Source organism: Prionailurus viverrinus, chromosome E3 (assembly GCF_022837055.1).
Source record: "Prionailurus viverrinus isolate Anna chromosome E3, UM_Priviv_1.0, whole genome shotgun sequence".
NCBI classification, from domain to species: domain Eukaryota; kingdom Metazoa; phylum Chordata; class Mammalia; order Carnivora; family Felidae; genus Prionailurus; species Prionailurus viverrinus.
The window spans coordinates 34,665,789-34,772,580 of NC_062576.1; the positions used below are offsets into that span (position 1 = coordinate 34,665,789).

The window sequence follows — 106,792 nt, forward strand, 5'->3', positions numbered from 1 at the left end:
CCTTTGTGTCCGGGGTCTGGAATGCCCTCCATCCTGCCTCCGAGTCACTGGTGCAGTTCCTGCTTGACCGTGAAGATGAAACTCAGGGACCAACTTCCACCCCAGCTTGGGGCCCGCCCTTTGTTAATGTGCAGCGTCCAGGGTCTGCCCGTGTCGCTGTGACCTCTGCCCCACCAAAGATGAGCTAAGCGGTGTCGCTGTGACCTCTGCCCCACCAAAGATGAGCTAAGCGTAAGGACCACGCCTTGTCCATCCCTGTGCCCCCGTCACATGGTAAGTCCTTGATGAAGCCTGGTGAAAATAATGGCCTCACAGTATGTCCTGAGTCCAGGCAGACTTGGGCAGGTAGAGTATAACCCCCCAAGACCTCCCTAAGAGGTACAGAGTAGGTGCTTAATGTGTGCTTGTCAGACAATTATTTAACAAAACTGTTTCCAAACCCAAAAAGGACACATTCACTCTGTTTCCATTATAATTTTTTTTTTTAAATTTAAGAATACTGATTAACACAGGAAACATTTAATTTCACGGAATTGTGCGTATGGTCATCAGTTACATTGTGACACGTTAACTTCTTTATCATTTATTCGCACTGTCAACAGAATACCGTAAACAAGATTTGAATGCATTAGTGGGCGGTGCTCCCTAGCTATGCTTCTCTACCATGAGCTGATATATGTATACATTTATATATATATGTATAGAGATAGGTATAGATATATAGATGTTTTAATGTGCACAATTTTGCATGGTTACTGTCAGTAAAAATTATAAAAAAACATTTACAATAAAAGTGAGGATGTGCTAAGACTTGCTATTACAGGACCTTGCTTTCTGTAAAAGACTTGCTGGAGAGAGTTACTAAAGTCTACAGCACTGATGGGAGATGGGTTCGTTCCCAGACCGTCGGCCACAGAAGCACTCCGCGGGCCCAGCCCTGGACAGCAACCTGTCGGCCGGGCTCCCCGTTGTTACCCACCTCTCCATAGTTTCTACCTCGAGCCCTGCCGAGAGTCCTCTGCTTTGAAATCCTTCCAGCTATACCCCCACCCTGAAAAGAAGATGCCTCAGGAACTCCGAACACGCCCTGAGCCAACTAGAACGTGTTGATAAATGGCTTAAAAAGTTTCACGAGAAGTAACTTCCCTTGGTACGGAGTGAGTAAGTCTGGACATGACTTCCCAGATAAAACGATTTCATTCCTCGATGACTGCCCCGTGGGAGAGAACAAAATGTCTATGGCCACTCTCTCCACCAAAGAGAGCCCAGTTTCTGGTCGTGCCCTGGCTCGGAAACCTTTGGGACCCCAGGAACCTTACTGGATGTTTGTAGCCAACGTTAAAGTTCTCCAGAGAAAGCGTCCTTATGCCAGTAAATGAATTATGGTTTGGTTTGCATCTGGCTTGTTAAATAAGGCCTTGAATCTTGGGATATTGCCTTGGGATATTGAGAATCTGGATCCCCAGTGAAAGGTGCGAGACTGTGGGCTGAGGTGCCTTTGAAAGTGTGTTCCCTTTCCTGTGACACTCTTCCTTGCCTTGTCTGCTTGGAGAACTCTTGCTTGTTCTGCAAAACCCTGCTCAAAGGTCACTTTCCCCCTGAAAAGCCCCGCCCCTGGCGGACACTCCCTCTGATTTCCTGACGTCCTGTCCCGTACATTCCTCTCGGCACAGCACTTGCCCCTCTGTTTTGACTACTGACTTAAGAGTCTGTTGTCCCCGATGACATGTGAGTCCCTCGAGAGGAGGGACCATGTTGTATTTCCCCTCTGTATTCCTAGGGCTTTGCACTGGGCCTGGGGCAGAGCAGGTACATAAGGACAGTCCCATGAAGGAGTGACCGGTTAAAGGGACGAGTGAACAGACGAGTGGCATCCCGCAGAGAGAGGGGCGGACACCTCCATTTTGCTGGCAGAGCAGATAGCCTGACACACGACAGAAAACCAAAAAAACAACCGGTTTGAGGTCTTTGGATGATTAGTTATTGAAAGAACAAAGTGCCGAACCGGGAACCTTGATATGCCCCTGTCCCAAGCCAGCCGGCCAGGCAGCAGGGGGTGGGCCGGGAGGACAGCCAGATGCTCTTTTTAGGGGCATCTGAAGTCCAACGAGTCCCAAGAATGCCTGGCCTCCAGAAGAGGCCCCTGAGCCTCAGCCACAGGCCAACTAAGCATTCCAGTATCCTCCGCCTGGAAATCTACACGCTCTTTCATGTCAGGAACAGCTGTCCTCTGGAGTGGCCAGTATGAGGATGCCACCTTGAACCAGGGGGCAATCTGGTTTCTGGGGGAGTTTTGGCACCCAGTGTTCTAGGTGTTTCTTGAGGAAGACACCTAGCTCAGCAACTGACTGCCTGTGATGGAGTCCGGCAAGGGCCGCGCACAAGTGGAGCAGGGGTGGGTGAGGAGAAGCTAGAGAGCCCCCCCGGGTGAGGGGTCCACAGGTCAGACCCCAGATGCCCCGGGGAGACAGGAGGACTTGGCTCTGCCGCTCCTGGGAGACTGGCTTGTGCTTCTGACCCTCCGGCTCCTGTGTGTCCCCTTGGATGCTCAGGCTGCAGTCCCGTCCCCTCTCCCCTGCCACCGACGTCTGGGTTCACATTTAACAGAGGGAACAGAGTGTGGGGAACAGAGGGTCGGTGAGTAAGAAGTGCCAGTAATGGCACAGAGATTCTCCAAGGCAACAGCCCGTCAAGGACAGAATTCACAATTTAGAGGGTCCCCAGATGCACCGAGCAGGGTGGCCCCAGTCGTACGTAAGGAGGCCACAGGACCCCTTCCCAGACCACAGCTCAATCCTAATGTCCTTGCTCTCCTGCCCCCGTACGATCTGTCCCGTCCGTCAATGAACTGTGCACGGCACCTGCTCAGAGCTCCAGGGCTGGGTGGGAGGGGACAGCATGTCTGCCAGGGCGAGGGGTGTCAGCATCCTCGGTCACAGAATATGGCACTTGAGAGGGACCGGAGCCCAAAAGTCCCGGGAGCAGCTGTCATTCCCTTGCCTGGCTTCCAAAGAAACGGTTGGGGTCGAGGTGGGCAGACATACGGCCAGAACCCTCATGGCCCTGCCTGAGACTACGTCCAGGGCTCAAGCAGAATTTCTGGGCTTACACCAATGTACATCATTGGCTCTGCAGGGAGGAGAATCAAAGCCAGCCCCTCCCGCCCGTCCCCCCACCCCCCAAGCCACCACAGACGTCCCCTCCCTGCAAAGAACCCTATAGGTCACGCATTCGCCTCTGATCCTTTAAGTGAAAACATGAATTAGGCAAACTAATCAATTTGACAACTGTTGAGATCGGGGCTTTCTCAGAGCGCAGGGGAGATGGCTCCTTTACTTGAAGCCTGCTAAGATGTCACTGAAGATGTTGAGGAACAGGTGTGCGTGGTGATCCCTGAAGACCAGAGTGGGGCGGAACCGGATGGATTTGTCCCCGCAGCCTCCCAGCACCACGCCTGAAAGTGGGCGAAGGAGGGAGGTCAGCCGCCTGGGCTCAGAGCCACACGAGGGGCACCTCCCGTCTGTCCATCTGTCTTTGCCTCCCTCCCTCCCTCCCACCTCCAACACCTGCTCTGCTGCCCCTGGGCGAGGCCCACTGAGACCTAAGTCCCGAGGCAAAGCCCCTGCCTTCCAGGAGCTCGTGGAGGAGCCGGGATGGAAAGCGGCAAACAGATAAACGCAGAAGTGCAGGCGGGCAGCTCATGCGAGGGGCAGACTGTCACCCGAGAGGGATGGACCCGCTGATCTCAAAGGCGCCCTGGTCAAGGTCTCGGGGCGCCTCTGAAACTCCATTTCTCACGGGGAACAGGAGGCGAGTTACCCCTGCTCCTCTGGGATCCTGACCCGGAGCAGAGTGCCTGCCACACATCCGCCCTCTGACCTCCCCACCTGGAAGCCCCTCCTCACGCCCCTCCTCACGCTCCTTTCCAGAGGCTTCCGCACCTCTGTCGGCTCCACCCTGCCTCCTGTAATTGCACCCATCCCTTCCTCTGCCCGCATGCCCCTCCCCACCTTCAGCTGGCCAACCCTGCTCATGCGGCTACACTTAAGGTAAAACACCTCCTCCTCAAGGAAGCCTCCCCTGATTTCCTCCTCCCGACACCTCCCCCAGCTATTCCATCCTTAGCCCCTTTTCGTGCCTCCTAGGGTGCACAACTGCAACCTATGGTTTATGAAAACTGTCTTCCATGCCCCCTTCCTGCTAGACCGGGAGCTCCATGAAGGCAAGGCCCCAACGGTCTAGTTCACGACCACGATTCTCTCCTGTGTCACTGCAACTCACCTTCTCAGTGCGTATCTACCGAGAGAATAAGTGCATAAGGAAATCCCGCTGCCCATGTTCTCTTTTGAGAAAGAACACTCAGACGCTGTCCAGTCCCCCTGCCGCCCCCTGCCCCACAGCGCCCGCACCAGGTGACGGGGGACGGGGTGGGGAGGACCCTGCTGGAGCTCAGCTTCCGCTCCCGGTGGACTTACCTTTGTTTCTGGCCATTGAAACGAGTTTGTTCCGTATGGACTCATCGGGAGTGTCGAAGGAGCAAAAAGTACCTCGTCCTCTCACCCTGCTGATGAACTGGGGGTACCGGGCCTGCAGCGGGGAGACAGGCCGGCGTCAGAGCCCGGCATCCATGCAGCAGCTGGGAGCTTCCTCAAATGCCCCCCTGGGTCTGGCCTTCCGGCCTTTGCAGGACCAGCCAGGACGGCTGCGGTGTCACAGGCTTGGGCCCTGGAGACCTCCAGTCCTGGGTTCAAAACCCACTCTGCCTCTTTCTCCTTGGACACCTGTGGGCCAGCCACGTAAGTGGCCCGAGCCTCAGTGGGAATTTAGTGAGACAAGATTCCTGCATCAGGCGCTGGGCCTGGTACTCGGCAGGTGCTTGGGAGACACCGGCCATCTTTACTTTCCTTTTCTAGAAAAGCGGTGGTTCTTCTAGAAGCAGCAGCTCAGCCTCACTGCAGGGTCTGAGGCTGGGAGCTGTCCTGGGCTGAACGGTGCCCCCCTCCCCAAATTCATGTCGACCTGGACACTGCGAAGGTGACCTTACTTTGAAATCGAGTCTTTGCTGATGCAATCAGGTTAAGAGGACATCATGCTGGACGAGGGTGGGCCCTAACTCCAAGGACAGGTGTCCCTGTAAGAGGGAAATCTGGACAGAGACACAGGCACACAGGGGAACACTGGGGGCAGAGGTCGGAAAGGGGCACCCACAATCCTTTGGATGCCACCAAGGCCTGCGGACCACCAGAAGCTGGGACAGAAGTGTGGCATGGGCCCTCCCCCACCCCTGCCCCGAGCCTCCAGCAAGAGTCAACACGCACGCTGCTCTCTTGATCTCAGACCTGTGGTCTCTAGAACAGTAAGAGAATGGTTTAAACCACCCAGTTTGTGCTCATGTGCTCCAGAGCCTGAGGAAGCTAACACAGTCACTTGGTGTGGAAGCTCGTGGTCCTTCTCCGCTCCATCGTTCGCACAAAGGATAATGAACAGGGCTGGATGAGCCCAAATGATCTCAGGGCAGTGGGGGCAGAGCCCGGGGGGCCAAGGTCATCTCCCTGCAGACCCGTGGTACAAAGTGGAGACAAAGCCACATCCTGGTGGCAATAGAGGCCCATATACGTGCCACGCACGGTCTTGAATTCTCATTGCACCAGCGGAGAAGGGACTATTTGGTGTCCGCGGGGCGGGGGGGATCTGAGGCTCGGAAGTCACGTCAGCACTTCCCCTGCTTGGTCTGGCCCCTGCTGATTGCTGGGAGCCTGCGCTTTGAACATACTCCTCCCTTCTAACCAGAGTGTTGTCTCTGGGGACAAGGTCTCATCTGTTCAGACACCCGGACACACACGCCTGTGCGCGTGTCTGGTGGCCGCTGACGTGATTAAACGGTGCAGGACGTGGAGCTCCCTCCCCACCCCTCCTCATGGTGGGGCCTCGACTGTTGCCCCCCCCAGGCATCCTTTTCTTTCACCCACTCTTTCAGGGGATCCTGTAATCTGAACTCCTCCTTGCCTGTAGCTTTGTAAGGCCCTGCTAGGGACCCCTGACCGTTTGCATCCCTTGAGATGAACCAGTCGGGCCTCCCAAGGCACCATGCCAGGCTTGGCAATGGGGTGTTCTCCCAGAACCCTTAGCTGTGGCACCGTCTCGCATCTGGAAGCCGCTTAGGGTAATACTATCCACACCCCTTTTCAAAGCCAGGGGCCTTAGTCCAGGGCCTTTCGAGTTGCCTGGTGCTTCAGGACCTGCTCTCATGACTAAGGATGGCTGGCATTAATTGGGACATTTAAGAGACCTACAAAGAAAACATTTCGGGCGCTCTGTCCGCCCTGGGCCTCGCTTTGCTGGGGTGGCAAGACGTCACTCCCAGGGGCAGACGACCGCGTCTGCCGTTTATCCCTGGCCTCTGCCCAACCCCCAGTTTAAATGTAAATCCAGACCAAGAGAAGAGAAAGAAAAAACTTCCACGCAGAGCACTCGCACCCACAGCCACTGGGAGGTCTCAGCTGTTCTAAGAGCCACACTTGACCCCTGCAGCGTCTTTGCAATCAAGCGGAACTGGGGTTAAAGCCTGGCCTCCCTGCTGCTGCTCACCTCCCCGGGCTTCCCTTTTCTCATCCGGAAAATGAGGACAAACATCATTTCTCAGCCTTTGGGCTAAGATCAAGTGCAGAAAATGAGGATAATTATGTTTTCCTAATTTCAAACTGTTCTGAGCTAGGGGTGCCAGAACAAATACCGGACACCCGGTTAAATCTGAATTTCAGATCAACAACTTATAATGTAGTATAAGTATGTCCCAAATGGCACACAGGATATACTTACACTGAAAAAAAAAAAATCCGTTGCCGTTTTTCAAATTTAACTGAGAGCCCTGTATTGTAATTCATTAAATCTGGCATCCCTATCTTGGGGTGTGCGGGTTGTCCCCAGAGCTCCTGCCACTGCTCTGTGTCTGGAACCATGTCCTGTGCCTGCCCCTCCCCAACCCCTACCTGGCCTCAGACTTAGCAAGTTCTCAATTAACAGAAATAATAATTACTAGGTCATTGATCATATCAGGGAGGTAAATGCCGGCAAAGAACATGGACTCTGAAGTCCACCAGAATCAGGTTCCAACCCGAAGGCCACCACATGGAAGCCGTGTAACTCTGGACAAGCTAGTAACCGCTCCATGCCTCAGATGCCTCGTCTGCAAAATTGGGACAACAGGGGTTACACTCACAGTATCACTACCGGACATAACCCGAGTGTATGACAGCCCCTGGTACAGGCAAGGGCATACAGCAGGCACTCAATAATTAGAAGCTATTACTATTGCCAACCACTGTCACCACCCCTTGGCGGTTCTGCTCAGGTCATGGGATCCTCCAGATCCCCGGCAGAAGGACTCTTTGTAACCATCTGAACAAGGTCATCTGTCCTCCAACTCCTGGGCTGGATTGGCCAGTCCCGGAAGCACCATGGCTCCCGACAGCTCGCACCCCGTCTAGGAGAGTCAGGCGTGCGTGTGGGTTGGGGTGATTTGTGGGGCGGGGGGAGGTCAGGCAGACAGAATAAAACTACGAAGACATCTGAGAGCTATGCTGTCCCATGCGGGATCCACACATGGCCTGAAACGTGGCCAGTCCAAGTTGAGGTGCACACGAGGGAATATGGGGGCACGCGGGTGGCTCCGTGGGTTGAGCGTCTGACCTGACTTCGGCTCAGGTCACGATCTCGCGGTTTGTGAGTCCGAGGCCCGCGTCGGGCTCTGTGCTGACAGCTTAGAGCCTGGAGCCTGCTTCAGATTCTGTGTCTCCCTCTCTCTCTCTGCCCCTCCCCTGCTCATGCTGTGTCTCTGTCTCTGTCTCAAAAGTAAATAAACATTTAAGAAAATCTTTAAAAAGCAGGGAACGTGAAAAACCACATTAATTATTTCCTCCATTGGCGGCAGGCTGAAATCGTAGTACGGATAGAAGGGGTTAAAGTAAACTGCATTATCACTAGCTTTGCCTCATTTTGTACTTTCAGTCTGGTTGCTAGAACATTTAAAGTCACTTCGGAGGCCTGCAGAGTCTCCCAATGCACAGCACTGCTTGGTGGGGGGGGAGTACATGGAGGACGGGACCCACAAGGGAAGAGGGACGCATCGGGGACGCTGTGAGTGGGGCATGTTTGCGAGGTTCTCAAAGGACAGATGTCTCAACCTGGTGTCAGAGGAGAGCCAGGTGTTCAGGAGCCGGGGATGGGGGTGGTGCGGGGTCCACGGAAACGAGGCTCAGATGTTGCCCTGGGGGTGTGTGGGGAACCATGGGTGGGGGTCCGGGAGGGGTACCTGGAGGTCCAGCAGCCCCGTCAGCAGGACCTTCCCGGCGCGGGCCGCGTTGTTCAGCAGGTCCTCCCGCTTGATGATGTTGATGACCTCGGCCAGCAGCAGGTTCTTGGACGGGTCCCCCAGCCAGGTGTTAAAGATCCGGTATGGCTGGAAGGAGGCGCGTGGCGTCGGCAGGGTCGCACGCAGGCGCACCCTGGAGGGGCCCCGCTTCGCCCGGACACACCCTGTCCCCCGCTTAGGAGGAGAGAAACTAACCCAGGGAGCATCTCCCGAGGCCAGGGAGGCTACCACACGGCAGCTCAGCGCATTCCTTCCACAACAGCTACCCCACAGCCCGGCACTGCCATTAGGGAGACCAAGCTGGTCCATGCCCAGGACAGTCCCTCAGTCCTGGGGACACCGAGACAGCTGGCTCTGAACTACTACAATCCTCGTTTTATAGGGAAAGAGCCGAGGGTGCTCGCTTTGGCAGCACATATACTAAAATTGGAGAAAGAGCCGAGGTTCTGAGAGGTTAAGTGATTTGTCCTGGAAAAATACAGCCCTTAGGTAGTAGAGTCAGGAGTGGACTGAGGGCAGGCTGACCCACAATGACCACCCGATATATCCCTCCTTCAATTATTCGGGGTGTCAGTGCAGCCAACTAAAACATACTTCCCAGCTCCCCCTTGCAGATAGGAGTGGCCATCTGACCAGATCTCAGTCAACGTGTTAGAAACAGAAATGTTGTGAAATTTCTGGGAAGGCTGCTTTATAAAGACAAGAAGGGGGCCACTTTGTCCTTCCTTCCTGTTTCCTTCCTACTGCCTAGAATTGACATGTGATGGCCAGAGCTCCAGCAGTGATTTTGGATCATGAGGCAATCTTGAGGGGGGAAACTACATGCAGGATTGGTAGAAGAAAGGATCCCAGGGCCCTGGTAACTGTGTGTGTGTGTGTGTGTGTGTGTGTGTGTGTGTGTGTGTGTGTGACTCCCTATGTATATCTGGTAGTGCAGTGTAGTGGTTTAGAGCATGGGCTCCAGGTTTGAGCTTTGTCACCGAACAGGCTGTGTGACCTGGGACAACTTACTTAACCTCTCTGTGCCTGAGTCTTCATTACTAAACTAGGAGAGAAAAAATAGCATCTACTTGGTTAGACTGTTGTGAGGGTTACAAGTACACAAGGACTACTTAGAACTGGGCCAGGACATAGCAAAGGCTCGGTCCACAGCAGCAGCGATGAGCTCTATCATTGTAGGTGCACAGGGAAATCAGGAGACGGACAGTGGGCTGCTAGGAAGCCTCCCTGCAGAGAGCTGGGCGACTACTACCGCTGGCTAGTTACACTGGTAAACAGCGGGCGTCAGGAGACCTCAGGGACCCGTCTGGTGTCTACTCAGCTCCTGGTTTGGAGAAGGGAGCGGTCCTGAGTGAGGAGACGATGGCAGGGCTGCTACTCACGGCGTTGGGCCTGAACTCCTCCTTGTGGAAGTAGCCTCCTGTCATCATTTTCTTGCTGAAGGTCATCACGTCCGCCGGGTCAGCCAAGCCCCAGTGCTCGTGGGCCCAGAATTTGCCAGTGCAGCCCCCTCCTGTCTGGACCTCATCCACCAAGAAGGCGCAGCCGTGCTGACCAAGATGGGAGAGAAGAAGGAAGTCAACACCCACCACCGCCAACCAGCCCGGAACCCCGCACCCAGCCCGCCTCTGTGACCAAGCCCCCATTCCGGGGCCGTGCAAAGCGAAACCGGGCAGCTCTGAGGTCTGAGCTTCAACTTGTCCTCAGGCTGCTGAGCTGGAACAGTACCGTGACGTCAGGTACGCCCTGAACCCCAGAGCACAGCGACACTGCATTCGGCTCAGGCTGGAGTTGGCCAGCTGACTTCCTCCGCCGGCCTGCTGTCCCAGCAGAGAGGCCGAGACGTGCCTCCCGGGCCCCGGCTGTCCTGTCTGCCAGTTCTGTCACCCCCCTGAATGAGCACTTGTGCTGAGAGCAGCTTCCATCTTACTGGCCGGGCGTGCCCGTTCCGTGTGCACGACAAACTGAAATACACACACGGAAGCAACAACGTGTGCTCACTAGCGTCTTTTGGGTGTGGCTGAGAGATGAGGTGGGCTCTCTAGAGAGAACAGGGAGGAGGCTGAGGTCTTCCCAGGCATCTCTAGAGTGGGAAAGTGCCCAGCTAACACTGCAGGGTGGAGGCTGATTCTGCAGTGAGATTTTAGGGAGAAATTCCCTCCCTTCCTCCTTCCCTACTTTCCGATGCCTCTACCTGTGAGGCCACCAGGCAGCCTCTGACCACCTGCACGTGTACGAGGACCCCGCGACTAACACTCTGCTCTGGGAAAACCGTTGGAAACAGCCCATGGCCCCATCCAGCCCTGGCCCTGTGCACTGACCTTCCTGGAGATGTCTCTCAGCTTCCGGAAGAAGTCATCAGATGCGTGGTTGTCTCCGCCCTCAGACTGGATGGGCTCCACGATGATCCCGGCCACCGTCTTCTTCTTTTTCCGATATTTTACGATCAGATCCTCTACCTGCATTCCCAAGGGGGAAGTAACCATAGCTGGCGGGAGCCCTAGAGCAGCATCCGCGGATGGGGATGTGGGTTCCACGACCCCCTGAAACGATGCTGAGTATGTGTTCGTGTGCACTCCGGTGAGGACTGTGGTGTCCACTCGGGGCCGCCCCTGTGGGTGGCAGTGTGCCCTACCTGGGCCCGCTGCTGCACCTGTGGGACAGAAACTAAGGGCTCGGGTCACAGAGCGAGTGAATGAAACCATGCAGCATGGGGTCCGGCGTGCAGGACAGCGTAGCTGTGGCCGTTGCTGGTAATGCCATCGCTGTATCCTTAGTGTGATATTACTGTTGGCGGGAGAGTCCTTTCCGTGCAGAATCTGAGGCATGTATTTGCTCAAAAGAACTGTTGCAAAAGTCACCTCTCGTGATAGGAATCTAATCGGTCGTGTCACGGAGCGGGGTAGGGGGTGGGGGTCATGGGTTGAACCTTGGATTGACCTGAGGGTATTTTGTGGGGTGATAAGAGGCCTTTGATCAGGGTGGTAGTTCTATGGGTATATTTGCTTGGTAGAGCTTTTTGAACTAGACACTGAAATGAGTGGACTTGGTGGTAGATAAGTAATGTGTTAGTGAGTTAAAAATAATTAACTAAACAGTGACAGGGTACTCAGAAAAGCACCTTTTTAAAAAAGTGTTTGCTTATTTTAGAGAGAGAGAGAGAGAGACAGTGCGAGCGGGGAAGGGGCACAGACAGGGAGAGACACAGAATCGGAAGCTGAATCTGATCAGAATCTGAGCTGTCAGCACAGAGTCTGACACGGGGCTCGAACCCACGAACCCGAGATCATGACCTGAGCCGAGGTCGGATGCTTAATGGACTGAGCCACCCAGGTGCCCCAAGCGTCCGGCTCCTGATCTCAGCTCAGGTCATGATCTCGCAGTTCATGAGATCAAGGCTCACGTCGGGCTCTGTACTGACAGCACAGAGCCTGCTTGGCATTCTCTCTCTCTGCTCCTCCCCCACTCATACTCTCTCTCTCTCTCAAAATAAATAAATAAATGTTAAAAAAAATAAAATGTCATTAAAATTAATTTTACCCATTTCCTTCCACCTTTTTTTTAATTTCTTTTTTAACGTTTATTTATTTTTGAGACAGAGAGAGACAGAGCATGAATGGGGGAGGATCAGAGAGAGAGGGAGACACGGAATCTGAAACAGGCTCCAGGCTCTGAGCTGTCAGCACAGAGCCAGACGCGGGGCTTGAACCCATGGACCGCGAGATCATGACCGGGGCCAAAGTTGGATGCTTAACTAACTGAGCCACCCAGGTGCCTCTCTTTTCACTTTTCAAAAATGTGATTACTAGACACACTGCAGTCACACGTGGGGTTTACATCTCTGTTCAACAGGTCTGTACTAGACCCCCTGTATGTGTTAACCATGAATTGATTGAAAAGGATGATGATGTGTCTAAGAGGCAAACCAGCCTCAAACCAGCCTCACTTGAACTCAAATTCCAGACCTGAAGAGTTTCCAATTTCTTTTCCCTACCAACGGAATCCTCCAGTGTCTAACACGGAACCCCAATATTTGGAACAGATCAAAGGAGGGGTGCTAGCTCTGTCTGAGGCATGGCAAGAGGGGGCTCCCTGTCCCCAGTCCCTCCCCTGGTCCCACTTCAGCCCCCAGGGAGCCCCAGGACTTGGGAGAAGGCTGAGAAGCAGTGGACAACAGGGTCCTGTGGATGCACTTTTCCTACGGGCTGCCTCATATTCTCATAAATTCCCTCCTATTCTGCAGTCAGTGAAGCTTGCCCCCAAAGAAACCTAAATACACACATCAGTACCACAGGTGGGGTGACGGACGCCAGGTGGAAAAACCAAGGGGCCCCCTTACTTTTCCTGATGTGCCTCTCCATCCCTACGACCCTCCCAGGGAGCGCCACGCGGGTCCCACATAAGCCCTGTGTTCTTCTTCCCCTGAGCTGAGCCTTGTGGCGGTGGTGGGGGGCCGGGGGTAAGGAGACAGGGAGGGGAAATCTGCAGGGTCTGCTGTTACCTCTTCCAGACAGCGGGCCTCTTCTTGCTGGTTCTCTTTCACAAAGTCTTCCAGAGGATATTTTAGCCGTGGGAATGGTGCGATGGGCCAGTCGAAGGAAGGGATGTCGATCTTGTGAATAGCTTTGGAGTGCGTGGTCGCTAAGCACCCTAGGGAAGCAGGAGGAACAGTCTTGGAAAAGCGGATCGCGGGCAATTCAGGCCACGTCTCGCAACACCCAGGGAAGCCGCTGCCTGCAGTTCCTGTAACGTCCCGAAGCTGACCCCGTGAACCTGTGTGTGCGCGCGTGCGCCCTTGGCTTTCTGATTCATCACAGATTAAGCACGGGCTGTGAAGACACAGGGCCAGGGTTCGAATCTGGCTCTGCCCCTGGACGGACTTAGAATGTTCCTTCCTTGCTGGGCCTCCCTTTCCGTGTCTGCAGAGCAGGACTAACAATCCTCCCCCCGCAGAGAATAGTGTGGAGTCCGTGAGAGACGCGAGGTGGAAACTGCCAAGGTGAAGATTGAAGCCGCCTACTGTGGTTGCTCTTATCTAACAGCCACCTCGGGGTCACGCTGCTCCCTCCTTACCCAGGGTCCTCCCGTGGAACGCGCCCATGAAGGAGAGGATGCTGTACTCGGGGCAGCCGGGGGCCTAGGACCAAGAGACAGTGGTCACATCAGTCACCGCTTTGAGGACTGGAGGACCGTGTTGCGGTCCCCACACACCCACAGAAGTCCATCAGAAGAACCTCAGTCCCTTTGCACGGACAAGTTACACACCGGGTCCCGAGACATCCAGCCCACAGACGTTCTGTTTTGTCAATAAAGTAAAAGTTTTTTTGACTTTTTCTTTTGTTAATTTTAAGTAGGCTCCACACCCAACATGGGGCTTATTGAACTCATGACCCCAAGATCAAAAGTTATATGTTCTACTGACTGAGCCAGCCAGGTGCTCCAGTAAATTTTTTTTTTTAATTTTAATTTAATTTTTTATATGTATATGTTTTTCTTATTTGCGAGAGAGAGAGAGAGAGAGAGAGAGAGAGAGAGACAGAGGGAATGTGAGTAGGAGACGGGCAGAGAGAGAGAATCCCAAGCAGGCTGCACTGTCAGCAGAGTTTGACTCAGGACTTGTTCTCAGGAACAGTGAGATAATGACCTGAGCTGAAATCAAGAGTCGGAGGCTCAACTGACTGAGCCACCTAGGTGCCCCCCAATTTTTTTAATCAAGAGATTTCACTGAACTCTCCAAACTTCTGCCTTCTCACAAATTCCACATAATTTGGGCCCGTTGTAGTCAAACACAAAGGCTGGGCGAGCCGGGCTGCCCCAGGGCCTGACACCTGCCTTCTGCCCTGATGTCACCTGCCTGGGTTGCTGGGGCTGTTGAGTTTTCGGCCCCCATCTCTCGGCCCTTCTAGGGCTGTTGAGTTTTCAGCCTGTCTATGGGCTCTGCAAACTCCTCCTCCTGCAGATTGCCCTGACTTCCCTGCTCCAGGTGGGCCTGGTGCCTCCTGGGACAGGAGGCCGGACCAGCCGTCTCACTGGAAATGCCCCAGGGCTTTGGAAGGGGTCTGTGGGGCTGGGGCCGGAGTGGCTGCCTTTGGGCTCAGGAGGGACGCAGGGACTCCCCAGCGAATGGCACAGCTGCATTATTTCCTGACCCTCCACCTGGCCAGGGAATGAGATGGGTTTTCAGCTGCTTCAGGCACACTACCAGGGACACCACCGCAGAGGCAACCACAGGGCCCAGAGTCGCTGGGAGGCTCACGTAGTGTTTTCTCAGGCTGGCTGATCTCCTCTAGGTCCCTGAGATGCCCCCGGGAGAAGCACCAGGACCCCCAGCCCCAGTAAACTCTGGAATACCCCCCTGTCATTTCCCTTGTTTGTCCCCTAATGCAGCCACTAAATATGAGGAATGGGGTCTAAAAGTGCTGATGGACTAGGATGTCCGTGGGTATCAGATGAGAAGGAGGGAGGGCACCGTCCACTGTTTTTAAAGATGGTCAGAAGAAAAAAAAGAAAATACTTAAGTTTACGGAGGTTTGTATGAACAGAGAGAAAGGGCTGGGTAGATTTGCCCGCAAGAGGTGGATTAGGAACAAAAACATTTAAGGAAGCATGAAAAAAACAAATCTTACCGCCCAGAGGCAAGGCCTGTAAACATGTGAGCGGGATTTCTTCCAGTAATCTGTGCATTTATTTACATGGTTGACAGCACAGCGTCCGTGTAATTTACATTCTCCCGTTTTCACTAAATTACGGCATGCGTGTCTCCAGGCCAAGAAAAACCCTCTGTGACTATTTCTGCACAATACTGTGGATGTATGCAGGGGGGTACTTGAGTTCAGTGGCTCTTGATTCTTTTTTTTTTTTTTAAGCAGCAGACATTTCTGTCTAAATCATAAGCGGGGGAGTGGCCCTCGCTGAAAGGGGGAGGACAGGCCTGCCGGCTGGTGAGCTTGGGATGTACCCACCTCGACCCCTCGCCTCCGGCATTGGCCGCCTTGCTGCCTCTGTGAACTGCTAGGGTTCCATGTGGAACCCCTACACTTAAGTCCTCTTTCCCTGTTACTGGCTGTAAAGACGGGTTTCCAATCTTTTCTGGTTATCGCGACTATAAACACCAGTGGGGTGAACACCCCGGTATATACCTTTGTGTTGACATTTTGAATTATTCTAGAGAATACACTAAAGGCTCCTTAAACAGTCCAAGTCAGGCAGTTGTCCTGGGAAACTGAGGAGTGCTGGTCAGGAAGGGCTCCCCTCAGCCTTGACATGAGGGGAATGGACCCCTCTGTATGACAGACTGTGTCCTTTGCAGTTTGAAGCCCTCTCCCTCAGTGTGATGGTGTTTGGAAGAGGGGCCTCTGGGAGGTGACGAGGGTTGGATGAGGTCATAGGGTGGGGCCCCTGTGATGAGATCAGTGTCCTTACAGGAAGAGACCCCAGAGTTCCTGCTCTCTCGCTCTCTCTCCTGCACACGTTGAGGACACAGCGAGAAGGCAACGTCTACAAGCCAGGCAGAGAGCGTGCCCCAGGGAACCAAATTGATCTTGACCTTGGACTCCAGCCTCCCGAACCGCGAAGAAATACACGTCTGTCGTGTAAGCTGCCCAGTCTGGGTGCGGAATTTGGTTACTGGCACCAAGCTGCGTAAGACCCCTCCTATTTGAGAAGGCCAGGGTCAGCCAGGGCCAGCTGGAGGGACTGTGGTGACTGACCCCCCGCAGCTGAGACCAAAGAGCCCGCTGCCCTTACCTGGTTGATCATGCACGTCTCCAGCTCCTCTTTGGAGAAACCCGTCTGGCCCCTTTCCTTGTTCTGACAAAACAGAAGAGATAAAATCTGAGTGGCTCTGGGGGGACATGGGGCTTCCACTTTGCACTCAGAACCCCCACAAGTGCTTTCTCAAGGCTGACTGGAGATGCCGACCGTTCCGCTTAGGTACTAACACATGAGATTGTTCAGCACACTTGCAGCAAAGTAAGTACACGAATATACAGGTGTGCTATTACTCTGTCCGCAACAACCCAGGGCTGCTAGGATGGGGTCTGTGATGCCGAGGAAAACCCGTGTCGTCGCATCGGGTGACGGCTCTCTGCACCACACCCCAGGGGCCGTCTGGAGAGCCCTGTCCAGGCGGTGGCCCTCTCTGGATTTTGACTGTGGCCAGGCGGGGTGAACAGCTGGACAAGGGGTGAGCGTGTGGCTGGGGGCTGGGTGCGTGTGCACGCGTGTGTGCGTGCATGTGTGTGTGCACATGCTCATGCCCCAAACCTCACCCGGTACCACATGAAGATGGTCTTAAAGGCATTTTCGTTGGAGCAGGAGCCGCAGGACATGGTGATGAGCTGGGACATTCCTTTGGGAGCCACCTGCAGGGAGGGAAACGGCTGTAGGCTTGCTCCATCTGGACTCCCGCTTGGCCCAAGCCAGAGCTGAGCCTTTGCAGGGGTACAGTCTGGGCTGGGGGAGACTGGGCAGGGGTGGGGGGGAACCAGGACCGTCCCCCAGAGCAGCGGGACTGGGGAGAGTGGACAGAGGCTCTTCCAGGGGGTAGAGGACAAGCCCAGGAAGGCCCCGGGGCTGGAGGGGACAGAGGAGAACAGCATGAAGAAAAGCCCAGACTGTCCTGCCCGGTGCAACCGCCATCCCCCGAGGTGCCCATGTTTTACAGGTAGGAAGTTGAGATTCAGAAGGATTTGAATCGTCATAACAACTAAAACCGAACCGTCGGGGAGGGTTGAATCACACGCAATGCTCCTATCGTGGAGCAAATATTCATTTCCCCTGGATCCTTTGTTCCTGCGCACAAGGAGTCCCTTCCTTTCCTTTGAAAGGAAAAGTGAAAATACTCTTCAGGAAAGAAACAGCACAAGAACAAGACCCAAGCAGACACATGGCATCCTCTACCCTTACGGATCTCGGTCCTTTCCTTTCCCCCTGCTGGCATTGCCTCCCCGAGATCGGCTGGCCTTCCCGCAGGGCTGGAGGGCAGGGGATGGGGGGTGAGGATGGGGTTGCTCCCGGGGACTCACCGAGAGCAAGGACTCCCGGAGCTTCTCCACAAAGTTCTCCGGGGGAAGGATTCCGAGGGCAGGTCTGTTGATGAAAGTGCTCTGCAAAAAGGTAGGACACCGAGGGTGACTTCTCCGGCTACTACAGGTGACTACTCCCTGTCGACCAAAGACCAACCAAGCTTTTCACAGCGGGTGTGTTCACACAGGCTCACGGTGTTTCCTAGGGGGTGGGATCGGCCGACCTCCCCGCACTCTCCTGAGAAATCCCCTGGGCTTGCTCTGGGTGTAAAAGACGACTGAGACATTTCTTTCTTTTTTTTACATTTTTTTGTTTTTAATGTTTATTTATTTTTGAGAGAGTTAGAGACAGAATGTGAGTGGGTTAGGGGCAGAGAGAGAGGGAGACACGGAATCCGAGGCAGGCTCCAGGCTCTGAACTGTCAGCACAGAGCCTGATGCGGGGCTCGAACCCACAGACCGTGAGATCATGACCTGAGCCGAAGTCGTATGCTCAACCGACCGAGCCACCCAGGCGCCCCAGACGGAGACTTCTTGGTTGCAATATCGCATTGTAGTTACAGATACTACCACTGGGGGACGGGGGGTGGGGGGGGGGGTGGGTTGTACATGTTGTACTATTTTTTGCAACTTCCTGTGAATTAGAATTCAGTTAGAATTTTATAATTATAATATTATCATCGAACTGTAATGATCATTTTAACAGCCCACCCATCATCATGGCTAAAAAACAAAAAGTGGACGACAGGAGGAATGGGTGAGGGAGCAGGGCCGCCAGAACCCCGGTCACAGCCGGAGGGAACCAAGTTTGGCTCTGGGAGGCAGCTGGCAGGGCTGTTTCTTACAACGATGAACACACACACCCATCACTGGGCAGTTCTCCTCCGAGGTATTTACCCATGCGAAACGGAAGCACACGTCCACACAAAGCCGTGAACGTACGTGCATGTTTACAGTGGATTTTATTTTTATTTGCGCCAAATGTCCCTCTGCTGGGGGAAAGATAAGTAAACTGGTCCCTGCACACTGCGGAACACCAGTCAGCGACGGAACCGACCAATCCGCTGACACGCGGTGACGTGGAGAAACACGGGAGTCTCAAGGTCACGATTCTGCGTGAAAGTGCCCAGAATCAGAGTTGCACACTGGGGACTCCTGGGTCAGTTAAGCGTCCGACTTCGGCTCAGGTCACGATCTCAGGGTTTGTGAGTTCCAGCCCCGCGTGGGGCTCTGTGCTGACAGCTCAGAGTCTGGAGCCTGCTTTGGATTCTGTGTCTCCCTCGCTCTCTGCCCCTCCCCCGCTCACGCTCTGTCTCTCTTTCAAAAATGAAAATAAAACATTAAAAAAAGGAAAAGAGTACACACTGTATGATCCCCTTCATAGGACATTCTGAAAAAGCTAAAACTATAGGGACAGACAACAGCTCCTGGCTGCCAGGGGCTAGGGTGGGACTGAGTACAAATGGGCTTGGGGTAATGTCTGGGTGATGAATTGCTGTTTGGATATTTTTAAAAATTGTGGTTAAAAGAAAAAACAGGTAACATAAAATTTTAACCAACTTAGCCACTTCTTTTTTTTTTAAGTTTATTTATTTTTGAGAGAGAGTAGAGAGAGAGAGAGAGAGAGTGAGCGAGAGAGGCAATGCGCACGTGCAAGCAAGGGAGGGGCAGAGAGAGAGGGAGAGAGAGAATCCCAAGCAGGCTCCGCATGGTCAGAGCAGAGTCTGCTTCGGGGCTCGAACTCCTGAACTGTGAAATCATGACCTGAGCTGTAATCAAGTCGGATGCTCAACTGACTGAGCCCCCGGGCGCCCCACCACCTTAACCATTTCTTTTTTTATTTATTTATTTTTTATGTTTATCTTTGAGAGAGAGAGAGAGAGAGAGAGAGAGAGAGAGAGAGAGAGAGAGACAGCACTAGCAGGGGAGGGGCAGAGAGAGAGGGAGACACAGAATCTGAAGTAGGCTCCAGGCTCTGAGCTGTCAGCACAGAGCCTGACCAGGGCTTGGACTCTTGAACAGTGAGATGACGACCTGAGTTGAAGTGGGATGCCCAACTGACTGAGCCCCCCAGACGCCCACCATCTGAACCATTTCTAAGCATCCAGTTCAGTAGTGTTAAGGATATTGTTGTGCAACCATCCATCCACCTCCAGAACCCTGTCATCTTGCAAAACTGAGATTCTGTTCCCATTAACCACTAACTCCCCGTTCCCTCCTCCCCCGAGCCCCGGCAACCACCCTCTACTTCTCTGGCTCTGTGAGTCTGACGACTCCGGGTGCCTCATAAAGTGGAATCACACAGCATTTATCCTTTGGTGGCTGGCTTCTGTCGCTGAGCATCATGTCCTCAGCGTTCATCCATGTTGTACCGGGTGTCAGAATGCCCTTCCTTTCTAGGAGCTCAGTAATATTCCACTGCATGGATAGATCACACTTTGTTAATCTATTTCTCCATCCACTGATGGACACTCTGGTTTCTTCCACCTTCCCAGCAACTGAACGGTGCTGCTGTGAATGCGGGTGTCTGGGTGTGCCTCAATTTTGGCAGTGACTACATGACTGTGTGTTTGGTGAAACCCACAGAGCTATACAGCACAAAGGATGTGTTTTATTGCATGTGAATTATATTTGAAAAAAAAATGGGGAAAAGGGCATTAAGAGGCAGTGGTGGCTTCGGAATTTCTACCCAGAGCAGGGCTTAGGAGAGCAGTCTGATCAAGGAGCTGGCTACAGCCCTTCAGAAGTGGAATGGGCTGAGTGTGAGAAGAGCAATGTTAGAAAGACCACCTGACTCCTTACATGTTGATGTTTTATTCTAATTTTGATCGATGTGGGTCCAGGGATGTGTTTCCCTCGGCAAGGAAATCAACAGTGCACGCCTGATTCTAAATGGACACTTGCTTCTGATAACCCAAAAGGGAGGGGGGCATGGTGGCCACTGAAGTCAACCTGTCCAGCTGGCCAAGGGTCGGTCAGCCCTTACTGTCACTTCAGAGCAGGAACTCGGGCCAAGGGAGCCAGGGCTTCCAAATTTGAAAAGGGAAATGCAGCTTTTAGTGGGAAATCACCTCACTTTAAAATGCTGGCCAAAATTATCTTTTTTTTTCTTTAAAGTTTATTTATTTATTTTGAGAGAGAGAGAGAGAGAGAGCAGGGGAGGGGCACAGAGGGAGGGACAGAGAATCCCAAGCAGTCTCCGAGTGGACAGTGCAGAGTCTGACATGGGACTCGAACTCAAGAACCGTGAGATCATGATCTGAACAAAAATCAAGAGTTGGATGCTTAACTGACTGAGCCACCCAGGCGGCCCTGGCCGAAATTACCTTAAAATAGCCTCTGGCCAAGGGGCAGTCCCACACTCAGGTAGCTGCGTTCTTGGAGAGAACCGGGACCTGCCTGCTGGCTTCAAATCACAGGCTGCCCACACGACAGGACCTACGCAGAGGCCCACGCAGGATCAAGGGCTCCAAATCTCCCCATGGGCTGGTGCACAAATACTTGCTTTAAAGCGAGGCTGAAGGATAGCATTCAATTCTGGAGACGCTGACCTCAGTGGGGTGAGGCTCCCAGCATTTCATACTCTGACCCGGCTAAGCTCATTTCTCCACCTCCTCTAAAGAAACAATTTCCACCATGGACAAAGGTTATGCATCTAATTATTCAGGTAGCCTGAAAAAGGAGCAACACTCAAAATGCCAACATCAGGTTAAGTAAACTGAAGCACGCTAACTCAAGAGATGTTCTGCGGCTAGTCAAATAGTCTTTCTCTTTCTTTCTTTCTTTCTTTCTTTCTTTCTTTCTTTCTTTCTTTCTTTCAATTTAAATTCAAGTTAGTTAACATAGAATGTAGTATTGGTTTCAGGAGTATAAAATGGTGGGTTTCTTTTTTATGTTTATTTTGAGAGAGAAAAAGAGTGTGGGTGCAAGTTGGGGAGAGGTAGAGATAGAGAGAGAGAGGGAGAGAGAGAATCCCAGGCAGGCTCTGTGCTGTCAGAGCAGAGTCCAACATGGGGCTCGGTCCCATGCAACTGTGAGATCATGACCTTAGCTGAAGTCAAGAGTCAGACACTTAACCAACTGAGCCACTCAGGTGGCCCTAAAATGGTGTTTTTTAAAAAGGTTACAGCTGTCCATAAGGGTTCACTCTTGGTGTCGTACATCCTACGGGTTTTCACAAATGGATAAAGACATGTGTCCATCATTCCAGAAAAGACACAGATGGGAGTGCGGATGGAATAAGACTAGAGCCGTCTTCCCCCTCGAGGTCCAGAGTGCCCTGGGCACGGGTCAGGAAGAGTCTGGGAGGGGTCTGCACAAGGGTAAACAAGGAGGATGGCACAAGAACAGACACTCAGATCAATGGAACAGAATAGAGAACCCAGAAAAGGACCCACAAATGTATGGCCAACTAATGTTTGACAAAGCAGGCAAGAATATCCAATGGAATAAGACAGTCTTTTCAGCAAATGGTGCTGGGAAAACTGGACAGCAACATGCAGAAGAATGAACCTGGTCCACATTCTTACACCATACACAAAAATAAACTCAAAATGGATGAAAGACCTAAATGTAAGACAGGAAGCCATCAAACTCCTCAAGGAGAAAGCAGGCAAAAACCTCTTTGACCTTGGCCACAGCAACTTCTTACTCAACACGTCTCCGGAGGCAAGGGAAACAAAAGCAAAAATGAACTGTTGGGACCTTATCAAAATAAAAAGCTTCTGCACAGAAAAGGAAGCCATTAGCAAAACCAAAAGGCAACCGACGGAATGAGAGAAAATATTTGCAAATGACGTATCACATAAAGGGTTAGTATCCAAAATCTATAGGGAACTTATCAAACTCAACACCCAAAAAACAAATAATCCAGTGAAGAAATGGGCAAAAGACATGAATAGCCACTTCTCCAAAGAAGACATCCAGATGGCTAACAGACACATGAAAAAATGCTCAACATCACTCATCATCAGGGAAATACAAATCAAAACCACAATGAGATACCACCCTACACCTGTCAGAATGGCTCACATGAACAACTCAGGCAACAATAGATGTTGGCAAGGATGTGGAGAAAGAGGATCTCTTTTGCACTGCTGGTGGGAATGTGGTACAGCCACTCTGGGAAACAGTATGGAGGTTCCTCAAAAAGCTAAAAGTAGAACTACCCTACAACCCAGCAATGGCACTACTAGGCATTTATCCAAGGGATACAGGGATGCTGTTTCGAAGGGGCACATGCACTCCAACATTTATAGCAGCACTATCAACAATAGCCAAAATATGGGAAGAGCCCGAATGTCCATCGATGGATGAATGGATAAAGAAGATGTGGTGTGTGTATACACACACACACACACACACACACACACACACACACACACAACACACACACAATGGAGTATTACTTGACAATCAAAAAGAATGAAATCTTGCCATTTGCAACTACGTGGATGGAACTGGAGGGTATTATGCTAAGCGAAATGAGTCAGTCAGAGAAAGCCAAATATCATATGACTTCACTCATATGAGGACTTTAAGACACAGAACAGATGAACATAAGGGAAGGGAAGCAAAAATAATACCAAAACAGGGAGGGGTACAAAACATAATAGACTCTTAAATATGGTGAATAAACAGAGGGTTGCTGGAGGGGCTGTGGGAGGGGGGATGGGCTGAATAGGTGGGGGGCGTTGGTGGGTCTACTCCTGAAATCATTATTGCACTGCATGCTGGCTAACTTGTATGTAAATTTGGGGGGGGAATAAAATAAAATTTAAAAAAATGAAAAAGAAATAAAAATATAATAAAAATAAAAAATAAACTTTAAAAATTAAAATAAATAAAATACTTAAAAAAACAAAACAAAAAACAAGGAAGATCACCAGCAGGTGGGTTTGGTTATAAGAACGGATTGTGCCAAACGCAATGTGGCACCCTGGACTGGATCCCGGAGCCAGACAACGAGCATTACTGGGGAAAGTGGGGAAATCTGAATGCGGTCTGTACTACAGAACGTGCCCTCGTTAATGTCCTAGTTTTGACAAAGGTGCTGTGGAGAGGGAGGTATGGGCACTGGGTGAACTTGGGGAAAGACAGGTGGGAACTGTCTCTGCACCTGCTGTGTAAATCTGAAACTAGCCCACAGCCGAATCGCCCGTCAAAAGTGGGAGGCACTGACTGGGCCTAGAGACTGCTCGGGTACCTCTCTTCTGGACATAATCAGTGCAGTAAACCCAGTGCAAATCCGAATAGCGGCTTCGCTGCATCAGAAGGCCCCAGAATGCGATCTCCTTGGTGGCTTTGGAACTTGCCTTGGACTGCTAGAAACTGGGGCAGATTCATGCTGCTTTTTCTGCTTTGTGACCACATGGGTGAGTCTAGGGTAAGTAGTGGGGGACGGTAACCCTCCTCGCTGTACAACTGGGGAAAGTGAGGAGCAGAGAGGTCCAGCTACCTGCCCCGAGTCACACAGACAAGAAGGGGCAGAAGCATGGCTCCAAGCGGGCTTGCTGACCTCAGATTCCATCCTCTGCCCGACCTGCAGGCAGCATCCGCCTGTAGATGTTGATGCTGCATCTGGATCCGAGTCTGCTTGGTGCAACCCAGAGACTTAGCCGGCCTGTGGGGGCCTTTGCAGGCACCTCCTTGCGGCTCCTGAGAAATCTAGCTCACTGTGAGACCAGGGTCGAGGCGAACTGCCAGCACCGGTTCCGGGGGAAGCAGCTCATGGAGGGGACGGCTGGGATGGCGGGCTGGCCGCCTGACTGCCTATCTGGGACCAGGGAAGATGTGGGGGTGGTGTTCCTGTTCGACAAAGTGTGACATTAAGAACAGAAGGTATCTGGGACTTTGGGTAGTGGGATCCAGTAAGGACAGGTTTCTAGAAGCTTTGCTGTCAGGCTCAGCAGTCCTGAAGTGCAGTGTGAAGGGGATGGGCTTTGGTTTAAGCGGCTGTGCAACCTGGAGCAAGTCACTTAACCTCTCTGGTCTTCACAGTCCTTATCTGCCAAAATGGGGGCTCCTCCCTTGGTGCTTGTCGGCAGCCAGTGAGACGGCAGAGCAGAAGCTGAGGCAGCAACTTAGTCTAGACGAATGGTCAGGAAGGCGGAAAGGCCTGGGGGTCACAGTGATGGCACGTGTCTTACCTGACCAGGTCCCCACTCCCCCATGTCACGGACGTTAGACTGCACCCATCACTCACTGCAATGACTGTGCACTGACCATCGTACAGATAAATGATCACTGTACAAATTGAGGGCACTGTCACGAGTGACCCTGGTGACATAAGAAATTGTAACTGGAGCCCAGAAATTGGATCCAGGGGTCGTGCCTTCATTTTTGCAGCCACGTGAAATAATTATGTTGGAGTATGAGGATCGCATGGCTGGGGGACAAATGGGTTGATCAGCCCCTTCACGGAACCTCAACGGCCTGGCAGGACCCTGCCCTCCACTTGCAAATTACCATCATCACCGAGTGAGTGCACCCCTAGCCAAGAATTTGGAAGACGCAACATGTCGGCCAATGGTCCCCCAGCCTGATGCCCGGGGTGCACCCGGCTTCTCTAAGACCGTGCCGGGGGGCTCCTTTCACTTGCCTAAGCCCAGACTTCTGCAGCAGAATGACGTCAGCAGGGACTGTGGTCCCGATCGATCTAGACCGTGACCTCACCGGCACCCAGAACGGTGCCCGGCATGCAGTAGGTATTCAATCAATAATCAATGACTGAACAAATGTCAAGAAACGAGGCTGAAGCAGCAGGAGCCAGACCGCGAAGGGCTTTGCATCTGAAGCGGGGGAGGTGGGGCGCACTCTGGGGGCCGCGGGTGCAGTTTGGAGGCAGTGAGCGTGGGCCTGACGGGGTGGGGGCGGGCCGGTCCACAGGGGCCACTGGGAAAACGCAAGGTCAGGACAGGTCCCGACAGGGTGAGGGTTGAGAGGTGGGTGGGAGGAAGGGAGGATGAAGCGGCTCCCAGGTTCCTGGCACAGACAGGTGGGGGCAGGGCATCCCTGAAATCAGAATCCCCGAAGTCACGTGTTTTCAGGGAGGATTCTGCCTCTGCAGGCAGCTGACACTGCAAATGTGTGTGACATGTTTGTTGACACATTTTTCCCAGCACCAACTGCCGAGGCATCTGGGATCCGCACAACGTTTCGAAACAAAGCCAGGCTCTAGATGTAAACACACCCGTGGAGCCTCCCCAGTGGCCTCGCCAGGCACCTTCAGAGGGGGACCTTCAGAGGGGGACGCCCTTTCTGCTCCCGCAGCTCCTGAATTTGTGCGTCCCCAAGCCCCTCCCCAGCGGGGCACAGCCATTTGTGAGAAGGGAAATGTAGCTCTTTCCTATTCTTTTCAACTCTGCCAGTTACAAGGGGCTTTAAGCTCGGGGAGTGGGCTCCCAATGCTCTGCGCCCCCCCCCCCCAATCCCTGCTGTCTTAGATTCCTCTTTTTAGGAGTCACACTCCCTGTGCCACCCTGGGTAGGACGAAAGTCCCCCAGGGACACCTGGTGTGGCTGAGGATGTGCAGCAGCAACGAACTCACATGCTACTGGGGGCAGGAACGTCCACAAGCAGCTGGGGACGCTGGCAGGAGCCGCTGAAGCCGCTCTCGTGCGCGCACGGCCATGGGCAGGAGGGTGGCTTGGCCTTGAGTCCCGTGGCCGCGCATGCATGTGTTCCCCGGAGCACACGTGCTCCAACGTTCTAGAAGGATGCAGTCCAAGGGCCCGTCGGCAGTAGCATGAGGTGGTCCCTGGCAGTGCGTGCACACAATGGAAGGCCGTGAAGCCCTGAGAGTGCACGGTCTGCGGCCACACACAAGGATGGACCCCGCAGACGGACTTCGAGGGAAACAAGCCACCGGGCACGCTAAAGACCATGCATGCTGTGGTTCCATGTATGCGGGTAAAGAACGGAGGAAACGCACGTCTGCCGTTAGGGGAAGGGCATCCGGGCAGGGGTGCATGGTGGGGAGACCAGGTGCAATTCATGCATTCCCAACTGGGGTGAGAAACCGCTTCCCCCCTGTGGTGTGGGGAGCACAACCGTCTACACGGTATGTGTTTACCATATTGCAGAGGGATGCTGTAGATGGCACAATTTCTGCCCATCCCGGGACCCAGAACTTGTAGATGCGATTAAGGTTCTTGATCAGCTCAGATGGGGACAGTGTTCTGGATTTTCAGGGTGGGCTGAGTGCAACCACATGAGCCCTTGGCTAAGAGCAGAAACAGGAGGAAGGCAGAGAGGACCGGCCACTGCTGGCTGGAGGACGGAGGGACCGCACGGAAACCATTAGAACGAGGTGCCAGGGACCTGCATGAGCACAGGAGCAGATTCTGCCCCAGAGCCTCGGCTAAGAGCTTCTGTGCGCCTTGTGAGACCCTATGCAGAGCCCGCCAGACCCCTGGCCCACAAAATCCATGCCAAGATACCCGGGTGTTGTTGCAAGCCTCTAAGCCGGCGGTAATTTGCGACGGTAGTAACAGGAAATGTGGCGGCATTAAAACTGCGTGACGGCGGGAACAATTAGGAAAATCGTGTCTAAAAGGGCTCCTTAAGGAAGTGATAACAAAGCAGAACTGAGACAATTCACTGAGCAGTGTGCTCGGGGCTGGAAGGGATGCGCGCTTCTGCGCGGGTTATATCCAGTGTGACTGTTCAGCAGCTTCCTGCCCCTCTCCTGCAGGGGTGCTCGCCTCGGGGCCCCTCCACCCCCTCTTTTCCACTAGGGGCACCTGGCAATGTCTGCAGACAGGTTTGCTTCTCAGAGCTGAAGAGGGATGCTGCTGGCACCGAGCAGGTGAGAACCTGCTCACAGGTTCTCTCCCTCGCAGAGAACCACCTCTGTAACCATCACCAGTGCCGAGGCTGACATCAGCCTGTGTGGTCCCTAAATCTGCACGCTGTCAGGTCCCTCCAGCTTGGCTCTGGCCACGCTGTCCTCTTTTACTCCTCAGCCTCGAAGCTGCTCTCCCACCTTCTCCCCTCTCCCTGCAGGGGCCCTGGAGGCACCTCCTCCTTCAATCTCAGCTCAAAGGTCACTTCCTCGGAATCCTTCCCTACCCCCCCGCCCCCCGCAATCCCCCAAACCCCCAGCTCCTGTGGGTTTAACTCCCAGCACCTCCTCCTGCTGTGTGACCTCGGATAAATACTTAACCTCTCTGTGCCTCAGTGTCCTCATCTGTAGGATGGGGATGACAGCAGAACCTGCCTCACAGACTTGTCAACATCACAGCTGTGAAGTGGTGAACATGGTGTTTGGCACATACTATGGTCTCAAAAAATGTCCACCGTTGTCACCACCGTGACTGTTTCGCGCCCACACAGCACTGTTTGCCTCTCTCTGTAGCACTTAATATGGATGCAATTTGCTACTTACCTGTGTGGTTACCTACTGCCTCTGTGGGAGTGGGCACTGTGTGGCTTTGCTCACCAAGGATTTCAAGTGCCTAGCATATAGTATGTGCTCAATAAACATTTGTGGAAAGAATGAATGAATGAGCGAGTGAATGGGGTATTTCCCAAGGCTGCCCAATGACACTCTAGATCTCCATGAACACTGTGTAACCCGGGACTCACCGCGTTTTGAGGCTGTTGGACCAGCTTCAGGAGAGCAGGGTGGCTGTAGCCTGTGGAGAGGGGGCACGGTTAGGGTCTTGGTTAGAGGCCCGCACGGCACACAGTGTCCCTGTGCCCCTCCCCCACACCTGCCCCTCCCTTCACAAGGGGCCCTGTTATCTCTTGCAGACAACAAGACCCACTCCTCGGGTCCACCCAGACCTCTGGACTTAGAATCACTCAGGCTGCCGCCGGAAACCTTCACCAAATTCTCTCGTCAATCCTGAAACCCGGGTGTGAGCCCTACCGGGCTAGAACCCTAGACAAGGCAGTGAACGAAAGGTTAAGGCACATTCAGGACCGGGGCTGGGAGTGCTTCCCCGGGCCAGTGTGATGAACCATGGCCCTCACCTTCTTCCCAGGGCCGCTGCTAGAGTCGAATCAGGAACTGAGCATGTCAATGATGCAGTCTGCAACCCTGTGACATGCACGCCTGACCCTTCGTGCGTTTGCTGCTTCCTGGAGCCCCGCTGCCTCGACTGCCCAGCACGAAAGGGCTTAGGATACCCCTTGACTCAGCAACTGCCCTGCTATGAATTCGCCCTCCGCACGCGAATGTAGACTAACGCACAAATCTTAACCATGACGCTTCAATATCTCCAGGCCCAAAAGCAACCTAACACACGCCAAAAGCCCTAAACCAAGAGAAAGCCTGTGATACTCTGTCAGCAGGAGCCTTTATCGGAAAGGAGGGAAACTCACTGGGGCCAGAGCGCCCCGGCCTCAAAGCCTGTGCTTCTAGTTTCTGTTCCTCGTTCCCAACGCTGGCTGTGACTCCCGCGGGATGGCCAAGTCTGTGGGGGGCGCGCGGGGGCCACAGAGGTCAGGAGACCAGACTGGAAGACCCTCCAAGGCAGTGGCCAAATGTGCCGCTCAAAGGACAGCAGGTGAACGATGAATGACATGGGGATCTGTGACACGGCGAGAGCCTGGAACTTTCGCAACAGGAGAGACCTATTTTCTTTAAACCAACTCACTTTTTAGTTTAGATACACTTGCTCTGAAAGGAGAGAGGCCCGCCCGAGGCTCTGGGCCTGGGGCCCGCTCTGGCCTGTGAGAGGAGAGGAGGCTAGCAACCTCAGAGGGGAGGGGAGGCCCCAGTGTCACCCCGGGCAGACTTTCTCCTCTGCGGCATAGCAGAGTGAAGGGGCTTGAAGAGCCTTGTGGTTTCACTCTGCCTGGTGGGAGGAGGGTGGGCCCCGGGGGGGGTGGGCGGAGGGGACCTGGTGTCCCAGGGGACAGAGCTGTGAGCAGCCTCTCTGATCTCCCACCCAACTTCTTGGCCTGCTGGGCCCACAGCTGCAGGGTGTCTGTTAGTCAAGGAAGCAGGCTTCTGTGGGTTTTTTCCAACCGTACTGTGGCCAGAGGCTTTCAGTTCTGGTTCTTTATTGTGCTGCCTGGGTGTTTATGACTTTCTTGCCTCAGTAGATAAGCCAGTTCCAGGGAAATCTTACTAAGTCACAGGTGCAGCCTGTCTTAGTGGCTTCAGAAGGAGAGATGAGAGCAAAGCCAGTCCATATGGATCAGGAAAACCCACGCTTGAGCTTTCAAAGCCGTGGGACCCCCACACTGCAGGGCAGGGGTGGCCGTCTGCGAGGTGGCTATCACAGGAATAAACTTAGAAGGCAGACACTGTTTGGTTCAAATCCTTGGGCTCCCTGGACATGCTGGGCAGACCCCATGGCCTCTTGAAACCTGGTCCCCGTGGACAAGGTGGAGACGATGATGAAAGGCCCAATGTCATGGGGCTGCTGCAGGGGTCTAACGGGATAATGTGTAAGGTGCTCAGGAATGTGCCTGGCATCTGGCACATCCCCAGTAGTGGCCAGTTAGAAAAAAATCCCATCAAAGACTAGAGATAGGGGAAGAAAATGGCCGCAAGAAAACTTTCACAGCTCCCAGTATTTTCCCAACTTGTGCCGGCCTGTTCCCCAGGACCCCACACGTTTGGCGGCCGGCTGGGGTTGAGAAGTGAGGGAGGCCCTCGGGGGCTTGGAGGGGGGGCAGGGAGGAGCCAGCTGGGAAGAGAATGTCCTGCAGCCCGTGGCCGATACATGGCAGAACCGGGATCTGACCCTGAGAACTACAGCCTGGCCCTTCCACTCCGACACAGAGCACGGACCGGGTTGTGCAAATCACAGAACCCCAGACACCTTCAGAGGCCAAAGCATCTCTGAATGATGGGCTTCCCAAAAAGAACGAGTCACCTTAGTGTCTAATCGCATCTTAACAGGAAATAAACAGGGGCTGGCATCATGCACCAAGGGACAGGCTTCACCAGACGAGACGCTTAGCCCACAGACCACTAAGCACAGCAGCAACCTGCGTGTCTGAGTCAGCCCTACGTGCCCCGCGTCTGCCGCGCCCTCCTCTGGCAGCGAGCCCGGAGGTGAGCCTGGTGAGGCAGACGCAGCCGTGGCCCCCCACTACTCACCTTGACTAGGCGGCCACCCCTCTCCTGGCTGCCCACGTGGGGGTTGGGAATGGCTCCAGCCACCTCCTTCTCTGGAAATCTGCCCTTGGTGAATGGAAGCTCCTTTGCCCAAAAGATGAGCCACGTGCTTCCTTCTGGCAGCTAATGGGCAATGACTGACTAGCACTGGGTACAAAAAGGCCAGCCTCTTTGGCACAGTCTGGGACCAACTCTAGGGTGCAATTCATGCTCCAGAACCACCCCCCACGCCCCATTGTGGGATCAGGCCGTGGCTAGTCTCTGGCTGAAACCTCATCCTTCTTACCCTTCCCTGCCTCCCCAGTCTCCTGAGAGTGTGCCCTTAATAAGCGACTTGCACAGAACCCCTGCCTCAGGCTCTTCTTCCAAGAGACCCAACCTAAGACAGCTGACATTGGAGGCTGTGGTCCCGCAGACCTGGGTTCACGTCCTGGCCATGCTTCCCCCGCAAGCTGCATCAATCCCCTCTCTGAGCTTTGCTTATCTATCAACAAAATGGGGGTATTAATACACACTCACCTTGCGGGTTTTCCAGGAAGAATAAATAAGAGAAGACATCTAAAGTCCCTATGATAGACCCTCTACCCATGACTTGTTCTTTTTCTCTGCCCTTGAGGAAAGAGTCTGGCAACACACAGGGATGGGGCTGCTGGAGGGAGCAACTAAAGTCAGGACAGCCACAACTAACGGAGAGAGGACATACATCCAAGGGTGGATTTCCCAGCTCTTACCTATGGGGACAGAGGAAATCTGGGAGTAAAGGTCCAACATCCGGTTGCCATCCACATCAACCAGGTAATTGCCTCGGCTCTCTTCGTAATTGCAGAAAAAATGCACAGCATCTGCATTCTTGGGGAAAGTAGAGACTGGTTCAGGATCGCTACAATCCCCTAGACTCCCCATCTTTTGGGATGAAGCTTGAACTGGTGAGGTAAGCCATGTTTTGTCCATTCTATGGTCACACAGAGGGTGTATTTGGTTGCTTACACGAATGGTTTGCTTTATAATGGTTTATTAAGCTGTGAATTAGTATTTTATGAGTTTTTCTGTATGTGTTTTATATATCATAGCAACAGAAGGTTCAGATATAAATCTGAAGAAGATTCTGATGTTAAGGTATACATGGTAAGCATTAGAGCAACCACGAAGAAAACTGAAAAACATATAGTAACTATGAAAGAAACGAAAATGGTACATTAGAAGATATCCACTGAATGTAAAAAAAAAAAAGGAGGAACAAAAAATATGAGACACATAGAGAACAAAAGGTAAAATGGAAGATGTAAATACCACCATATAGGTAATACATTAACTGTGTGCACATGAAACAGCCCAATAAAAAATCAGAAACTGTCAGACTGGATAAAAAGATACAACTATATGCTGTCTACATGAGACATACTTTTGATTCAAGGATACAAATATGTTGAAAATAAAAGGATGGAGAAGGGTACATGATTCTCACAGCAATCCTAAGAAAGCTGAAATGGTTTATACTAATCAGACAAAATCACCTGTAAAACAAAGAAACAAAAATGCTTCTGGAGGTGAAGTCCACTAAGAAGATATAACAATTATAAACACGTAAGCACCCAATAACAGAGCCCCAAAATACAGGAAGCAAAAATGGGAAGCATATAAGAAAAATATAGTTATAAGAGAATAGCTGGAAAATTTAATATTTGGTTTTTGATAGTGTATAGAACAACCAGGCAGAAGATTAGCAAGGAAGGGGAGCCTGGGTGGCTCTGTCATTTAAGTGTCACACTTCGGCTCAGGTCATGATTTTGTAGTTCGTGGGTTCCAGCCCTGTGCTGGGTTCTGTGCTGACAGCTTGGAGCCTGGGGCCTGCTTAGGATTCTGTGTCTCCCTCTCTCTCTGCCCTTCCTAGTTCTCTGTCTCTCTCTCTCAAAAATAAAAAAACATTAAAAAATTAAAAAAAAAAAAAAAGAAGATTAACAAGGAACCAGGACTGGAACAACACTCTCAACCGACAGATCCCACAGACACTTTTACAGAACACTCCATCCAATAGTGGTAGAGTACATGTTGTCCTCAAGTGCCTGGGGAATATCTTCCAAGACAGACCATATAAAAGCCTCAGTGAGAGGACTGCATTCACACAAAATATATTTTCCAACCACAACAGAATGAAATTGGAAATGAGTAACAGAAAGGAGAAGCTCACCAAAAAGTGGAAATTAAACACCACATAAGTAACAAATGAGTCAAAGAAGAACTCACAAGGGAAATTAGAAGCAAAAAAACAAAAAAGGTTTAGAACAAAGTTGCATTTTTTTTTTAAAGAGCCAGCACAGAGGAAGTGTGTCTCTCAGCTAAGTCATAACCAAGAAGCTTGGAGGGTGAGCTCATCCTCACTTACCTGAATCATATTCAGCTGTTTCATTAACTCCTGCAGGCAAGAAAAACAAAGCATTAGAGCAAGGACACACTCTTGCCCAACTAGCTTCAAGTCTTTCATATCTTCCCAGGTCTTGGGGTGTCTCCCCCTCCCCCACCACTTATACCAATCACTTCACAGTCAATTAGCCAACAATATTATAAATATTTAAAAATTGCTTAATATAAATAATTGGCAGGAAACTATTCCTGCCAGTTACATTACCAGGGATTTAGCAACTTGGAAAATAATAATAAAATAAACTAAAATATTTAACACAAAAAAAAACTTAAGCAAAAGGGGTTTATCTGGTGCTCATAAAAGCATAGGTTCCCCTTTTATTTTGGGGGGAAAAAGGCTTTAACACCCTGTTAGAAAATATAAAATCAACTGAAAACAGAAACTTGCACATCAAAGAACGATTTGTAATTATAATCTAAACACTCCATAAACCACATGCACATATAGAAATTGGGAATTATAAATTGGGAATTGGGACCTAGTTCCTTTGCTATTACAAGTATTTAATCTCTAAAAATAATCCAGCCTAAAGTCAACCAATAGCAATGACAAGAATATAAAAAATTATTCCAGGTACTTCTCCACTATGAAATGAAAATCTGCCTCTCCTCCATAGAAATATGCATGAAAAAGTCTCTCCTTCGGTTAGCAAAACACTATCAAAATAACTACAATCACTTGCGTTAATACAAAGATTTCTGGATTTATAAAGTGGTTGCAATGACAAAAGGCCTATCTTTTTTTTTTTTTAAACAGGAGAAAAGCATACAAATTTAAGTTTTATATGACATGGGAGTCTTCACAAGGAAATGAAGACTGGAAGGAACAAGTTAGAAACTTGTTAGAACACTAGTTAGAAACTAACATTTTTACATTAGTTTCGATAAGAATGGACAGTCACGTAGAAACACGGTAGGTTAAGGAGTATGTAGTAATTATAATCAGCACTGTCATCTTCTAAAAAATTCATTTCTGCTTGTTGCTGGAAGATATAGATGCCAAATGACTTTTGTGCCCACAAAACTGCTAAACTCTCACGTTCATCTCAGTAAGTTATATACATGTTCTTTTGAATTTCTTTTTTTTTTTTTAATTTTTTTATTCTTAAGTTAGTTATCGTGCAGTGTAGTCTTGGCTTCAGGAGTAGAACCCAGTGATTGATCGCTTACACAGGACACCCGGTGCTCATCCCAAAAAGTGCCCTCCTCAATGTCCATCACCCATTTACCCCATCTCTCCACCCACCTCCCCTCCAGCAACCCTCAGCTTGTTCTCTGTATTAAGAGTCTCTTATGGTTTGCCTTCCTCTGTTTTGATCTTATTTTTCAAAAAGGGGCATCTTCTGACAGTAAAAAAAAAAAAAAAAGAAAAAAAAGTGACACTGCAGATAAAATCTGCTAAACCTGCAGAGAAAAGAGCCAGTGTGTATTAAAAAGGTTTACACTGCTGTTTTTTAGGTGCAAACATTAGAAATAATATTGTACATCACAACACAGAGTCAAGGTTAATCAGCCTCCTGAAGTGTGTAATATGCAGGCTTTGTAGTATCTTTGAGGAGAAGTCCCAGCCTCCCTCATCAGACTTGTCTTGTGCCTCTTCCATCTCACACAATAACATCTATCCCAGTGTGTCTCATATGCCACGTCCTGTCACCCTGCACACCTCTCTCCACCGGGTCTACAACAGAATGCACTCCTCTGGTGAATTCTTCCTTTTTATCCTTCAAGGTCAAGACCAAGGGCCTTTGCTACCCTCGCCCTCCGCCATCTAGCATTGCCATCTGACTTGGTTTCAAGGTCAAGAGAATGAGGTAGGAGTGGTGGCAGACCGGAGTGGAGCCTAGACCTCATGAGACTCCTCGTGCGGTCACCTCTGCCATCACCGTGAGGACGAGCCTGGCCCCACTTGCTGGAGGATGCTAGAGATGTATGGAGCAGCACCACGTCACTGCACTGGCCAAGACAAGCTTAGCCTAGATCATCCCACAGTGGCCAGTCATCACACAGGCACATAGATGGACCCACCAGAGCTGCCTGGCTAACTCCCAGTGAACCCTAGATGCAGTAGCAAGCTGTATGCTACGGAGGTTTTGTGCTTGTTTGTTACACAGCAGTATTGTGACAACAAATAACAGATACATCTCCCCTGAGAAGCCTTCTTTGACTTGTTATGGCAGAATGTCTTGGAACTCTAGTGGTAAGCTCTCTGAAAGCAGCTAAGAATACAGGTCTCTAAGCTCGGCTGTGTTCTTGCCTCATGGACCCTTCTCACTCTGTTCTTAAGGACACCACTCAAGTGTGCTCAACTCACCCGAGATCTAGGCCCAGGGACTTCGGTCTTCATCAGGGGCCCGTCATAATCAAATTCGACGTCGATTTTGGCTGCGGCCTGACTGATGTGTCTGGAGCCTGGCAGTAAAGAAAGTTGATGAGGATCCCTGGAGACGGTAGATATGAGAATTCTGCCCTAACAGATGCCCAACGACCCCAACGGAAGCCATGCCAGGACCTCAACCCCATCTGAGCCAGACCACCCACAAACACAGAGTCTGGCCAGACCTGGGCACCACCAAAACACTGAGGATTCTAAAAAACAGGAAATCCCAGTGCTAGTGAAGTTGTAGGCAAACAGGCATTCTCATGTCCCGTTGGCGTGAGTACCAGCTGATGCTGCCTTCCTATTCCTTTCGACTGAGGCATCTCCTTTCAGGGTTCATCCTAAGAGAATGACGGGACCAGTACACAAAAATGTAGGTTAAAATATTCATCCTAGTACTGTCTTTTAACAAAAAGAGAAAACAGTGGAGGGCAGCTAAACAGACTATGACACCTTCCACCATTTCGTGGACAAGGAACATCAGGTATCTGTTCATGGTACTGAGGTGGGCAGTTTGAATATTTATGGACATGGAAAGATGCCCGCAGCATTAGCATGTGAAAGGTCAGATTATAAAAACTACCCAAATTTTGTCAAAATTTAATCTGTATGCAAGTGTATAGCCAAAAGTACATAGAGACCAGAGTTTCTCAGCAGCACCACTGCCATTTGGGTCCAGATAACTCTGTTGGGGGGTCGTCCTGTGCCCTGGAGGATGTTTGGCTGGATGCCAGCATCACCTCGCCCTGAGTTGTGCCCCGAGTTGTGACATTCAGAAATCACCTGGGAGTGAATAATCAAATGGCTCAATACAGGCGGTCCCCACTTACAGATGCTTTTTATTAAAAAATAATAATAAGTGTTGGGTACAAGTCACTTGGTTGAGATCCTTTTCACACTTTTGCATGGTAATAAATGTAGAGAGGGGAGTTCCCAGGCTAGACCCGCAAGGCTTTTGAGCTCAGCATGTTGCTGAAGTAAAGGGCAGTCTTAATCCCAAGTCTTTTTAAAAATAATTAAAAATGACATTTATCATTTTTGAGAGAGCGTGAGCAGGGGACGGTCAGAGAGAGAGGGAGACACAGAATCTGAAGCAGGCTCCACACTCTGAGCTGTCAGCACAGAGCCCGACGCGGGGCTCGAACTCACAAACCGTGGATCATGACCTGAGCTGAAGTTGGACACTTAAGGTCACCCAGGCGCCCCTAAAATGTTTTTATTTTAAGTTTATTTATTTATTTTGAGAGAGACAGAGAGAGTGTGAGTGGGAGAGGGGCAGAACGAGAGAGAGAGAGAGAGAGAGAGAGAGAGAGAGAGAGAGAGAATTCCAAGCAGGCTCTGAGCTGCCAGCACAGAGCCCAACGCAGGGCTCTTTCCCATGAATGGTGAGATCATGACCTGAGCCAAAACCAAGAGTCGGATGCTTAACTGTCTGAGCCCCCCAGGCGCCCCCCAGGCTTGATCCCTTACTGAAAGACAGCTGTGGAGAACCGACCATGGTAAGTGTGGGGTGACTAACCGTCAGTAACCCCTAGAGATCCCTTCAACGTCCCTGCTCGTCGTTGGCCTTCCCAGGACGTATGTGGCAACTGGGAAATGTTCCCTCTTCTTTCTTGGCACCTCCCATTAGACTGGGGAATAACTAGACACTGTATTATCGTTTCCTTTACATAAGAGAGAAAACCAAAACTCAGAGAAGCAAAGAACTGTTCTAGGATAGGTCTCTCCCTCCAGCCCTCTCTGTCACGCACGCGCGCGTGCACACACACACACACACACACACACACACACACAGCGTGCCAAGCCATACAAAGCAATGATATGAAAAAACCTATTTAAATGCATTCTTAATTTTCCATAATTGCTTTGGATATCAAAGAGGGTTTTTGAATTAATTATGTAACACAATGGAACCCTGTGAACGTAAAGTCCAGTTAGAATCCAACGCTGCCCTTATTTCAAGGCATGAGGCAGCCGGCTTTTATTGTCTTCTGTTTGATCTTAAAATGAAAAGGGAGTCCCTCCAGAGTCTGTTCCATTAGCAGAGAGCTAAAAGGTCGTGGAACATACTGATGACTTCTTTTTTACATTAAGCTGTTTATTTCTTCCTTGGCCAGAACTCAGGGCTACAGGTCAAGACCGATTCCAGCTAGACCTGCATAACACGGGGACGTGTGTTTGGATAAAAACAGTTCTTAACTGGTGCTGATCCTGCTTTGTTTCCAGTAAGGGGGAGAGTGCAAAGTTCAAAGTTTGCAAGTTATCCTCCAATGAGGACACGTAAGTCCTCTCTTCCTTCTCCAGAAAAGTGTCCTGACGCCATGCTGCGGCAGTCAGATGTCCCGGGGTCTGCAAGATGGAAATGCTGGCCCCGGAAGCAGGTCCCAGTGGGAGCTGTGGCTGAAAGGGTCTCAGGGGAATGACGGGGTGAGTGGGGTCTTGTGGAGCTACAAGTATGGGGATGCCGAGGCTGCGGGCAGACGCAGGGCGGGGAGTGGAGAGAGGGCGAGAACCCGTCCCTGGGGATTGGGGATGGGTCAGGCACGAGATGGGGAAGCTGAGGGCCAGGTGCCAGGCAGACAGGTCTGTACCGAGAGCTGCATTGGTTCCTTCCATGTGCCAAGTCTTCGCGGGTGTGGATGGAAGAGGGCCCAGGGGCTCTGGGCAGAGATCCTGGAAACTACAGCCCAGTACGTTTGCTGGGTTCGTGCTATCGAACAAGGGGAGACGGAGTAGCAAACACAGATTCAGCATCTACTGCGTGCTAGGCAGGCAGACTCCCATCTCCCATCTGTGTTAATCCATCCACAACCCTCTCAAGTGATGGTTCTCAGGTTACAGATGAGGAGCAGAGAGGTGAAGCGACTTTCCCAAGGCCACACAGCTAGTGAGTAGCAGAGCCCCCATTTGAACCCAGGTCCAATGCTTTTGCCTTTCCTACACTATCTCAACTTCGACCTGTAGAGGAAAATAGCCAAATTCCAATACAAAGAATGTTCTCCTAATGATAATACATAGTGCCACAAGCCATGAGAAGAAAGAGCACAACTTAAATTCCCTGGGATCGCTTCCATCAAGTCACATGAGCAGAGAGGCATGTGACTCTGCGTGCCAGGCCTCGTCCTGAGCACTGCACACGGACTGCCTCACTTAAGCTTGAATCCCCTCTGGGAGGTAGGTGTTGCGATTGCTCCCATGTTACGGAAGCAGACACTGAGGCCCAGAAAGGTCAACTAATCTGCCCACGGTCACGCAGCTAGTAGGCGGCTAGGCTGAACATTTGACCTCTCCTGTCCCAGATGCTCCGAGTCTAAGTGACGCTGTTCACGTCATCTTGCGCCGGTCTTTGAAATGAAACGTTTATACTGAACCATCCGGCATTTTCACTCACGAATGACACAGCACAGCCGGGAGAGCCGGCACGGTGGGGAAGTCCAGCCCAGCCCTCTGCCTCTGAAACGAGGCCGGCCACCCTCGCGGCCTTGACCAACTGGAGTCAATGTTTAACTCCAAGCTATAGAAACAGCCATCAGATGCGTTTAATGTTCTCTTGATCTTTATACTGAGAGTAATAAATGGATGCTGTTTTCCCAAACAGCAAGGGCTCCATATGTGAGCCAGGCCAAAGTCAAGGTCAAGTTCAATCGGAGTTGGGTGCTCTGCTCTTCTTTTAAAAAATCTCCCCCTCCCCAACTGTCCACCCCATTTACTTTTTTTTTAACCAATTAAGATCTGTAACTTTAATAAACATCTGGAGAATACCAGTAGCCTACATTGCTATATTCCATGCTGTCCCGGAGAAGTGTCGTTCCGTAGAATCCGTTTACGTCTGATAGACCTCCAGGAAGAACATGCAGTATAACCTATCATCCCATACAGGTGCCCAGACTCATACTGGAGGCACAGCTGGCTGGAACCCTCTTCCCAAGACGGGAGGCCAGAAGCTTCCTGAACTGGTTCTGTGTTATCCCCATATCCTCAGCATGTTGTTCAGCCTCTTTGGATCCTCTCCCAGCAGCGAGAAAGAGCATCACACGTCTTCCAGCTACGTATCAGGGTTTGAACATCTGGATTCGTGTGGTCAGTGAGCAAATGTGGTTTTGAATGATCTACACACACTGAATATCAGAGCGTAACCGTGCCACGGACAGCGGAAATTTTGCGGCGGATTTAGCCTCACAGCCTGAATGCTGGCGTCGTATCAGCCAGTATAAATCATACTTTCAGGGAAGGTCGTGCACAGAGTCTTGTCTTTGTGTCCTCCATAAACTTGCAATTGCTGGTGGCAACGTAACTCACAGACACGGACACATTTCTCCAGGTAAGTGGTCACCATCGCTGTTCCTAGGGTCCGACACACTCTCGGTGAGATCGTGAGTTTCACAGACCCACACACGGTCACCAGTACGGATGCTGTGGGCATGGGTGGACTGATCAGGGCTGCAGCCACTGAACACAAGGTCATGCACCTGCTTCGCGGAAAGCTCGGTTTGCTGGAGCCCTCTGGAGGACCCAGAGCAGGAATCCATTCCGTGCATTTAATGCTACAGAATGTGAGGCCTGACCATGAGCACCTTTGGGGCACCTTCCTAAACTGTGGCAAGACAGCTGACAGTCCGAGGGCCACAGCATTCAAAGATCTCAAGCCGTGGGGCGTCTGGGTGGCTCTGCAGGTTGGGTGTCCGATTCCTGATTGTGGCTCAGGTCACAGTCTCACGGTTTGTGCGACTGAGCCCCGCGTCGGGCTCTGCATTGAGCGTGGAGTCCGCTCAGGATTCTCTCTCTCCCTCCCTCTCCGCATCTCCCCTGTTTGCGTGAGTGCACGCTCTCTCTCAAAATAAACCTTAAAAAAAAGATCTCAAGTCATTTATTGTTCTTCACGTTGAAGATGACCACAGTGCCACCTGCTTGTCCCGCAGAGAGGATTCGCCATCTAGAACGAAGGCAGAGAACTCCTCTTGTAGCTGAGGCTGTTGCACGCACCCTCCCGTCTTAACACTGTAGCAGCGGATGGTGTGGCCACTGGAACCAGTGTAAAAGGCAACATTCTTTCAGCATCGAGGAGGCAGCTCACTTTGGAGACATGGCCAACGCTCTTCTGACTTGCCAGATACAAGCTCAGCCGGTTTTCTCTGCTGAACAGGAAAGTTCCCCATTATGTGAATGGCATTCGATGTGGCTTGGGGCCCCTCAAGGCTCCTTCGGGGGGCTCATCAGCATCTCCTGGCTCTGAGGATACTTATAAAGAGTTCTTTGATCCCTTCGTGAAGGAGGCCACGGTGTGAGTTTCTGCCACATGTACAGGGACACCATCTCACAGCGACTCCCAATCTCACTGGTAGAGTCAACTCCATCACAATCAGAATGAGGAGTTTCTTTCTTTTTTTTTTTTTAAATTTTTTTTTAACGTTTATTTATTTTTGAGACAGAGAGAGACAGAGCATGAACAGGGGAAGAGCAGAGAGAGAGGGAGACACAGAATCTGAAACAAGCTCCGGGCCGTCAGCCCACAGCCCGATGCGGGGCTTGAACTCATGGACCGTGAGATCATGACCTGAGCCAAAGTCGGACGCTTAACCGACCGAGCCACCCAGGCGCCCCTCAGAATGAGAAGTTTCTAATGAGTTTTGCCCTGTAGGGGTCTGAGATATCCTTTCCAGAAGGACTGTCTGGTTTCTCTTGTCCTAGATTCCGAAGAATCCATGGGCACTCCTTGAAACCGAGGACTGAAACTTCTAGGACTTCTCCCCTCTGACACTCTTGTTCTGGGCCACCTCCCACGTGAGGGCTGTAACTCTTCCTGCTCCAGCTGGCTTCCCCGTTTTTACTTTCCTTGCAGGTTCAGTGGCAAACACATCCTGTTTGGTGTCACTGTTCTTGGGAACATGAGCCTTCTTCTTCCTGTTTTTCCTCCTCGTTTTCCCTCATTCCAGCAGATGTCGGAGCGGGTTCTGGCTGCCGTGCAGTCTGGTCAGCTGGGGCGTGGGGGTCCTTCTCCAAGGGGGTGTCCTATGCAAACGACAATCGTGGCAGACCAGCTGTTGCCTGTGGGTGGCCTTCACCTTTCAAATTTATGCTCGGGGGAGGGGGGCTGTTGTGAAGGGGGAGCCGTCCCCCTGTTCCTGGTATTTCCTCGCTCCACGGAGAACTTTGCTTCTTAGGCTCCCGGAGACCTTCTGTTAGCTCTGAGAAGGACAGTGTTGCAGTAATGGCCGGATAAAAGGACAAGCGTCACCGTCCTATGAGCTTGCCGTAATTGCTCAGACACATCGCAAGCGTCACCGTCCTATGAGCTTGCCGTAATTGCTCAGACACATCGCAAGCGTCACCGTCCTATGAGCTTGCCGTAATTGCTCAGACACATCGCAAGCGTCACTGTCCTATGAGCTTGCCGTAATTCCTCAGACACATCGCAAGCGTCACTGTCCTATGAGCTTGCCGTAATTGCTCAGACACATCGCAAGCGTCACTGTCCTGTGAGCTTGCCGTAATTGCTCAGACACATCGCAGGCCTCGGGACACAGAGCTCCATTCTGGTGTCGTTCAGGAGACGGCGGCATCTCGTTTCACCTGAGCTGAGGCATCTGGAGCAGGGACACGGCCACGGACTTGGAAAGGAGGAGACAGGCCCCTCACAGAGGGACGGCGGTGGGTGATGGAGACACAGGGGACGGTCCATCTCCAGTGGTTCTTCGTTTCCTTCTAAAACTCTGGCGGTCCTTTCGCTCAGCACAATCTATGTCTGCACCTGCTGGGAGGGAGACTGCGGGCTGAGGATGTGCCTGATGATACAGGGTTTCCTTCTCCGTTACTCTCCTGGGCACTCTGTTCTCTCCAAAGGGGGCGGGAACTCTCTCGGCTGTTCGGGTCTTTTGCCAAATGCATCGCAGGTCCGGTACGGCCAGAGGGGAGTTGTGCACTATGTCGCCACTGAGCAGCAAAGTTCCAGCCCTTTCTTTCACCTGCTCTCAGGGAGGCAGCACCCCACTGAAGTTTTTGAGAACATGTTCATTGAGGAAGTTATCGGTAATTTCACCACCTGGACGTAACAGCTTTGCTGTCCAGTCTCCCAGTCTCTGCGCTCTATTTGCCGACATCAGATTATCAGTGATTGTGGGGGAGGGGCAAGAAAAAATGCCACTGGGAGCACTGATACACGAGCCACCGTGTCTAAGGGCTCCACAGCGGTTGATGGGTGGAGATGCCACACAAACACCTAAACACCGTGGGCGTGGTGGTGGGCTGAATCACCCTCCCTCCCTCCCTCTGGGGAACACAGGTGCCAGGCTGTGAGCTGCTCTGTGGAGATGTCCATGTGGCACCAAATCCAGCCAGTGCCACGAGAGCGAGCTTGGAAGCGGAACCCCCAGCTTCCACGGTGAGCCTTCCGATGAGACCACAGCCCTGGCTAACAGCTCAGCTGTACCCTCGTGAAAGACCAAAGCACCCAGCTAAGCTTCCCCCAGATTCCTAGACCACAGGAACTGTGACATAATAAATGTGCATTATTTTAACCAGCTAAGTTAGGGCTATTTAAAAAAAAAATATTTTTAACGTTTATTTATTATTGAGAGACAGAGAGGCACAAAGCATGAGCAGGGGAGGGGTAGAGAGATGGGGAGACATAGAATCTGAAGTAGGCTCCAGGCTCTGAGATGTCAGCACAGAGCCTGACTTGGGGCTCAAACTCACAAACTGTGAGATCATGACCTGAGCTGAAGTCAGTTGCTCAACCGACTGAGCCACCAAGGCGCCCCAGGGCTATTTGTTATATGGCAATAAATAACTAATATAGTGGTTAAGGTTGGAACTTTTGGGGCCAGCCAGGCTTAGCTCAAAGCCAGGTTCAGCCACTTGCTAGCACCAAGGTTCTGAGAAAGTTATGGAATTTCTCTGAGTCTCTGCTTTCCTCTCCCAGGGGACTAAATGGGTTAAACGTTAGCTACCATTTTAAAACTATTTCCCCTGGACACCTGGGTGGTCAGGCAGTTAAGTGTCAGACACTTGGTCTCAGCTCAGGTCTTGACTCAGGGTCGTGAGCTCAAGCCCTGCCGCACTGGGTGTGGAGCCTCCTTAACACCCCCCCCCCCAAAAAAAAACTATTTCCTTATTGCTACTTACCTATGAGCAGTGTATGAACACACATGCTCCTCTATCTTTGCCAACACCGTGGTTTAGTATTAAAAAACTCCTATCTCTGGGGCGCCTGGGTGGCTCAGTCGGTTAAGCGTCCGACTTCAGCTCAGGTCACAATCTCGCGGTCCGTGAGTTCGGGGCTCAAGCCCCGCGTCAGGCTCTGGGCTGATGGCTCGGAGCCTGGAGCCTGCTTCAGATTCTGTGTCTCCCTCTCTCTCTGCCCCTCCCCTGTTCATACTCTGTCTCTCTGTCTCAAAAAAATAAATAAACGTTAAAAAAAAAAACCTCTTATCTCTAAATCTGGCACAAGTGTGCCAAAAAAAAGATTTAACTCTTGCCAAGAAAATGCAGACCTGATAACTCTGATTAGTCATTTGTCTCTTTTTTTCTATGCATGCTTGTGTAAATATAAACGAAGGGCGTTTGCATTGTTAAAAAATATTTACTTATGTTTTGAGAACAAGCGTGCCTGCTGAGAGAATCGGAGTGCCCTGGCACCCCTGAACTGTTCCTTCTGATAGAGAGGTGTGCGAAGCAAGTAGGACCCCAGCACTGCCCTCAGTCTCCCGAGGAGACCCACTTTCCTCACGAGAAACAGAGGCTCAGAGTTCTGCCCGTGGGGGAGGCTGACTGGGTGGAATGTGGCCCAGGTGTAGGAGCCTTGACTCAAGGCTCTCCCCTGCTTGTCTCCCTGGGAAGGGATGTCCTTGAGAATGACCTACAAAGGCGGAGCCCCACAGGCCACGCTTTCTTGTCAGTGAAGCATCCCCAGCACCTAGTACGGCACCCCGCCCCCAGCGGGTGTGAGCAGTACTAGTTATGGCCGACTCTCCCTCCCGCTAGGGGCACACTACTTGGGCATCATGCGTCGGTTTGGGTTTATTTATTTATTTATCTTTTTAAATGTTTTTATTTATTTTTGAGACAGAGAGAGACAGAGCATGAGCAGGGGAGGGGCAGAGAGAGAGGGAGACACAGAATTCAAAGCAGGCTCCAGGCTCTGGGCTGTCAGCACAGAGCCCAACGTGGGGCTCGAACCCACAGACTGTGAGATCATGACCTGAGCTGAGGTCGGACGCCTAACCGACTGAGCCACCCAGGCGCCCCGGTTTGGGTTTATTTTTAACATAATAATGGGTAAGCGTTAAGATGCTTCTCTTATAACTGAATAAAATAAAACAAAACCTCAAACCTACTCACTTCTCAAGGCGATCAGGGTCAAGAACAAGGGAAGACAGACACGGTCACAGACCGGATGGTACCGGGGAGCTGGGACCCCAGAGTGCACTGTGGGAACTCGCATTGGATCCTGGGAGGGAAAGAGGCACTAAGAGAAAACCTGGTGAAATCCCCAGAGAAGTCTGGAGTTCGGGCAGCAATAATGTACAAGGTCAGCTTCTTAGTTATTGACAAGAGCATCCTCGTGATGTAAGATGTTAACCAGGGGGACGCTGGGGCCTATGGGATCTGTCTGTACTGTCTTAGTACTTTCACTGTACTTGTAAAATCATCCGAAGTTAAGAGATTTATTTCAATATTTTTATGTTTGTTTGTTTTTTTAATATTTGACAGAGAGAGAGTGAGCATGAGCAGGGGAGGGGCAGAGAGCGAGGGAGACATAGAATCCGAAGCAGGCTCCAGGCTCTGAGCTGTCCACACAGAGCCTGACGCGGAGCTCGAACTCACAGACCGCGAGATCATGACCTGAGCCGAAGACGGACGCTCAACAGACTGAGCCACCCAGGCGCTCCTAAAAGGTTTATTTTAAAGTAAAACCTGCTAGGGGCGCCTGGGTGGCGCAGTCGGTTAAGCGTCCGACTTCAGCCAGGTCACGATCTCGCGGTCGGGGAGTTCAAGCCCCGCGTCAGGCTCTGGGCTGATGGCTCAGAGCCTGGAGCCTGTTTCCGATTCTGTGTCTCCCTCTCTCTCTGCCCCTCCCCCGTTCATGCTCTGTCTCTCCCTGTCCCAAAAATAAATAAATGTTGAAAAAAAAATTTTTTAAGTAAAACCTGCTAATACTCCTGTGTGTATGGGAGAGCATGCCTGCTTTTTTACCCCACCCAGGATATAAACCCCAGCATTAAAGATGCAGACCAAGGTTGTGGGCAGCACTCTGCCTTCAAAAGCCAGATGAGACTAACAAAGGGACATCGTGATGGCAAAGCACGGGGCTCTGAGAGAGCTGGGACAGACACAGGTGGGGGTGGGGGGTGCAAGGTGCCCACAGGAGGCCACGGGCAGCCCCTGTGTCTCCCAGAACCCCAGGGAGGCACATGGAGGAGGGATAACAGCCCGGCATCTGCAGCCAGACTGACCTGCATTCAAGTGGCCGTGTGACTTTGCCTCTCTGAGCCTCAGCTTTCTCCCCTGTAAAATGGGCTTCATGCGTGCCTTCCTCATGGAAAGGAGGGAGGGAGGTCTATTGTGAGACCTCACCGGCAGGGCGCTTGCTGATGGGGCCGGCCTGGCTAAGCCACCTGAACTCAGTGAGGCAGAGAGAAACAGAAGCTCCGGAGAGATGCGGCCAGCAGTGCCGCGGGCCGGCTGGGTGCGGGTGAGTGGAGGTGAGGGATAGGGCAGCAGGGGGCTGCTGTCTCCTGTCCAGGGCCCTGGAAGCACACTTTGCCTTGAGGTCAGTCACAAGGATGCTTGTAGCCTTCCCATTTCCTGGCAGCAAGCTCAGCTGTGTTTCCCCCAACAGTCCCTGTGAGGGCAGCCTGGAGCCTCCTGGCTGCTGGGGCCGCCACCTCCAGGCCGCATCAGCTTCCTGCCCGACCCAGAGCTGTCCACGCAGGGACAGGAGCATGTGGCGGAGATGGGAGACGGGGGTGGTGGTGATGGGGACAGTTTTACTGTGTGTGTGGCCGGGGAGAGGGAACAGTCCCAGAACGTTGACTGGCTGGTCCCTTCACCCGCCAGGGCTCTCCCAGCCCGGATTGTGTTTCCCACAGGGCCAGTTCTTGCCAAGACCCCCAGGGCTTACTGGGCACGAGCAGGCGGTAGTTGTGCTGGAAGGTGCAGGCCAGCCGCCGGGTGAGCAACATGAAAGCCATGATCCCCTCCTTCAGGAACAGAGGCTCCCTGCACACGCTTCACCCTGAAAGAAAACAGAAATGCACACTCAGACCAGCCAAGGGCTCGTCCCTGCAGCCAAGAATCCCACGTCCTGCGATTTCCCAGGTCGTGGAGAAGGTGCTTCTGACATCACATCCTTTGCTTTCATGCTGAATATACACTTGAAAAAGGCAGGGGGGCACCTGGCTGGCATGTGACTCTCCACCTCTGGGGCGCGAGTCTGAGACCCACCATTGGGTGCAGAGATTTACTGAAATACAAACCCATTCGCAAGTGTTTTCATGGGACCCTGGCCACACCGCAGGCAGGGTCATTATGCCTATTTCCTAGATGGAAAACTGGAGAAAGGGGACAGAGCTGGCTTGAGAGCCCTCTGTAGGCAAGCTGATAAGTTCAGTGCATCATCCAACGGGGCGACAAGCGACTGCACTCGGTGAGATGGAGGGGGGTCTCAGATGGAGGAGGATTCAGAGCAGCTGGGAGCCCCCCTGCCCTGCCCCCCAACAGAACACTGGTCTCCCCGGGGCTGTCTGGGAATCCTTGGACCCAGCGCAGTATCTGGTGGTCCGTTTTGGGGAGTGCACGTCTCCAGCGTGACCAACTGTCTAGAGTTTGCTGGGGACGGAGGGGGCTCTCGGGATGCGGGGCTTTGTTCTGAAACCCACGGAGGGAGGGTTCTCGGCCCCCACGCTACCAGTCTGTTAGCTGCCTCCAGACGGCTCCCCAGTCCCGCGCTCCCTGGCTAGATCTGCTAGTCGCCCTTTGCGCTGTGGGCCTGGAGCAAGTCCCCCACTTTGTTTTCTTTTATCATCTCCCCCCGCCCCACCCCAGGCTACCCCAGGCAGAACAGTGATGGAGCCATTCACGACTCGCGGACCCCGTTTCCTTTCTGCAGCTGCACACCGCGCCAGGCTCTGCATGTGGCACAATTAGTATCTGTCATTGTTAGGAGTGCCCACAACAGTGCTCTGTGGTCCCCTTTTTGCAGATGAGGAGACTGAGGCACAGAGAGGTTAAGAGTGGATCTGTAAACAGATCTGTGTGACCCCAGAGTCACTGAGTCACAGGTGTCCCTCATTCACTCTGCAACGAAGCACCAACTCGATGACAGTATGGAGGAAGTGCCAGCTGGAAGTGGCAGGCGGGCTTCGCAGCACGGGTGAGGAAATGTGTGGGCATCTGGCACCAGGCTCAGGAGGACGGGCTGGCAGGACTCCCAACCCAGTGCCCCCAGAGCTAATGGGACGTCGGGCTGTATTATTAGAAGCAAAGACGGAACAAAGGGGCGTAGGCGGATGGCACTGGCTTGAGGACGCACCAATTCTGTGGACATGCACGGAGCACCTACTATGTGCAAGCTGCCCAGTGGGCGCTGGGCACAGGGCGCTGGGATCAGTCAGGAGCAGCGCTTGCCCTGTGAGCATTATCACGCCCTGAGGACCTAGATGTGCTGCAGATAGCACCCTGTTTCACCCCAGGGCCCCGGGAGACACGCCATTATCTTCACAGATGAGGCAATGGAGGTGCTCTCTGGGAAGCGGGCACAGGAGGTACTTTTTGGGGTGTCTGTTCCGCACATCATACCTCCCCGCCATCAGAAGCCTCCCCCTCTGTCCGCAGGGGAGCAGACCTGGCAGCCGCGTCCGTGCCGTGGGACCCACTGGCTGCTGCTGACCGGACCAGGATAGGCCAGCGTCCTGGGCGTGGTGGGGTCGGCCACCTTCCACCCCGTGAGGGCAGCGGGCACACAGACCGAACGTGCCACAGAGTGCAGCTGCCAGACAGGATGCAGACCCTGGACGCTGAGGCTCCCTGGTTCCATCTCAAGCCTGGAGCCCAGCGTGGCCACATGTACAGCACTCACTGCTGAACAGTGCTGGGGCAGACCCGAGCCCCGCTCTCCCTGGGGGTGAGCCGGTGTGGAGGGGGAGGGCCGGGAACATCAGGCTTATCCACGTCTCGCCAAATGGATTCGGAAGGAAACATCAGGACTGAGGGAGAAGGGCTCGCTTCTACCCGTCCTTGGTAACAAAGCCCAGAAGAAAGATGCCACCCCGCCTCCTTCTTCTCCTTAGCTTGCTTGAGTTTCCAGGTTTCTATTGCTTGCAAACAGAGTCCGGCTGACAGCGCGGTTAGAGTATCAGACTGACGAGCCCCAGATCTTGGGAGGCATGGGACTGCTGATGGTCTCTCCTCTGGGCACCGCGGCGGGAATTAAGCCACAGGGTGGCTAGGATAAAGTCTTCTCTCCTGGTGAGGGATCTGGGATGCCTCCAGAGTGGCAGTGACAGTAGTCTGAGGGCCTGGGGAGGCTCTGAAGGGCACTTCATGCCCTCCAATCCCAACCATCCAGCAGGGAGTGTGTCTCCCCATTTCAGAGGTGAGGGCCTGGAAACTCGCACGGGTTATGTTGTTGGCCTTGGTTACAGGAATGCCTGAGACTGTCTGACCCTGAAGCCCTCGCTTTTTCACTCATTCCAGCATCGAATAATTCAGCGGGTAACACAACACCTGACCACAGTATATACTGGGGCTTGATGATTACAAAGGGTGTAGCTCGGAGAGGCAATTTTTGCTGCTTTTCGCCAGAGGAAAGCACGGGCGTGGACCGTGTGACCATAAATTAACTGAGAACCCATTCTTTCCTTGATCACTCAGTGGACGTTTTTTCTTCTTTTTATCTATTCTGGCACGTCCAACTCAAAGCGGGCCTGTTGATTTAGCGGCAAGGTAACTGTGTAGAAAGAGCAGTTGCTGACTCTTGTTCAAAACCATTTGTCTCCAAGGGGACTGCTTAAGGCTGCACACAATCCAATTTCCATTAAACATGTGTTTGCAACGGCGAGAATCTCCGAGAACTCGCGTATCAACATTTGAATGCTCTGCCAGAGTAGGAGTGACACCTGCAGCACTTTCAATTACAAAACGTCACCGCGGGAGATATATGGTGGTGACATTTCGGTGGCCTGCACTTGAGACTGACCTTATAACAGAAACGCGATCTCCATCAGACGGGAGCTCTTAGCACGATATGCCTCCAACAATCAGAAGAGTCCACGTCACGTGCTCACTCTCTCCAGCCCACTAATTCAATCAACGACAATTAATTAGGCTCCTGTTACCGGCAAGGCACTGCATTAGGTAAGTTCTGAGATGGAAAAAAGGCCCCTCTCTTTCTGAAACTCATGATTCAGTGGTGGGGCTGGGGTGGGGGGGAGTACCGGGGAGGGGGGAGAACGGGAGAATTTAATGTACGAGGCTGCTTTCCCTTTCATGGAGATAAATCCTTAAAATAACCCGGCGAGAGATGTGTATAAAAATTTTCCAGTTCGCTGTCAGCGAGTAATTCTGTATAAGACGGGGTGAAATCATGACGTTTGCCTGTATGAGCAAGGCGCTGTGGGAACGTGGACAGATGCGTTCTGGCAGTGCGTTGTGATGCCAGTGAGATGTCACCAGAGCTGCCCCTTCAAAGGGGAGCAGATTTTTGGCAGCCACCGAGGAAAGGGGAGGTGAGGCCTGGGCAAATGCTCTGGTGTGACGAGATGTGGGATGGTGCATGGGGAGGGTCAGGTGCAGGGGGAGGGTGACCAGCACACGAGACCACGGAGCGCTGGAAGAAAAGATGAGGCGCAGGGCCTTCTGGAGACCCCCTCTATGGGGGAGGAGGCCCGGCTCTCCTGTCTTATTCACAAGGGTCCTGCTCAGCCAGGTCCGGGAGTTGGGTGGGGGTGGGGGTGGGGGCAGGGAACAAGCACTCAACATGTCAGTGCGATGCAGGGGGTTCACTGTGAGCTGAGGAGGGAGGCTCCCCAGGCATGTGGGAGGGCACCTTCTGGGTGAGGGATGATAGGGAGGGAGCCAGAGACCAGCTCCCCCACCTCCAGTCTTTAACATTTAGGGGTTCTGGGGCGCCTGGGTGGCTCAGTTGGTTAAGTGTCTGACTCTTGATTTCAGCTCAGGTCATGGTCTCACAGTTTGTGAGTTTGAGTCCCTCATCGGGTCTGTGCTGACAGCACAGAACCTCCTTGGGATTCTGTCTCTCTGCCCCTCCCCTGCTCTCTCTCTCTGTCTCTCAAGATAAAAAAACATTAAAAACAAAAAAGAGGGGCACCTGGGTGGCTTAGTCGGTTAAGCCTCCGACTTTGGCTCAGGTCATGATCTCCCCGTTCGTGAGTTTGAGCCCCATGCCGGGCTCTGTGCTGACAGCCCAGAGTCTAGAGCCTGCTTCAGATTCTGTGTCTCCCCCTCTCTCTGACCCTCCCCTGCTTGCACTCTGTCTGTCTCTCTCAAAAAACAAACATTAAAAAAAATTAAAAAAAAAGAGTTACGGGTTCCTCGGAAGGTTAAGCTTTCCCACATGGTCCAGCAATTCTACTCCTAAGGGTACAGCCCAGAGAGTGGGAGATAGGAGCTCGAACAAATACGGGACGTGCACATCGACAGCAGCACTATTCGCAGCCCACGTGAGCACCGACGGCCGAAAGGGTAACCCAGAAGGGGTGCAACCTCACCACAGAGCCTTCCTCCACCATAATAAGGGATGACGTACTGACAGAGACCACAGATGAGCCTCAAAAACATGATGTTCAGCGGGAGAATCCAGACATGAAAGGCCACACACTGATGGCACGTACAGGGCACTTCTAGATCAGGTGCATCCAAAGGGTGAGAAAGCGGATCAGTGGTCGCCAGAACTGGGAAGAGGGGATGGTGGGGTTTCTGCTCGGGGTGATGAGAAGGTTCTGGAGCTGGTGGAGACGTCTGCCTAACACGGTGAATGTGCCAAGGGGAACCAGATTGTTCACTTATACTGGTTAATGGGTAATCTTGTTATGTGAATTACACCTCTGTGAAAAAAAAAAAAAGAAAGAAAGCAAACGAGGGAATTAGGGAGCTGGCTGTCCCCTTTTACAGGTGGGAGGGGACAAGACAAGGTCTTGTACACTGAGGTCACGCAGGCCTGCGTCTGAATTCCTGCCTGCTACAGTTTGTCATTTACCCGCTCGCTTCAGTTATCCACTTAGCAGGTAATGACTTAGCTAAGTCACTCACTTAGTGCCCCGTGACATGCCAGGCACCGTGTGTAGGTGCTGGAGGTGAGCTGGTGACCCGCACCCAGCTGTGATGCATTAGCGATGTCTGTCATGTGCCCTGTAACAGATGCTACAGACATGTGTGCTCTGCCTGGAGCTTGGGCTTCAGCTGTGAAACTCGCTTTTTTTTTTTTTTTTTTGAAGGAGACCATGAGCGGGAGAGGGGCAGAGAGAAAGAATCCCAAGCAGGCTCTGTGCTGTCAGCACAGAGCCCAACACGGGGCTCGATCTCACAAACAGTGAGATCATGACCTGAGCCGAAATCAAGAGTTGGCCGCTTAACCAACTGAGCCCCCCAGGTGCCCCAAAGCTTGCTGTCTTAATGTAGCTAACAGAGTAAAGCTCATGAAAACACTCTGAGCCTCAGTGTCCTTATCTACAGGATTCGAGGGCAATGCCTCTCTTCCTGGTTGTGCTGGGAATTAGGCGCAACTGATGTGAACAGCCTGGTGGATCACAGGCTCTTGAGACAACTGAGTCCTCTGTCTCTGACTGGCCCCTGTCTTTTGTATTCTCTGCTGATGATGCAGTCCTCGGGTCTAGAGCTCGATGCCTGATGTCCATGGAAGTTTTGGGGGTCACTGAGGAAAGGGGCCTGACAGATGGGCACAGTCTCCCTGGGGACTTGCTCAGGAGCCTCTCAGATGCACGGCAGTCACCAGGGAAGGCTCCCTTTCCCTGATGGTGACGGCAAGGAGCTGGGTGCCCGGGGGTTTCACTCTGCACGAGCAATATGGTCCCTCCTGGACTGGAGCACTGAGCTCGGTGTTCCCTCGGTTTCCTCTCCTGCTTTCCTTCCATCATTTTCTACTTGGTCCCTGACCTTTCTAGGGATAATTCATCTCACATCACTCTCCTTCCTGGAGCACTCCAGTCCCACTTAGAAACATGCAAGCCCCAAGAGAGAGGGAATCAGGCCTTTCTTTCGTCTCATGGTACCCAGAGTTTAGCAGTTCTCCAATCTATGCAGCGAGTGAACTCAGCACATCCGAGCCGTGGAACACGGACGGCAACATCTGCCTTTTAAGGTGCACCTGAGGACTCACATAGTGAGCAGAGGGGCGCCTGGGTGGCTCAGGAGGTTGAGCGTCTGACTTCGGCTCAGGGCATGATCTCACGGTCCGTGAGTTAGAGCCCCGTGTCGGGCTCTGTGCTGACAGCTCGGAGCTCGGGGCCTGCTTTGGATTCTGTGTCTCCCTTTGGTCTCTCTGCCCCTCCCCTGCTCACGCTGTTTCTCTCTCTCAAAAATAAATAAAAACAATAAAAAATTAAAAATACAAAATTAGTGAGCGGGTCTGAAATTTGTGTTAAAACAGTTTAACAATAATATTCCCCACCCCCACCAAGTCTGAAGTCATCACATACATGATTGCCCACCACTGTTCGAGTTTGGCTCCAAAGACACATCCCTCCCCTGGCCTCAGTTTCCCCACGTGTTGGGTCACATGGCTTTCACAGCCCCTTCGGACCCTGAGAACCATCTGACAGGCATGCAGCCAAGAACCCCAGGGCTAGGATTCCTTGCTGCAATGCTCTGGACCCCCTAGTCCTGCCCAGAGGCGGTGTGAGCAACTGTCTCCCTGCTCTCTCCACCACGCCCTGGGCAACCTGCACCAGTGGAGACAGACGGCAGGCAGTCGGTGTTAAGGCAGGCTAGCTTCCCCCAGGGCCGTCCCTCCTTGATGTGATCAGAAGTGCAAGCGAAATTTAAATCAACCCATCAACTAAACAGAATAGGAACTATCCGAGTGCAAGGCGAGGGAGGGGGATTTTTGTTTCGGGCAGGCAAGGCATCTGCAAGAAATGCTGTTTCTTACCCTGTGCCTCCGTGGAAACAATTCGCAAACCCTGGTGCAACCAGACAGTGAGCCCTCCAGGCCCACCCACCTCTCCCCGTCCCCTTTCCTTTAATTAAAATGCTAATTAGTTCTCTCAGCTCCCTCTTATCTGTCATTTGCATTTGGAGGGTGGGATGGGACGGGGCGAGGCCAGGGCAATGTTGAAATCAATGGGGAAACCAGAACGCAGGGAAAGGGCAAAAAAAAAAAAAAGAAAAAGAAAAAAAGAAAAAAAAAAGCTCTGGAGGGAGAGTAAAAGTCATCAAAGCACTGGCTGCTGTTTAACGCTCACCTACTACACACGACATAGCTTCCAAATGCAATTCAGCCATCTGCAGGACGTTAGGCTCAGAAGGTTGATGGGCTCCTCCTGGGTCCCAGAGCTCAAGGCCGGTGGTGCTTATCCTCGGCTGCTCCCAAGAACCTCCAGGACCACAGCGCCTATGACGGGCTCCACCCACCACACCTAAACCAGGGTCTCCTGGGCATGACGGTGTCGTCTGGGTGCTGGTGAAGCTCCCTAAGTGAGGCTGGTAACCACTGTCATAAGAGGTGGATGGTGGACCCTACGCTTGACCCAGGCCTGCATCATCCCCACGTCTCTGGAAACGGAGGGTTTCTGACTTTGAGAGGCAAACGCCTCAGAAATGCAGGGAGAAAGAATCCGGCGAGGGCCGTTTGGAGAGGTGGCCCTCAGGGCGCTGACTGTGAAACTGGACTCTTTGACCTGCTGTGTGTCCTTGGGCATGTTAAGCAACCTCTCTGTGCCTCATTTTCCCCCTTTGCAAAATGGGGATCATACCATTTGAACCTAACCTCTGGGCTAGCAGAGTGTGAACTGAGACCCGAGCTTGGGTCCCTGCTGTATCCCCAGTCCCAGAGCAGTACCTGGCTGCAAGAATCATTGCATCAATAGTACGTGCTCCATAAACGTCCTGAACACGGTGTCTGACTCACCTTTCCAGTAGATTGCCTCACAGGCCCCGTGAACGCGAAAGCTTTGCACGTGTCATTGGCTAGAAATGGACCCCCAGACCTCTCTGGGGCCCCCAAAGATGCTCTCTCTCATTCTGTCTGCTCTCGGGGCCAAGACAAAAGTGCAGGCAGAAGTGTGGGACACTCGTTTCCTGTCTGCAGCCCCAGCTGTCGGCTTTTCTGCAGACTCAGTGGGACAAGACAACACACTTGGCCAAGGGCGCCTCCGTTGTCAAGGCCAGGGGTCGCCATGGCAACCAATAGAGCCGCAGCCTTGGGCCAGTGCAGATGGCTAGCAGGGCCTCATTCATGGGGCCGTGATGGATGACGTTAGGACAGAAGATCCAGCTCCTCGAGCCCCCCCGGCTGCCTCTGCAGCAGTGTGGGCCCCAGCCCTTGCTCTCTGCACGCCGCATGCGTGATTTCCTGTAACCTGCCTCTTGGGGCATCACATAGTTGTCTGCGACTTGTACGAGGGGAGGACTATACTGTTCTTGGGAACAGGCAAGTGTTGACTCTTGCAAAAGACAGAGGGGGCAGCTGAGAGAGTCCTGTGAGCCACAAATTGGGTCCGGGTGTGCCATATACTAGCTTGGTGACTCTGGACAAGCCGTGTGACTCACTGGGGCCTCAGTTTCCTAGCTGCGAAATGGGAAGAATGAAATCTACCCACGAGGTCACGAGGCGCTTGGTTGGATGAGGGCCGACCGAAGGATACACACAGGACCCAGGAGACGTGGTTGCACACCACCTTCTCGGCTTCCAAAGAACCCTCTACCCGGCAGGGAAGGTTAGTTGCACAGCCTGAAGTGCGAGGAAGAGCTGTTGGCACAGACAGTGGCCCTGCTATGAGCCTGAACTTCCAGGCTCCACCAGAGGGAAGCTGGTCTGTGCCCCAACCTCCTCTGTCCTCCTCATGCCTGTGTCTCGCAGCTCGCCCACCTGCCCCGCCCGCCAGCCTCCACCAGGAAGGATGAGGTGGACTTAAGTCACAAGTGCAAGAGGCATGAACACTCTGATGCTGGGAGACAGGCAGCCCTCAGCCTGTGAGCAGGGTGAAGGGGAAAAAGCAGAGGCAAGGCTTCAAATCGGAGCCCTCCGGAAGGGGAGGACACAGACCCTTGGTTCTGGAGGCAGTAAGGATTCGTCAAGAAGCGTCTGCAAGCGTTTGAGTTGCTGTGTGTCTCCGAGCCTACAAAGGGGAAGGACGGAAGGAACTGAATCTGGTCGGAAGGGATGCTTGTGCTAACACGGAAGACGCCACTGCGGGTCAAAGCCGGGAGAGGTCCGGGCCTTAAAGTCTGTTCACTTCCACAAGTGCTAAGGCCCCAGACGCCATGCAGAACAAGGACCTGTGTCCCGCTTTGTTCTTAGGACTCTCGTTTCCCGTGGGAGGACCAGCGACAAACAGATAAGGTCAGCACGACTGGAGGAGATACGTTTCCTGTGCAGAGAAAACGAAGCATTTTAAGGACTCCAGGAACTGCTAAGGCACAGGACCTAACAATGGAGCCATTTCGTTCCCTCACGGGTCTGCAGGGTGGGCGACCTGGAGATGCTGTTGGTCATTCGAGTTACAAAGTGCACCTGACACTGTTCCCACCATCCCTTGGGACTGTCTTCACTTTTCAGTAATTCAAAGGATCGTTCATTTCCACGTGCATGGGGGGATCTGCTACAATTCAGGAGAGGAAAGCCTCCTGGGTCAAGGTTCAACACACTGTCTCTCCTGATCCCGGAAGGCAAGCAGTACTCTTCTCGTTTTTCAGGTAAGGGGGAGGCTCAGAGAGATTTTGCCACTTGTGCAAGGACACACAGCTGAAGACTACAGAGCTGGGTTAGAACCAGGGCTGGCTCAGCCTGCAGGCCAAGACCTGGCCACGTTAGCAGGTTGGTAGCTTCCGTCCTCACCCAGAAATCTCATCAGACAACTCAGGCTGATAAAGATATTTTTTACAGGAACCAAGAACTTCAAACCAACAGTTACCACTGTCCATAGCCTTCCCGAAGACTCTCATCTTTTGGCTACATGCTCATCGGTAGGGGCCTACCATTGCCCTAATTGACAGTTCCAACCTCAGGCCACATTTGGCCCTTCCCCTATGCCCAGACACTTGTCCCTGCCGTCCCTTCCAGGGTGCAGAGGCCCCAGTTCTACGAGGAGCCCAATGCAATGGAAGGTCCTTTCAGTGGAAGAACTGGAATTTTTAGAGCTCCTTAGTATCTAGGACCACAGCTCTGGGTAATGGAGAAGGCTTGCTGAGCGACTGATTGATTGATTGATTAGGCTTTCTGCCCAGGGTGAAGCCCAGTGTGGGGCTTGAACTCCCAACCCTGAGATCAAAACCTGAGCGGAGATCAAGAGTCAGATGCTTAACCGACTGAGCCACCCAGGTGCCCCGGCTTGCTGAGCTTTTAGAATATTAATCTGTGAAAAAGAGTCTGTCTACCTTTTCTTGTTTCCTCATTGTTCTAGCAAACTCTTCAAACATATTTGGTCAGGTGAGGCAGGGGAGGGCAGGTCCAAGGATACAGTAATGAAAAAGTGTCCCGATTCATCACCTTCTGTAAGAACTATTCCAACCACACAGGCAGGCTCACCCCTTGCTTTTGATGTGGCCACAGTGGCCGTCAAGCACGTGACCTCGGCCGAACAAGGACTCCGAAAGTCCTCATGCCCAGCCCTACCTCCCCAGCTGGTCCTCATTTTTCTGAGACAGAAAAGGTCATCTGTTCACCTGGGGATGCCTGGCATCTCCTCAAGGGGTGCCAGAGGGCAGCCGGCGGGAGCCATTAACCACACAGCTGCCAGTGCCTCCTTTAGCCTATGAGCTACAGGAGTGGGGCCCCCAGAGGACAACACGGCACCAAAGAAAGAGCTGGGCTTTTGAGGCCAGAAAAGTGTCCCTTTTGTCCCAAACCAAACGGACACACAAAAGACAACTGTTTTCCCTATGTTTTGTCCACACAGAGCCAAATACTCGGAGTGAATAAAATTGTGATGTAATTTATCCTGGCTTGGCACTTTTGATGGTGGGGAAACCCATTCAGGTGTCCAAACCTCCCTGGTTGTCTGACTCTCATCAGGAGGCGTCTCCACCTTCCTTCCCTTTGAGAAAATGCCCCCGCTTATGACTTTTTGATACCTTTAGGGGAAAACAATCTTGCTAAGTTAAAAAAAGCGGATCTCTGCAAGGATACTCCTTGAAGCAAACAAAAACCCCGGACATCCTCCAGGGGAAAAGAGAAGGGTTGGGGGAACAGGTAGAAGGCTTGAATGAAACCATTTTACTGCTTCACATAGCAAAGCTATGCAGATGCTCTCTGACTTGAATATTCCCTGGCTCTCCACTACTCCCAGAATAAAGGCCCGCTGCTTGGCTGCGCACACGGTCCTCCCTGCCCCAAACCCGTCTTTCCTGCCCCTCCCTGCCCTCTTGACACTGACTTGCTCACACTCTGCTCTTTCCTGTGCCCAGGTCGTCACCCACACGCCACTGTTTGGTGAAATGTCCTTCCTGCCCACCCCCCCTCCTGTTTACATTCCCCTAACTCTGGCATACTTTTTCCTAGTGCTCCTCTGGCCACTTCCACCAGGAAGCTTTCCTGATTCATCAATTCAGGGTTAGATGCCACTCGTCTGTAATTTCTCCAGCACCTAACTTTTTTTTTTTTAAGAAAAAATTTCAAACACTCAGGATGAACCTGTCCGTACCCACTGCCTCCTTTCAACAACTGCCAACCCCTACCAAGTGTACGTTATCCATAAACTTATATGCATGTTCTTTCCCGGTTCACTTGTAATGTGACAATCTCTGTCTCTCCCTTTAGCCTGTGAAATTCATTCATTCATTCATTCATTCATTCATTCATTGCCTGATTGCCTACTGCCTGAAGACAGAGTACTCAACCCTAAGGACCAGGTGGGGGAGGTGGAACCAGACAGCACTCTCTACTTTCTGTTTCGGGGGAAGGAACCGACAAGAGATAAGACAGTTTCACATTGTGATGAGGACCATCAGCGTAACTTGACAGCAAGCGACCGATGTGGCTCAGCACCCCCAGCGCCTAGTGCCATGTCGCACAGAGAAAGCTCCATGTGCCCGACCACGGGGTCCCACTGAGGCAGCCTGCGTTCTGTGGCCGCTATGGCCAGGGGGACAGCGGGGGGCACCAAGATGGCTGAGGACCCATCCACCTGCTCAGGACTGAGACCACCCCCCCTTCCACAGCTGGCTTGCTTTTCAAGCATGCGAGCATCCCGCTCATGACACCAAAGGGCCACGAGAGAATTTAAACACACTGCCTGTCTAGGTTCTGTTTTGATCACTCTGAGGAGCTATAACCTCAGGGCAGGGCAAGTCCCAGGTCATGATTTCATGGTTCGTGAGTTTGAGCCCTGCATCGGGCTCTGTGGACACAGCTCAGAGCTTGGACCATGCTTTGGATTCTGCGTCTCCCCCTCTCTCTCTGCCCCTCTCCTGCTCAAGCTCTGTCTCCCTTTCTGCCTCTCAAAAACAAATTTAAAAAAATGTTTTAAGGTGGGGAAAGAAACACAAAACAAACAAAAAAACCTACAAGAGGCTGGCTCCTCTGGTGTGCCCGTAGAGACTCAGGGCACTGGGGCCTGTCCTGTGTCACACGACTCGTGAGATGCAGAGCCAGGCTGCAAACCCAGGTCTGTGAAACTCTGCAGCGAGGGCTGCTCTGTGTCCCTGCACAGAGAAGATAAGCAAAGGGCCCAGGCTCACCCCACAAAGGAGAGCTGATCTCTTAAAATCCTCAGGATTTTAATTCCTGAGTCAGTTTTTCCAATCCCAAGTTCAGTGCTCCTGGGGCCACTGTGCTGCCTTGCAAATCTATTTAGGCCACTTGACCAACTCTTTGGGTATGAAAGTATCTTGGGGGCATTTTAAGAAGGAAAGGAAAAGAAAAAAAGGCTAGCCAGCAGCAGTGACCCCCCCAGAGAGTGGTGCCTGATGGATTCTGGTGGGGGAGATATGGGTTAAAGCTAGAGCATCAGGCCTGGAGTCTGGTTAAAAGCCTGGAAATTAGGGTGCTGGGGTGGCTCAGCCAGTTAAGCGTCTGACTCTTGATTTGAGCTCAGGTCATGATCTCACAGTTCCTGAGCTCAGGCCCCGGGTCAGGCTCTGCACTGAGAGTATGGAGCCTGCTTCAGAATCCCTGTCTCCCTCTCTCTGCCCCTCCCCGACTCGTTCCCTCTCTCTCTCTCAAAAATGAATAAACATTAAAAAAAAAAAGCCTGGAAATTGATTCACTGGGCTGTCATCTCTTGGTTTGGTTGACAGTCATGACAGGCAATCTGGCGGGAGGCAGTGCTGTCCAACAGAAATATAATGCAAGCCTCAAGTGCAACCCACAGAAGTTGTTTTACACTTTCTAGCAGCCACATCAAAAAAGTAAAAACAGGGGCACCTGGCTGGCTCAGTCAGCGGAGCCTGCGACTCTTGATCTCAGGGTTGTGAGTTCGAGCCCCAGCTTGGGTGTAGACATTACTTAAAATTGAAATCTAAAAAAAGAAAAAGTAAAAGCAGGTGTAATATAATAACGTATCTTATTTAAACCTACAATCTAGAAAGACAATCATCTCAACGTGTAATCAGTATGATTATTAATAAGATATTTTACACTGTTTTTCTTTTCTGCAACATCTTCAAGAGCCGGTATAAATTTCTTACACGCAAAGCACGTCTCTACTGGGACTAGATCCCCATTGCAAGTGCTTGACTGTCACATGTGGGGAGCGGCTGCCGTATTGGGTGGTGCAGGCTGACGACACGTGGTGTCACACCTGGAATGTGCCTAATGTACTGTATGTGCCTGGGCCCGCCTGAGCTATGATGAGGTAACAGGGAGTTTAGTCTAAGAGCTCTTCCCAGTGGGGTCTGATAAAAAGCCTGCGCAGACAGAACTGGCTGGGTGATTTGTGGGACCCAGAGCGAAGATGAATATTCAAAGCCCCTTGTCAAGAAAGGATTAAGAATTTCAAGATGATGGAGCGCCTGGGTGGCTTAGTCTGTTAAGTGTCAGCTTCGGGTCAGGTCATGCTCTCACAGTTCATGAGTTCGAGCCCCAATCTGGCTCTGTGCTGACAGTGCAGAACCTGCTTGGGATTCCCTCTCTCCCTCTCTCTCTGCTCCTCCCCTGTTCCTTCCCTCTCTCTCTACTCCTCCCCTGTCTCTCTCTCAAAATGAATAAACTTAAAAAAAAATAATTTCAAGATGGTAACAGGAGGGCATTAAACCAAGCGTGGGGTGAGGCTCTTCTGAGCATGGGTCCTGTGTGATCACGTGGGTCGCAAACCCATGAAGGCAGTTCTGGGTGCAGAAGAGAAAGACCCTTCTGGCACATTCATCGCAGGGTGCCAGGATGACACTAGGTAACCAGTAACGGCAACAGCAAACATCTACCGATCACCTACCTTGGGCCAGATCCTGTGCTCTGCTCTTTACATAGGATACGGCACCTATAATTTTCAGAACAATCCTCTAACATAATTACTATTAGCATCCTCTCTTAACAACAACAACAACAACAACAACAACAGAAGGACGAGGACGTTCCATGTGCCCTCAGTACAAATGATCTGACATACAAGTATTTCATGTTCAGGTAATTTATCACTAACGTAATGCTATTGTCTAAGAGACAGCCTACATTCAGATTTGCTCACTTGCCCCCACGATGTCCTTCGTGGCTGTCCTTTGTGTTCCAGGAGCTACCCCAGGACCCCTCGCTGCATCTGCTCACACGGCTTCTCTGTCTCTTAACCTGCAACCGTATCCCAGCCGCTAGGCCTTTTATGACCTGGACACTGTAAGAGTCCGGGCCAGTTGCTCGGTGTGTATTTTGTCTTAGTCGATATTTTTCTCGAAGTCCTTGTAAAATAAAGTGCAGCTCATGGGCAAATGGGGAAAGGTGTGTGGGGTGCGTAAGCCAGAGGTACGAAGTATTCAGAGGCAGGGAGAGGAGGGCGTTCAGTGTCACCTCTACTTGACTGACTAATGGTTTCCTGGACGCAGTGACAGTGGATGTTGGAAGGTGATGAGGGCTTTGGCAGGTGGACCAAGGTGGTGTAGACAGAGGTCACGGCGTAGTGGGGGACAGAGTGCCATCCTTGGCCTGCAGCCTTCCTGAGGCCGTGCCAGTGTCTAGAGCCGTCCTCTCCCCCAAAGTGCCCCGGGCGTGCCCAGCCTGTAGTTAGCATCCACCCAAAGCGACCGGCCACCAGGTCCCCCAGTGTTCGGGGTCAGGCGAAGCACGAAGGACCCCTGTGGCTTCCAGGCAAGTTGTCAGGTTCCCACATCTTGCCCTGCAAGTGAAATTACGCTTTCTAAACCAGCTTCCTTCTCGCCACCTCTTGGGGCGTGAACAAACCCAAGATGAAGTTCTAATTGACTGCAGAAGTGAAAGACACGAGCGGGGGGAGTCGCTGTCCAGAGTTTCCTTGGGCCAGCTCTTGGCACGAGCCGTCCAGGCTGGCGAGCGAGAGATTCTCCCTGCAAAGTCCGGTCTTGACGAGGGCAAAGCCAGGTGCTCCCGAAGGCGACCCCCCTGAGCCTTCCATTCCCGAGCGTGTGTGTGTGCACGTGTGTGCGTGCAGAAAGACTTTTTCAAGGTGACCCTCACCTCATTTCCTGGGGACGGAGGCAAATGCATGTGGTGGTCCTTCTGCGAGCCCACCGGCAGAAGCAAATCCCTTATCATTTTCATGCCGGTTTTGTTCATTTTGTTCCCACTTTAAAGGGGCTCATCCCACTGTGTCCCTCGGCTAAGCATCCTTGAAAGATCCGTCATGGACATCTGCATGTCCTTCAGACCAAAAGCCACACACAGGCGTACTTGCACACATATGCATGGGCACACACGTGTGCACGCACTTGCACACCCAGCACCACAGATCACAGCCACCGATACGAGTTGAGACACACCTCCACATACCAGTAGATGTGTGCAAATACATATCGCGTGCACACACACAGACACACGTCTGCACTCACAGTGCCTGGCAGTCGGGGTCCTGCGGCAAGCCCAGTGCCCGCCTGCTTAAAACGCCTCCTCTATGCCATTCTGCAGAGTCCCAGGGATGAGATGCGCCGGGTTCATCCTAACAGATGCCTCCGGGTACCAGCTCTCCCTCCGGAGGACGCTCCGGACTTCCAGCCAGTCCCCGGAACATGGGCTCAGATATGGGAGGAAGGAAAGGAGCCTGAGAAGCAAAGCAGATTTGGGCAAAGATGCTCTCAGCTGGTTCCCAGCAAGTGCTGGAGGCAGGGGGATGCAGAGGGGGTGAAGAGGGGGGAGGGAATGAGTGAGAGGCTGAGAGGTAGCCTCACAAAGAGGTTTTCAGATAGGAACAGACAGAAACAGAAAGGAAAAGATCCTCAAAGAAACAAAGAGACAGGAAAAAAAAAAGAGATAAACACACAGAGAAAAATAGAACAGGGCCTTTTTAAAAAGACATTTTAAGCCCAGCTCAGTTTAGACCGGAAGAATGAGCCACCTGACCTGGGACCTTCTGAAATGGGGTCCCTGTCCCCGCCCCTTCTTCCAGGATGCTCTTCCTAGATTTTTCTCTCATTCGCTTTCAGGACCCCTGGAGTACAAAGCAAAGATCCAAGGCTTTGGATTCCTAAACGACAACCCCCCTCCCACCACCGGCACTCCGGTGGGGACGCCCCAGCAGATCCCGCCTATGGCATGGCCACAGCCAGGAAGGGGCTCTGAGGGCCACCAAGTCATCTCCGAGACCCCCAGGGGCCAGGGAGGCGGCTCTGGCTCTGACATTCCACCTGACCCTCTCTCGGGGTGGGGGGTCTGGGGCATTGATTACTCTAGCCGCCCCCCCCCCCCCCAGTATAGCCCAAGCTGGGGTCAATGCCTATCCACAGGGGCTGAGAAGTGGGGAAGGGTGCAAGATGGGGAGGGGCGGGGGAGGAGGGACACAGAGCTTTTGGTCACGTGCTGCTCCTCAGTTGCCATGACGACAGCAAGGGGGTGGGGGCACCCGGACCGGAGGCTGCAAGAGACATGTTGGTTCTAAATCACCGTGACAGCACTTCAGTTGAGCTATTACCGCTGTTGCTGTGGCAACCAATGGGATCAAATCGCAGAGGAAATCTATAATTATTACAAGCCAGATACCAACGAACTTGGTGCAGCAATCGCCTCATTAGGGCAACTCAGCATTAACTTTGGGAGGGAGAAACGCTGACCCCCAGCCCCCAACTCTGGGAAGAATAAGGCCAATCCACAGATGGGAACCCAGAAGGTTCTCCTGGCCAAATGAGGGAGAAATATTAAGTGAAGTCACGTGGAACTGCTAACATTTGGCCCCTGAAAAACATTGTCCCTGAATTTACTGTGCAAATTTCCAACAAACAGAAAAGTTGAATTTGCCACTGAATACCTGTCCACAGCCTCCACCTCCCAGCTCCTGACGATGACATTTTACCAGTCTCGACCCTGCGACCCATCCATTAATCCTCTCCGTTTTTTGATGCATTTCAAAGTAAATTGCGGACATCATGTTGTACCTTCCCCCTCGAGTACTTAAGCCTGCGTAAACTTAAGTATTTTGTTATTATTGAAAAACAAAGGGAGCAATTTCATATGGTTCAGTCGAAACAGAATAAAGTCTAGATGTCTGTCATCCATGTGCCCATCTGTCCACCTGTCCAGCCACCCACCCACCCATCCATCTTTTCTTCCATCTGCCCATCCACCTATCTGTCCGTCTGTCCATCTATCCATCCACCCACTCACTCATCCATCCACGCAGTCCAGGGAGATCTCATGTGCACTCATGATTTCCACCAATGATTCACCATCCCTGAATCTTCCTCCCTAGGCCAGTATAAACACCCCCCAACAGGACGTCCTGAATATTAAAAAAAAAATTTTATGTTTTTATTTTTCAGAGAGAGAGAGAGAGAGAGAGAGAGAGAGAGAGAGAGAGAGAGAAAGTGCTAATGGGGAAGGGGCAGAGAGAAAGACACACACACAGAATCCGAAGCAGGCTGCAGGCTCTGAGCTGTCAGCACAGAGCCCAATGTGGGGCTTGAACCCACAAACCATGAGATCATGACCTGAGCCGAAGTCTGAAGCTTAATGGACTGAGCTGCCCAGGCGTCCCCAGGATGTCCTGCATATTGAACTCAGTAGGTTCACACTTACTCCCTGTCCTGTGTCAGCACCTCAGTAAACAGACCCAATTTGCCGAAGCTGGAAACCCGAGACCCGCGCTTGCTTCCTCCCTCCTGTCATCCTCGCTCAGCACCATGCCCTGGGTATTACTTCCACACTAGCTCTGGCCTCCACCCTCTCCTCTCCCGCTCTTGTCTGTTTCCTAGCTGGACGGCTGCCCCAGCCTCCTACCATGAACTCTCTGGCCATGTTGATGGTGTGGGGGAACCAACACCCCATACTTTAAAAAATTTTTTTAATGTTTATTTATTTTTGAGAGGGAGAGACAGAGTACAAGCAGGGGAGGGCAGGCAGGGGCAGAGAGAGAGGGAGACACAGATCCGAAGGATGCTCCAGGCTCTGAGATGTCAGCAGAGAGCCCAACACGGGGCTCGAACCCACGAACTGTGAGATCACGACCGGAGCCGAAGTCAGACACTTAACAGACTGAGTCACCCAGGCGCCCCCAAATCTACAAACTTCTAAATGCACTAACCACTCTTTCCCAGCATCGGTGTACCTGAAGGAATTTGTCTCACTGATATGAACAGAAAGCGACCTAGATGTCCACCCATGGGAACTGGCTAAATACATTTCAGTGGGTCATGACACAGAATCACATTCGGCCGAGACAAAGAATGAGGTAGCTCTCTCTGTACTGATGAGAGAGAGTGTTGCACATCTTAAGTTACAGCAAGTTGCAAAGCAGCATGTGTGGTGAACTGTCCCCTGAGCACCCAGCAGCGCATACATCTGGGCATCAGGCTGGTCTGAGACGTCAGCGGGTGCCCAGGTGTCCAGGGAGCGTGGCTTTGTGAGCCCCCTCTTATCTGCCTCAAGCCACAACACTGCTCCCCACCAGGCTGGAGAACGAGAGGCCCACGGGTGCGCTTCCCGCCTTCCAAGTCGGCTCCGATGACGCACTGCCCCCCGCCGGTGCTGGCAGGCAAGGGGGCCCTGCAGGCTGCTGGGGCACATGAGCTATTAGTTTTCTCTCTGGATCAGGGGACAGCGGTGGACGCCCTCTGAAAGTGAAACCCACTTCTGGGAAGCTCTGCAAGTTTCGGGAAAGTGCGGGGTTGGCAGGAAAGCATCTGGTTTCCAGTTCCTGCTCAGGCCTTGAAAGGCTCCCGTGCCTCCTTCTCTCCAGCCCCGTAAGGGGCTGACGGTACCTCCCAAGGTCGTTCTGAAGGTCAAATGTGGCGACGGAGGTGAAAACAGCATGCCAACGTAATCTCGCTGGACAAGGCAGACCAGGGTCAACTCAGCACCCCCTGAATACTAAACATCCCCAGCACCTGTTACAAAAGCTATGACCTTTGTTTCCATCTGATCATCTTTCTTGTGTGCCAAGGGCGGAGCTAAGCACTTCACGTACATGATTTCATTGAAGCCTCAAAACAATTCTTTGTGGTAGGGATGTCTGCTCCCACTTTGCGGATGAGAAAACTGAGGCGCACTGAGGGTAAGGGACTTCCCTAGTAGCATACAGAGCATGGTGCTACCCAGATAAGCCCCTAAATCTTTCTGGCTGGAAAGTCTATGCTTTTCCCACTTCTTAATCCTTCCTCTTTCTTAAATCATGCCTCTAGACCAGTGCTGTCGAAAAGAAAGATAAATGAGAGTCTTAGAAGCAATTTGAAATTTTCTAGTGGCCACATTACAAAAAAACGGGCAACAGATGAAACTAATATGAGCTGTATGTTCTATTTAACCTGATATATCCAAAATATCATCATTCCAGCAGATGATATGAAAACTAACTAATGAAATTTTAGTATTTCCTTTTTGGTCGTCTTACCTCTTTGAAATCCCATGTGTACTTTATGAGTTGTTATTTATGATATGAGGGTTTTTTTTCATTTTCTTTTCTTTTTTAAAATTTAAATCCAAGTCAGTTAACATTTAGTGTAATAATGATTTCAGGAATAGAATTTCCTGATTCACCACTTACACAGAACACCCTGTGCTCATCCCAACAAGTGCCCTCCTTAATGCGCCTTGCCCATTGAACTCGTCCTTCCCCCTAACACCCCACCAGCAACCCTGTTTGTTCTCTGTATTTAAGAGTCTCTTATGGTTGGCTCCAAAGTTTTTTTTTTAAGTTTATTTATTTTGAGAGAGACAGAAAGAGAGCGGAGGAGGGGCAGAGAGGAAGAGAGAGAATCCACACTAACAGCACAGAGCCTGACACGAGGCTCGATCCCATGAACTGTGAGATCATGACCTGAGCTGAAATCAAGAGTCAGATGCTCAACCAAATGAGCCAGCCAGGCGCCCCTGAAGCCCCATGTGTATTTTATGCTCACAGCACATGTCCGTGCAGACTAACCACCTTGCAGGTGCTCAGAAGCCACGTGTGGCTTACTGCAGAACGCAGCTTGGCTTACAGATACCTGGAATGAGTCCAAACCTTAGTGACATTGGCCGCCATTTAGTAAGGACCTGCTGTATGCTTGAGCCTGTTCTACCTACTTCCTTCACATATGTTAAGTTCACTTATTCTCACGACTCTGAGAAGCAGTACTCTTACGAGCTATCGGGGGGGGGGGGGGAACATGAAGCTAAGGTAGTTTGGGGAACACACCCAAGATCGTAGAGCTGATTAGCTAGCCAAGGCGCTGGCGATGGAACCAAAGTCCATCCAGAAACCTGGCCCCTCGCGTAGCCGCCGACAGATGCCAAATATCCTATTACAACACGTCAGTCACACGGGTCTGTGAAAATTAAACTCCAGAGAAGACGATTTGACTTGTGGCACTTAATTTTATACAACCTGATTAATCAATACATGAGATCATGTAAGCATTAGCTAAAAAGTATACAGCTCACTCTGAACTTTGCACCAGCGTGGGACCTTAAGAATTGATAACAAACCAGACAACGAATGCCCCCACCAGAGGGCCTTCTTTGGTCCCAATGGGATGTGAATTCGAGGGACCAGTCAAGTCCGGCCACTACCCACTTAGAGCGGCTCCCTGTCAGACACAGTGGTGGCTTTGCTCCTTCATGGGCTGATGTGTGGGATGGCCAGCCGGCCCTTGCTTGCCCCTCCCGTTCAGGCCAAATCTGACCTCACCTGTGACATACAAGAATTGGCTGTCTCGCTCGGGATGGAGACGGTGGTGGCGACTTTGCGGCTGGTCCTGGGATGATCCTGGCCAAACGCCAAGAGATACACGCCCTGGAGCTGCCAGCATCCCTGACTTCTGGCTCAGTCCAGCCTGCTTTTTGGTCCACAGCGTGGCTGCTGCTGCAGAAATGCAGGCTCCGCTCTTGCCCCTTTGCCAACTGGCATAAAAGCCTACCACACTTTAGTGTTGACTTCTTGAACTTGACCAGAACAACCTCGTCATCAGCTGGAGGATGAAACCAGACAAGGGAGAAGAAAGGGAACCCAGATCTGCCTCTGAAGTAGGTCTCTGATTCATCCGTTTCTCTCCCTCATTTTCACTGCCTCCTTCAGGCCACCAAGGTCATCTACTGCTGGGACAGTCCCCTTCCTGCTCCCACATTCTTGGCTTGGCACTTCAAAGCTCAGCGTGGGTTACCAGGCTTTCAAAAGGTCTCTGAGACATTGCCCAAGCAACCCCTGCCTCTGATTCCTAGAAAGCACAAAGCTCTGTGGCCTCAGGGCCTTTGCATGGGCTATTCTTGCTGCCTAGACTGCTTCCTTCACTCCTGCTTGGTCAACTTCCGCGCATGCCTCAGACCTCAAACATCCTATGCTAATTCCTCAGAGAAGCTGCTTTATTAACCTCATGGAAATAAAAGCATCCACTGTAATTTCTCAGAGTGGTCTGTGTTATGGTTTCTTCCCACTTGACCACAGTTTCCACGTGTATATTTGTGTATCATCTGAATGCACACCTTCCATGCCATTCCCCACTCCCCAGGGATGTGGTGCATCCCCAGCAGACATTACAGGGCCTGGCACGTAAGACGGCCACGGTCAGTGTCTGCTGAATGGATTCTTACTATCCCTGTCTTACAGATAAGAGACCTGAGGACTTGGAAGAAAAGAAACTTCCCCACAACTATTTTTTTTAAGTTACTGATATCCTACTGTGTGCAAAGTCCTAACTCAAAGGCTCTAGAGGCTCTACCAAGAAATGTGGGCAAATGGCTGGTATACAGTTACGCTCAAGAAACAGCACTGTTCCCCACAGGAACTATGAGGCCTCTCTTAACTGCTCTATGAAATGAAGGGCGTGCGTTAGGGATGGAGTAAATGTCCTTTCTTGGAAATTATGCCCAGAAGGAAAAACCAACGGACCAACCCGGGGTTATGCTAATGCCTTTCTGATCTCCGGTTCTGAGCATCAGAATACCACCCCTGGCTCTCCAAACAGACCTTGCTCCAGGAGCATCTGGGGCTAGCCTTTTTGGAAAAGGATGTAGCCACCAAGAATCAAGAGATAAGAAATATTTTAACCCCAAATAATTCCACCTCCAGAAATTTAGCTAATGCAAATAATCCTGAATAAAGGACCTCAGAGAGGGCCACAGGAGTGTAATTTACAAGAGCGAACAACTGGAAACAATGTCAATAAACCTACAGTAGAAGATCCCTCAAGTAAGTTGTGATAGGATCGCTTAATTATTTACCGAAAACTGTGTGAAAAGGCAGGGAAATGATTCTCGAAGCCACACAACGAGAGAGAAGACCATGAAGGTTCACGGGCAGTCTGGCTATAATCTTGTTAAGGCGCGAAAACAAAACCAAAAACCAACACATGGGGAAGCGAGGCTGAAAGAAAGACGTCTATTTTCTGTTCAGTACTTTTATCTCTGGGGTGGCAGTCGACTTTTTTGTATTTTCTGGATCATCGCAATGACCTGTTACTATTGGTTCATTCACATGTTTGGAGGAGAGATACCTCTCTGGCTTCCTCCAATAATATGCACAGAGAAAGTATATCAGGGGTGGGTACAGCCTCAGTCGGCAGCCGAATGCGTCTAGACATTTAATTATAGGAAAACAACTGCTGAATAATTTGACATGGCGTTAATACAGAGAACCAGAGGCACTCGAAAATTGATCCGCGTTCAGTTTGGTTTCCAAAGGTGTGTAAAGAGGAGATGAGCTTCCACATGGGCTATAAAAAAGTACATTAGTGTTCTGGCACTGAACCAGGTCAAACTGGGTTCCAATCCCCAGGTGGAAATGCTCAGCAGGAGAAAGTGGGTCAACACGGGGGCAGGGAGTTTAGTCCACGCAGAGCGGGACTCATCCGTTCACCCCCAGACAGTCAGCTCCAGCTTGGAGTCTGGGATCTGGGGTCCGCTGAAGGCCTCAGGAGAGGACGCTCTCCGCCCTGTGATTCAGACTCAAGGATGGGGGTCTACAGGCTCTGGCCGGCTGCCTGATTTTGTGAAATAAACGTCTTCTGGAACACGCGCTCATTTGTGGCTGCTGTGGCTGCCTTTAAGGGCTACGCGGGCAGCAGAGCAGAGACCGCAGGGCCACAGGCCGATGGCATTTACCATCTGGCCCTTTGCAGACAGGCCGCTGACCTGCGATCCAGGCACCTGCCGCCTCAAAGCCACAGATCCGTCCCATTTTCCTGGTAAACGGGCGGTCCGCCTCGCTCCCTTCTGTGAAGAGTTCGGTTTTTCGAGGGGGCACGTGCACCCTGCCGCTTTACCGCAGCAGACACTGTCTCCTTTTTCTGCCAACACGTCGGCAACGCCAGAGGAGCGTGTTTCTCCAGACGTGGCACCTGCAGTCTGCCCAACTTTGCTGTATTTGCCAATACTTGTAAGACCCTTTCCCTTGAAATGATCTTGCATTTGAACAGAAAAAAATTTAAGTGATTTTGCATCACCATTCTGTCCAGAAAGCAGGATATCACTTGCCATGGACATCAGGGCCCCGTAGAAATTATGCGACAGCAAGAGAGCTGTGCCGGTCCACGGCACCGGGACTCAGGCATCCGCACGAGGCTCCAGGCTGCCCCATCCTTCTGGATGCCCCCGCTCCTGAATCCCCTCTATCCCATCAGAAATCCTGCTGGCTTCACCTGGAAACGGATCCAGAATCTGCCCAGTTCTCCCAACTCCCACTCATGCCCAAGCGCCCAGGGCGCCCCCCGTGGCCTCCCAACTGGAAGCCAGACACAGAAGGACAGGGTATGGTCTACTTATATGAAATATCTTCACCAGGCAAAGTCCCAGAGACGGCAAGCAAATTTAAGGTTACTAGACCTTCCTAGAGCTGGAGCTGTAGCTTTTATTGGTTGCAAAATTTCTGTTTGGGGAGGTGAAAAGGTTTGGGAACCAGGTGGTGGTGAGGGTTGCCCAGCACTGTGTGTATAATTCATGACGCTGAATCGTACACTGGAAGATGACAGATTTTGTTATGTATATCTGATCACGATTTAAAAACAGTGATAATGTCATAGAGCCAAACCCAAGCTAAATGTCATATAGCTTTTGAAGGGGTGAACTGTTGGGTTCGAGCCCCGCGTCAGGCTCTGGGCTGATGGCTCAGAGCCTGGAGCCTGTTTCTGATTCTGTGTCTCCCTCTCTCTCTGCCCCCTCCCCCATTCATACTCTGTCTCTCTCTGTCCCAAAAATAAATAAACGTTGAAAAAAAAATTAAAAAAAAAAAAAGAAGAAGGGGTGAACTGTAACGTATGTGAATTGTTTTGCCATCAAGCTGTATCGTGGTGGGAGTGATGTGGTGCCAGTCCAGGCATGGCCTCTGCCTGCCTCCACGGGATGACACATGTCCTGTGAGACACTCGAGCCGTGAGAAGGCCAAGTCATGAGGAGAGAGAGGTCAGGTACACCGTGGTGGCAGGCCTGGGGGTGAATAAGCCACCTTGGATGTCCAGCCCAGTTGAGCCTTCAGATGATGCCAGCCCCAGGTGCACCCGGCCCAGCAGTGCATGAGAGACTCCCCACCCACAGGCCAAAAGGGCCAGGTGAGGCCAGCCAACCCTCACAAGTGCGGGAGATGAGGGTCACTCGTTGTCTGAAGCCGCTAAATTTTAGAGGCTCGCACTGTGGGAGCCCTCCGGTGGAGGGAGAGCTCGCGGGGCACCGCCTGCCACAGCAAGGAGAGTAAGCAAGCTTTGCATCAAATGTTGTCTCGTCCGGTCACGGCCCTTTCGCTCTGGCAGGTCACTGAAAGTCGGCTTCCTTAAAACAAAGGTCATACCTGCTTTACCAGGCGGTTCTCAGGACAGATGCTATAGCCGGGGATGTCGTCCCACTTTGTCCCCCTCTCTGGCTGACCCCGCTGGCTGGCCCAGTCCCCCTCCCCCTGCTCTCCCCTCTCAGCAAACTATGATGCGGCATGTTTTAGGGGCCATGGGCTGAGAGGGGGCAAAGCTACTGCTGGAGACCTGTGAGCTCAGCAGCAATCTGTCCTCCCTCTGGCAGCAGGAGCACACCCCTTTGGAGGGAGCACAGCCCTGCTGACTTGACTTTGGAGCTCTGGCTTCCAGCACCTGGAGAGAGTAAACTCCTGCTGTTTAAAGCCACCTCGTCGGTGGTACTTTGCTTATCAGCGCTGAGAAACGAGGGTGTTATCTCAAAGAATGTTTCCAACAGTCAGGGAGGCCCCCTTCTCATCACCTCTGATCTACAAACTGTCGTGTCCTCCACCTTAACACGCACACACAAGGGGAGCAGGGCCCGAGCTCATACATGTACCACACGGGCTGGGGTCTGAACTCAGGCACTGACTCCTGCCCTCGTGGCCTGACTCCACTCCAGGACGTCCTCCCTTCCGCCTCTACCTGAATCATAGCCAGCTGTGCCCCAAGGAGCCTCCTAAACGGTCTCCCTGCTTCCACTGTGGCCCCCGTGTGTAATCCACTTTCCTGGGGGCCTGCTGGAGGGACTAAGCTCAAAGTCTCCCCAAACCTGCACCACGCACCTGCTGTGCCCCCTAGTCCCCCATCTCTGAATGGCTGGCACCTCCTTCGGCTCAGATATCACCTCCCTCAGAGAGGCCTTCCTTGATCCCCACTACCACACATCACCGAATGTTATTTTCATCGTGGCCACTCACTCTTCTCTCATTTGTTCATGGATGCGGCTGTCTTCCTGCCCGGAACTCAAACGCCTCACCTCTCTTGTTCACCTCAATTTCATAGTGAGTGTGCAATATAAATTATGTGCTGAATGTTGCCAAGTTCTTGGGATGTGCACCCGTCTGGGGATGGTAACAGCAGGCTGACTTCGTACGAGGGAAACCTAATGTCAACAAATGATCATTCAATCCAGGCAGCTTCCCTCTGGGAAAGCAGACGGTCTTGTTAACACAGAGAGGCCTGTCCGATATCAGTGCTCTTGTGTCTACCTCCCAGGGCAGCTGGCTGCTGGGAGCACTACTCCCCCACCTCTCCTGCCACAGTCCCACCAGCTGGTCAGCGTCTGCACACAAGACAGGCTGGCCCAGACCCCAGGGACACAGTCAGATTTCCGACTCCCCAGATTCTGGAGAGCTCATGGGCAGAGGGCAGCCTTCCTCCCCAGGATTCCCCCTGCAAGCTCATACTGGCCCTCTGCTGAGTCTTGGCAGCGTGGAACAAGTGAGAGGACCCTGAATGACAGAGGTAACAAGGTCCGGAGGTCGTGGGCGTGAGCTGCGCAGTGAGACTCAGATTCGAGTCCCAGTACTGTCTGTGCTAGGGTGGCCGTCTTGGGTCACTTATAAAACAAGAGAGAAATAACCGGAATGGGCAGATGTCGGGTCCATAACTAACAAAGCTTCTTATATTGGAACGGGTTCCGCTACAGAAGCTGGACATCCTTTCTAGGCTGCAGGAGAGGGGCTTCGAGCATCAGGGAAGGGGCTTGGTGAGAGTGGATGGGCTCAGAGGTCTCCCCCCACCCCCGCCTCCACCAGGTTGCAGGTTCTGAGATTCTGTGCCTGTTTGATTGCCTGCTCTCCTGGGGCCACGGCTGTGCTCCGAGGAACAGCAGGTAACTGGACGTCCCCAGGGCAAACTCCCGCACGAATAGCTGCTGTGCCTGAGCTCACAGCAAGTGCTATTCGTTTGAGACACAGCACCCCTCCCTCTTAAGCCAGACTCATTCCCGTTGCGCAGATGGGGAAACTGAGGCTCAGAGAAGTTTAGGTGAAACTCACCCCTACCCTTGTAGCAAATAAGTGGCAGCCGGGATTTGAACCCGCGTCTGTCTGGCTGCCTGGCTTTTCTGCAGAATCGCGAGCACGGTGCTATGGGGTGATTCTACAGCGGCGGCGAAGTGCCATCTCTACAATCACTTGGCTCCTGCAGAAAATGGAAAAGACGGCAAGGCGCCGGCCTCTTACCGCAGCCAGTAGGAACCAACCATCTGCTTCTCATTCGGTCTTTTAACAGAAATCTCTGAGGAGTGCCCCCCGCCCCCGCCACGGTGCCAGCTTAAGTGGGGAGATGTACACTCAGCAACTTTCTCTTGAAACCTGTGGCACCGACATGCCACTCTTATTGGTGAAGGCCGTCCCCCAGCAAAGCTTGAGGACACTCAGAACAAAGAGGTCTGGTCACAGGGTGGATGCCAGTGGCCCCAGTCCCAGCGGCTCGGGCTCAGCTCAGGCACGGACAGAACATAGCCCGCGAGGCCCTGTGCTCCTGTGAAATGCATCTGGAACGGGGAGGTGGTTGGGGAAGAGCAGCACGTGGGTGAAGAAGGGAGCACGGAGCTGTGTCCCCAAACTGGAACTCAGGGGGGATGTGGCAGCCTGACTCGTTTTTCTCTTCCTTCTCTGCCTGGGAGCTCCTGCCTGGACGTGATGCAAGGTCAGATCCCTAAGTCACTCCGGGGGTGCCTCAGCCTCCGAAGTGCACCTGTCACAGCCACTTCCAACTGCCCATTCCGCCAGAACACAAGCCCCTCTTTTATCAAAGTGGAGGCAGCGACTGGGAATCTCAAATTTAAAACCTTTAAGAGCTAGATAATTAGCTCTTAAAAAATGGGTCCCATCTCTTGAGGGTCCTTGACAACCAAAATCTCATGTGGGTTCTAATATCATGCCCATTCTCCAGAGGAGGAAACTGAGGCTCAGAGTCACGTGACTTCCCAACACACATGGGTAGAAGGCACCTGCTGAGTCACTCCAGATCCTAGGGTCTAAAACTGCATCAGTGTGTGGATACGGGTGCCTGGGAGCGAAACTCTGTGAATAAAGCAAATGAATTCAATTCAAAGAAATAATGGCAATGATAATGCAGGAGTCCACCGAGCAATTACTCTGTGTCAGGCACTCTTCCGAGGGTCTCTGTGTACTACCTCATTTAATCCCCACAGCGACCACTGAGGAAGATATGATGTTATTACCCCATCTTATAGTGGAGGCACAGACAGGTTAATCAGGGTTTCACTGCTGGGAAGCAGCCGGCCTAGGATTCGAACCTGTGGACAGGTTACTGATCTCAGGTAACCAGGCACCTGCAGGGTTGCCCAACCTCACCATCCACAGCCTCTAGCTCTGAAGATCCCAGACCCAAGCCCTGAGTCACCCTGAGATGCTGTCACCTTTCGGTTTTAACTATCCCCCTCGTGGGGGCGGAAATCATTGTTGTTTAAAGACGTACAAGGTGGGGCGCCTGGGTGGCGCAGTCGGTTAAGCGTCCGACTTCAGCCAGGTCACGATCTCGCGGTCCGGGAGTTCGAGCCCCGCGTCGGGCTCTGGGCTGATGGCTCAGAGCCTGGAGCCTGTTTCCGATTCTGTGTCTCCCTCTCTCTCTGCCCCTCCCCCGTTCATGCTCTGTCTCTCTCTGTCCCAAAAATAAATAAACGTTGAAAAAAAAAATTAAAAAAAAAAAAAAGACGTACAAGGTGGGGGCACGTAAAACAGAAGAAATCTGAGTATGCTCAGTGGATGGCGTCAATATCGATTTTCTGGCAAGACGCGACCACTGGGAAACTGGGTGAAGGGCACACGGCATCTCTCTATTATTTCTTACAACTTCGTGTGAATGTACAATGATCTCAAAACAAAAAGCTTATTGGGGGAAATAAAAACAAACAGGAAAGATGAAACAAAAGAAATCCCTCTGAGCAAATTTGGGTCCTAAATACACACGGAACCCTGTCAAGAACTTCTGCAAAAACGTTAATCCAGATAATGTATTCGTGTATTCATTCAACCAACACTGGCCTCATGTTCACTTTATGCCAGATCCTGGGACGATGCTGGGGACACAGAAGGGACATGGAAGGCCTGTATCCTCATGGGATTCATGGTCTAGTGCTGGAGACAGAGGAATGGAGAATTACAGCAGAGAGGGGTAAACCCCTGTGAGAAGGGGAGCCCGGGGATGACGAATGAATGACGGGGACCTGTCCCAAACCAGAGGTGGCTGCCCCTCTGGGCCAGACTGTCCTTGAACGTTTGATCACTTCAGATGGAAATTTCAAAATTTCAACTGTGTAGGATCTTGGGCAAGTGACTTAGGCGCTCTGTGCCTCAGTTTCCTCGTTTGCAAGATATGGATGAGACCAGGACCTACCCTGGGGGTTAGATAACAATACGTGTAAAGCGCTAGGAACGGAGGTTAGTCAAGGCGTTATGTGCGCCCTTTAGTTGCCTGTGAAAAGCAGAGCCCTGAGCTGCCTCCGGACCAGTGACGTAGCTACCCGACGGCGAGGGCTGTGCGCCTCCTGCACGGACGCCCCTGAGCCCTGCACATGGCTCTGCTCACTCACGTTGGGGGCAGGATGCAGAGAGAGGTCCCTGTGGCCGAGCTGAGCCTCGGCAGGACTTTGTGGCACTGGAGGGGGAACATGCCTCATTTTATAACCTTCTCCAGGTTAAAGATTACCAGCCCCTGGGGAAAATTCAGTTACAGCCCAGGATCTCCTACGACAGAACTTTCGCTCCTTCCAAGGCCTGCACCAGGTAAATCTCTCCCTAACCGTAGCGGGAAAGTGTTTTTCCCGTTGGGCAGAGCAGCACGACCCCTACACACAGGGCACGGAGAGGCTGGCGAGCTTGCTCATTCCCTCCAGACAGGCGTTCACACAACACCCCTGCACGAACACCGCGAGGAACTCCGGCCCGCCGTGCTGAGCAGCCCGGCCTGAGTTGATGAGCATTCCTCGTCCCCAGAAGGAGGGTAGGAATGCGATGTGGCAGGAACTCAGGGTTTCAGGTCCCTGTGGGGGATTTTTCATTTTTCTCAACTCATCCACAACACAGGGGCGAGTCTGTACCGTTGGAAGCTCTCTGGAATGCAGGATCCGGAAGGGTGAGTTAAAATCTACGCTGAGCTAAACATCACGGGCTCCGATGCCCTCTCCTTACTGTCGTCATCTAAAGCATTTTACCGACTCCCAAGGCAGAGTTCCCCCAACCCAGTGGGAGAAAGACCCAGAAACCCCGTGAGAAGCAATCGCCGGGGACAAGGTGCTAGGGAGAGATGAGCTCCCCAACAGAAACGCCCTCAGATGACTCTAGAAAAGGTATGGAAAAGGCGTGCCCCTTAAGCAGGGTCTCTCAACCTCAGCAGCCTCGATTTTGGGGGCCAGATCATTGTTTGCTGCGTGCGGTGGGGGCTGTCCTGTCCACTGCAGGACGGTTAGCAACATCCTGATTTCTACTCTCTGGGTGCCAATGTTTCCGTCCCCTGCCCCAGCTGTGACAAGCCAACGTGTCTCCAGACCTTGCCAAATGTCCTCTGCGTGGGGGGAGGGACGGGGTACAGTTGCCCTGGTGGAGATCCCCTCTTATTTATTTATTTATTTATTTATTTATTTATTTATTTAGAGAGCAAGTGAGCACGCAAGCAGGGGAAGGGCAGAGACAGAATCCCAAGCAGGCTTCTCGCTGACGTGGGGCTCCAATTCACGAGCTTTGAGATCAAGACCTGAGCTGAGATCAGGAGCGGGACGCTCAGCTGGCTGAGCCCCACAGGCACCCTGAAGTCCCCTCCCCCTAAGGGAAAAAGGCAGGTCACCCCCGCCAAGGCGATGCAATACCACGTGGGCGTGAGCCAACCAACAAAGCGCTTCTGCTGAAGCCGTTCCAGCCCCAGTTCCCACACTTGGTTTCTGGGGAGCTGGTGCAAGTTTTGTAATGGCTCTTTCTCCGCAAAATAGTCTGAAATCACGTCCCAGGGTCGTCCGGGGGCTCCCGAGAGGGTGCTTGCAGCATACTGCCTGCCCAGCACAGAGCAAATGCTCCGTAAGCAGAGTGTGCCGAATGCAGGCAGCACGGTCGGCCAGAGGCAGGGACTCAGGGCAGTCTGTATCGCCCCTGACACATCCCACCGCACAGGGGAAAGCCAATCCGTATCCGCAATCTACACCATCTTCTCTGGGCTCTGAAACCTTCCCGAAGCTCCCGGCTTCCTTATTCTCTTGCCAACAAATTCCTGCCTTGGAAACACACAAGGAACACAACAGATGCCTGGATTCATGAAAACAACATCAATCTTGTCGGCTCTGTCTGGATCTGCCGTCCCAAAACAGGGACGGGCCCGTTTAATGAGATTTTGAGTGCTGGTGTATTCAGATCTCCTCCACACCTCCCGGTTCTGCAAAAACCCAGCAGACGTATCTCGTGATTAAAAGCCTCTCAATTACTCGACTTAGTGCAGAAAGAACCAGAACCCCACACTGGCGACCAAATTAAAACATGGGTATCAAGAGCAGGATCAGGGGCCTTAGGCCTAGGAACCCGTCAGTGCAGCCCAGGCAAGGAGCCTGACCTAGAACAGTGTGGCACTTACTCAGGTGAGTTTCCTCATCAGTCTGACCCACTCCTTATTCTGAAAAGAAACATAAAGTACCACTCGGGTTTAAGAAGTTAAATTTGGGGGCATCTGGGTTGCTCAGTCGGTTGAGCGTCTGACTTCGACTCAGGTCATGATCTTGAAGTTCACGAGTTTGAGCCCCATATGGGGCTCTCTGCTGTCAGATTCTCTGTCCCATTCTCTCTGAACCTGCTTCAGATTCTCTGAACCTGCTTCAGATTCTCTGTCCCATTCTCTCTGTCCCTCCCTGCTTGTGCTCTCTCTCTCTTTCTCTCTCTCTCAAAAATAAACAAACATTCAAAAAAAGAGAAATTAAATTGACAGAGAGCTGAAACAGTCATGTTTGTCCCTTGGATGCTGTGTGGTCTTAGGCAAGTGACTTAAGCTCTCTGGTTTCTGTTTTCTCATCTGTGGAGTGAGGATAACAGCGCCCGCCAGGGTGATGAGCAGAGATGATGATGAAGAGCAAGAGAAGGGAAGAATTCCGGCCCACGGCACCAGGCGCACCCAGAAGGGCCCAGCAGGCAGGACGCGGCTGCCAGGCTGCGGGCAGAAGGGCTCCAGACCTGACACCGTGCTGGAGGAACCCAGGCAGACCCGCGTGGGAGGGCTGGGCTTGCACGGCTGGCAAAACCGAGACGCTCGGTGCCAGGGGCTAGAGGGAACCGAGCTGTCGCTCTGGAGGTTGCTGCACTACTTCCTCCTGTAAAGAAGCCACCCCAGGGGTGCTGAAAGGGCTCCTGGAACTGCTCTTAATCTGGAAGATTCAAGGAGACTCTTGTTATTTGCTCAGGGTAATTGTTGTTGGTGCATAAAACCCAGCCCTTGAACACAGTTCAAAGGCCTGGAGGCCTGGCCCTGCTCACTGTTCTAATCTCCATGCATATCACCTTCCCCTCCCTCTGAGTCCTGCCAACTGGATCCAGTGTCTGTCCTATGCAGGCTTCTGCCTCAGAGCCTTTGCAGATGCTGTTCCCACTACCTCCAAATGCTTTTCCTTTGCTTCTGATTCCTTAATTCCTATTCCACTCATGATGCACCTCCTCCAGGAAGCCTTCCCTGACCCTGTCTCACCACATCAAATCTCCCTCTTCACACACTCTTGGACCCACAGGCCTCCCTCTCCCTTTTGTGGCACCCCCACATTTACATGGCACCTCTGTTTGTACAATTATTTGGCTCATGTTTGACTGCTTACAAGACCGCAACACTCTTTAAGCTGTGCTTAAAACCACATCCCTTGGGGCACCTCGGTGGTTCAGTCGGTTGAGCATCCAACTTCGGCTCAAGTTATTATCTCACGGTTTGTGAGTTCGAGCCCCACATCAGGCTCACCGCTGTGATCACAAATCTGCTTCAGATCCTCTGTCTCCACTTCTCTCTGCTCCTCTCCGGCTTGTTCTCTCTCTCTCTCCCTCTCTCCCTCTCAAAATTAAACATTAAAAAAAACAACAACAGCAATAACCCTAACATCACACTGTCTGGCACCACACTGGGCTCTCCATCCATTTTTGATAAATTGTTGGAAGTGTTGACTGGTAAGTCTCTTCGGGGGGTGACCTGGCACATTCTATCATATTCTAAAGCTACTGTAGTTAAGACAACGTGGGGTAAAGACAAACATACCAATGCAACAGAACAGAGAATACAAGAACAGACCTATGCTAATATGGAACACTTGGTTTCTGACAAAGTGGCAGTGATATTGGGCTGGTTACATTATCCCCATGGGAAGAAAAATGTGTTGTGATCCTCCCTAACGCAATATATAAAAATCAACCCCGGGTGGTAGGAGACATAGATCGGAAAGCTTTTCGGAGATAAGAGGGGAGTAACCATGGATGACCTCGAGTTTCTCCAATAGGACACAAAAAGCATTAACCATAAAGGAATGTGAGCCACATAAAAATTAAAAATTCCTATTGCCAAAAGTCACCACTGAAAATGAAAATCACACCACAGGGTAGGAGGTATCTGCAAAACCTATAACTGCCAAAGGGACAATTTTACCAAGCATGACAAAAACTCCTACAAAGCAATCAAAAAAATTGACAACTCAAAAGAAAAATGGACAAGAGATATGAACAGGCTAACTTTAGAAAAGAGCAAATCCAAATGACCAAGAAACACATAAAAGAGATGATAAAATTCAGTTAGTAAGCAGGGAAATTAAAAAAAATTAACATTCATTTATTTTTGGGAGAGAGAGAGAGACAGACAGACAGACAGACAAAGTGCAAGTGACAGAGAGGCAGAAACAGGGAGACACAGAATCGGAAGCAGACCCCAAGCTCTGAGATGTCAGCACAGAGCCTGATGTGGGGCTTGAACTCATGAACTGCGAGATCATGACCGGAGCCCAAGTCGGATGCTTAACCGACTGAGCCACCCAGGTGCCCCAGTAAGTAGGGAAAATTTAAAAACCACTATGTACACCCTGGACTACTGGCCAAGAAAGGAAACAAATGGACGATGCTACAAGGTGCAGCATGGATAGACTGCGTATGTCATGGCCTGCAAAAGAAGCTAGACACAACGGAGCACGACGGAAAAAACGAGACAAAACTAATCTGCCACAAAGGACGTATCCTCAGGTGGGACGAGTGCAACTACGGAAGAGCAAGGAAGGGTGGGAGGGACTGGAAGGGGCACCGCAGGGGTAGGATCACGATTGAGAAGGGCACGAAGAACCTGCTGTTTCTTGCTGACCTGGTTCTTGGTCATATGACTGCCAATTTCGTGAAAAAAGACTGAGCTGTTCTTTTTTGTTTGCGGTTGGCTTCTGTACACAAAATACTTTCCAAAGTATTTGGGAAAACAACAACAACAACAACAACAACACACACACACACACACACACACACACACACACCCCCCTTTTGATGTAGCAATTCCACTCCTAGGAATTTATCCCATGGAAATATTGGCACATGTGTGAAATGACTATGATGTATTAAGAATAAAGAACAAAGCACAAAACGGTGACCCTGTGTAAAGTATGGAGCTGCCTCTAGGGAGAGGAAGGGGCCCAAGAGATGTGGATGAGGGAAATTTACTTTTCTCTGTAAACCGAGGTGTATCGCTTGAGTATTTTACCACATGCTACTTTGCTGATTCGGAAAAGAAATTAATTATCACTTAAAAACAGAATAAGCACATACAAGGGTGTCTGGGTGGCTTAGCCAGTTAAGCATCTGACTTCGGCTCAGGTCATGATCTCATGGTGTGTGGGTTCAAGCCCCGTGTCAGGCTCTGCACTGACAGTGAGGAGCCTGCTTGGGATTCTCTCTCCCTCTCTCTCTGCCCCACTCAAATATGCATGCGCGTGCACGCTCTCTCTCTCTCTCTCTCAAAATAAATAAATAAATGAAGTTAAAAAGAAAAACAGAACAAGCACATACAGACTGGGCAGAGGAAGGCATGGGAACAGAGGGATGCGGGATTTTGGTTCTCTGAACCTTGGAGGTCTCCAGTGAAACATGTTTGAAGATGGGTTTTGGAGCCAGGCAGGTCTCGGGATCAAGCCCAGTTTCTGGCTCTTCCTACCTCTGACCTTGGTAAAGAGATTTTAAAACTCTCTGATTCTGCCTTCATGCACACAAGACAACCTTACCACCTGGGTTACTGAGAGCGTTAAGGGAGATTATCCAAACAGAGCCTGGTGTCTGGCAGGTAGAGAGCACTCAACCACGTTCGCCCTTATCATCCTCCCAATAACCAGCAACATGTTGCCCCAAGATGTATTGCTGCTGCCATTTTACAGATGAGGAAACTGAGGTCCAGACATCACAATCTCTAGCACCCTGAGCAAGCCGGCACGACACAGCTGCTTTCTGAGTGTGTGACTTTTCCCTGGACCCCATAGGAGCAACCAAGAAACCGACCTCAACCCACGCTCTTACAGCAGGCCAGCGAGGGGGTGCACGTGGCCGAAAGGGATCAGTCACCACAAACAGTCCGAGTTGTCTGTGGGCGGTGGCTGCTGAAGGAAGTGCTTTGGACTTTCTCTGCCCACCATAGGTCTTATTCAGCGTTTCTGACTTTTCAATTCTTCTTTCTCATTTGCCACACAGCAGCTGGTCCCCCCCAAACTGCCGGTCAAGGGATAAGACATTGTTTTTTAAAAAAATTTTAAGGTTTGTTTATTTTTGAGAGAGAGAGAGAGAGAGAGAGCGCACACAAGTCGGGGAGGGGCAGAGGGAGAGGGAGACACAGAATCTGAAGCAGACTCCAGGCTCTGAGCCGTCAGCACAGAGCCTGATACAGGGTTTGAACTCACAAACCGCAAGATCATGACCTGGACTGAGGTCGGACACGTAACTGACTGAGCCACCCAGGCGCCCCAAGTGATAAGACATTATGATTACCCTCGACTGATAAGTAGCAGAGGTCAGAGAGCGTGGGGAGGGGAAGGGAGGGGAGGGGGAGGATGGGGCGGGGCTTGGGATCAGGAGGGCACAGCCAGTGGCATCCACATGGCTCAGAGTCAGGGCTTGGGGCCTCGGAGTCTGTAAGCCTGGGTTTCTCCGCACACACGCTGCTGTTACTCTGAGGGCCAGGTTGAGCCTGCCATCTTCTCTGGGCCTGCACTGCCCACCTCAGCAATCGGACCGGCCTTTCCTCCAGGGTTGTTGCACGCAATGACACGAGCAACTACACAGAAAACCCTTAGAATAACCCTAGCAGCCACTGCATTCTCGGCAAATACGAGCTGCCTGCTATTTATGGGTGACGGGCTGTCATTAGGTGGGCAGAGACTAAGCTGAAACTCTGTTTCAGGGTCCTCCGAATGTTTCCTCTTGTCCCTCTGGCTTCTCATGACTCTGACAGCCCAGCTCTGAATCCCTCCTGGACCCCGTCCCCGGGTCAGGAGGCCCATGTCCTTGTGTGTGTGGCTCTTCTGTGAGCCCTGCCTTTGGCCCCAGGGAGGACTGCGCACTTAGGCCTGGGGAAGGATGCCAGGCGCGCAAACCCGCATGCAGGCAGTAATTTGCACAAGTGCTCCTTCGTGTGCTCATTTCCAGCCTGTCCCCAGAAGGGCGCTCAGCCTGCAAAGCCAGCAGAGAGCTATTTACAGCTCTGGCCAAGGAGACAGGAGGCAGGCTCTGTTCCCACCCAGGAACGGTCCTGCCACGGTGGCTTGCTCTTTTGGCTGCTCGTAAGAGGCTGTTGGGTCAACCTTGCCCCAGAGGAGCTTTGAGGTCCTAAAAGCTTTTGCCTGAAGGCCAGCGATCTGCCCCAGGGGTTGTCTGGTTCCCTCAGGGAGCTCGTGCTTAAAGGCAAATGGGAGAAGGTGTCCCTGGGTTCCCCCAGGAGAGCTGCCAATGGGTTCTAAACATCTAGGCACAGGAGGCTTGTCAAAACCATGGACAGCTCTAGCCACTCAACTACCACTCTTGGACAACTGGCCCAGGCCCACTGGCCCACTTTTGTTTTATTAGAACATAGACTCCCCATTCGCTACATTGTCTATGGCTGCTGGACTGTAACTATATGGGTGCAAAGGCTCAAGTAATGACTATCTGCCCCTTTACAAAATAAATTTGCCAAGCCTTATTCTAGGCGATGTCCCCATCATCTCATCTTTTAACAGGTTTCTCTGTTAAAAGCCACCTATAGTTGGGGACTGCTCTCCACTCAGCTTCCGGAAGGATCTTTCTCCAGTGCTAATCAAATCAGGTCACATCCTTGCTTAACATCCTTCCGTGGTTCCCTACTGGTCTCTGGTCAAGTCCACTTTTTATCATGGGTCACCCGGATGTCCATGATCTCTCTGGCCCTCCAACAGCTTTGCCTCTCCTCACTCACCCATGCTGTGCTCTACCAAAGACCTCCCCCCATCCTCTGAACACAGGTTTTACAGGGGAAAAAACTGTCCCTCAATGGAGTATTAGGCATTATCTGTGTACAGGACAAACTTTCAGGTTATCTGATTTCTAGCCTTGTTCACTCTCTTTGAGCTATTTTCCCCAAAGCTTTGGAAGATGCAGGAAATGGATACACAAGCAAATTCTGTCTTGTCCAATCATTTCCCCCCTCCATTTGCAGTTCATTTCAATATTCCTTTCCTCCACATACATAGTTGTGCTTTAGTCGACTTTGCCTTCGGGCCAGTTCTAACATCTGCTGGTTCCCTCACTGAACGAGCTTAAAACCATCTTGAACAAGTGTTCCTTTTTGCATCTGCATGGGACTCATGGTTTTACCCCCCCCCCTTTTTTCCCCTGAAGATTTCAACAGTTTCCCACAAAGTCTCTGAGCTTCTGTTCACGTTATCTCTGTCAAGAACACCTTGCCTGCCCTTTCTTCCTGAAATTTCTTCCCCAGCATCCCCAGGGTTTCTCTGAGTTCCAGCCTCTATGTGCCCCCAGCCTTCCCCGGGGACACATCTCGCTGAATGGCAATCGTTCTGGGTCTGTCTCCCCACAGCCAGCCTAGAGGATCCTCCGGTGTGAGCAGCTGGGTCTCTATCTCTCCCTCGTCACACGCACACACACGCCTAGTAATGCACAGGACACGTGAGAGTTGTACAATAAATGGACACGTTAATGAATGAATGAACGTCAGACTGCCCACTTAGACAGAAGCCACTGAGGGTGACACCTTGTTCTCTTTGCTGAATACCATATACACGATGCCGGGGTCTGGCATCTGCTAAACACCCAATTAATACTTGTTGGATAAATGAAAGAATACACTTACATTCTGGTTCTTGGCCTACTTTTTCAGCAATCTCCCATTTCTCCACTTTGGAACAGCAAAGCCAGCAGCTTCAGGCCAGTGCCCTCCCACCCCGTGATTCCGCGTCTCACCACCGTTGACACTAAGCCTCTCCGGGTGCTCCTCCCCAGTTTCCATTCTGCTTCACCGTAGTCACGACCCTAAGCAAGGTACCGCCCCTCTGGGCCTCTGTCTTCCCCTGCACGAAGCCATCAGTTCAGACATTCCAGGCGATAAAGTGGGTAAGGCAAAGATAGGACCGACCAATAATGCCTGAATGATGTTCCGGCCCAGATACCATTTACCTTGGAACAGATGCTGCCGGAGTAACTCATCAGCAAAGCTACGACGGGCTTAGCTTCTGAGTTGTGAGGGCGATAGAGATGTCCTAGCACAAGCTTCCCAAACTCGAATGTGACCATGAGTCCCGCCTCCCCCAACCCCCACCGACTGCCAACCTGGGATAATGTTAAAATGTAGATTTGCATTCTGTAGTCCTGTGAGGGGCCCAAGAGTCTGCATCTTCTTTCTTTCTCTCTTTCTCTCTGTCTCTCTTTCTTTCTTTCTTTCTTTCTTTCTTTCTTTCTTTCTTTCTTTCTTTCATGTTTATTTATTTTTGAGAGAGACAGAGCATGAGCAGGGAAGGGGCAGAGAGAGAGGGAGACAGAGAATCTGAAGCAGGCTCCAGGCTCTGATCTGTCAGCACAGAGCCCAACATGGGGCTCAAACTCAGGAACCGTGAGATCATGACCTGAGTGGAAGCTGGGTGCTTAACTGACCGAACCACCCAGGAGCCCCAAGGGTCTGCATCCTACTGAGCACCCAGATGTCGTGATGCTGCTGGGCTCTGTACCTTGCTTTCAGCAGCAAGGTGCTAGGACACAATGGGTCGCAGCTTTGAAGAAATTCTCAGTGTGGCCAAGGGACAGACTTCCAGCCTGCTGACAATAGTTCAAGGCAGTAAATGTGAGCACCTAAATGGGAGACGTTGGGAGTTAAGCCTATAGACCTCTGAGGACAGACAGATTGGCAAGGTTGGGGAGTCTGGTGCAGGGATGTCAAAGAACATGGAAACTAGGCTCAGAGCATTCTGCCAGGCCCGCGATTCTACTGAATCATCAGGTCCAGTGGTGGGGCCCACCAATCTGTGTGTTAACAAACCCTCCAGGGGCTTCTTATGCTCAAGTGTGAGAACTACCATGCTAGGCAGAGAGAAAGGGGTAGAATATTCCAGTTTGAAGAACAGTGTCTTGTTTGCCCACAGGAGAATTTCGGGCACGTGTCTGGGCTTTGTAAATTGCATTCATTTATTCATCCATCCATTCATACACTCCTCCCTCAATTTATCCAACCGAAAAGTGGTCGGGTCCATGCATCCATGCACCCATCAACCCATCCACTCACCCACCCAACATCCAGCAAGTATGTCCTGAAACGCCCACCATGAACCCTCTTAGGCACAAGAGATATGACTGAAATTGCAGATACGCAGATCTCTCTTAGCCTCTAAACCAGTGATTCTCAACCAGGGAGAACAAGTTTGCCCCCATAGGCCATTTGGCAAAATCTGGACACATTTTTGGTTGTCACACAGGGGCGGAGGCACTACTGGCATCTGGTGGGGTAGGGGCCAGGGATGATGCCAGGCATCCTGCCATGCACAGAACAGCCCCCCACAGCACAGTTAATAGTGTTGAGGTTGAGAAGCTTTTCTCTAGACCGTGAGCCCCTTGTGGGCAGTAACTGTATTGTAGTCCCCTGGGTATCCCAAGGTCACAAGACAGTGCCCAACCCACAGGAGCTGAGCAGATGTTTCCATGCAAGAGGAAAACGCGCAACACAAAAATACACTCATGTCTATAAAGAGCTCTGAAAACTCAACAACAAAAAGACAACCCGATTCAAAAATGAGCAAGGGGCTTGAATAGACATTTCTCCATAGAAAATCTACAAAGAGCCAACAAGCAGCTCATGAGTCACTAGAGAAATGCAAATCAAAACCACCATGAGGTATTGCTTCACATATGCTAGAACGGCGGTAACAGTGATAATAACAACAATAACGATAATAATAATAATGAATATAGTTGGAACACAACCAGCGTTGGTACGGATGTGGAAGTACGGGGCCCCTTGCACACCTACTGGCGTGAATGGAAAATGGCGTCTCTTGGAAATTCCTCAAAAGGTCAAAAGAGGAATTACCACGTGGCTGATCACATAACCAAGGAGTTCACTTGCAGGCTGATGAGCCCAAAGAACTGAAACCAAAACTTGTACATACATATTCTTAGAAGCAGAAAAGGCCAAAGATGGGGAAATGAAATGCTGAGGGGGTCTAGTGGTCACGGAGTGAGGCCATCATGCTGGTAGAAGCCCAGTCCAGCTGCACTCATCCAACCCCCCGGGCCCACTGGGAGTTTTAGAAGGAGCTCCCTCAAGGCCCAGGCAGAGATTCGGCCTGGGGCCTGGGGCCTGGGGCCTGGGGCCTGGGGTGGGGAGGCCTCAGCTTCCTGTCTCCAGAACTCTGAGGCTCCAGAACTCTGAGTTTCAGCAGCTGGAACTGCTGGTGTGAATGCTTTCCCCAGAGAAAGGGACGGGTCCAGGCAGAAATGTGCCTGACGCTGGGGCCGGGGGCTAGGCTTCTCCAGCGGCGGGGTTGAGGCAAAGGGCCCCAGCCTAGGCTTCAGGACTGGGCCTGAGTCCCAAGCCCGTATTTCCTGGCTGAGTGACCTAGAGCAAGTCTGTCAACCTCTGTGTGCTGTGCGTTGCTCATTTTTACTCTTGTGTCCATCTACCTGTGTGCACGAGTGAACATTTCTAGAAGAAGGAGAGCTGGGCCAAAGGGCATGCAGTTTGAGTTCTGGAAGAGATGGCCAGATGACCTTCCAAAGAAGGCTCCAGAACCAGGCTATTTCGGAAACTCTTGCTGGAATCAACATTTCTTTGACCTCTAGCAGGGAAGGGAGTAATGCCCTTAGACAAGCCATGTAACCTCCCTCGGTGAGGCTTGGTTTTGCTCATCTGTAAGATGGGAGGCCCAGAGAAATGCACAGGAGGCGCTCTGGAGGTAGCAAAGGGCTTTTAAAAAATTTTTTTTAATGCTTATTTATTTTTGAGAGAGAGAGAGACAGAGTGTGAGTGGGAAAGAGACAGAGGGAGAGGGAGACACAGAATCTGAAGCAGGCTCCAGGGCTCGAACTCGTGAACCATGAGATCATGACCTGAGCTCAAGTTGGACACTCAACCGACTGACCCCCCCCAGGCGCCCCAGCAAAGTATTATTTAATACGAAGGATTGAGATTCTCATTAACACGGGGAGGCTCAGTGGCTGGACACCACCCCCCTCTATTGTGCAGAAAGCAGAGAAGGGAGCCTGACCGAGCAAGGAGAAGGAATGTGTTTTAAGTCAACCATCAAGGGTATGCAAGACACATGCGGTAGTGGGAGGGGTGGGCGTGATTCTGCCCCCCAAGGGACAGCAGGCGATGGCTGGAGACAGTTTAGGTGGCCTAACTAGAGAGGTTTCTACTGGCACCTAGTAGCTAGAGGGGCAAGAATGATGCTAAACATCCTCGGTGCACAGGACAGCCCCTGACACTGACAATTATTCCGCCCCCAGTGTCAGCACTGCTGAGGATGAGAAGGCCTGGTCTACAGCTCTCTCTCCTCTGAGGCCTACCCGCCAACAACCTCATTCAGAAGTAAGGAAACTGAGGCTCAGAGAGGGAGTGACTTTGCCCAAGGTTCCCCCGCCAGCAGGAGGCAGGAGTCAACTCTTGGCTCCCGCTGACTTTATGGTCCGCGGTCCTAAAACACAAAGGTTTTATGACTTTGCACTTGAAATCACAATCATTGCTCCCACCCATTTGCGGTAGCAGCTACGCACATGACGAGGATTAGCTCATTTTATGTGGATATAAGATTAATGATCTCCTCAAGATCACACACCAAGGAGCAGATTTGGGTTCCAGACCCAGATAAGAGGGGTCCAGAGACAGATCTCTTGCCCCCTGTGCAGGCCAGTTCCCCTGATGCTCTGAACTTTCGCCTTGGCACCTTGGACCTGGCTCCCTGCTCTAAACGGGAGCATGACAGCCAACCCTTTAGCTGGAGGTGGCGGGGGTGGGGGGAGGGGAGGGAGAAGCCCCCACCTCAAGACCCTCCCATGTGCGGGGACCCAGTCGCTGTTGCCCCGCTGGGTGGTTCTGGAGAGGCTGCTGCTGCCCGTTCCAGCTTCTGCCCCATCCGGTGGCTCAGGAAACGCAGCCATGCTCTGAGCGGGGACAGGAGACTGCTGTAGGGTGGGCTCAGTGCCATGATCACATGGGGTGAGCAGTGAAGTGCAGACCCCCAGGAAGAGATTCTACAAGGTGGCCTGTGGGGTGGGGGGGCAGGGCTGAGTTCCAGCTCTGCTCCTTCCCACCTCCGTGACATTCTCAGAGCCCCTGTGCCTCCTCTGACAAGCCGAGGGGCCAGTGCCAGCAGGCCCAGTTGTAAACGTGAGGCCTGGAGCCTGTGTCCTGGACCCCAGCACCCCACGATCCCTGGAAAGACTGTCACCAGATTTGCCACCCACTGGCCGGATGACCTTGAGCAAGTGTCTTCCCCTCTTTGTGCCTCTGTTTGCTCAACTGTCAAATGAGGGAGCAGATCTTTAACCAAGAAGCCCTTTGGGGCTTTGGCACTCCAGACTTGCCTCCCCCCGGGGCTGACCTCTTTGGGCCTCCCGGACACACATTTCTCCATACCCCATATCCTGCGTGCGGGTGTAAAGAGTAAGGCAAAGCTCCTCGCCTTTCTCCTTCCTGTCCTCCACCCTGGCCTGCCAGATAAGAGCTGGTTCCGGCCCCCCTCAAGTCACCAACACCCTGACCCTTGGCCCAACAATGGCAACACTGTCTCCGGATGGTTCCGGCAGCATCTGCCTCCTTTGGCCGAGTGCCCAGGGAGTTCCACTGAGCAGTGCCCACTGGAGCTGGAGGGAAGGGGAGCCCCAGGGAGCAAGCTGGGCCCCCCTCTTTGCATCTGACACTCCCTTCTCCAGGGAGCCTGGACTGCCTCAGGGGAGAGTATCCTGAACACTAGCGGTGGTCCTGTTGCCTTTAGGGGCCATCTCTGCTGTCAGAGTTCAGAGGGTACTAGAATGGCCCCTAGGCTCAGGATCCTGACTTTAAGGGCTTCATTCTTACTCAACATCCTCTGGTCCTATCTGTGGCCCGGGGGGTGGGGGGGGGTGGGGGGGGGGGGAGAGGGGAGGTGGGATGGAAACAGGTGGAGCAGTGAGGTGTGGGGGTACAGTCGGGGAAGGACTGGGTTCCGGAGGGGCAGGGAGAGTGGGTGGAGGGTGTTCATGAGCGGGGAGTGCTTGGAAGGGTTAGAGGGAGGTGGAGTCAGGTGGGCGACTTGGTCCAGATGGGTGGCCAGCTCCTTGTCCTGTTTCTGAGTATGAAAGGCCCTCACCTTGCATCTGTTGGAGGAAGAGGGTACCTCCCCCAAATGCTTTTACTGTGGTGGTGTCTGAGGCAACCATGTCTCCATCATGGGTGGGAAGGGGGTCATGGGCGGGGTGGGGGAGGGGGAGGGAATCCTCCACATCCGAAGGCAAATCTCAGAGTCCAGTTTGGGAAGTGGGGTACACAGGGCGGTCCCTGTTGGGTGTGAGGGGCTTCATGTGAGACATACTGAGTCTCTGCCCTCATATTTCCTGGTCTTAAGGAGGGGCTTATTTCCCAGGACATCTGGGGGGGCTTTCGTTTTCCACGGAGGGAGGGTCCTGTTATCTACGTTCTGAGAAGACCCCCACCATTCAGAAGCGAGGGTGGAACAAGAGATCCAAACTTAGTTTCCGAGGGAGGCGGAAGGTGCATCCATCTCCGAAGAGATGAGAGGGCCCCTAGATACGCGTGGAGGCTGGACCCCACTTTGGGGGGGGGGTGGTGGTGGTGCATATTCCATTGCAAGGGGTAAACCGAGCAGGGGAATCCTACCTCTGGAGCCTGGGGCCCGGAGGAAGAGCCCTTTTCTTTTGGGAATTGGAAGCTATTTTCCTCTCTGGGAGGTGAAAGACCCTCTCCTTTTAAGGGGAGGGGACCCGCGTCTCGAGAGCATGAGGGCCCCGTTTCTGGGAGAAGACGCCCCGTTTTTGCTCCCTGGGGGCAAGGCCATCTCGGTGGACGGGCCCGCCCCACGCTACCCGGCGCCTGGCCCTTACCTCCAGGCCCGGGCTCCGGTCTGCGGACTCCGGTGTGCCGGGCGCCGACTTGAGGCTCCTGCGCTCTGAGCTCCGGGTGCGTCCGGTCTCTGCCCCACTTCCCCCAGCGACTCGCGGGGTTTCCTGGCTCCGCCGAGCCGCGCTGGCCAATCAGCGCTGCCGGCCCCGGCCCTCGTTCGCGCCGCAGCCAATGAGCGCGCCCGCCACGGGCCACCGCCCCCGGGGGGAGGGGGAAGGCAGGGCGGGGGCAGAGTCCGGCCTCCGGGGGCGGGGGAGCCGGGGGCCTGGAGGAGGGACCTCGAGGGCCGGGGAGCGAGGGTTGGGCTGTGGAGGAGGAGGCTGAGGAACCCCACCAGGCCGGAGGGGAGCCTAGCGAATGCGGGGTGGAGGACGGCTCCATAGGTTGATTTAACCTAGACCTTAATTACCTCCTGTCCCCTTTCCTGGGTCCTGGGGTCTGCGGGTGAGTGTAGCTGCCCCCCGCGTTCTGGCTCTGGAACCCTAGATCCAGAGTCAGAATCCGTAAGATGCCCTGCTCCTCTCCGCCTCCTAGTGCGGGCGCTCAGGGCCCTCTCCATCAGCCCTTGGAGCTGCCCCTTAACACCTCACTTAACACCTCCTGGCCCACCAGCTCTGCAAGACAGATGGCTTGTGCATGCTGGAGGCAACGCTAAGAGCACTGGACTAGAAGTCCATGGTTCTGTCTGCGTGATCTAGGTCGGGCCACTCCACCGATCCGATCCTCAATTTCCTCAAGAGTAAATGAAGAAATAGTGGTATGGTAGTACCTCCTTCATGGCTGCAAATGAGACTGTAGAGGTGGTGAAGGTGCTCTTATAAAAAATTTAAATGCCCTATCAAAGCTACGTAATACTAATGTGTGAATGAGTAATAGCCCAGGAGCTTTCTAAAGGTATTTGGAGAGAGAATGCATTCATTCATTCAGTGGTAGAGTCAAAGACACAGAAACTGCCCATCAGAACAACATGAGATCACCAGGTGCTCACAATGATTGAATGAATGGAAATTCCAGACCCTAAAAGGACAAGAAAGAATACGGCTTGGTTTTCCCTACTCATCCTGATCACTAATTATTTCCCTAGTCTGCAGATATCTTGCGGAATCCTGAGGTCCCACCTTTCTGCTTTCCCGCAATCCAAGCTGCCCTGTCTCTGGTTAGGCAAGGAAGACTGTGTTCCTAGAAATTAAGGAACTAAGATAAATATAAAACAAATAACTGAGTAAATAAAAAACAACCAAAAAACCCTACCTGCCCTCTAGTACGGTCTATGACCATAGGGACCAAAAAGAAACAATAAATAAGAATCATTCAAAGGAACAGACAGAAAATTGATCCAAGGTTTTGCTGAAATTGAGAGAGCTTTGCCAATCTCTTTGGTATGTTAATCCTGCCACCTTGCTTGCAGAACTTTGTGAGGGTTACAAATCTAGCAATTTTTCCTTGAAACTTAAGCCATGCAGATAATCCTCTTTATTGCCTGTAACTCACCCAAAGAAATAAAATGGTTAATAAACACGGGAGGAAATAAAGTTTGTCAAAGAAAGGCAAGATAAAGAGACAGAAAAATTCCATCTACCAAAATGGCCTAACTTTCATCATTATAACTACTATTATTTGTGGGGGTTTCAAAGAAGTAGACAATTTCATGAATTGCTGATGGGACTATAAATGATCAAAGCCTTCCTGGGGAGAAAATGGGTATTCCTATTAAAAACATTTTTCAAATGGGCTTACTCTTTGACCAAGAAATTAAGCCTCCATGAATTTATCTTAAACAGTGAATGGTACAAAGGCTTAGTGATAAAGTGGTTTACTATCATTTTGTTTATTGTGGCAAAAAACTGGAAACAAATGTACAACCATAGAGACTCTAAAGGGACACTCTGTTTCATGAACAGAATACCTCCAATAAAACATAAGTATTGAGTATTTGAATGGCATGAATATGTCCTCTCAAAATATTAAGTGAACAAAGATATTCACCAAAGAAGTATTGTCCTGTATTTGTTAAGACTATATAGATAGATGTGGAGAGATCAGTGCTATCTAACAGAACTTTCTGCTTTGGGTGGAAATGTTCTGTATCTGTGCTGTCCAATATGGTAGCCACTAGCCAGACATAGGTATTGAAGAATTCACATGTGCTGGTTGACAGAGAAACTGAAATTGAAATTTTATCTAATTTTTGTTTCAGGTCAAATAGTCATATGCGGCTACTGGCTATCACATTGGAGAGCATCAATATAGATAGATAGAGAGGTAGAAAAATAAATGCCATTAGCATAAATAGTTGTAGCTGTATGTCGAAATTATGGATGATTCTAATTTTACTTTATTTGCATGTTGCTAACTTCTAATTGTTTTATAACAAATATCTATTACTCCTACACTAAGAAAAAAATATTTAAAATGAAAAACAAAAAAGCAAAGGTTTTTTTTTTTTTTTAATTTTTTTTTTTCAACATTTATTTATTTTTGGGACAGAGAGAGACAGAGCATGAACGGGGGAGGGGCAGAGAGAGAGGGAGACACAGAATCGGAAACAGGCTCCAGGCTCTGAGCCATCAGCCCAGAGCCTGACGCGGGGCTCAAACTCACGGGCCGCGAGATCGTGACCTGGCTGAAGTCGGACGCTTAACCGACTGCGCCACCCAGGCGCCCCAAAAAGCAAAGGTTTAAGCCCAATGTAGCCTAGCCCACCATCTGTTTTGTATGACCTGCAGGCTATGATATAAAATTGGTTTTATGTTTTATTTTATTTGTGTATATATATATATTTTTTAATTTTTTTTTTCAACGTTTATTTATTTTTGGGACAGAGACAGAGCATGAACGGGGGAGGGGCAGAGAGAGAGGGAGACACAGAATCGGAAACAGGCTCCAGGCTCTGAGCCATCAGCCCAGAGCCCGACGCGGGGCTCGAACTCCGGGACCGCGAGATCGTGACCTGGCCGAAGTCGGACGCTTAACCGACTGCGCCACCCAGGCGCCCCATTATTTGTATATTTTTTAAATGTTTATTTATTTTGAGAGAGAGCGAGAGACAGTACATGCGTGAGCCAGGGAGGGCAGAGACACCGAGAATGGATCTCAAGCAGGCTCCACACTCAATGCAGAGCCCAACATGGGGCTCGATCCCATGACTGTGAGATCATGACCTGAGCTGAAAACAAGAGTCAGATGCTTAACCGACTGAGCCACCCAGGCACCCCGGGTTTTATGTTTTAAACAGTGGAAGCAATCAAAAGAAAAATGATATTTTCTTTCACATGCAAATGACATGAAATTGAAATCTCACTGTGCATAAATAAAGTTTTATTGGAACACAGTGATACCCCCCTCACCTGTGCATCATGTACGGCTGCCTTTGTGCTATGGCAGAGCTGAGTAGTTCTGACAGAGACCGCACAGCTTGCAAAGCCAAAAATATTTACCGCCTGGCCCTTTTTTAGAAAAAGTTTGCCAAACCCGGGTCTAAGATGATTGCAGGAAACAAACATTCACAGCATCCACTGTGGGTTAGGCCTTGGTACTGAGTGTTCAGGAGGAGCTGAGCTGCTTCTGGTTGAGGAGGGCTGTGAGAGGGATATTTATGGCCAGGTGCTTTGCAAGCTGATTCTCAAGCAGCTTCATTGTGATACTTGTGAAGGAAACTGTCAGCACGTGAAGGCCCTTCTCACATTAGCTTCCCTTGCATTTTCCACAGCCCCATGCTGCGGGCGTCTTCCAGGGGTTGCTGAGAATGTTTTCCAGAGGCTGGCTGAGGCCCAGGATGAGCTCCTCCCAGAAAAGCATCTCTGAGGAGGGAAATGAGGGCAATGGGGCACGAAGCTCTCAAGGCACCAGCAGTCTGAGCAGGAAAGGCCCTTAGCGATCAGCCACCCATTGTACAGAGGGGGAAAATGAGGTCCAGAGACAAGGATGAACCTTCCCGGAGCCAGATTAGAATATCTGCCTTATTGCTCAGGTCTGTGCTTTCCACGGTCCCTGCTCACAAAATAGTATAGGGATATCACAGAGGGCATTTGGGTGTGAGGAAAAGGGGACCAACCCGGGACTTAGTGGGAAATTCCATTTCTACCTCCCAATGGTCGTGTGATGTTGGGAGAAGTCATTTACCCCTTCTCAGACTCTGTGTTCCCATTTGTGAACTGAACAATTAAAGCAACTACCACACCATCCACATGTGAAAGAAGACAGTTGGACCCTTATCGCACACCGTACACAAAAATTAACTCACGATGGATCAAAGAACTAAATATAAGCCCTAAAACCACAAAACTCTTAGAAGAAAACACAGAGGTAAATCTTCATGACTTAGGGTTTGGCAATGGCTTCTTATTTTTTTTTTTAATTTTTTTTTTAACGTTTATTTATTTTTGAGACAGGGAGAGACAGCATGAACGGGGGAGGGTCAGAGAGAGAGGGAGACACAGAATCCGAAACAGGCTCCGGGCTCCGAGCTGTCAGCACGGAGCCCGACGCGGGGCTCGAACTCATGGACCGTGAGATCATGACCTGAGCCGAAGTCGGATGCCCAACCGACTGAGCCACCCAGGTGCCCCTGGCAATGGCTTCTTAAATATGACAACAAAGGCATAAGGAAAAAAGAAAAGAAAAAAATAGATAAATTGGGATTCATCAAACTCAAAGGCTTTTGTGCATCAAAGGACATGATCGAGAGAGTGAGAAGACAGTCCACAGAGAGAGAGAAAACATTTGCAAATAATATATCAGAAAAGAGTCTAGGATCCAGAATATATAAAGAGTTCCTACAACCCAACAACCAAAAGGCAAACAACCTGATTCAAAAAATGGGCAAAGGACTTGAATGGACATTTCTGCAAAGAAGACATACAGATGGCTGATAAGCACATGAAAAGATGTTTATCATCATCAGTCATTAGGGAAAAGCTGATCAAAACCACACTGAGGCACCACCGCGCGGTCCCTAAGATGGCCGTAATAATAAAACGGAAAATGACAAGTGTTGGCAAGGGTGTGAGACGCTGGAACTCTCACACACTGCCGGTAGGAATGTAAAATGGCGCAGCCACTGTGAAAAACAGTCCGTCAGCTCCCAGTAAGTCAAACATAGCCACCATATGACCCAGCAATTGCAATGCCAGGTCGATATAAAAAAAAAATTGAAGACAGGTTTTCAAACAAAAGCTTGTAAATGAATGTTCATAGCAACACTGCTTACAGTGGCCAAAATGTGGAAGCAAACCAAATGTCCATCAACTGATGAATGGATGGCCAAATTGTGGTATGTCCATACAGTGGAGTATTACTGAGTCATACAACGGAATGAAATACTGGCATATGACACAATGTGGGTGAATCCTGCAAACAAAAGACCACACACTGTATGGGTCCATTCATAAGAAGTATCCAGAATAGGGAAAGCCACAGAGACAGAAAGCAGATGAGTGGTTGCCAGGTGCTGGGGGTGGAAAAAGTGGGGAGTGACCGCTTAATAGGTATGGGGTTTCTATTTGGGATACTGACAATGTCATGGAACTAGATGGGGGTGATGGTTGCACAGCATTGTGAATGTGTTGCATGCCACTGAACTATTCACTCTAAAATGGTAAATGTGTTATGTGTATTTTGCCGCAAGAAGAAAAAGGTATGTAGCACAGTAGGTCACCCTTTGGGGTAAATGATAGGTGTTCATTCCTGGTCCCTGGTGGATACCCACACACCGGAAGCTGTTGTTATTACCGGCTTCACCAAGCAACTCGCCCAATTGTGCGAGGCTGGCCCAGAGCTCACTCATTCCCTCCTTTAGTAATTTATCTGTTCTTTCATTTAGTCAGTCAACAAACACGCATTTAGCATCTACTCTGTGCCAGGCCCTGAGCTGTTCTAGGCATTGGGGGTTTGAGGTCCCATCTCCACGGAGCTTCCGTTCTGGTGCTGGGAGACAGAGCATAAAAGAGGCAAACATGAACTAAGGAAACAAATTTTTAACAATAAGTGGTTTGAGAGACACCAAGTCCCTCAGAGCGAGGACATCAGCCATGATGGCCAGGGTGGGGGGTGGGGTCACCTGGAAGGACGTGACATGTGTGCAGAGGCCTGAATGCTAAGAGGGGGCCTGGGTGGGATTTCCCTGCACTCATTCCCATGCACCTGTCTCCTCAAAGACCCAGGGGCTGCCTCTGGCTTTCCTTTACCGGCCAGACCCCAACCCCGACCCCATAAGGTGGGTGTGCCACGCCCAGCTGCTGCATCTGACACATCACAGATGTGTCACAGCTTTATTCTACTGTCATTACCATGACTGGGCCCTTCAGAGCTGCCAGTTCCCAAGAAACACAGTGGTGAGATTCTCCTTCTAGCTCAGGACACGCTGAAGTGACAGGGGAATGGTGTTGTCCCCCAGTGCCACTCCCATTCCCTGGAGGGCTTCCCAGAGGCAGCCCTAACCACAAACAGTTCTCCTGCTCAAAACATCACTGGTGCTAAGGTTGAGAAACCCCGTGTTGGAAAACATGTATGTAGTTTCAACACTATGCAAGGTGCTCAGTACATTCTAGGTCCCCTCCTCCTGTGGCTCACAGGAGTGCACTCACACTCACCCCAATTCTTCTTGCCTGTACATGGGAGGGCATTGCAGGGCACCAGACGGAGGAATGAGGCTCCCCTACTCATCTCCACTGCTGGAGAAAATAACTAAGCATTTATGTCTCATCTGAGATCTTTGAGGACTTGGTTAGCATGTCTGACATCTATGGCGTTTCTGAGATCTCTGAGGACACTACTTGGCACACAGCAGGTGCTCTATTAATACTGATCCGTTCCACTGCAGGCAAAGGACAGTGTCAAGCAGGATGCTGAGGGAAGGTGCTGACTCCTCTCACCCCTCCCTGGGGGAGCTCTTGGCCCCCAGGAGCTGTCCATCAACTCCCTGCTGAAACCTCACCAAACTGAGATCAAACTCTTTCTCCAGGGCCAGCAGATCCAAAGTCCTTACACCTCCCCATCCTTCCCTCTCCTCCCTACAGACAACTGAAGACGAAAATCAGGAGACAGGGCCGTAGGGCTGTTATTTCCTCAGACTCTGGAGATCGCGGCTGTGACAATGAAGAATCCCATAAGATGAGGCTGTATTGCTGGCCGGCCCTGGGCTCTCGTGCATGTGAAACAGGAGAAAGGTCCCTGCAGCATGCAGCAGAGCGGGAGGCTCGCAGTGAGTCCTCCACTAAGATTAGCTATTGTCATGAACGTTATCAGAATCATCACTCCCATAGTTTGGGTCCCTCCAGAAACAGACCCTGACACAAGGACAGAAGTGACCCAGGCGATGCCAGTAGGGGTGGGCTAGTCAGACAGGAAAGGAAGAGCAGGTAATGATGTGATCGCAGGGGCAGCTGGGGTGGCATTCCGCTGGGGAGTGCTGGGGGCTGGCTGGGTAGGACATTCACTTCAGAGTTACCCCACTAAGGGGCTAGGGACCGGGGCATTCACGCACCAACAACTGCCAGTCACGGGTTGAAGACTGCCCGCCCAGGGTGTCAACTCCCCAGTGCTTCTGGCTCTCCCCTTTTGGGTTGGGCAGGCTGAGGTGGCTGTGGAGAGCCCTTGGGGTGAGTCTCAGGCAGCGACGGTTAGGAGCGAGCATGCAAAGAAGTAGAGAATGCTGGGCCAGGTCATCGGCAGGGGGCTGCTCCCACCGCCCCCATCACCAACGTTGCCGGTTGACCACGGCTAGAGTCTGTTTCTTACTTTTTTCCCCTTTAAAATGACTTTAGAACAGGTTCACAGCAAAATTGAGGAAAAGATAGAAAGATTGCCCATGCACCCATCCCCTGCCCCCACACATGCACAGCCTCCCCATCAACATCCCCACCAGAGGGGATGTTTGTTACAACTGACGAACCTGCACGGACACATCAACACCCAACGTCTGTAGTGTCCACGGGAGTTCGCTTCTGGTGCTGCCCACTCGCAGGTTTGGACAGATGTATAGTGACACGTGTCCATCATTACAGTGTCATACGGACTTGTTTCGCTGCCCCCGAAATCCCCTGTGCTCTGCCGGCTCGCCCTCTCTCCCCTTAACACCCTGAAACCACTGATCTTTTTACTGTCTCTGTAGCTCTGCCTTTTCTGGAATCATCCAGTACGTAGCTTTTTCAGATTGGCTTCTTTCACTTAGCAATACACATTTAAAGTCTCTTGCATGGCTTGTTATGGCTGGGTCGCTCATTCTTTTTCAAGCACCGAATAATATTCCAGGGTGTGGATATGCCACAGCTTGTCTATCCATCCACCCAGTGAGGGACATGTTGCTTGCTTCCAACTTTTGGCACTTACGAATAGAGTTGCTGTGGGGTGCCTGCCTGGAGACACCCCAATGCTCAGTTGTGTGTGACTCTTGAAATCGGGGTTGTGAGTTAGAGCTCCATGTTGGGGGGTAGAGATTACTTAAAAATAAACTCTTTGAAAAACGAGAGAGAGACAACAGAAGGGTGCCCGGGTGCCTCAGTTAGTCAGTTAAGCGTCTGACTCCTGATTTCAGTTCGGGTCATGATTTCACGGTTCCTGAGATCGACGTCCACGTTGAGCTCCATGCTGAAAGTGAGAAGCTTGCTGGGAGTTCTCTCTCTCCCTCTCTCTGCCACCCCTCTCTAAAAACGAGAGAGAGAGAGAGACTGGAGCTGCTATAAACATCTGTATGCAGATCTTGTGTGGACGTCAGTTTCCAGCTCATTCGGGTGAATACCAAGGGGTGCCGTTGCTGGGTCATCGTATGGCCCAAGTATGTTCAGTGCTGTAAGAAACTGCCGGACTGTTCCACAGGGGCCGAGCCATTCTGCGTTTCCACCAGCAGTGAACAAGAGTTCCCGTTGCGGCACATTCAGAATTTGGTGCTGTCAGTGTTCCAGATTTGGGGAGAGTTTTCTTTTCTTCCTCCCTCCCCTCCTCCTCTAGCACCATCATCTTTGGCCGCTGCTAAGGTTTTAAAATGCTATTCTCCTGTGCTCTCGCAGCCTGTGCTCACCTTTTTCATGGCATTCACAAGCCCATTCATTCAGTCGCTGGGTCGCGACTTGACGAGCGGATTCAAGTTCTCATTCACTCCTCTGTTCCCTCACAGTCTATTCTCCCACACCTACCAAAACTGTTGGCTGAAAGCTTACTCTGTGTCAGGGACTGGGCTGTTAAATGATCTATACCAGGGGGTGTCTCCTCTGGCCAGTGAGCTCCTCGGGGACGGGTCCTTGGTCTGACTCATCATCTATGGGGCAGGGGGGCATCAGGGGGGGCAGGCACAGCACCCAGCGCAGAGCAGGACTCAGTATGTGCTTAGCTGACACAAATTAGAGAACACAGTCTCCTTTTATTTTTCTGTCTTTCCAAACTGAACACCCCGCAAAGATACCAGGCTTTGTGGGAACTAAACAGTTGCTTACCTCATATTTCAAAGGCCCTTCCCACCAGAAAAGGCTTCCTGAGAATGAATCCCGGGCCCCCTGGGAGTTTGCAGGCCTGGAGTCCATGCAAATGCTCAGTCTCCTGCTGAATTCGGAGGCGGTAGATGGAGTTGCTTTGCCAGAAGGTACCAGGCCCTGGAGCCGGCTCCCGGGAGCAGCTCCGGAGGTTAACTCCAGTCCGAGACCCACCGCTGCCCCTCAGCCCTGTGACTTTGGGCCTGTCTCCGACCCTCTCTGACCTTGGCTTTCTAAAGGCAGATGGTAGCGTCCCCTTGCTGGTTGCTGAGGGGACTGAAAGTGGTGGCTTGTGCTCAGAGCTTGGGACATCAATGCTCACTCCCCATCCTCCTTATGAGGACCACTGCATCGAAGCCGTGTTCTTTGAAATCCCCTCCGCTGGCCTCTGGACCCCAGGGAGATGACAGCCCTCCCCCCCCACGCCACTTCCCTGTGTGTCACCAAGGCCTGACATCTGTGGTGCTGGTCCTGAGCCGGAGTGCGCGCGCTCTCGGCTGCCTTGGCCAGTCCTCACGTCTGGGACACAGCACAGTGAGCTGAGCTGGCCATGCCGTGTGCACAGAGACCGCTGGTGTCTGGACTGGTTAGAGGCTATACTGGAAACCGCCCGGCCGGCCTCGGGTCAAACCCACGTGAGCTCCCAGCCAGCCTGTTGCTCACAGGCTGTGGGACCCCTGGGGGCCCCTACTCCTCTCTGACTCTTGTTTCCTTGCAAGGTAGAACAGGGTGATCCCGCAAGGGGCATTGGCCCAACGGAGGAGCGTTGACAGTTGGGTGTCTCCCTGACTTCCTGAGCACCTCCCCTGACTCAGGGAGTTCAGCTGTCACAACTGGGAGGAGGAGGGAGCCAGTCCAGCATCTAGCAGGTGGAGCCAGGGACGCTGGGGAGACATCTGGAGTACACAGGACAGCCCCACCATCGAGGGTAGTGGACCCCAGATGTCAAGAGTGCTGAGGTCACGAGGCGCCCTCCGGCTCCTCCAGTGCGACAAGTGAAACCCACAAAGGCCCAAATCACCCAGTGGCTGTTGGCACATTTCAACCTCTCAATTGAGTTGAGTCTCAGTTTCTTTATCTGCACAGTGGGGGTGAGAACCACAGCGGGTCCGTGGAGAGCTTTAAGAGAGAGAGAGCCTGTAAAGCATCCGTCCTGCCCAGGGCTGTACAAACAGCTGGGAACACAGCAGTGGGAGGACCCCCACCCCACCTCTGGAGTCTCGTTCTGATTCTTCCCCTGGGAGGCCGCCCTCCCCTCCCTGCCGGAACAGCCAGGTGTGGGTTGTCGTGGAAACCTTTCAGAGATGGTGCACTCAAGAGTTTGATTTTTTTTTTTCTCCTCAAAATAACCCATGCTGTCAGTCAAGTAACACTGAGGCGCAGTGGTGTGGCAAGTGAGATCATTTTTGCCATTAGCAGCTGAGCACAGCGCCTGGCTGGGGAGGTTCCGCCCCTTGCAACAGGCTGTTAATAGCAATGCAGCAGCAAGTAATTAAGAATAGTACCTCCCCCTACCCCCAAGCCAGCTCACGTACCGGGTCCTTCACAGGCACATCAAGTACGACCTTGACAGTAAGTACCACTAGCGTGCCCATTTCACAGACACGGATGCAGAGGCACCGAGCTCTAGTGCCTTTCAGAGGCCCTCACTGAGAGGGGGTGTAGGGGGAAGGCTCAGTTCCTTTAGTCCGTGGCCCCAGCATCCGAACCATCGGCCCCACGCTCTCTTCTTCGTGAGCTTTGAAGCTGGAAACACCATTACCTGCCCCTGGAGCCCATTTCTGAGCTCGGTCCTTCCTCATCCAGACACTCCCGCCCCAAAGACATGTTCCTTCCTGGCTCCGAAACGGTCGCTTCGTAAAGCCTAAGGCAGAATTGGGTTTCAGCTCCAGTACATCAAACCCTTCCATCTACCCCAGGACAATGGCACAGCATAGCCTCCACTCCACTCTTCCTTGTCTTCAAGCAATCCCTACTCTGGGCAGGAGGCAATAGAAAGAATGCTGATTACAGCGTCGGGCAGACCTGGGTATAGACCCCTCCCTCGTTACTTCCTAGTCCTGTGGCCTTGGACAGGCCACGTAGGCTTTTGAGCCTCAGCTGACCCACCTCTAAAATGGGTTCAGGGTTGGTATACTGATAAATGAGATCAATGTAAATGCCTAATAAAAACGTGGGTTTGGTCTGAATTTAGGTGTGGGGTTAGCTGGGTACTGGGCGGCAATCAGAACCAACATGTATGATATGCAGCAGGTTACTTAGTGTCCCCCAAGAGTCGCTGGGGACCCGTGCTTTGGAGCAGCTGCCAGTGGCTTAAGGGGACTGATGACTGTCCTGAATTCCTTGGGCTGGGGGTGGGGGTTTGGGGGGTGGGTAATAGGTTCCTGCTGTCAGTTCATGAGGCTGGGGCGCCACCTCGTGGCGAGGGTCCTCCATGGAGCCGGCCCTGAGGTGAAGCGCCCCACGGGGCCAACGTCCTCAAACCTTGCAACCCCCAGGAGAAAATGACCCCTAGGCCCCTTGGGCGGATGGGAAGCCAAGAGCACGCTCATCTCCTATCTTCACCATTGGCTGCCCCGAGCAAGGACCCTGCAAACCGTTTTTCTGCTCAGTTCGTTCATTCACTCATCCGCTCATTCACTTGGCAGGGCGGGCTCATTCCTCAGGATTTACCTCCCATCTTGGGCCCCCTCCCCTGCCCCTGGTGGACGCTCCCCTGGCCCCAGGACGGCTTTACTTTTCTTCACAGCCCTTATCAGCCCTGTCCAGGTTATAACGCCGAAACCACTAAAACATAATTCTTTTGAAACCGATAGCACGTGTCAGTCTTACGTGATTCACCAATGAGGGACAATGCAGGATGACAAAGCTGGTTCAAAAGGGAATACGAGACACAGGGCTGTGTACCCTCCCCAGGGAAAAGCGACAAGCTGAACTCGGCATAGTAGACACAAACTTGGTTTGTGTCCTGCGGGGCAAGACCACTGTCCCCCTGGGGGTTATCTTCCTGCTGGACAGAAGAGAAGTCATCATGTGGCTTCAGGTTTACAGAACTGCAAAATACTTGCGCTCAGACCAGTCGGGTACATGAACGCGCTTTTGCAGATGCTGCAGCGTGCAGCCCCCTTCTGGCCTTACTTCTGGTTTTTGGATCACTGTTCTTCCCAAGATGTGATGCATGCTATGTATTTATTTGTACTTTTTGCCTGTTGTCTCATCTAGCATTGGACTCCAGGAGGGCACGGATGTGAGATGTCTTGCTCCCTGCTGCTTCCCAGGCAGCCTGGTCAACATCCAGCATGGGGGAAGTGGTGGACAAATATCTGCAGAATGACCAGGTGTGTTAGGCTGGGGGATGACTCCAGTCCTGTCCCCATGGAGCTCACCATCTATGAGGGAGACATGCAGGGAAACAGACAGTTATCACACCAAGTTTTAAAAGGGTCGTATTGTAGAAGGCTCAGGGGCCGTGTACACCTGGGGAAGGCTTTCTGGAAGAAGAAACTAAGGAGAGGGACTGGGTGAGAGGAGTTTCAGAGGGTGGGGGCTGCTAAGAGCATGGTGCATTCTGGGAGGAGGAGGGAATTCAATATGGCGGACAGGATGGGGCTGGAAAGGTAGGCGGAGACTAGACCTTGAGGGTCTGGTGGGCTTTGCAAAGGGGTTTGGGTTTTATGCAATGACCTCTCATGGCAGTTCCAGCACAGCCTGAGCACCCACGACTGGTATCCGGCCTGAGAAGCAAGTCTCCAAATTCACAAGGATGTAGATGTTCACAGCAGGAAGATTTTCCATCACATTTAAATGCTGAAGAATAAATATTTTTCATAAGTCTCATCATCTGCTCACTATGCCCTTCTGGTCAATCTGCCCTTGGTGGAGGGGGCAGGGGTGGGTCTTCAGAAGCCGCAGTCATCCAAGTCAGAATGTTGGGTGTCACCCCCAGCCCTTCTTCTTCCTGTACCCACACCTTCCTTTCATCCCATCACTTTTTTCCCCATCAATCAGGAAATCACATGACTGAAGGCCAGACCAGGCTGATGAGAAGGAGGGTCTGTGTGGCGACCAAGAGCAGGGCTGTGCGCTTTTCATCACCGAGGCCAGAGTCTGTGGCAGCAGCCCTGCCCCGACTTCCCATGTGACACGGCCCTTGGTGGCTTCAACAGAGGGCTGAAAGGCACAAAACCACCAGACCGATATCAGTCTGTCGGGAGAGAGCTGTGACATCCCTTAAGAGGTCACGGATTTAAAGGCCACCAGTTGGCTGCCCCACGCTGCTGGGCAGCATCACTAGCCCATGTTGTGAGAACAGATCCCCGCTGATACCTGCTTTGGGACGCTGCACTGAGCTGCCACATGAGAAACAGCACAACCTGGAAGGTCTCTCTGGTTCGAGCCGGGATCCAGGGCTGCAAGTCCCGCTGCTTCCAGTGTCTGTGCCGCAGCTGTTTGCTGGGCACGTGTACTGGCCACCTGGCAGAGGTGGGTTCCAACTGGCAGTTACTCCCAAGCCGCCTAGGTGTCAACCTGAGTTAGCTTTCTGGGAGGACGCAGGCAGGAAGCACCGCGCGCCCGGAAGCACCATCCCCCTGGAAGGACCACGCACACAGCTGTTCTGCCCCTGCATTCGCGTGTGGGCAGACGGCTGTGAGAGCTGAAAGCCAAGGTGTATGTAGGTCACCTTGACACACAGACGGAAAGACGGGTCTCCTACTGACGTTTCACATCAGCGTCACTGCCCGCCAACTTACAGCTCCCTGAGTCTAGGCCACCCCGTGGGCGGGGGTCTCACTGCAAACAGGATTCTTTTTACTCTGTATGCAGAACTTGGTCTCTGAGGTCGCTTCCCCAGGAAGCACGTCTCCCCCTGCTGGCAACCCATGGCATGTCTTGTTGGACGTGGGGTCAGCGGTGCGGAGGATGGCTTGCTTGCCTGTTCCTCTGAGGGCCTTCCAGGTCCCCAAGGTGACCCTCGTGTGTAACGCAGAGCCCGGATTTAAGGCAGACCTGTTCCACGTGACTTTTCACATTTGCTCCTTGCCCAGCTACTGCCTCAGAATACAGGGACAAAGAGGGTCCTCTCTGTACCAGAGAGAGGTACGGATTGCTCACAAAGATTTCTCTAGCAGGCGGTGATGCCAGGCCACAGTGTACAAGCTGAAAATGCTCCCAAACCAAACAACTGTATTGCATCTACTGAAGACTCCCCTGGTATATCTTACGTGGATTATCTAATACAATTTTCACAGTAACTCTGTGAAGACAGGAGTCTTACCATTTCACAGATGAGGAAACTGAGGTTCAGAGAGGCTAGGCCACTCGTCCAAGGTTGTCTGGCTGGTCTGGGGGGCAGAGCCAGGATAAGAACCTTGGGTCTGCCCAGCCCGAGTTTGTGCTCCTAACCAGGAATGGCGCGTCCCAGCCCTGCTCCCCACAGTGGTGGCTGGACCAGCGGTACCAGGGTCACCTGGTGGCTCGCTAAGGTCCAGGAGGACTGGAGTCAGAATCTGCATGTTGGCAAAATCCCGGGTGACTTGTGTACACAGTACTTTGAGAACCGAGGGGGCCACGTTTGTTGGTTTTAGCAAATCTTTTCCATGCAGGCTTGAACAACCAAGTCCCCACCCTGGGGCTGTATATTCTCTGGAAATGTTAGAATGTGCAAAATAAATAGATAAGTAAACAAACAGACAGACAACTCCAGAGGTCTATCTAGATTACTTCCCTAGCAGAACATCTCCATGTTTTCATGATTCTGAAATATTGCTGCCAAACAAGCTCTTAGCGGTTCAAGCAAAGCTATAAAAACAGGGTGAGAAGGGTGAATTTTGACTCCGAGAAGTGAAAATCTGATGATGCTTTGAATTATAGCCGATCAAGATTAATTCCAGACCCACTTAGAGGAAGCTTTCAGGCGGAGTGCTTTCTCGCCCTAATGTGCCAGGTGAAAGGAGCGATGACTCTATTGCTTGGTGCCGCTTACATTTATGGGCTTGTCCCCACAAGGGCTGGGAAAACGTCAGTTAGGGCTGACACGGGGCCAGCTGGGGGCTCGGT

General features: G+C 51.8%; 1 protein-coding gene across 3 annotated transcripts; it reads right to left on the bottom strand.

The window, feature by feature from the left end:
- Positions 1-463: 463 nt before the first annotated feature.
- ABAT (4-aminobutyrate aminotransferase) lies at positions 464-91,377 on the bottom strand. Of its 3 annotated transcripts, XM_047838734.1 has the most exons (17): positions 91,253-91,325; positions 49,468-49,568; positions 46,393-46,506; positions 35,208-35,305; positions 32,859-32,888; positions 31,207-31,324; positions 27,985-28,034; positions 17,398-17,478; positions 16,642-16,734; positions 16,118-16,180; positions 13,445-13,508; positions 12,873-13,021; positions 10,693-10,830; positions 9,754-9,921; positions 8,312-8,458; positions 4,476-4,587; positions 464-3,454 (listed from the first exon to the last, which is right to left on the bottom strand). In XM_047838734.1, exons 3-17 carry the CDS (start codon positions 46,460-46,462, stop codon positions 3,333-3,335), a joined length of 1,503 nt encoding a protein of 500 aa, XP_047694690.1. In that variant the 5' UTR covers positions 46,463-46,506; positions 49,468-49,568; positions 91,253-91,325; the 3' UTR covers positions 464-3,332. The 3 variants fall into 3 exon arrangements, with proteins under 3 accessions (XP_047694690.1, XP_047694689.1, XP_047694688.1); XM_047838733.1 differs by lacking the exon at positions 49,468-49,568 and having other exon boundaries at positions 91,253-91,377; XM_047838732.1 differs by lacking the exons at positions 46,393-46,506; positions 49,468-49,568; positions 91,253-91,325 and adding an exon at positions 44,610-44,957.
- Positions 91,378-106,792: the final 15,415 nt, after the last annotated feature.

What these genes read in the sequence shown, in the direction of transcription:
- ABAT (XM_047838732.1), bottom strand. Translation starts at nt 44,712, where the DNA reads ATGCGAGTTCCCACAGTGCACTCTGGGGTCCCAGCTCCCCGGTACCAT. An exon ending in GATTTCCTCTGTCCCCATAG is followed by an intron (nt 28,035 to 31,206) that starts GTAAGAGCTGGG and finishes CCCTCTCCACAG; the next exon opens with GCTACAGCCACCCTGCTCTC. An exon ending in CCATCTTCATGTGGTACCGG is followed by an intron (nt 16,181 to 16,641) that starts GTGAGGTTTGGG and finishes CTGTTTTGTCAG; the next exon opens with AACAAGGAAAGGGGCCAGAC.